Below are 144,179 nucleotides of genomic sequence, written 5' to 3' on the forward strand. Positions count from 1 at the left end.
GCTCACACCTGTAACCCCAGAACTTTGGGAGGCTGAGGCAGGAGGATCACTTGAGGTCAGATCAGGAGTTCGAGCCCAGTCTAGCCACTATGGTGACACCCCATCTCTACTAAAAATACAAAAATTAGCTGGGCATGGTGGCGCATGTCTGTAGTCCCAGCTACTCAGAAGGGTGAGGATCGCTTGAACCCAGGAGGTGGACGTTGCAGTGAACCGAGCTGGAGATTGTGCCACTGCACTACAGCCTGGGTGACAGAGCGAGACCCTGTCTCAAAAAAAAAAAAAAAAAAAAAAAAGTTATCTAGTCTGCAGCAACACAGTCAATTCATTCATCTCTAAATGTCATTTATTCATATCTGTTAAATGCCAAGTAATCTGTTCAGTACTGGTGGCAAACAGATGGCTGGAATGTATATTAATTCCGGCCTCTTCTCAACTTATTTATGAGGCCAGTAATTACCTGATATCCAAACCAGACAAAGATATCAGAAGAAAAGAAAGCCACAGATCAACACTTCTTATCTATATAGACACAAAAACTCTCAACAAAAGACTAGCAAACAGACTCCAGCAACATAGAAAAAGGATTATTAAGCTGGGCACAGTGGCTCACGCCTGTAATCCCAGCATTTTGGGAGGCCAAGATGGGTGGATCATTTGAGGTCAGGAGTTCAAGACCGGCCTGGCCAACGTGGTGAAACCCTGTCTCTGATAAAAATACAAAAAAATTAGCTGGGCGTGGTGGCACACACCTGTAATCCCAGCTACTGGGGGAGGCTGAGGCAGGAGAATTGCTTGAACCTGGGAGATGGAAGTGCAGTGAGCCAAGATCATGCCACTGCACTCCAGCCTGGGCAATGGGGCAAGACTCCATCTCAAAAAAAAAGAAAGAAAAGAAAGAAAAAGGATTATACACCATGACTAAATGAGATTTATCTCAGACATGCAAGGTTGGTTTGACATATAAAAAGCAATCAAGATAATATACTAGACTAATAGAATAAAGGAAAAAAAATTACATGATCATCTCAATAGATGCAGACAAAACTTCTGACACAATCCAACATCTTTCATGATAAAAACACTCAATAAACCAGGAATAGAAGGGAACTTTCTCAACCTGATAAAGGACATCTATGAAAGACCAATGGCAAACATCATACATAATGGTGAAAGACTGGAGGCTTTCCTCCTAAGATAGGAACAAAATAAACATGTCCACCTTTGCCACTTTTATTCAACATTGTACTGCAATTAGGCTACAAAAAGAAATAAAAGAAATGTAGCCTGGAGAGGAAGAAATAAAACTATCTCTTCTTGCAGATGACATGCTTTTTTTTTTTTTTTACATATACTGGTAGATCAGTAGTTGCCTAGGAACAGGAGTGGAGGAAATGGAGGAGAAACGAGAGTGTCTGTTGACAGCTATGGATTTCCTCTCGGGATGATGCAGCTGTTCTAAAATGGATTCTTTCATAACTCTGTGAATATTCTAAAAATCATTAAACTATACACACTTCAAATGGATGAACTGCATGGTATGTGAATTATATTTCAGTAAAACTTTGTTCTATAAAAAAGATGAAATGGGTGATTTTTCAGGGAAAAAAAATGTGTTTTGAGACAGAGTCTCACTCTATCACCCAGGCTGGAGTGCAGTGGTGCAATCTCGGCTCACTGCAACCTCCACCTCCCAGGTCCAAGTGATTCTCGTGCCTCAGCCTCCTGAGTAGCTGGGACCACAGGAGTGTGCCACCATGCCTGGCTAATTTTTGTATTTTTAGTAGAGATGGGGTTTTGCCATGTTGGCCAGGCTGGTCTCGAACTGCTGACCTCAAGTGATCCACCCACCTCGGCCTCCCAAAGTGCTGGGTTTACAGGTGAGAGGCTCTGTGCCCGGCCAAGGAAAATTTTTAAATTAACTCAGGAAGAAATAAAAAACCTGAATAGTCGAATAACCCTAAAATAAATCTGAAGCGTATTTTAAAATATTTTCTCCTGCTTGCTCCATCTAGCTTGAGACAAAGATAGCAGGCCAGACTATTTTTGAGTCAAACTATATAAAACCTCTAAGCTTTTCCATACACTTTATAAATTGTATTTAGAGCATAGAGAAAGATGGGAAACTTCCCAGCTCATTTGACTTGGCTAGCATTACTTGCCAATGTAATAAAACAGGATGATGAGCACACAAAAGCAAAAGAAGAGGGGAAAAAAATGATAGGCCAATATATTTATGAGCAGAGATGCAAATAGCCTAAATAAGACATTAACAGGCTGGGTGCCATGGCTCACACCTGTAATCCCAGTACTTTGGGAGGCCAAGGCAGGCAGATTGCTTAAGCCCAGGAGTTTGAGACCAGCCTGGGCAATATGGCAAAACCCAAACTCTACTAAAAAAAAAAAAATACAAAAATTAACCGGGCATGGTGGCATGCACCTGTAATCCTAGCAAGTTGGGAGGCTGAGGCACAAGAATTGCTTGACCCCAGGAGGTGGAGGTTGCAGTGAGCTGAGATCACACCACTGCACTACAGCCTGGGCAACAGAGCAAGACTGTCTGGAAAAAAAAGAAAGAAAGGAAAGAAAGGAGGAAAAAAAGAAAGAAAGAGAGAGAGAGAAAGAAAGAAAGAGAGAAAGAAAGAGAGAAAAAAGAAAGAGAAAAAAGAAAGAAAGGAAGAAAGGAAGAAAGGGGGAGGGAGGGAGGGAGGAAGGAAGGGGGGAAGAGAGAGAGAGGAAGGAAGGAAAGAAGGAAGGAAGGGAGGAAGAAATGAATCTATTGCCATCTTTTCCAGCAATAGATTTATGGAGAAAAAAAATATGATCATCTGAATAAATGTTGACAAGGTATTTAATTAAATTTAATACCAATACCTGATTAAAAATCTTAGCAATCCAAAAAAGTATGAATCTACATTAACTTGGTGAGGCACAGTGGCTCATGCCTATAATCCCAGCACTTTGGGAGGCTGAGACAGGAGGATCACTTGAGCCCAGGAGTTTGAGGCCAGCCTGGACAACATAGCGAGACACCATCTCTACCTGAAAGTTAAAAACTTAGGCATGGTGACATGTGCCTGTAGTCCCACCTACTTGGGAAGCTGATGCAGGAAGATCATTTGAGTACAGGAGTTCAAGGTTGCAACAAGCTATGATTACATCACTGCACTCCAGCCTGGGTAACAGAGCAAGAACCTGTCTCTAATTAAAAAAAAATAGTAATAACAAAAAACAAAACTTCTGTATGACAGATAAGCATATAAACAAAATATAAAGACAAGTGACAGATGAGAAGAAAATATTTGTAACATATTGTGGACCCTGGAAAATAATATTTAAGTCCTTGATAACCTCTTGTGCATGAGATCCTGTGCTGGACCTATCACTTGTATCATCTCATTTCATTTCCTTCCTTCCTTCCTTCCTTCCTTCCTTCCTTCCTTCCTTCCTTCCTTCCTTCCTTCCTTCCTTCCTTTCCTTCCTTCCTTCTTTCTTTCTTTCTCCTTCCTTCCTTCCTTCCTTTCTTTTTTTGAGATGGAGTTTTGCTCTTGTTGCCCAAGCTGGAGTGCAAAATGGAACAATCTCGGCTTACTGCAACCTCCAACTCCCGAGTTCAAGCAATTATCTTGCCTCAGCCTCCTGAGTAGCTGGGATTACAGACATGCGCCTCCACACCTGGCTAATTTTTCGTATTTTTAGTAGAAATGGAGTCTCATCATGTTAGTCAGGCTGGTCTCGAACTCCTGGCCTCAGGTGATCCACCCGCTTTGGCCTCCCAAACTGCTGGGATTACATGCGTGAAACACTGCACCCGGCCCTCATTTCATCTTTAAATCAAGTCTCTGAGGCAGTGGTGATTGACACCATTGTTCAGAAGAAGACACTAAAAACTGGAGAATTTAAGCACCCTGCCCAAATCTCATGGCTCAGAAGTGAGTTAAGGTTCCAACATGGACCTAACCTGGCTCCCACACCTGCCACCATTTATCTCTCCAGGAACTAGCATGATTCCTCATCTCCTAAAGTCACTTCACTTATTCTTTGTGCTTTTGATGTGTTTGTTTCTGGACAGATTGTCTGAAAGGGTCTTTTCAGTAGAAAGGTCCTGAAGCGAAGATGGAGAATGGGTCACAAAGCTGTCACATGCCTTCCTTCTCATGAACTCTTGAGGAGCAATCTTCCTCCTTAGCTTTTTCTTCTGCCTTCTTCCTTGGCTTTTGAGTTTCCTGGGGTGGCCCTAATTTCCAGCCAGTGGAGAGCTGGGCTTGGTTGCCCCATTCGTCAATCCTAGCATGTCCCCCCTCTTCCCCTTTCTCATTTGCTTGTGACAGGGAGAAAGAACGGAGTGTGGGTAAACCCTCTGACTTATCTGATTGTGCTGTAGGTGGGCCAGGTCAGGCTTGGCTTGACTGGCTTGACCTGCTCTGCTATTTCCTTTTCTGTCCCCCTCTTTTTCTTTTCTTTTCTTTCTTTTTTTTTTTTTTAGATTAGGTCTTACTCCACCACCAAGGCTGTGTACAGTGCTGCTGTGTACAGTGGCACAATCACAGCTCACTGCCGCCTCCACCTTGTGGGCTCAACTGATCCTTCCACCTCATCCTCTGAGTAGCTGGGACTACAGACACACATCACCATGCCTGGTTAATTTTTTAAAAGTTTTTTGTAGAGGTGGGATCTCACTGTGTTGTGCAGGCTGCTCTTGAACTACTGGGCTCAAGTGATTCTTCTACCTTGGCCTCCCAAATTACTGGAATTACAGGTGTGAGTCACCATGCCCAGCCTTCTGACTGATGGATGTAGACTGTCCTGTGTTTCTGTGAGAGGGGCAGTCACTGTTATTTAGGATGTTCTGGAAAGGGTGACTGCTTGTCAGTGAGCCTCCCTCTCAGAGCCCCTTGAGCATCTGAATCAGAGTTAGCAAACTCTGTCCATCTCCTCTGCCATGATCCCTTTCTCTCCCCCATCAGCTCCTTCTATGCCTTCCTGCTCCTAGTTTCCAAGTCTCCAAGGTCAAGCTAAAGCCCAGATTTTATCATATTTCTCTTTTGCTTAAGAACCTGTAAGAGTTCACCAGTGAATTTTCAAAATAAGGTTCGTGGATGTTATATTGGGGTCCAGGAAGTGTTAGACATTCTATTTACTCTTAATCCAAAAATTAAGAAAGAAACAGCTTGGGTACTAGGTAGCTGGTGTATTGATTGTCACTAGTGCCCCACTTGGCCCATCTGTCAGATCGTTTCCTGAATCATGGTGTATGTCAGAAATATCATAATGCAGAGGGCCAGAGAGAGGGGTGTATTCTCATCCACTATCTTTCAATCTATTGCCAAGTGTTGCAATTTCCATGAGTCTAGCTCCATGAATTCCTATGACCTCAGGATATGGTGGAGAAAATATTGTTAGAAATGAAACATTCATGATTCTTTGCATATAATCATGAAAGTCCATTCCAAAGTGTCTGTGGGGATTTTTCCTTCCCCTATATGAAAACAAAGGCATGACATTTCTGGCAATTTTTGGTAATAAAAAGCCTTGTGGTCCTTTTCAGTCATATCTCTGTCTTCAGACCTCTGGTCTAGGAAGGAGAGTAGTAGTGGCCAGCTTGTCTCTTTAAACCTCTCTTCCTTTGGGGCTGGAAGCAGGAGGAAGGAAGAGAGGTAAGGGATAGAGAGTTCTTATTTGGCTGGTACTAGAATAATCTGACCCCATGCTTTGCAGACCTGGGAGGTTTGTGGAGCTGGCTCTCTCTTGTGGGCACTTATATGGGTTTTCTGGAGACTCCCTTGCTCAGGGTGTTCAACAGCAACTCCAGAATGTCAGGCAGTGTTTCTCTTGCCCCTGGCTGCTCCTGACATAGCCTCAGTTTCTACCTCCAATGGTTCACATCACAGCCTCTTACCACCAGGGTCCTCTCTGGCTGTAGGCCGCCATCTTGGAAGAATCTCTTCTAAAATGAGCCAGACCATATTCTTACTGCAAGCTCATGTCTGGTCCTTGTGTTAGAGGGAAGTTCAGCCACTTCTGACCCACCATTGAAGGGGAGGAGTGAAGAGACTTCCCAGATGCTCAGCCATAGGGAGCGAGGCTGGTCCATGGAGGCCCAGCTACAGGTGCCCTGAGCTCTGTGCAAGGTCAGGTGAAGGTTCTCTCACTGGGTTGAGGTTAGGAGGGCACTCCCCTCCCAACTATCTCTCAGTGCACTAAGTGCTGTGGGCTACATTGTCGCCGTGTATGTTGTGGGCACCACATTGATTCTGCTGCCTGGGTTGAAATCCTACCTCTGCCTCACTAGCAGTGTGAACTCATGCAAATTTTTGAAAGTCCCTGTTCCTCATCTGTAAAATAGGGCAATGTTAATGCCTACCCAGTATGGTTATTGATAAGCTCAGTATATTTCTAATACTTGGAACAGTACCTGGCACTATATGTGTGTGTGTGTGTGTTTGTGTATGTCTGTGTTTGTGAGTGTGTGTGTATTAGCTATTATTTTTTCAAAATCAGGACCTTTAGAGTAGAATTTTTATAATTCTTTCTAATGAGATGGTGGCCTCTCTGCAAGGGATACTCGTTTCCATTTATAGTGGTAATGCAGTGCTTATTTCAAAAATTCATAATTTATGTTTTAAAATGTAAGTTGAATTAAACAAAAATATGAATTAGACAAAAGTGTTGGAAAGCATGGCAAGCATTTTGATGGGGGCATACAAATGATTGGTCTTTGGAGGCACAAGTCTAGTAGCTCTTGAGTTCATAATGGCACTCTAAGAAGAACCTGACCACTATTCTTCCTTCTCCAGAAATCTTCATGGAATGAATATAGCTTTTTGTTGTTGTTGTTTGAGATGCAGTCTCGTTTTGTCACCCAAACTGGACTGAAGTGGCCTGATCTCGGCTCACTGCAACCTCCGCCTCCCCGGTTCAAGCGATTCTCCTGTCTCAGCCTCCCAAGTAGCTGGGACTACAGGTGTGCACCACCATGCCCAGCTAATTTTTGTATTTTTAGTAGAGACGGGGTTTCACCATGTTGGCCATTTCAATCTCTTGACCTCTGGATCCACCTGCCTCAACCTCCCAAAGTGCTGGGATTACAGGCGTGAGGCACTGCGCCTGGCCAACATAGTTTAATTTTATCTCAACTTGCCAATATTCTCCAAACATTGTTTTTTGTTTGTTTGTTTTCTTCTGAACACCTTCTTCAATAAACCAAACAAAAAAACAAAACCAAAACCAACCACAATGAACAACTTGAACATGAAACCCCAATATATATTTGCGTAAAATGTGAAAATTATACTTACATATGACAGACAGAATAGAGTAGTAGTTATGAATGTAAACTTTCCAGCCAGACCATGGAGTTCGAATCCCAGTTCTGCCACCTGTCTACTATGTGATCTTAGAGGGATAGCTTGACCTTTCTGTGCCTGGAAAGTAGAATTAATAATACCTACTTCATAGAGTTGTGGGGGTTCAATGAAATGATATATGTAAGCTATTAGAATGTTGCCTGACATAGAATAAAAACTCATTGACATTACATTATGATGATTATTGTGCAGCAAAATAGGTACCTTATAAAATACTTTAAAATTATAAATTTAAGATTAAGATAGGCGGTAATCCCAGCCCTTTGGGGGGGCTGAGACAGGTGGATCACTTGAGGCCAGGAGTTCAAGACCTGCCTGGCTAACATGGTGAAACCCCATCTCCACCAAAAAAATACAAAAAAATTAGCCAGGCATGGTGGCATGTGCCTGTAATCCCAGCTACTCGGGAGGCTGAGGCAGGAGAATTGCTTGAACCCAGGAGGAGGAGGTTGCAGTGAGCCAAGATCGTGCCACTGCACTCCAGCCTGGGTGACAGAGTAAGACCCTGTCTCAAAACAAACAAACAAAAAAACAAAAAAAGCACAAACAAACAAAAAGAGATCAAGATTATAGAGGTTCTGTTATGTCCCTTCACCTTCATGAATTGTCTTGTGATGTCTGGGGTGCATTCACCCCCACTTTGGAAACTGCTGGCTTAAGCAATGATAGGAACATACTATGTCCCTGGGTATTCTGATTCTTGAGATGCTCTGTAAAGCTTGGAGGACTGTGGGTGGGTGGATTCTTCCACGCTTGGATTATGCACACTCTCATTTCTACACAAACCTCTTGGCTTCTCTGCTTGTAAACAGTAATCAGGTCAGGCTGAATGTGGGGCCGGGAGTCCCAAGCTCCTGGCCAGTCCTACTCAGTCATTCCTAAGGATGGAGGCTGCACGGGCTCTGCCTCTTACCTTGCACCTGCCACCCTGTGCTTAAGCAACTCCTGCAGAGCTTAACTCCTGGAGACAGTGGCCGGTGGGGACAGCTGCATGTCAGTCTGTGCTGTGAAACCAGTCATCCTTGTAACCAAATGTGAGAGCAGCAGATTAAAGCAGAATTACCTAAAGAGGTTTGTAGGACACACACTGACCGAGTCCCCTGCTGCCAGCAGCTGCTCTTCTTGACATGGGGCCAACCCAGAAACTTTGCAGGATGCTCTCAGATGCTCCAGCAGCCAGAGAGGTGATGATGGCCCTGGAACTGCTAAGAGCAGCTGGTTTCATCAGGGCTGGCTGAATGTCTGGATCAACAGCGAAATCTCTGACTCTGTGCCAGGGAGTGGGCTCGTGGGTGCTGCGTTGACAACTGTGACTAGTAAACCCAGCGGGAACCAGGTCTAATTACAGTAGAGCTACAGAAATTGCCCCCACATTCCAGCTGTTTAAGTCAGAAAATTTGAGGGTTGAGAAAGACCCTAGAGATCACCTAATGGATCCCAAACCTAGTTGCTTACAGCATCAATGAGAAGCCTTAAAATTTCCTATAGTGAATTAGCTCAGTCATATAAAACAGTGGAGGGGCTGAGTCACCACATCATCCTGTGTTCCACTTAGCTTAAGAAATGGAGGCCAGGCGAGGTGGCTCCCGCCTGTAATCCCAGCACTTTGGGAGGCTGAGACAGGCAGATCACTTGAGTTTGGGACCAGCGTGGCCAACATGGTGAGACCCCACCTCTACTAAAAATACAAAAATTAGCCAGGCGTGGTGGTGCGTGCCTGTAATCCCAGCTAGTCAGGAGACTGAGGCAGGAGAATCACTTGAACCTGGGAGGCGGAGGTTGCAGTCAGCCGAGATGGCACCACTGCACTCCAGCCTGGGTGACGGAGTGAGACACATCTCAAAAAAAAAAAAAAAAGTTCCCCAAGCATTCCCAGTGACCCAGTGATGAGCCAGGATTGGTGAATAACCGCTCTCACTGGGGCCTGCCTGAGTGGACCGAGCACCTGTGTTGAAGTTAAAAGACCTGAGGTCCCATCCTGGTGGTGCCACCTCCCTCCTGTGTGACACCTGGCAAGGGGCATATTCCCCAAAACCTCAATTTCTTCATCTGTAAAAAGGGGATAAGGACAATAAACTTCCTTTCGAGCTCATGCATGTATATGAAGCTCTAAAACACTACACAGACATAGGACTTCAGGGCTCATGCCAAGGGCTCATGCAGCCTAGGGTTGGTCACCTCCAGTGACAGGAGGCTCATTACTTTCAGAGACAGCCTCCCCCCACCCTTTTTTTTGAAAGCTCTGATGGACAAAACGTCCTTCCTTATTCTGAGTAGAAATCTGTTCCCTGTCATTTTCTCCTATTGGATTTAATTCCACCCCTCAGGGAACCACAGAATAAACTTAATCCTTAATTTGCAGACCAGTTTTTTAAATAATCGAAGACAATATAGCCCTTTGGCTTTCCTTCTCTACCTCAGTTCTAGGCTTCTCCACACACTGTACTGAGAAAGTCCCTTTATGAATAAGCAATATTTCCAGAAATTACCACAGGCATGGCTACATTTCAGCAAACCAGAGAGGCTGTGTTCCTGGATTAGTGATTCAGGAAAATCCATTTAGCCTCTAGTTAATTAAATCACCCAGTCACATCAAATCGTCTTGTTAAATTAATCACCTGTGCTATGGGATCTACTTATTAAAGTATTTGCTTAGTAAATGTATAACATCTATGCAACCCTTTTATGTGCCAGGCACTGCTCAGTGATTTGCATGTACTTAGTTCTCATGATAAACCCTGAAAGGTAACCACTGTTATTATTTCCATTTTACAAATGAGGAAACTGAGGCTCAGAGAGGTTAAGAAGGTGCCCAAGATGATGCAGCCAGTAAGTGACACAGTAGGGTTTGGACTCAGGTCTGGCTGACTCTAAAGCCTGTGTGGGCCTGGCACCGTGGCTCATGCCTGTAATCCCAGCACTTTGAGAGGGCCAAGGTGGGAGGATTACTTGAGCCTAGGAGGTTGAGGCTGCAGTGAGCCATGATCATTGCCAGCCTGGGTGACAGAGTGAGACCCTGTCAAAAAAACAAGGCCGAGTGTGGTGGCTCACGCCTGTAATCCCAGCACTTTGGAAGGCTGAGGCGGGAGGATGGGTTGAGCCCAGGAGTTTGAGATCAGCCTGGGCAACGTGGTGAAACCCCATCTCTACAAAAAATTAGCTAGGGGTGGTGGTGTGTGCCTTTGGTCCCAGCTACTCAGGAGGCTAAGGTGGGAGGATTGCCTGAGCCCAGGAGGTAGAGGCTGCAGTGAGCCAAGATCACACCACTGCACTCCAGCCTGGGTGACAGAGCAAGACCCTGTCTCAAAAACAAAACAAATTAAAGCCCATGTGCTCAGGACTGTGGCAATAGCCTCCTGAGGTAGAAATTCTAAAACAAACGAACCTAGAATTTCAAAATACCCTCTTAACTGGAACTAAATCAAACTGCAATTTCATTCAAAATTATTTGATTTGAAGAAGCTGTTCATTTTGTTTCAAGAATAGGGTTGTTTGGTTTTTTTTTCTTTTTTTTTTTTTTTGAGATGGAGTCTCACTCTGTCACCCAGGCTGGAGTGCACTGGCGCAATCTTGGCTCACTGCAACCTCTGCCTCCTGAGTTAAAGCGATTCTCTTGCCTCAGCCTCCTGAGTAGCTGGAATTACAGGTGCCCACCACCATGCCCAGCTAATTTTTGTATTTTTAGTAGATACAGGGTTTCACCATGTTGGCCAGGCTGGTCTTGCACTCCTGACCCCAACTGAGCCACCCACTTCGGCCTCCCAAAGTGCTGGGTTTACAGGCGTGAGCCACCGTGCCCAGCTGTTTTTTTTTTTTTTAATTTGAAGAAAAATATACGTAACATGGAAATGCACAGATCTGAAATGTACAAATTTGGTGAGTTTTGGCAAACATATAAATCTGTGTGTCTTAAATTCCAATCAAGATAAAATAGTTTCATCACTACAGAAAGTTTTCTCATGCCCCGTCCAGCCAGGTCCCAACCCCAGAGGTGACTGACCACTGTTCTGATTCCTGATACGAAGACTGATTCTTGCCTATCCTTGGCATGTCATGGGTGGACTCATGTAGTGCGTACTCTTTTGTGCCTGGCTTCTTTTGCTCAACATGTTTTGAGCCTCAGTCTCCTTGTGTGTGCATCAGCTGTTCCTTTTTCATGGCTGAGTACTACTCCATTATATGAACATACCACATTTTCTACATTCCTCTTATGACAGGTTTTAACACTTTGATACATCATATAGACGTAATAATATGTAAATCACTCATTTATTCATTAGGCAAATTTGTCTTTCCAAAGCTTTCTCTATGCAAGGTACTATTGGAGGTGCTAGGAGACTTTGGTGAAAAAAACGAAGCCCCTGCTCTCACAGGGCTTTTCTTCTATAGTAGGAGAGAAAAACAATATAGAAAAAAATTAAAGGAATGATCAAGGCAGTAGTGGGAAGTGCTATGAACATAATAAATCTGAGTGAAGGTACCAGGGTGGCTTGTAAGGACGTTGGGTGTTTGATTTTTTTTTTTTTTTTTTGAGACAGGGTCTCATTGTCACCCAAGTTGGAGTGCAATGTTGCAGTCTCAGCATTGCAGCATCAACCTCCTACCTCAGCCTCCTGAGTAACTGGGACTACAGGCACCACGCCCAGCTAATTGTTATTTTTGTAAAGACAGGGTCTCACTATGCTGCCCGGGGTGGTCTCAGGTCTTCTTTAGAAGTCACGCAGGCCCACGTGAGGGACCTGGAAGTGAACCGGGGTCGTGCAAACAGTGGTACTTGAACAGTTTCACAGCTGATGAAACTCCTTGGCATTGACTCATTCATCATTATTACCCTCTCTTCATTTTTTAGATGAGAAAACTAAGGCATAGAAAGATTAGCAACTTGTCCCAGGACAAGTGTCAAGTCCAGGTCCTGAACCCAGGCAACATAGTGCTGTGGTTACCACACATGCTTTGGAATCAGACAGAGCCAAGTTCGAAGTCCTCTTTCACCTGGATGTCCTTGGGCATGTCACACTCTGAGTCTCAGTTTTCTCATGCATCACATGAAGGGGATACCGTCTAACTCAAAGGGTTGTTAAAAGTGAAAGATAATCTTAGGTAAAGAATTTAGTGCGCTGTCCACCGCCGCTGCCTGAGCCGACTCCGCGCCGACTGCCGCGATGGAGGCCGCCGTCCAATTCTTGGTCCAGAGCCGGGACGTGGTCTATGGCCTCAAGGCCATCGAGGCTCAGTACAAGTACCAGACAACGCGCGTCAGAAGCAAGGGCGGCGTCCTCGAGGTGCACCTCAAGTCCACGCACTTCACCTTCCGGCCCGCCCGGCCCGCATGTGCCCAGGCTACGGGTCATGCTTGTCGCCTGCGGTGGGAACAACGGTTCCACGCTCACCGCCGCGGTGCTGGCCCACGCGCAGGGGTCGCAAGGGGGCCAACTACTACGGTTCACTGTCTCAGGTGGGCACCGTGAGCCCGGTCTTGGGCACCAAGGGCCAGGAGGTGTTCGCGCCCTTCCGCGGCTGCTGCCCATGGTGGCGCCCAACGACCTCGTGTTCGATGGCTGGGACATCTTGTCGCCGAACCTGGCCGAGGCGATGCGGCTCGCGAAGGTGCTGATTGAGGGCTGCAGGAGCAACTGTGGCCGCACATGGAGGCCCTGCAGCCCCGGCCTTTGGCATACATCCCACAGTTCATCGCGGCCAACCAGAACGCGCGCGCGGACAGCCTCATCCCGGACACGCGCGCGCAGCAGCTAGAGCAGATCCGCCGGGACATCCGATGACTTCCGGTCTAGCGCAGGGCTGGACAAAGTCATAGCGCTGTGAACGGCGAACATGGAGCGCTTCTGTGAGGTGATCCCAGGTCTCAACAACACGGCCGAGACCCTGCTGCGCACCATCGAGCTTGGTCTGAAGGTGTCGCCCTCCACGCTCTTCGCCGTGGCCAGCATCCTGGAGGGCTGTGCCTTCCTCTGGGTCCCCACAGAACACTCTGGTGCCCGGAGCCCTTGAGCTCGCGTGGCAGCGCCAGGTTTACGTGGGCGGAGATGACTTCAAGTCAGGCCAGACCAAAGTCAAGTCCGTGCTCGTGGACTTCCTCATCGGCTATGGCCTCAAGACCAAGTCGACTGTGAATTATAACCACCTGGGGAACAACAACCGGCAGAACCTGTCGGCGCCATCGCTGTTCCCTCTGAGGCGGTGTCCAAGAGCAACGTAGTGGACGACATGGCGCAAAGACACCCAGTGCTCTACGCGCCTGGCGAGGAGCCTGACCGCTGCGTGGTCATCAAGTACATGCCGTACGCGGGTGACCCCAAGCGTGCGCTGGATGAGTCTACCTTGGAGCTGATGCTGGGCGTAACCAACACGCTGGTACTGCACAACACGTGCGAGGACTCGCTGCTGGCCGCCCCCATCATCCTGGACCTGGCGCTGCTGACCGAGCTGTGCCACTGCGTGAGCTTCTGCACCAATGACAACACCGAGCCACAGACCTTCCACCCCATGCTGTCCCTGCTTAGCATCTCTTCAAGGCGCCGCTGGTGCCGCCGGGCAGCCCGGTGGTCAGTGCGCTTTTCCGCCAGCTCAGCTGCATCGAGAACATCCACAGGGCCTGTGTGGGGCTTCCGCCACAGAACCACGTGGTCCTGGTGCACAAGATGGAGCTCCCAGTGCCTGGCCTCAAGTGAGTCGGGCCCGTGGCTGCCGCCTGCCCTGTGTCGAACAAGAAAGGACCGGTACCCGCTGCCACCAATGGCTGTACCAGTGATACCAATGGACACCCACAAGTGGAGGAACCCCAGATGCACACCACCTGAGGCCCTGGTCACACAGCTTCCCGGCCTTTCCTTGCTGGCCCCCAGGACCCAACCTTTCCAGGCCCCCACAAAGACAGTAAAGCCGGTGCCACTCTCAAAAAAAAAAAAAAAAAAATTAGCTCTTCGCGGTCGGGTGCGGCGGTTCACGCCTGTAATCCCAACACTTTGGGAGGCCGAGGCAGGCAGATCACTTGAGGTCAGGAGTTCGAGACCAGCCTGGCCAACATGATGAAACCCCGTCTCTATTAAAAATACAAAAATTATCTGGGCATGGTGGCGCATGCCTATAATCCCAGCTACTTGGGAGGCTGAGGCAGGAGAATCGCTTGAACCTGGGAGGTGGAGGTTGCAGTGAGCCGAGGTCATGCCACTGCACTCCCGCCTGGGCAACAAAGCAAGACTCTGCCTCAAAAAAGAAAAAAAAAATCTTTGTGCTCATGTTCATTAATTCATTCAACTCATGTGAATTTATCATCTACCACTAGGTGGGGAGGATACAACGGAGAATAAGCAGACACAGCCCCATCTCATGCAGCTAATGGCCTATCATTAGAATAAATAAATTTGATAAAAAATGTAGATAAAGCACATGGAATGCCAACTTAACATAGTCTTGGGGAAGTCAGGGAAGGCTTCCTGGAGGAAGGGATGTTTAATCTGAGTTTACCCAGTGAAGGAAATGTGAAGGTGGGAGAGGCTTCTTTGTAGTTGCTTTTGGGTGTGATTTTGGTTTTATAAATCAGATACACTTGCTTGAGAATTGGAAGGCACGTGCGTGGTGCCATGAGTAGTATATCATTGCTGGTTTTTCTGGAACACGTTTCATTGTCTGGGCATCAGCTTCTTGGGAGTCGAGAGGCAGGGTGAGGCTCATCTATTTTTTGTTGGATTGGATCTCTCAGGTGTGATGTGGCTCTAAATCTAATACTCAGAGTTTTAGCAGCTGAAGAGGTGTGTTCCTGAAGCCAGCAGCTTCAGCAGTCCTGCCTTCCTAGTGGTGGCAGCGTCCCTGGTAGGCTGGTCCTGGGGCCTGGTCTAGAGTCCACTGCCCCAGCCCTTCCAGTGATATTTGTAAATTCTTTTTTTTTTTTTTGGAAACGGAGTCTCGCTCTGTTGCCCAGGCTGCAGTGCAGTGGTGCAATCTCAGCTCACTGCAATGTCTGACTCCTTGGTTCAAGAGATTCTCCTGCCTCAGCCTCCTGAGTAGCTGGGACTACAGGTGCCTGCACCATGCCCGGCTAATTTTTGTATTTTTAGTAGTGATGGGGTTTCACCATGTTGACTAGGGTGGTCTGGAACTCCTGGCCTCAAGTGATCTGCTGGCCTTGACCTCCCAAAGTGCTGGGATTACAGGCATAAGCCACCATGCCCACCTGTTTGTAAATTCTTAATTTCCTATTTGAAATCCCTCTCTGCTTAAAATAATTGGAGTGGTTTCGATTTCCTGCTACTGACCCTTCCTTATACTACTGAGGCACAAGTAGATTAATTTATTTAGTTGTTATTTTCTGAGCACCTAGAATGTGCCAGGCACTAGTTTTTGGCTCTGAAAATATAACAATGAACAAGGCAAAGGTCTTGCACTTTTGTCTTATTATCACGGCTGTTATATTCTCTATCAGAGCTGTCCAATACAAGCATAATGTGAGTTACATGTGTGTTGAAAAAATTTTAGTATCTGGCCGGGTGCGGTGGCTCACGCCTGTAATCCCAGCACTTTGGGAGGCCGAGGTGGGCGGATCACCTGAGGTCAGGAGTTCGAGACCAGCCTGGCCAAATGGCGAAACCCTGTCTCTACTAAAAATACAAAAATTAGCCGAGCATGATGGCAGGTGCTTGTAATCCCAGCTACTCAGGAGGCTGAGGTAGAAGAATTCCTTGAACCCAGGAGGCAGAGGTTGCAGTGAACCGAGATCACACCACTGCACTCCAGCCTGGGCAACAGAGTGAGACTCTGTCTCAAAAAAAAAAAAAAATTAGTATCCATATTAAAATAATAAGTGAAATTAACCTAACACATCCAAAATATTATCATTTCAATATGTGCTTAATATAAATATTAATATTTTATGTACTTTTTTCATGTTAAGTCTTGGAAATTTAGTGTTTAGTTTTTACTTACAGTACATCTCGATTCAATGCAAAATTTTTATTGGAAATACTTCATCTGTATTACATTTCATTACATTTATAGTTGAAAAAGTAGACTCATCACTAAGAGGTTCCAGATATACTTAAATATTTTCCACTAACCAAAAAAATACCAAAAACGATTTTTCCTTAATATTTGCATTCATATTGACAAAACTTGTTCATCCTTTCTAGAAGGATTTGACTTTGGAGCAAAAGTATATCAGTTTCAAAACTATATCTGTTCAAGTTAAGTAAATTCACCAACTCGAGTCAAATCTGAAGCATACTACATAATTGAAAAATAACTCAAAATTTATCAATGATAATCATGTCCTTCACATTTTTTTCTGTCTTTGCAGCTTAACTTACATAACATGTTTCAATTAAATGAAAATAACTTGCCTATTAATTTCATTTAGAAAAAAGTATAAAATCATTGTATTGATTTGTATTTTAAGTTTCAGTTTCAACATTAATTAAATGTCTAGCTATGTAACAAATAAGCTTTTTCTTACCTTGGAGTTTCAAATTTAGCTCATCCATTCATCCATGTGCAGTGTAATTTTTTCTTTCTTTTCTTTTTTTCTTTCATTTTTTTGAGATAGGGTCTTGCTCTGTCTCCCAGGCTGCAGTGCAGTGGAACGACCTGGGCTCACTGCAATCTCCACCTCCCGGGCTCAAGTGATCCTCCCATCTCAGCCTCCTGAGTAGCTGGGATTACAGGCATGCACCACCACACCTGGCTAATTTTTTGTATTTTTGATAGAAACAGGGATTCACTATGTTGCCCCGGCTGGTCTCAAACTCCTGAGCTCCAACCATCTGCCTCCCTCAGCCTCCCAAAATGTTGGAATTACAGGCATGAGCCACTGCACCCAGCCAGATATGCAGTGTAATTTTGATGAGAGAACATAAATCATGCTGCCATTTTTTGTCTTTTATTATGGGATAATTTGCCAAGCTTCCCTTTGTTTAAAGAAAATCTTGAATTGGAGTTAAAAATACAGTAACCCTTTGTAAAGCTCTTCCGTGACTCAAAGAGCATTGACAAAGACCACAAGATCATTAAATCTGTCATCTCCTATTTGTTTCAACTGTTTCTTAAGCTGAAGACGATTCATAGCATTTGAATGAATACAATGAACAATATTAATCTATGATGCTTTTCACAGAGTCGGCTGCAGAAAACTAAGCACAACTGTTTTCAAAATGTATCACCTAATGGGCTAAGCAATAAGGAAAATATTAGTCTCTTATTTGAAAATTCTAATAAATCCAAATTTTTGATTCAGCATAATGGAACTACCATTTGTGGTGAAAGAAACTAATTTTTTTCTTATCTGGCTGGAATTCTTCTTTGACAGTTATAAAAGATTTAAAAATATCCATGCTGCGTGTTAAGTTTCTTTTAGGCTATGAATTGACATTTCTTCATAAATTTGAAGTCCTTTGAGACAAAGTACCCAAAGTATTAATTGGGCAGTGTCTATTATATCAAATGACTCATCTAAAGCTAAAGTACTTGTGATTTTTCAAGATTATTGATTGGTCTTTGCTATTGTTAGAAAAGTCTTCATATTTTATGGACAATTATTTGAGGGCTCAATTGAAGAGCTTTCTCTTTTTGTGAAGTATCTTTTAAAATCTTTTCCTCAGAATTTTCTAACAATATTTCCATTGTTAAAAAATAATTTATTTTACCATTTCTTCACCTAAAAGTGTTTTTCAACTGAGTACTGTGGCACGTGCCTGTCGTCCCAGCTACTTGAGAGACTGAGATGGGGAGGATCACTTGAGCCTGGAACTTCGAGTCCAGTCTGGGCAACATAGTGAGATCCTGTCTATAATAAGTAAATAAATATATTTTAAAGTGTTTTTCTTTTGTGAAAGAATTCCAGTCTTTTTATAGCTGGCTAAGTTTATAAGCACAGATCCTGTTTAGATTTGTTTAACAATTATTTTAAAATTAAACATTATTGATGACCTGGCGCAGTGGCTCACTCCTCTAATCCCAGCACTTTGGGAAGTTGAGGCGGGCAGATACCTTGACTCAGGAGTTTGAGACCAGCCTGGGCAACATGGCAAGACTTCATGTCTAAAAAAAAAGAAAAGAAAGAAAAAAAATAGCTGGGTATGTTGGCACATGCCTTTAGTTCCAGCTATTATACTTGAGGCTGAAGTGGGAGGATCACCTGAGCCCAGGTAGGAAGAGGCTGCTGTGAGCTGAGATTGTACCACTGCACTCCAGCCTGGGTGACAGGATGAGAACCTGTCTCAAATAAAATAAACATTATTGCTTGATATCTTCTCACATAGGAGAAAAATTAAATACTCAACAAATTTTTGTCGAATGTTTAAAACCCTCAACAAATTTTTGTTTAATGTTAACTCTGTTTTTAGGTAACTAATTTTGTTGATTTTTTTTTTTTACTGTTGAGAGGAAACTTCTTATCAAATCCACTATGCATATGCTGAAAATGTCTCTTAATATTGTCCACTTTATTATTTTATTTAATTAATTTATTTATTTTGAGACGGAGCTTTGCTCTTCTTGCCCAGGCTGGAGTGCAATGGCACCATTTCAGCTCACCGCAACCTCCGCCTCCTGGGTTCAAGCGATTCTCCTGCCTCAGCCTCCCGAGTAAGCTAGGATTACAGGCATGTGTCACCAAGCCCAGCTAATTTTGTATTTTTAGTAGAGATGGGGTTTCTCCATGTTGGTCAGGCTGGTCTCGAACTCCTGACCTCGAGATCCACCCTCCTTAGCCTCCCAAAGTGCTGAGATTACAGGAGTGAGCCACCACACCCAGCCACTTTATTATTTTAAAAAGATTTTTTTCTCTCACAAAAAAAAAAAAAAAAAACACCAATTTGCTGCAGCAAATTGCAATTACCTTTCGTCATCTTTTTTTGGCTTTACTCTTCAGGTGCTAGTTTCTGCATCTCCACTCAATTCTGCATCAGTAGAATGCCTTTGCTTAAGACTTTTAAATTTGCCCATACTTTTTTTAAGCTAAACAAATTTAATTGCATTATAATTAAAATCAGTATTTCGATCTACCTCTTACTGTCTGCAGAAAATATTTGTTTTTTGTTTTGTTTTGTTTTGTTTCGCCCGGCCTGCAGAAAAGATTTGAATAGGCCGGGTGCGGTGGCTCACGCCTGTAGTCCTGGCACTTTGGGAGGCTGAGGTGGGCAGATCACTTGTGGTCAGGAGTTCGAAACTAGCCTGGCCAACATGGTGAAACCCCATTTGTACTAAAAATACAAAACAATTAGCCAGGGATGGTGGCTTTAACCCAGGAGGCGGAGGTTGCAGTGAGGCGAGATTGTGCCACTGCACTCCGGCCTGGGTGATAGAGCAAGAACCTGTCTCAAAAAAAAAAAAAAAAAAAATTTAGGATTTTACTCTGTAGTCTTTATTCCTTCAGAACTGGCTTCAAGAACTGAGTTCCTAGAGTCAGGATAACCATCGTGCTCATTCCCTCTCAGCTGAGTGCTTGAGGTTCACCACTCTGTACCCCACAAACCAACACAGGGCCAGCATGGAGCAGACATGAAAAACAAATATTGAGTTGAATAGCACCAAATGAAACTGAACTTCAAGCTGAAGGTCCAGGACCCTCGCTCTTCTCCAGTGACTCACACTGCAAAACTTGCTCTCTTTTCTTTTTGTCCTTTACCATCGAATCTCCCAAGACCTGCTGATTCTTCCCTTTCTGGCCCTCTAAATGCATCTTCTCCTCTGTGCTCCCTGCATTTTTGTGTAACCCTTGTAAACCCAAGTCCAGATTTCTGCCCCTGTTCCTGACTGGTCTCTGGGCTCTCCCTGACCCTGTGGACAGCTAAGTTAATGCCATTCAAGCTTCCCAAACAGGAATTCCTTCTGGCACCCTCTGCCGACCTGCGTGACTGCCTCCTTTGCCAAAGATACAGGTCAAATTCTTTAGCCTGTCACGACTAGCCTGGCAACATGGCAAAACACCGTCTCTATAAAATAAAAATTAAAAAAAAATTAAATTTCTTAGCCTGATGTTCAGAGCACTGCATAACCCAGATTTATAATCAGTCGGTAGAGGAACTAGAGGCACAGGTGGCTACTGAGCACTTGAAATGGGGCTAATGTGGACAGAGTGAAAGTCCGTCTCAAAAAAAAAAAAAGAAAAGAAAAAAAATGAGGCTAGTGAGACTGCAGAACTGAATTTTTTTTTTTTTTTTTCTGAGACAGAGTCTTGCTCTGTCCCCTAGGCTGGAGTGCAGTGGTGTGATTTCGGGTCACTGCAACCTCCGTTTCCTGGGTTCAAGCAATTCTCCTGCCTCAGCCTCCTGAGTAGTTAGGATTACAGGCGCGTGCCACCATACCCTGCTAATTTTTGTATTTTTAGTAGAGACGGGGTTTCACCATGTTGGCCAGGCTGGTCTCGAACTACTGACCTTGTGAGCTGCCCACCTCGGCCTCCCAAAGTGCACCACACCCGGCCTGAATTTTTAATTTTAATTTAAAAAATGAAGCATTTATAATATTTTTCTATGAACAGTTTACTGTTTTGCTAAACTGCATTTCACATTAATCATTGCATTACATAAGATATCATTATTGTAGTTCACATGTAGGGCGAAAACATCACTTCTTTTTTTCCCTTTCTTTTTGTTTTTTTGGAGATGGAGTCTCACTCTGTGGCTCAGGCTGCAGAGCAGTATGCAGTGGCGTGATCTCTGCCCACTGCAGCCTCTGCCTCCCAGGTCAGGCGGTTCTGCTGCCTCAGCTGCCTGAGTAGCTGGGATTACAGGCACCTGCCACCACACCTGTCTAATTTTTGTATTTTTAGTAGAGACGGGGTTTCACCAGTTGGCCAGGCTGGTCTTGAACTCCTGGCCTCAAATGATCTGCCCGTCTCGGTCTCCCAGAGTGCTGGGATTATAGGCGTGAGCTACCATGCCCAGCTGAAAACATTATTCCTAGTGTTACACATTAACACATCAATTAATTACTTCAGTTCAAAAAATTTTAAATATACTTATGTGACATTGTAATATACTTATTCAAATATTTTCTTTTTTCTTTTCTTTCTTTTTTTTTTTTTTGAGACAGAGTTTTGCTCTGCCAACCAGGCTGGAGTGCAGTGGCGGGATCTTGGCTCACTGAAGCCTCCACCTCCCAGGTTCAAGTGATTCTCTTGCCTCAGCCTCTGGAGTAGCTGGGACTACAGGCGTGTGCCACCAAGCCCGGCCCGAAAACCTTAATGAATCTGACCTCCTCTCTCTGTCTGTCTTGAGAAAGTACTCATTGTTCTTGAAGTGCCCTTGAAACATATTTTCTTGCATGATTTGCTGCTAGCTGTATTTTTTAATGGCTTGAGTTTCTAGATCTGGCTGGATTGAACATCTGCTACACACTATTCTGCCCTTGAACCAAACAACTACTATGTATACATTTGGGAGAGAAGGCAATTTACAAAAAACAATGTTCAGTATAATCCCCTTTTTTGAAACAGCATAGAGAAAAAGAGTGGACAACTGTCTTCTTAAGGTGGCCATAAGAAACTACAGCCAAGAGACAGTGACCCTGGGTCATTGTCATTGCCATTCTGGTTACCTCAGCGTTAACAGTTGTGATATCTGGATGGTGACATGTGACTTTTGGTTTCTTCTTTTGTCCTCTGAATAATCTAAAATATGTGCATGTATTTTAGAAAAAGCAGAAGAAAAACAATGAAAGTTTTTTGTTTTTGTTGTTGTTTTCTGAGAATTTAGTCTTGCTTTGTCACCCAGACTAGAGTGCAGTGGCGTGATCTCGGCTCACTGCAACCTCCGCCTCCGGGTTCAAGCAATTCTTCTGCCTCAACCTCTTGAGTAGTGGAGGTTATAGGCATGCGCCACCAGGCCCGGCTAATTTTTGTATTTTTGGTGGAGATGGGGGTTTCATCATGTTCTCCAGGCTGTTCTCGAACTCCTGACCTCGTGATCCACCCACCTTGGCCTCCCAAAGTGCTGGAATTACAGACATGAGCCACCACCCCCAGCCTGAAAGTCTTTTAAACAACTTGAGAGGAGCCTCCCATGGTGTCTGGCCTCCCTCCAGTGATTCAAGTGATAGGCCCGTTGGTCAGGGAGATGTCTCCCAGGGTGTTTGGGAGGCTGGAAAAGAGGCCAAAGGCCCAGGAGGATAAGAGGGAGATGCAGAGGCTGAACGTTGTGGAGAGAGGCGTGGAGATAAAGAGGGGTTACTCGGGGCTGGGAGGAGAGCAGAGGGAAGGGGGGCAGGCACAGCGGCTGGGAGCCAGCCTGTGCCATCCTGAGCAGTTCGAACTTGGTGGGAGGAAGCAAAGGAGGCTTGAAGCAGGAGGCAATGTGGTTACATGCATTTTGCAGCAAGTCAGTGGCGGCAATGCAGTGGCTCCCCAAGACTGGGAGACTAGGTAGGAGGCTGCTGAACAAACCTGGAGAATGACAATGGGTGTCAGGCAGTGGGGAGTATCGGGATTCTATGGACATTTTAAGGTTGAATCAGCCACCGTGGACAACTGTGAGCTCCTCATGGGAAGGAAACGTGTCATATGAATCTTTGCATTCCCAAGATCCAGCACCATATCAAGGTTAGGGGTGGAGGTGGGAGGGTGGCTTCCGACTCCATGCTGCTGGGACTTGAAGGAGCCAGGCAGGCAGCTCCCCACTCCTTTCCCAACCCTGGCCACCCCTCGCCTTTGGCCATCATGGGTACATATTTTGAGGATCCACATTCTGGCTAAGGCCAGATGCTCTTTTCCCTTTTTATTTACTTTTTAAAGTTGAAATAGGCCAGTCGCAGTGACTTAAACCTGTAATCCTAGCACTTTGGGAGGCCAAGGCGGGAGGATCACTTGAGCCCAGGAGCTCAAGACCACCCTGGACAACATGGTGAGACCTCAGCTCTACAAAAAAATTTAAAAATTAGCTGAGATGAGATCTCACTATGTTGCCCAGGCTGGTCTCAAACTCCTGAGCTCAAATGATCCACCCACCTCTGCCTCCCAAGGTGCTGGGATTACAGGCATAAGCCACTGCACCCAAGTAGTTATTTTAAAATGTGCAATAAATTGTTGTTGACTCTGTCACCGTGTTGTGCTATCAACTACTAGACCTTATTCATTCTATCTAATTATAGTTTTGTACCCATTAACCATCCCCACTCCTCATCCCTGACTACCCTTCCCAGCCTCTGGCACCCATCCTTCTATTCTCTATCTCCATGAGTTCACTTGTTTTCATTTTTGGCTCCCACAAATAAGTGAGAACATATGAAATTTGCCCTTTTTTGTCTGGTTTATTTCACTTAACATAATGACCTCCAGTTTCATCCATGTTGTTGCAAATGACAGGATGTCATTCTTTCATATGGTTGAATAGTACTCATTTGTGTATACATACCACATTTTCTTTATCCACTTGTTTATTGATGGACACAGGTTGCTTCCAAATCTTGCTTGTTGTGAACAGTGCTAAAATAAACATGGGAGTGCAGGTATCTCTTTGATACACTGATTTTCTTTCTCTTTGGCACATACCTAGCAGTGAGATTTCTGGATCATAAGGTAGTTCTAGTTTCAGTTTTTTGAGGAACCTCCAAACTGTTCTCCATAGTGGTTGTACTAACTGACATTCCCACCAATAGTGTACAAGGGTTCCCCTTTCTCCACATCCTCCCCAGCATTTGTTACTGCCTGTCTTTTGCATAAAAGCCATTTTAACTGGAGGTGGTACCTCACTGTAGTTTTGATTTTCATTTATCTGATGATCAATGATGTTGAGCATTTTTTCATATGCCTGTTTGCCATTTGTATGACTTCTTTTCAGAAATGTCTATTCAGATCTTTTGCCCATTTTAAAATCATATTATTAGATTTTTTTCCTATAGAATTGTTTGAGCTTCTTATATATTCTAGTTCCTTGTCAGATGGATAGTTTGCAAATATTTTCTCCCATTTTGTGGGTTGTCTCTTCACTTTGTTGATTGTTCCCTTTACTGTGCATAAGCTTTTTAACTTGATGTGCCCAATGTTTTCTTGTAGTAGCTTCATAGTTTGAGGTCTTAGGTTTAAGTCTTTAATCCATTTTAATCTATTTTGATTTGATTTTTGTATATGGTGAGAGATAGGGGTCTAGTTTCATTCTTCTGTATAGGAATATCCAGTTTTTCCAGCACCACATATTGAAGAGACTGTCCTTTGCCCAATGTATGTTCTTGGCACCTTTGTTAAGCACTCATTTCTTTCTTTCTTTCTTTTTTCTTTCTTTCCTTTCTTTCTTTCTTTCTTTCTTTCTTTCTTTCTTTCTTTCTTTCTTTCTTTCCTTCCTTCCTTCCTTCTTCTTTCTTTCTTTCCTTTCTTTCTTTTTATTTTTTTGAGACGGAGTCTTGCTCTTGTTGCCCAGGCTGAAGTGCAATGGCATGATCTCAGCTCACCACAACCTCCGCCTCCCGAGTTCAAGCGATTCTCCTGCTTCAGCCCCCCGAGTAGCTGGGATTACAGATATGTGCCACCACACCTGGCTAATTTTGTATTTTTAGTAGAGACTGGGTTTCTCCATGTTGGTCAGGCTGGTCTCAAACTCCCGACCTCAGGTGATCTGCTGCCTCAGCCTCCCAAAGTGCTGGGATTACAGGTGTGAGCCACTGCGCTCAGCCTTAAGCGCTCATTTCTATTGGTTATATACCTAGGAGTGGAATTGCTAGCTCATAGAATAGGCATAGATTTAACTTTAGGAGACACTAGCAAATGGTTTTCAAAGGGCTTGGATCAATTTACACCCAACCAATAATATATGCGAGTTCCCATTGCTCTATGTCCTCAGGATAGAGGCTTTGAATCCTCTCATTTTTCCTATTTTGCAAATCAGGAAACTGAGGCTTCGGGATGCTAAATAATCCACTCTGGTTAACATAGCTAGTGAGAAGTGACTCTCTAGTGGAATCCAGATATTACTGCAAATTCAATGCTGCCTGTCACACCACGTTTCATATGAGGATAGTAAGCAAATTGTATACATCATGTGTATCGATGGAATTCTGAGAAAGATGAGATCAATGTTAGGCTTTGCCGAAGAGTTGGAACTTGAACTTGGTTTTAAAGGTTGTGTAGAACACAGAGAAGGCTGAGAGCTCTCTGGGCAGAAGGGAAGACTTGGCTAACAGCAGGGATAGGAGAAGTCTATTGTGAGGTTGCCTCTCTCATTTAAGAACTGCTGATCTGGTTGGTATCTCTATCTCAATGTCGTCCTTGGGTTCCTTGACCAAAGGACCATAGTCGCTGCAGTAGTCCTAACCTCCTGAAGTCCCCATTCTTTGCTCACTTTCTCTTGTTGGAGAGAAAGTAGAAGCATAGTTTAGCCCACATAATCTGACTTCCCTTTTTATTTTGAGCTATAGTTTGGGCTGCTGCAGCAAAAACACCATGGACTGGATGGTTTCAGCAACAGACATTTCCTCACAGTTCTGAAGACTGAAAAGTCCAAGATCAAGGTGCCAACTGATGGGGTTCCTGGAGAGGTTTCTCTTCTTAGTTTGTGGAAAGACACCTTGCTGTATCCTAACATGGCAGAGACAGAGAGAGAGAAAGAGAGAGAGAGAATGCACTAGTCCCTTCATCTCCTTACAAAGGCACTAATTCCATCATGAGGGCGCTAACCCTCTTCCCTCACCTGACATTAATTACCTCCCAAAGGCCTCAGCTCCAAATATGATCACAGTGGGGACTAGGGCTTTAACATACAAATTTGCAGGGGACACACACCTGCAGTCCATAGCACTCACTCTCTTCTATCTGTTGAGTGAAATACTATTTTATTCACCTTTATTCTCTGTATTTCAGGTGAGCAAGTCTAGTCTTTCCAATAAGACTATAATCCCCCTGAGGGCAGGGGCAGGATTGTGCCCCTTGTGTGTAACTGACAGTCCCTAGAGCTTTTCTGGGATACGTAGGGCACAGAGACTCAATGTTCAGTTGTGCTGCTTATGGATTGATGAAGTCACTCCTGCCTTTAGCTTACCCGTAGGTCTGATTCCTTTCCTTACAAGTCTTCTGTTGTTGCAAGCATGTGGCCTTTCAAGTCCCTGCAATGAAAAATTTGTCAGCTGTTTAGACTCCTGTGATGAATTAATCTAGGTATAATGAAATGTTCCTTTTCTTCATTATTATTTCTCACAGTTTGGTATAGCTGGGAAAACTCAGAAAACTAATTCTAATTAATTATAAGCTGGAAATCGTGTCTGAGAGAAAGATAAAAATGGCATGTAATTTCCTCTCCACTCCTAATTCCTAAATTATTCTATGTGCATGATTACCATCACCCTTGTTTCTAGCACAGAACTTCCCTTTAAAATTGATCACAGCTTGACTTCTTTCTTTTCTCCTCCTTGTGCAGTTGTGGCTTCTATATTTTATCATTAAAGCTCTTTTCAAAACTGCTATGCGCTGCTTCTTTGAGCTCTTCTGCTCTCATTGTTCCGCAGCATCTCTTGGAATCAATTTCCTCTCGTTTCTTCCTAGTTGCACTATTTCACCTGACTCCTATTGGCACACGGATTCATTTCACCTGGCCAAAGTCAATTTCACTCATACACACACCCCTTTCAACTCTCTTCTTGCCAAATTTTTTGATTTCAAACCTACCGGTGGTGCCCTTTCTTTTCTCTGTGGATTTTTTTTTTTTTTTTGCATGGGCTCAGACTCTGGCATTAAAAAAGTTACTAGACTTCATTTATGTAGTACAGTATTAGATTTACAGAATAATTGAGCAGATAGTACAGAGTTCAACATGCCCTCCCCACCTCCCCTGCAGCTCCTAACCGTTTCTTCCATTATTAACATCTTCCATTAATGTGGTACATTTGTTACACTTAATGAACCAATACTGATACATGATTAACTACAGCTCATAGTTTACACGAGGTTCACTCTTTATGTTGCATGGCTCTGTGGGTCTTGACAAATGCAATATGACATGTATCTGTCACTACTGTGTCATACAGAATGGTTTTACCTCCTAAAAACCCCTCAGACCACAGCTCTTAAGAGGCTTTTTTTTTCTTCCTGGCACTTCATCTCCATCTGACAATACAATTTAGTTTTTGTTTGTTTCTTTATTGTCTGTCTTCCCCACATCTCAACCTTTTCTAGACTGTAAGCTCCATGAAAGTGGAGACCTTTTAAAACAAATCTATTTTGTTCATTGTTGTATCCCCAGCTCCTAGAACACTCAAATTTAGTGAATGAATGAATGCATGAATGAATCGATAATGATTTAATGCCCATTTAGAGCTTGAGTGAATTGATCATTGATCCTTGTGCCCTCTTAGTTGTTGAAGAAGGCATCGTTGCACAATGTCTTAGTGTATATGAAAACATTTCTGCCAGCCTGGCCAACATTGTGAAACCTCATCTCTACTAAAAATACAAAAATTAGCCAGTTGTGGCTGGTGTGCACCTGTAGTCCCAGCTACTTGGGAGGCTGAGGCACGAGAATTGCTTAAACCCAGGAAGCACAGGTTGCAGTGAACCAAGATTGCACCACCACACTCCAGCCTGGGCGACAGAGCAAGACTCCATCTCAAGAAAAGAAAAGAAAAGAAAAGAAAAGAAAAGAAAAGAAAAGAAAAGAAAAGAAGAGGAGAGGAGAGGAGAGGAGAGGAGAGGGGAGGGGAGGAGAACAAAACAAAAAAAACATTCCTGCATCCCTACCTATCTGAAAATGGTCAGCTGGCCCTATGGAGCCAGAAGGCCCTGCTGCAGCTAGAGCCATGTCATTTGAGGGGTCTGGCAGCTCTGGGGAGATGTCCAGCAGACTCATGTGATATTTGTCCAGAGCTTTATCCTCTAGACTACTGTTTCTCAAACTTTAAAAAATTATCATTCCCCTGAGGACCCTTATTGTTTTTCCTGAATACCCACCCCCCTTATGAAATTTTAACACCACAGATGATACACCTTCAATCTGCTTATGGACCGTATGCATATCTGTGCTTTCTATATAAAAAGAGTAAAAGGTTTTTTGCCCCCTTGGAGAGATGTCACCCTCTTTGAGGGGTTGCATACTCCCAATATTCTTCTTGATGACTTAAAGAGTGTGATACCCTACCTTGTTTTAACCTGAGTGACTCTCTCCTAGCAGAGAGAGAGCCGGACAGACTCCATTTTAGTTTCTTCGCCTGCAGCCCCCTTTCACCTCCCTCCCTTAAGGCATAACTAGTGTAAACTGACTCAAAGCACGTCCAGGAATGCACCTACTGATAAGATATTGAGGCAAACTGCACCAGCAGCTCCTGGGGATGCGCGCGGTGGATGGCACCCAAAACCCCTGCATTTATCTCTTTGTGATAGTTTAAGCCCCTGCACCTGGAACTGTTTATTTTTTTGTAACTGCATTTGTAACCAATTAATTTTTTAACTTTTTGCCAGTTCTGCTTCTGTAAAAATTGCTTCAGCTAAAATCCCCACTCCCCTATTTAGACCACAGTATAGAAACAAAACTAGTCCCTTCCTCGGGGCCAAGAATTTTGAGCGTTAGCTGCCTCTCGGTCGCTGGCTAATAAAGGACTCTCTACTCTGTCTCAAAGTGTGGTATTTCTCTGTAACTCGCTTGGTCACAACAAGAGGAGGGCAGGAAAGGTATACTGATTTGACACTCAGATTAAAAAACATTGAGAGGGATGGGGGACATAACAGATGATGAAATGCAGATTCAAAACTCTTTGGGGCTGGTTGCGGTGGCTCACACCTATAATTCCAGCACTCTGGGAGGCCGAGGCAGGTGAATCACCTGAGGTCAAGAGTTTGAGACCAGCCTGACCAACATGGCGAAACCTGGTCTCTACTAAAAATTCAAAAAATTAGCTGGGCATGGTGGCAGGCTCCTGTAATCCCAGCTACTTGGGAAGCTGAGGCAGGAGAATCGCTTGAACCCAGGAGATGGAGGATCTGGGTAGCCAAGATCATGCCATTGCACTCCAGCCTGGGCAACAGAGTGATACTCTGTCTCAATTAAAAAACAAAAACAATAACAAAACAAAACAAAACAAAAACTCTTTGGGATCATTAGATTCTATTTTAACCAATCAATTTTAAATGCAAACTCTTTCTTTTTCTTTTTTTTTTTTTTTTTTGAGACAAGGTCTCGCTCTGCTGCCCAGGCTGGAGTGCAGTGGCGCAATCTTGGCTCACTGCAACCTCTGCCTCCCGGGTTCAAGTGATTCTCCTGCCTCAGCCTCCTGCATGGCTGGGATTACAGGCACAGCCACCACACCCAGCTAATTTTTGTATTTTTAGTAGAGATGGGGTTTCGCCATGTTGGCCAGGCTGGTCTCAAACTCCTGGCCTCAAGTGATCTGCCCGCCTCGGCCTCCCAAAGTGCTGGGATTACAGGCATAAGCCACTGCACCTAGCCTTAAATGTAAACTCTTGTACCCAAGTTCAAAAATTCAACTGCATGGGTAGGCTGGGGAAACCAGCTTGATTGCCTGCATTAATTGAACAAAAGTTTTTCTTTCTTGGAAAGTGGTAGATTCCTCATGTTCCTGGTGGATGGGCTGCCTATGGAGAAACCTGTTGTGGCCTGGGACTGGCATTTAAAAGGAGATCCTCTAGAAGTCTGACCATAAGAAAGATCTCTCCAGAAATGGAATGGGGAGACTAACAGGAGACATAATAGCTGTGTCCAGGTGTTCCAAGTACTGAGGTTTGGAGCAGGAAGGTGACTTCTTTGGCATAATTCGTGAGGCATGCTATGGGTCAAATCGTGTACCCCAACAAGATGTCGAAGTCCTGGGCTAGGCGCAGTGGCTCATGCCTGTAATCCCAGCACTTTGGGAGCCTGAGGCAGGTGGATCACTTGAGGTCAGACCAGCCTGCCCAACATGGTGAAGCACCGTCTCTACCAAAAATACAAAAAATTAGCCGGGTGTGGTGGCACATGCCTGTGGTCCCAGCTACTCAGGAGACCGAGGTGGAGGATTGCTTGAGCCCAGAAGTCAGAGGTTGCAGTGAATCAAGATCATGCCACTGCACTCCAGCGTGGGTAACAGAATGAAACCCTGTCTCAAGAAAAAAAAAAAAGAAAGATATTGAAGTCCTAACTCCCCACTGCCTGTAAATGTGATCTAATTTGAAATAGGGTCTTGCCGATGATTCAGATGAGGTCACTAAAGGGGGTCCTAATCTAATATGACTAGTGCCCTCATAAAGGGGGGAAGTTCAGATACTGAGACAGATAAGACAGTCAAGATAGAGGGAAGATGCTACGAAGCCACAGGGAAAAGGAATGTCATCTACAAAGAGTGTCTGAGGTTATCAGAAACTGGGAGAAAGGCCTGGAACAGATTCTCCTTCACAGTCCTCAGAAGGAACCAACCCTGCTAACACCTTGATTTTGAACTTTTAGCCTCCAGAACTGAGACGATGCATTTCTGTTGTTTAAGCCACCCAGTTGGTTGTCCTTTGTCACAGCAGTCCTAGCAAACGAATATAGGATCTAAGCAGTGTCAAAAGGTGCAGGTTTCAAGGAAGCAGCTTTTAGTTTAATAAAGGCTAGGAGTGGGGTGGGCACAAGAGGACAGGGGAGGAATCCACAGCAGCTGGCTGCTTACAGTGTGCTCATGCTTTCATCCTCAGCAAGGGCCCCACAGACGGGGATACTGACACCTCCATTTCACTCATTAGGAAAGGAAGTCTCAGAGAGAAAGCAGCTTGCTCAAGGTCATACCACTAGTAAATGTCAGAGTCAGCCTTCCAATCGATACTGGTCCCAGTCCAAAGGAATGATTACTCACCCTTCTCAATGAAATTGGACAAGGTCCCAGTCATCTCACTATCCTGTGGATTCTGCTTTGCTCCAGCAGGAGCAGCCTGACCTGCAGTTGTACTAAGCGCGTAAGACTGTGGGGTGGACTGGGCACAGTAGCTCACACTTATAATCCCAGCACTCTGGGGGGGGCTAAGGTGGCCGGATCACTTGAGGTCAGGAGTTTGAGACCAGCCTGTTCACCAACATGGTGAAACCCCGTCTGTACTAAAAATACAAAAATTAGCCGGGTGTGGTGGCGCACCTCTTGAAACTCCAGCTACTTACTTGGGAGGCTGAGGTGGGAGGATCGCTTGAACCCAGGAGGCAGAGGTTGCAGTGAACTGAGATCGCACCACTGTACTTCAGCGTGGGTGACAGAGTGAGGCTCTGTCTCAAAAGGAAAAAAAAAAAAGACTACGGGGCGGACCAGGCACGGTGGCTGATACCTGTAATCCTAGCACTTTGGGAGGCCAAGGCAGGCAGATTGCTTGAGCCCAGGAGTTTGAGACCAGCCTGGGAGACATAGTGAGACCTCAAAAAAAAAACAACAACAAAAATGAGGTGGGAGGATGGCTTGAGCCCAGGAGGTCGAGGCTGCAGTGAGCCGTGATTGCACCACTGCACCCCAGCCTGGGTGACAGAATGAGACCCTGCCTCAAAATAATAAGAATAATAAAAAAGACTGTGGAGCATGGTAGTTTGGATTATGGCTTGGGATCCCGACTGCCTGAGTTTGAAGCTTGCTCTGCTCCTCACACACTTTCTGCCTTTGAACAAAGTGGTTCAACATGTCTGTGCCTCCGTCTCCTTCACCCTAAAATGAGGATTATGAGGACAGCATTCACCCCATGGAGTTCTCCTGTGCATTAAATACATTCTCTCAGGTAAAGTATTTACAAGAGCACTAGCTGTTACTATTATTTCTTTTGAGGGCATCTCACACACTTCAGTTGGCTCCTGACTTGAGCTCAGCTCACAGGACTGTATTTCCCACATTTAACAATAATGCAGACAAACTGGAGGCCTGGAGAAAAATGCAAAAAATCTTATTAGAAGGAAAGGGCACTTGAAGAGTCAGGATTCACATAAAAAGAAATAGCTCTTGTTTATTTTCTCCCTGGGGAGGGTTTTGTCTTGGGCTTTCAGGAGGCACCTATGGTAATTTACAGCCCTAGTTGCTGGTAAATCCTTAAAGGACTATTGTCTTCGGTCAGCTGGTTTCCAGAAGATACAAATAAAGAAAACATCCCCCAGGATGATAGAGCCCTGTGTGCCTTTTATTTGGGTTGCTTCTTTGGCTCTGTGGCAGGCAGGCCTGAGTCAGTAGGCAATATTTAATTTGATATAAGCACCCGGAAGGACCTTAACATTTACAGAGAGAATTATTCCAAATGGTCTTAGCAGGAGGAACACTGAAACAGTGATGACTGAAACTTTTTTTTTTCCCCAGAGGTTCAGGAAGCAGCAGCTGTAATTCTGAAGCTCACCCTTGGCCATGGTGGTTTTTTTATTTGTTTGTTTGTTTGTTTATTTGTTTGTTTTGAGTCTCTCACTTTGTCACCCAGGCTGGAGGGCAGTGGCACGATCTCGGCTCACAGCAACCTCTGCCTCCCGGGTTCAAGTGATTCTCGTGCCTCAGCCTCCGAGTAGCTGGGATTATAGGTGCCTGCCACCACACCCAGCTAATTTTTTGTATTTTCAGTAGAGTTTGGGTTTCACCATGTTGGCCAGAGGGCTGGTCTGGAATTCCTGACCTCAAATGATCCGCCCGCCTCGGCCTCCCAAAGCGCTGGGATTACAGGGGTGAGCCACCGCGCCCAGCAGGCCATGGTGTTTTCTCTCACTTTCAATGGGCCTGGGAATCTGCTCCCCAACCCTCATCTGGCCATCCCTCTCTCCTCCTCAGCTCCAGCCCAAACAGCCTTCTCTGAGCTCCTTCAACACACAGTGCCCACATTACCCGGCGAACACTCAGCCTTGTGTGATAGTGGAGTCAGGAAGACCTGGGTTTCACTAAGGATGAGCTACAGAACCTGTGCCCCAGTTTTGTCATCTAAAAAAGAGAACAGTGCCAGGCGTGATGGCTCACGCCTGTAATCCCAGCACTTCGGGAGGCCAAGGAGGGCAGATCACTTGAGTTTAGGAGTTGGAGACCAGCCTGGCCAACATGGTGAAATCCCATCTCTACCAAAAATTACAAAAATTAGCCGAGTGTGATGATAGGCGCCTGTAATCCCAGCTACTCAGTGAGCTGCACGCCAGCCTGGGCAACAGAGCGACACTTCGTCTCAAATAAATACATAAATAAGAGAACAGTAAGATCAGATGGTTTTGCCCTATCAACTTGCCCCTCCTCTTTAAGGGAGGATGACTTTGGAAAGGGACCCGGGAGGCCTATGGCCAGAAGACTGCCCTGGAGGTGTGGGGTATGCCAGGAGCCCTTCCTGCCTGCGGGCAGCCTGCTGAGTGCAATGTGTTTTGGAGACCAATGCAGGTAGTGAAATAAGCACTGGTGGGAAAAGGGAAAGATCCGGGCATCTACTGTGTCATTTTGGGCTACTGGCATACTCAACTATAAAACAGGTGAGTTGGACAAGGTTGATTTTTTTTTTTTTTTGCAATAAAACTGTAAACTCGAAATAAAATCCTAAGCCCTCACCAACTGAACGGACCCCCTCTTAGCCAAGAGGACCCTAGAAAAAAATTGTTTTTTCTTTTTCCTTTTCTTTTCTTTTCTTTTCTTTTTTTTTGAGATGGAGTCTCACTCTCTCACCCAGGCTGGAGTGCAGTGGAGCCCTCTTGGCTCACTGCAACCTCCGCCTCCCGGGTTCAAGCGATTCTCCTGCCTCAGCCTCCCAAGTAGCTGGGACTACAGGCACGCACCACCATGCCCAGCTAATTTTTGTATTTTTAGTAGAAACAGGGTTTCACCATGTTAGCCAGGAGGGTCTTGATCTACTGACCTCATGATCCACCTGCCTCAGCCTCCCAAAGTGCAGGGATTACAGGTGTGAGCCACCGTGCCCGGCCAGAAAAATCTTAAAAACCTAGCCAGGTGCAGTGGCTCATGCCTATAATTCCAGCACTTTGGGAGGCCAAGGTGGTCAGATCACCTGAGGTCAGGAGTTCTAGGCCAGCCTGGCCAACACGATGAAACCCTGTCTCTACTAAAAATACAAGTTAGCTGGGCATGATGGCACACACCCTATAGTCCCAGCTACTCGGGAGGCTGAGGCGGAAGGATCGCCTGAACCCGGTAGGTGGAGGTTGCAGTGAGCTGAGATCACACCACTTGCACTCCAGCCTGGGCGAAAGAGCAAGACTCTGTCTCAAAAAAAAAAAAAAAAAAAAAAAAATTAAAAAATCTTAAAAACTTAATTCCCAGTCATGACAGGAAGGCAGGTCAAAGAAACCTTTGTTACATCCCCTCCCTTTAGGAGTGTAGGCACTTAATCAACATTATGTTAAAATAGAGATCATATGATTAACAAAACAGACTATGATGACAAAATACCAAATTATAAACAGGACCTAAGGCCATGCCAGATAAGAGTGGAGTCATACACTCTTACCATGCCTACAGGTCATTCTGACACAGTGTATTAGGCAAGAGACTTCTTTATCTTAACTTAAAACATTCCTTTCTACAGACTCCATATTTTTAGACAAAGCTTCAACCAATCGCACATTAAAGAATTTCTAGGCCAGGTGTGGTGGTTCATGTCTATAATCCCAGCACTTTGGGAGGCCAAGGCAGGAGGATCATTTAATCTCAGGAGTTTGAGACCAGCCTGGGCAACAACGACACCTTGCCTCTATTAAAAAAACAAACAAACGAACAAACAAGCAAAACTCCTATAACCTGTAAGCCCCAAGATATTCTGACTTTTTGGGCCAAACCAGTGTATAACCCCCATGTGTTTTTTTTTTTTTCTTTTCTCTTTCATTTTTTGAGATAGGGTCTTGCTCTGTTGCCCAGGCTGGAGTGCAGTGATGTGATCATGGCTTACTGCAGTCTCTACTTTCTGGGCTCAAGCAATCCTCCTGCCTCAGCCTCTTGAGCAGCTGGAACTATAGATACATGTCACCACACCTGACTATTTTTAAATTTTTTATAGAGGCAGGTCTTACTACGTTGCCCAGGCTGGTCTCAAACTCCTGGGCTCGAGTCATCCTGCTGCCTCGGCCTCCCAAAGTGTTGGGATTACAGGCGTGAGCCACTGTACCCGACCTAATTTCTATGTATTGATTTTTTATGACTTTTTCTATAACTTAAACTTCCCTAAAATGTGTAAAACAGAATTGTGTCCTAACCGCCTCGGGACCCCTCATTCGAGGCTTCTTGGGTTTGTGTTTTCCCAGGCTTTGGTCACTCCTATTGGCTCAGAACAAACCTCTTTAAAATATTTTACAGAAGGCAGGGCGCGGTGGCTCACGCCTGTAATCCCAGCACTTTGGGAGGCCGAGGCGGGCGGATCACGAGGTCAGGAGATGGAGACCATCCTGGCTAACACAGTGAAACCCCCTCTCTACTAAAAATACAAAAAATTAGCCGGGAGTGGTGGCGGGCGCCTGTAGTCCCAGCTACTCGGAGGCTGAGGCAGGAGAATGGCCTGAACCCGGGAGGCAGAGCTTGCAGTGAGCCGAGATCGTGCCACTGCATTCCAGCCTAGGCGACAGAGCGAGACTCCGTCTAAAAAACAAACAAACAAACAAACAAAAAATATATATATATTTTGGTTTTTCCATTAACAGAACTCTTTCTTCAAACAGAATCTCTCACACAAGCCCAGAATGGAAAATCTTGCACTCAAGCTCAGATAGTAGCAGAGTTTCGTTTCTAGACTTGGGGGAGGGGAATCTGGAACCGCCCTTCCCACTCCCCATACTTTCCAGGAATCTAGGAAATCCACAGAGCACAGCTGAAAAACAACTGAAATCTGGCCGGGCGCGATGGCTCACGCCTGTAATCTCAGCACTTAGGGAGGCCGAGGTGGGAGGTTCACCTGAAGTCAGGAGTTGGAGACCAACCTGGCCAACATGGCGAAACCCTGTCTCTACTAAAAATACAAAAATTAGCCATGTGTGGTGGTGCATGCCTGTAACTCCAGCTACTCGGGAGGCTGAGGCTGGAGAATCGCTTGAACCCCAGAGGCAGAGGTTGCAGTGAGCCGAGATTGTTCCACTGCACTCCAGCCTGGGTGACAGAGCAAGACTCCGTCTCAATAAATAAATGGATAAACAAAATATATTTATTGAATGTATTTATTGAGATGATTATCTCAATAAATAAATAAATAAGTCTGATGGCTGCTTAGTTTCCTTCCAGGTGGAAAAGTTGTGTCTCTTATCTCAAGGGCTTTAGCAAAGACCCCCATCTTTGTGCTTATCTATCTTCCACTAGTACCAGAAATTTTACCACTAGCAGATTATCCTTCTGTGTTGCCTTTCCTTCATCCTGCTGTAAGCACGGTCACTAGGAAAGGCAATCTTAAGCACTAACACTTCAGGGTGAATTCGTACATTTCATAGCCCTGTTTTGGGCCCCAGGATATTCATCCACAGCACCCACTCTGCGCCAGTGCCCTGCTAGACCTGTGGATACTGTGGTTAATGAAGGTCTCATGTCCCCCATCAAATGACAATTGAGAAAGGGATCGCCAAGCAGAAACTCTCAGTGATGTGTCTGTGTCCCCAGGCTTACAGGTATGATTAGAAAGAGGTCAGCTCAGGGACTCCGGAATGGGGAGGATTTCTTGATAACGGATGGCTTCCGGGAAGAAAAGACTCTTGAGTCTTAATGTGTCAAATGTGTCAGTAGGAATTAGCCAGATGAAGAAGGGGAGGGAGAAAGTAGTTCCAGGCCGAGGGACCATCTTATGTAAAGACTGAGAGATCAAGGGCCCTAAAAATCCAGAGTCCTTGAATTGGGTCCAGGGGCAACATTTCTGAATTGAAAGCATAACCTCTTTTTCTGGGGGTGGGAGAAGGATGAGGATGGAGATGATAAAGGAGACTTTGTTATTATTTTTCTTGGTGAGTTTATCACATTTTTAAAAAAGCAATGCATGCATGTATATATACGTTTGTCTCTTCCAAACCCTTTAATAATCCCATGAGCCTCCCCATTTGACAGATAAGGAACACTTAGGGCCTGTGAGTAAGCTGGTCAGGGTCTCAGGCAGGTATATGTAACTCCAGAACCTGTTTGCGCTGTAGCATTCTGATTTATTTCTGCTGTCTCATGAGGAAACAGGGAAAATAAGAGCAAGGAGAAAAGAAAGAGAGGAGAGAAGAAGGGAGGGGAAGGGAGGGGAGGAAAGGGAAGGAGAGGGGAGGAGAGGAGAGAGGAGACAGCGTCCAAAAGAGAAGAGGTTGCATGCAGGTTTGGAGGAAGGCTAAGGGGATATGGAACTTTCACCCTGCCAGGATCCAACTGGGCTCTGCCCTGTCCTCCCTTGAGCCCTGGCCCCAGCTGCAGGAGTAGATCCCTGCAATCTTCCCTCACACACTGCATAGCCCTGCCACCATCTGCACCCGGAGACTGGCTCTGGTTTGCTTTCCCAGATTTTGTTGGCACTCAACAGATACCATTGCTGAGATGGAGCAGTCATGGTGGCATGGGGCTTTGGTGGAGGCCATGGTCATAACTCCAAGGGCATGATCTTAGATACTGGAGCAGCACTTTTTGGCACCATGCTCATTGGACAGTGCACCAGCTAAATGGGTGGGTCTGGAGACCAAGGTCTCTTATCTATTTCATGAGGACCCCCCCTTTAGACAGCTCCTCTCTGCATGTCAGTCTTCTCACCCATAAAAGCAAGGGCTCTGTGATCCTAAAGCAAATCCAAGGTCTGGCTTACTGATTCCATCAATCATCCCAAACTAATTAGGAGGTGATTTCAGAGTGGATTTCATGGTGCCCGGGTCCTGCTGCAGATTTATTTGTGTGCAAGGAGAATCAGATGCTCAGACAGGGTGGGCTTAGGCTAATTAATTTCCAGGGGCAATGGGGCTACATATTCAGACTTCGATATTTTCCTTGTGGGTGTGGGACTCAACTGGTGAGTTCAGCGATAATGCGCTGTGATGTGTTCTGTTTGGGCTTCCACTTCCCTGATGGAACAGAGGGCCTCCCTTGGCACAGTCAACCAAACTGCACCCAAAACTGCCATTCAGGTCTCTTCCTTTGGGTCTTTTACAGTCACTTATGTCTACTGCCCCTTCGTTTAACTTCAGATCAGACAAGTCCTGCAATACACCTGCCACGTAGGTAAGGGTAGGAATGCAGGTGACTGAGCCCAAGTGTTTGAACCTTCATCTGTCTTTCACAGATATAAGTCAGAAGACCCAGAAGTGGGGGCCACACCATGTTATCCACTGCAAATTAATTAACAACTTAATAGCTTATTTGATTATTTATTGTGGGAAGGGTGTAGTGATTAACATAGGCATGGGAGGCAGGTTTCCTGGGTTGAAATCTTGATTTTGCCATCTCCCTTGCTGTGTGATCTGGAGTCAGGCCCTTAACCTCAGTTGTCTTAATCTGAAAAATGGAATCATAAAATACTCTCACATTTTAAGGAGATTGAGTTAACTCATACAAAGCACTCAGAACATTTCTCAATAAAACGCGTTAGCATTAGCCGTCATTATTATCTGCACTGAGGGGGACTATTGGCCAGTTATAAAGTTTAAGCCAATGCAGGTCCTGTCCTCCAAGCTCATGGTCTAGTCACAGGAAATAGTTACAAAGGACTCTTTCTCCTTCCAGGGTCCCTTGTAAATCAGCTGCCCCATGAAGATGGAACATGAAATTTTGTGGGGATGCCAGACCTCTCACCTTCCTACAGAGGGAGCTCTTTTCAGGGTAACTTTTGAAAATTTTTTAAAATTTATTTTAGCCTGCCACAGTGGCTCATACCTGTAATCTCAGCGCTTTGGGAGGCCAAGGCAGGAGGATCACTTGAGCTGAGGAGTTGGGGGACCAGCCTGGACAATATAGCAAGACCCCATGTTTTAAAAAGATTATTTTAAAAATTGAGGTATCACCTGGAGAAAGTGCATACAGATGTTTATACCCATGGAATCACCACCATGATCAAAATGTAGAATAATATTACCATCACTCTGTAAGGTTCCTGCTGCCTCATCCTGGGAAGGAGCCCCCAGCACCACCCCAGGTAATCTCCTTTCTGCCTACTAACCCCCATATGTGAGTTTCATACAAACGTAATCATAGCAGTGGTGTACTGATACATGTCTGACAACCAGCTCTCAAAACAAAAAGAAGAAGCAGAAGAAGAAGAACAGGAAGAAGGAAAATAAGAAGAAGCAAAGGAGGAAGAAGAAAAAGGAGAAGAAGAAGAAGGAAGAAGAGGAGGAGGAGGAAGAAGAGGAAGAGAAGGAGCCCTGATCTGTACCTTTGTCAATTTTTCTTTTTTTTTTTTTTTGAGACGGAGTCTTGCTCTGTCGCCCAGGCTGGAGTGCAGTGGCACGATCTCGGCTCACTGCAAACTCCGCCTCCCGGGTTCACGCCATTCTCCTGCCTCAGCCTCCTGAGTAGCTGGGCCCACAGGCGCCCGCCACCATGCCCAGCTAATTTTTTGTATTTTTAGTAGAGACGGGGTTTCACCGTGTTAGCCAGGATGGTCTTGATCTCCTGACCTCATGATCCCCCCACCTCGGCGTCCCAAAGTGCTGGGATTACAGGCGTAAGCCACAGCTCCCGGCGCTCCTTTGTCAAATTTTCTAGCAATTGCCACTGCTGATTTGAAGCAATCAAGGTGTGATTATTGAACATGGTATTGGAAATATACGTACAGTACAACACAATTATATATATTTTTCCACCAAATAGATAGAATAGATGCAAATAATCTCAATTGCATAGACAAGAGTAAAAATGTGGTAAAATAATTAGGAAGTGAAGAGTTTTGAGTTTACTACCTTTATATGCAATTTATTTAGTTGTAAGTTTATAATTTAATTTAAATAAAGCATGTATTTAATGATTGGATTGCAAAATTCCGAAAAATGTATGTAATAATTTGTTCTCATGAGCTAGTATGAGCTGTCTTTATCACACTCCTGAATCATGCACACTGTGTATTATTCTCTTGTGTGGGCTTATTTCACTCAACACTCTGTGTGATTCATTCCTGTCATTCTTTTTTTGAGTCAGAATCTTGCTCGGTTGCCCAGGCGGGATTGCAGTAGCATAATCGAGGCTCGCTACAGCCTCAACTTCCTGGGCTCAGGTGAACCTCACACCTCAGCCTCCCAACTAGCAGGGACCACAGTTGCCTGCCATCATGTTGGGCTAATTTTTATATTTTTTGTAGAGATGGGGTTTCACCATGTTGCCCAGGCTGGTCTCGAACTCCTGGCCTTAATCAATCCTCTGGCCTCAGCCTCCCAAGGTGCTGAAATTACAGGCATGAGCCACTGCCTGGCCCATTCCTGTCATTCTGTGTAACAGTCATTTGTTCTTTTGTTGTTGTTGTTGTTGTTCTGTGGTGTTCTATTGTATGGACAGACCACAATATTCATTCTCCTCTTGATGGCCATTGAGCTGCTTCCTGGTTTTGGCTACTAATTACTTTCAATTTTAAAGCTGCTTATAATCATTCATGTACACATATTTTTGTAGATATATGTGTTTATATCTCTTGAATTTATACCTAGGAGTGGATTTGCCAGGTGTTGGACAGGCATTTGTTTTCAGTAGATAATGCCAAATAGTTTTACCAGTCACCCACTGGACCCTTGCCATCTGCAGTGCTTGACTGTTACCTGGTTCCACTTCCTTCCTCCTACTTGCGACTGTCAGGCTCTAAAATTTTAGCCATTCTGGTGAATGTGTAGTGATCATCTCAGAACAATTTTAATTTGCATTTCCCTGAAAAGTGGAGTTGTCATTAGGTTTGGACTCAAGTGATCCGCCCCTCTTGGCCTCTCAAACTGCTTGGATTATAGGCATGAGCCACCACGTCCAGCCCATATTTTCAATCATAAAAACCGTGAATACTAATTAAAGAAAATTTTGGAAACACAAGAAAATACAGAAAAGAAGAAAAAAATTCTCCACGATCTCATCTCCCAATGTCAATTATTATTAATAATGTCCACACACATTTTTCCCCACTTTACATTATAATAAACCATTCGTAACTCTTTAACATCATGTTTTTTAATGGTTGCATTCCATTTTGTGGATATATCAAAATGTGTTTAACAACAAAATAGTGTTATCCACTTTCCACTTAATATTTTCCATGGTTTGTGGACATTTAAGATTCATAAATCTTGCGCAGATTTTTGTGCCACAGGAAGGAGATGCCAGAGCTTGCCTACTTATCACTTGTTGAGTACTGAATCTCTGACCACTGACAGGACTGTCTGACTCACAGTTGTTTATGGGCAAAGAAGTGATTCTGAAAGTAAACAGGGAAAGAAACAAAAGTCCCTGATTAGGCCAGGAGCGGTGGCTCACGCCTATAATCCCAGCACTCTGGGTGGCTGAGGCAAGTGGATCACTTGAGGCCGGGGGTTCAAGACCAGCCTGGCCAACATGGCGAAACCCCATCTCTACTAAAAATACAAAAAATTAGCCGGGCATGGTGGCACACACCTGTAGTCCCAGCTACTCGGGAGGCTGAAGCAGGGAGGCAGAGGTTGCAGAGAGCCATGATTGCACCACTGCACTCCAGCCTGGGCAACAAAACAAGATTCCGTCTCAAAAAAAAAAAAAAAAAAAAGAATTAGCTGGGAATGGTGGCCTGAGCCTGTAATCCCAGCTACTCCAGAGGCTGTGGCAGGAGAATCGCTTAAACCCAGGAGGTGGAGATTGCAGTGAATAGAGGTACCGCACCACTGCACTCCAGCCTGGCGACAGTGTGAGATTCCGTCTCAAAAAAGAAAACAAAAAAAAAAGTCCCTAATAAGACTTAAAATCTCTAAAACATATTATAAGTTTAATTCCTTATTTTTATCATTCACTCAATTATCACTCATTCATTTTATACTATTTACAGCTAGACATATCTGGGCTTTTGACTCAGCTCTGTCACTTACCAGCTGAGGGACTTTATGCCAGTGACTTGTTTCTCTTGGCCTGTTTTACCATCTGTAAAATGGGTAATAATGCCTGTCCGGGTTGTTAAGAGATTAAACTTAAGTGCATGAAGCACCTTTCCCATCTGACTTTTGAATCTCCTCTCTTCTGTTGGTTGAGCAACATGGCAGGCTTGACTGAATTATCCACACGGTGGCCTGTAATTTGGCTTTGTTGATGAGTGGATGAAGACACAGAGAATGCAACTGGTGGAAAACAGAGTGGCTTACGAGCTCAGAACTAGAGCCAGAAGAAGAACACGGGCCTTTGTTCCTTCCAGTGGTCTAACATGTCTCGTTAGGTCTTCTGCCCAGTGGAGTTCAGAAGGCCATGCAAGCACATCTCACTCTTCACCATGTTTTTGTGTGGGAGTGGTCAAACATCATTTCAATTTCAGAGCTGCACTTAGAAAAATGACCATTAAGACTCTTACCTTTTTCCCCTGTAACTTCAGCAATGCTTCTTAAAGAGTTTTCATTTTTGTCTAGTCGCTACTTTCTCATTCCTCCCAGTGCTTTCCTCTGGGTCTGAGAATGAAGGAAGAAGCCCTTTTGAGGTCTCCAGCACAACCATGTCACCTCAGTGACTTCCATGGGCCATTAGGCAGCCAGTCAGCAGCATTTATGTCCTTGCTATCAGCAGGACATGGAATATGGGGGAGGAGAAGTCATTTCTCTCCTGCTGATTCAACATTCATTAACGTGTTAGCAACAGAGGGGGCATTGTTAACTGCAGCTCCCATCTGAACTACAGACTTCCTAGAAAGATTAATGCTCTCTTCAATATGAAACAACAACAACAACAAAATGGTTACAACCAGTCCTTTCAGAAAAGCAGGCAAAGATGTGCTGTTTTACTCCTCCCAGACCCCTTGCTTCTCCTATTTCGACCACATTTGAAAAAGGATTTCTCTGTTTCTACCATGAATAATACTCTGTTGTCCAGCACATTGCAGCGACTTAATTTCCTTTGTGCATGGACCTTTTTGACAACCAGTAGGCACTGGAGAAACTAATACCATCCAGGGTCCATCATCATCTTCCTCTTTTTTTCCTTTTTCGAGATGAAGTTTTGCTCTTTCACCCAGGCTGGAGTGAAGTGGTGCAATCTCAGCTCACTGCAAACTCTGTCACCCCCACCCGCCCCGGTTCAGCGATTCTCCTGCCTCAGCCTCCTGGGATTACAGGTGCCCACCACCGTGCCTAGCTAATTTTCATACTTTTAGTAGAGACAGGGTTTCTCCATGTTGGTCAGGCTGGTCTCCAACTCCTGACCTCAGGTGATCCGCCCGCCTCGGCCTCCTATAGTGCTGGGATTACAAGCATGAGCCCCTGTGCCAGGTCTCCATCATCTTCTTTACAGTGAAGTCCAAATGGTCTCAACTTCCTCACTTCTTTACTTACCTCTTAATCCCCTGCCATTTAGGGTTGGCCCTTGACACTGCCCTGAGCCTGTTCCTGCCAAGATCACAATGTCAATAAACGCTGTGGTCGCTCTTCTGCCCTCCTCTTCCCTGACCTCCCTATGGTGTTACCCAACCTTCAGCCACTTTCTGCCTCTTGAAAAGTTCCATTCCTCAGCTTCCTGGTCTGCAAATATTCCTCTTTCCTCTTGCATTTTTGGCACTTCCTTATCACTCTTCCTGGGCTCTTCTTTTCTCTGCCAACTCTTCAGCTCAGATGTTGCCAAACATTTTCTTTTTTTCTTTTTGCAGTGGAACCTTTTTTTTTTTTTTTAAACAAATGAGATTTTGTGTATATTTGAACCCAATATAAAACACAGAAAACCACAGTTGCTATGGTTGAAATCATGGGTGGCACTTTCTCTCCTCTTATCTCCTCTCCCAGAATCCCCAAGAGCTCCTCTCCAGAATCCTGGGCCTCTGAGAAGCCACAGCCTATGTGATGAGGTTCTATGTGAGTCTTTACGCCTCACTCCACTCATGCATCCTGGATGGCCCCAACCCTCCTGGCCTAACAATGACTATCCTTTTCTCCAAATGTGCTGTGTGTGGAGGGGCAATAAACAAATGCTCTTTTCTTTCTTCAATGCTTCTTTCAAGCATTTGAAAAATGAGAGGAGGCAGATGGAGAGCGAAAAATGTCAGCTTTATTATTGACAAAGCTGCGTAGAGAATGTCTTTACATCATTAGCCTAATGGGTTTGCTATCTTTCCTAGAGTTAACTCTCCCATCAGTCCTGGGCAGAACTGGAATTCCCAGCCATTTATACAGAAGAGATGAGGTTCTCCCAAACTCACCAATCAAAAGTCACTCCTTCTCCCATGGGGAAGAGTGGGCACAGAGACCAGGAACACTAACCTCAGCCAACAACGATGGCTCCACTCCCTGGGGGTGTCTTGTGGTTTGTGAGGCACTGAGGCATTTAGTGTATGGGGAACTGTGATACCAGGCATCCTCAAACACACAGAACAACTCAACACATGAAAGAATTGTCCAGGTGCAGTGGCTCACACCTGTAATCCCAGCACTTTGGGAGGTCGAGGCAGGTGGATCACCTGAGGTCAGGAGTTCAAGAGCAGCCTGGCCAACATAGTGAAACCCCATCTCTACAAAAGTATGAAAATTAGCCAGGCAGGATGGCGGGTGTCTGTAATCCCAGCTACTCAGGAGGCTGAGGCAGGAGAATCACTTGAACCGGGGAGGCAGAGGTTTGAGTTGAGATTGCACCATTGCACTGCAGCCTGGACTACAGAGTGAGACTCTGTCTAAAAAAAAAAAAAAAAAAAAAAATTCTCCTGAATCTTGCATGACCTTTGAACATCTGATCGGACATTCCATACATAGGTGAATGAGGATATAATTATCTGTATCTAGGCTGGATGCCATGGCTTATGCCTGTAATCCCAGCACCTTGGGAGGATGAGGCAGGGGGATCACCTGAGGTCAGCAGTTCAAGACCAGCCAGGCCAACATGGTGAAACTCTGTCTTTACTAAAAATTAAAATTAGCTGGGTGTGGTGGTGCACGTCTGTAATCCCAGCTACTCAGGAGGCTGAGGCAGGAGAATCACTTGAGCCTGGGAGGCGGAGGTTGCAATGAGCTGAAATCGTGCCACTGCACTCCAGCCTGGGCGACAGATTGAGACTCTGTCCAAAAAATAAATAAATAAGTAAATATATATATATATATAAAATCTGTTTCTAGAACATTAATCTATTTTTACATACTGAAAGTACTTTTTGCAGTTTTTTTTCTTTTCTTTTCTCTTTTTTCTTTTTGAGATAGAATGTTACTCTGTCTCTCAGGCTGGAGTGCAGTGGCGCAATCTTAGCTCACACTGCAACCTCTGCCTCTCGAGTTCAAGCGATTCTGGCACCTCAGCCTCCTGAGTAGCTGGGATCACAGGTGCGAGTCACCAGGCCTGGCTAATTTTTTTATTTTTAGTAGAGATGGGGTTTGGCCATGTTGGCCAGGCTGGTCTCAAACTCCTGACTTCACGTGATCCACCTGCCTCGGCCTCCCAGAATGCTGGGATTACAGGCATGAGCAACCGTGCCCTGCCTTTTACAGTTTTTATACGCACTATATACTGAATTTTCTAGAAAAGCAAATACTGCACAAATTGAACGCCGATTATACTTTCATAGATTGAGAACTTACCTGAGGGTTGTTCAATAATTTAGAAAATTATGAAATTTTCTGATGACAACGGCTCCTGTAGTATTTTCACCGTTAATGCAATAACACATTCCTGTATTGGTTGGTATCTGTGGCTGTTGCACTTACAGTGAGAACATCTGACTGCTCCTTTGTGGCTTCCGGTAAACTTCCACCCAAATATTGCTCAGATGCATGCAGCTCCCTGCAGGCGCCATGGTTCTCTTTCCCTCTGGCCTTTGCACTTCCTGTGCTTCCTGCACTTATCTGAGGAGTGTCCCTGAGTATGAAGGAAGAGTACCTCCTCTAGGTTTCCAGAGTGTTGCTCACACTGCATCTGAGTCTCTGTCTGTCTGCTGCCTCTGCCACCAGACCTTAAGTTCTGCCAGGGTAAGGACCCATGCACACTGCTGGTTTCTGCATCCCTAGTGCCTGACCCAGGTTCAGGCACATGATAAGCAACCCTTCCCTCGATATATATCTTTGCATCAAGAAAAATAGCATCTATTTGAAAAGCTATAAATCTCTGGTCCATCAGGAACTAATGGTGGAATCTTCCCGTCAAAGTCAATCACAGGCAAACTAAAGGTGAAATAAAGGTCTCAGCGAAAAGGACATTTTTCCTCCCAAGATGATCTTAGGAGGCCTTGTCTTTCATTCTTTAGTGTTTCTGCCAGAAAATCAATTGTTAAATTATTCATTGAGTCAGATCAGGTCATTTTGAAAGTAATCTTCAGAGTGAGTGAATCTTTATCAAAGTTGACACTATTCCTGATATCTGAACAGATTAGTTTTATAATTTAATGCTTAATCTGTCCACAAAACACAATGAGAAAAAAATGCTGCAGTAACCTGGGTATTGAAGAACTCGCCTTCTTGATTGTTTTTATTCTCTTTTTACCTTATCAGGTGAATAAAACTTGAAAGTAATAAAAAGAGACTCATAAAACAATGCTCATTTTGATTTATACTTCTAACCCCTTAATTATCAGCAGCTTAACTGTCTCTCCTGATTTCCATCTGACTTCAGGCTGAGCGACAGGATGCACTCATTGACTCAGAGACACTGGCAGGGGTCATAGAGGTTATGCGTATCTATAAGTCAGAGCAGGTGAGTTCAAAGTCACCAAGGTGAAGCTGCATGCATGGGTTCTGCTCTTGACTCCTTAGTTTGTGGCCTTGGAGAGGCACCCCCTCTCAGAACTTCCTTTTCTTTCTTTCTTTTTTTTTAAATTTAACAGAAGCAGGGTCTCCCTATGTTGCCCTGGTCTCAAACTCCTAAGCTGGAGGAATTCTCCGGCCCCAGCCTCCTGAATTGTTGGGATTACAAGTGTGAGCCACTGCTCCCAACCTGAACTTCATTTACTTCAGTGGTAAAATAGGGATGAGAGTGTCTACTTTGCAGGGTTGTTGGGAGAATTGAATGAATGATGGATAAATGGTCCGTGAAACCAAGAAAATGCTCAATGAAGGTTAGCTTCCGCTCCAAAGGGACGCACAATCACTGTGCTTTCCTCTCTTCTACTCCTTATGCATTATCTTTGGCCTTAAACCACACGGGAACATCTCATTTCTTCTTTTAATTCGATCCCTCTGTTACAATTTGGGTCTTCCTCAGAAAGTCTGTAAGGTGGTGACTGCATATTTATTCTGGTAGAATTAGGGAGATTTGAGTGTTTAATAAAAACCATGGATGGCCGGGCATGGTCGCTCATACCTGTAACCCCAGCACTTTGGGAGGCCAAGGTGGGAGGGTCGCTTGCATCCATGAGTTTGAGACCAACCTGGGCAACATAGCGCAGACCCCTGTCTCTACAAAAAAATAAGAAATTAACCAGGTGTGGTGGTGTGCCCCTGTAGTCTCAACTACTCGAGAGGCTGAGGTGGGAGGATTGCTTGTGCCGGGGAGGATGAGGCTGCAGTGAGCTGTGATGGCACCACTGCACTCCAGCCTAGGTGACAGAGGAGACCCTGTCTCAAGAAAAAAAAAAAGAATACTTTAAAAATTAAAAAAGAAAAACATAGGTATGGCTCAAAGAGTGAGATTTTCTTCGCTAACACTTCCAGTGACTGGAATTTTGGAAAAAATTCAGCTTCACCTTTTACAAAGACCCCAGTTCTATTTATAAAGAGAACCTGACTCCACCATTCATCAAGCTGCAAAGCACTTAGCATTTTTGGTTGGCTAGGATTCACTTATATATTACCTTGTACCACAGGCCAGGATGACAGCTCTTCCATGTGGAGTATCAGCAACATAAGGCCAGGGGCCGTGTCTGTCTACATCACTGTATCTCTTAGGACTGTGCCTGATACCTAGTAGGTGCTCAGAAATATAACTGCCAAACGAATGAATAAATATATCTCACCCATTCATGGAATCATAGTATTGAAATTGACTTGCTACTTAGGAGGATATGATCAATAGTTTTATATCCCCCAAAGCTTTCCGTAGCCCCAGGAATTTTCCATGTGCTAACCTGATGATGGCTGATAAAACTGCTATGTTTTGGGAGTTGTCTCCATATAGAACAAAGTTCACTTTGCTTTGCTGTACTTCACAGCTCGGCCTTGATTAGACAGTTAGAGGAGATTCAGGAGAATTTGTGCCAGGGAGAAAACCAATTAAAGCCCAAATGGAAAGAAATTAATGGCCTGCAGTAATTCTGTGGTCTGAGGGCAAAGTCTCAAATCTCTCCCTACCTAAAGCCAGTGCTGGGTTTTCCAACCTTCTCAATGCTTTTGTAATGCATGTTTGTTGTTGTTGTTGTTAATGTTGAAATTCCTAGTGAAATAATGGCCAGACAACTGTTTATAGCCCTTACTTTAGTAAATGAGAAAATCTGAAAAATGTCTTCCTTTGTGTTAATTTTACCAGATTTATACCTTGGCAAGTCACTGGGTAGAATTGGAACAGTTTGGGAATCAAATATATAGTAACTGGAACAACCCTATCATTATTACCAGTTTTAAATTACTGTGGCTGTTATCAGCTGAAATGCTGTAGGAAAATCTCAATTAATTGGACATGAGCCTTCTAGGAACTGCAAGTAATTTGATAAAACATAAAATGACAGAATAATATCATTTAACCAAGTTCCCGTAGGGGTCTATATCTATGCTGCATGCTCAGGGCTCATTTGGTCTACATTTTGCATATTGCTATCACTAATACCTACCTACAGCATTAAAAATGAGAAGTGGCCAGGTGCTGTGGCTCATGGCGAGACCCTGTATCTATTAAAAAAAAAAAAAAAGAAGAAGAAAAAGAAAGGATGAAAGAAAGAAAGAGAAAGAAAGAAAAGTGGCTAGAGCCACTTTGAAACTAAAATTTTAATTTAATTCAAATGTTAATGTAAATTTAATTTATTAAACATTCCAGCTCTATAATATTTTGAGTCATGAATGCATTTTTATTACGACATAAACATCCAGAAAAGTACAGAGTATGATAAAGTACCAACAGAAATGAACATATTGTTAATTTTTTGATGTCTTTGTTTCAGACATTTTTAAAGAAGTAATGCATTAAAGATAAAATTGAATGGCTAGGCGCTGTGGATCACGCCTGTAATCCCAGCATCTTGGGAGGCTAAGGCAGGGGGATCAACTGGGGTCAGAAGTTCAAGACCAGCCTGGCGCAACATGGTGAAACCCCATCTCTACTAAAAATACAAAAATTAGCTGGCCATGGTGGTAGGTGCCTGTAATCCCAGCTACTCAGGAGGGTGAGGCAGGAGAATTGTTTGAACCTGGGAGGCAGAGGTTGCAGTGAGCCAAGATCGCACTACTGCACTCCAGCCTGGGTGAAAGAGCGAGACTCCGTCTCAAAAAAGAAAAAAAAGATACAACTGAACCTCTCTTTCCCCATTCCAGAAGCTTCTGTATCCTTCTCATCCATGTCTTTATAGTTTATTTATGAACAACATATAGCATTCTTTGAATATTTAAACAAATTGCATTATACTATATATAATTATTAATATATTATTATCTATAGTATATGGCATTATACTATATATAATATAGTAATATATTAGAATATATTATGAATATAATAGTACTAATATAATTACATTATAATATAAAACTTTTTTTTTTTTTTAGATGGAGTCTCGCCCTGTCCCCCAGGTTGGAGTGCAGTGGCGCTCTCTCAGCTGACCGCAACCTCCCTCTCCTGGGTTCAAGGGATTGTCCTGCTGCAGCCTCCCGAGTAGCTGGGATTACAGGAGCACACCACCATGCCCGGCTAATTTTTTTGTATTTTCAGTAGAGATGGGGTTTCGCCATGGTGGCCAGGCTGGTCTCAAACTGCTGACCTCAGGTGATCTGCCTGCCTCAGCCTCCCAAAGTGCTGGGATTACAGACCTCAGCCACCATGCCCAACCTATAATATATAATTATGCTATTATTAGTATAATAACAAAATATATTATTATACTAATATGACATATTAGTAATATAATTACCAATAGAATAATATATTACATATAGTATAATGCCACATACTATAGATATTAATATATTATTAATATACTATACTAATATACTATTAATATAAATATATCCTATATTATATATAATATAATGCCATTTGTTTACATATTCAAAAAGCTATATATTGCTCATAATAAACTATAAAAACATGAATATATAATATACTATAATATGTAAAATATAATATATAATATAGCATATAATTTTTATTATAAAATATAAATATATAATATATGCTATATTATAATATTATGCTATATTATATGTAATACAAGTACATAACATAATAATATATATTATATTCTTAATTATATAATATATAGTATATGTTATATATATAAAATACTACATATATATACAAAACTCTGCAACTTGGCTTTTTTTCAGTTGTTATAATTTCGGGCCCTATGTCTATATATATATTTATCAAACCTCCCAGGTTTGATATATAAGAACAAATGTCAGGCTGACACAGTGGCTCGCACCTGTAATCTCAGCACTTTGGGAGGCTGAGGCAGGAGGATTGCTTGAGCCCAGGAGTTCAATACTAGCCTGGGCAACATAGTGAGGCCCTGTCTCTACAGTAAATAACACATTAGCTGGGTGTGGTGGTGCACACCTGTGGTTCCAGCTACTCAGGAGACTGAGGCAGGAGCATCCCTTGAGCCCAGCAGGTCCAGGCGGCAGTGAGCCGTGATCCCATAATTATTCCCATCCTGGGTCACAGAGTGACACCTTGTCTCAAACAAACAAACAAAACCCCCAAATTTCATATATAAATAAATTTTATTCACTTTTAACCCCTCTAGAGAGTTTCAAATTATAAATATGTCAAGATGCATTTATCTAGTGCCCTAAGGCTGATAAATTTGGACTGTTTCTAATTTTTTTCCTGTTAAAAACAATGCTGTAATGCACATCTTGGCATATTTTTTGGGGGGAATATGTATGAGAATTTCTCTATAGTCATTCATATTTCTTATGATTCCTGGTATGTTTGGGCTTGTTTTTACTTATTTAGCTTTTTTTTATAGTATTTTTTTTTTGAAACAGGGTCTCACTCTGTTGCCCAGGCTGGAGTGCAGTGGTGTGATCTTGACTCACTGCAACCTCCCCTTCGGGTTCAAGCAATTCTCCTGCCTCAGCCTCCCAAGTAGCTGGGATTACAGGCATGTGCCACCATGACCGGCTAATTTTTGTATTTTCAGTAGAGACAGGGTTTCACCATGTTGGCCAGGCTGGTCTCAAACTCCTAGCCTCATGTCATCTGCCTGCCTGGGCCTCCCAAAGTGTTGGGATTACAGGCGTGAGCCACTGCCTATAATGTGTACCATGCTTTTTCTTTGCTTCTTCATCCACTCTTTCCTCTTCCCTTGTTTAGAAGTTAAACATTTGATTTATTTTCATTGGTGGTTAATTATTAGCATGCATGATTGCAGGTTTAGAGCTAATGAAAATCTCTATTATTTCCTCAAACAATACAAGGAACTTTGCATGCTTTTACTCCTAAAACCTCCTCCCATCTTCCGTAATATTGTTGGGCAATATTTTAGTTTCACTTACAAAATAAAAATAAATCCTCCCAGTTGCTCTTCATTATTGTTAGTTATCATAATTTTACAGCGAATATTGTTTAGATTTATCAACTTTTTAATCAATTCCTGACTCATCATTGGCTTTTTGCGTTATACACCTTCCTTATAGGTTTGGTTTCTTACTTGCTGAGATATCATCTTTGTTATTTCTCTTAATAAGGAATTGTTTGCAGTAAAATTCCCTAACCTTTTGTGTCTGAAATATTTCTTTCTGCTCACTCCTGCATAATGATTTGGCATGTATGCCTGATACTACCTCCCTCCTCTCGTCTCTATCGGCCCTGTAGGACTCCTAGTAAATATATGCTGAATCTGTTCCTTCTGTATGAACTGTTTCCTGACTGCTTTCATACTTTTCACCTCTTTATGAGCTGCATTTTGTGTGATTTCCTCAAATCTACCTTTTAGTTTATGAGTTACTTCTTTAGTGTATTGTATAATATGTTCGTTGAAGTTTTATTTTTAATGACTCTCATTTTATTTCTAGCTCAGTTGAATTTTTAAAAAAATTTCACAGTCCCCCCCAATCCTAGTTTTGTGTTGTATTCTTTCATTTTCTTTTGTTTCTTTCTTTCATGCATTTTATTCCTGTGTATTATTGCCTGCTTGAATATATGATTTTAAGGTCTCTTTGAGATGGCTTTATATGTATAGTTCTTGGTTCTAAATTCTGTTGCATTTGCTGTGCATACTAATTTTCTCTTACAGCAGTTATTTACTTCATGAACTTAGTAATTTTTTTTTTTTTTACCATGAGTTTATCTTTGCAGGCAGTGATTTTCTGTGAAATGCGTGTGCTTATTCCAGACCTTATCGATCCAGACCAGTTTTTTTGTTTTGTTTTGTTGGGTTTTTGTTTTGTTTTGTTTTGTTTTTTGTTTTTGAGACAGAGTCTCACTCTTTTGCCCCAGCTGGAATGCAGTGGTGCTGTCACGGCTCACTGCAGCCTGGACCTCTGGGCTCAAGCGATCTTCCTGCCTCTGCCTCCCAAAGTGCTGGGGTTACAAGTGGGAGCCACCCGCCTGACCAGCTTTATGTTTGTTTCTCGGAATGGGTTCTTTTGACTGATTGGTAGCATGGATTAAGACCACAGGTTTGTGTATGATGCAGGTGGATGTTCTGCTTTCTTTCAAGTGATTCTCTTTTTTTTTTTTCTTGAGACAGGGTTTCACTGTGTCACCCAGGCTGGAGTGCAGTGGTGTGATCATAGCTCACTGCAGTCTCAACCTCCCAGACTTAAGTGATCCTCCTGCCTCAGCCTCCTGAGTAGCTGGGACAACCAGCATGAACTACCACGCTAGGTTCACTTTTTAAATTTTTAGTAGAGATGTGGTCTTACTATATTGCCCAGGCTGGTCTTGAACAACTGGACTTAAGCAAACCTGCCTCGGCCTCCCGAAGTGTTGGGATTACAGGCATGGGCCACCATGCCCAGCTTGATTCTCATACTTTCTATGGCCCTGGAAGATGGTCAACTTTCTTGCTGTGTTTCTGGCTAATAAAAGGACTTCTGTTGGCTGTTTCTTGGTGCTCAGATTTATGCTGGGGTGAGGGGGTGGTCAGTTCCAGCTCCCCACCTCTCATAGGCTGAGAGGTTCTGAGCATTTGTTAATCATCAGTCTCTGCAGTATTTATCTAGCTCTAATACCCTCATGGACTATTTCTTTTTAGCTCCTGCTCCCTGCCCTGAAGTCTGGGGGATATTCTTTTCTTATTTTCAGAATTGGCCAGGTATTTAAAAACTGGGACAAAGGGTTTAAATTTTATCTAGCATTTCTATGTGATGAAAATGGAAGAGTCTCCCCATCTGCAAAATTAATTAGAAGTTCAGTAATCAGTGATTCCATTTTTTTGTATAGGACATTACTTGCCCCTTTTGAGCCTTGAGATCCTTAACTGTGTTTAGGAGTAATGTTAATATCTACCTAATAGGATTGTTGTGAAGATTAAAGAAAGCAGATAATGGAAATGTTACTTAGAGATCAGCTGGGGTCTTGCTACTCCCTTAATTTTAGATAAAATGTTCTTCAACCCCAGCCTTCATGCAGTGAGTGGGGAGGTGGTAGGGCTTACCTTCTGCTCATCTTGGGTTTGAGTTTCTGCATGTGGTGAATTAATTCTGTTTAAGTATTGCCTCTATGTCTTAAACATGCTGGGCTGGGCATGGTGGCTCACGCCTGTAATCCCAGCACCTAGGGAGGCTGAGGCCAGTGATCACCTGATGTCAGGAGTTGGAGACCAGCCTGGCCAACATGGTGAAACCCCATTTCTACTAAAAACACCAAAAAAATTAGCTGGGTATGGTGGTGCCCGCCTGTAATCCCAGCAACATTGGAGCCTGAGGCAGGAGAATCGCTTGAACCCAGGAGGCGGAGGTTGCAGTGGGCCGAGATCACACCATTGCACTCCAGCCTGGGAGACAAGAGCAAAACTCTGTCTCAAAAACAAATAAGAAAAAACAAAAACAAAACACACAAAACAACATGCTGGTCCTCTCCCATAATGTGTTTCCCCATGTGGGAATTTTTTTTTTTTTGAGACGGAATCTCACTCTGTCACCCAGGCTGGAGTTCAGTGGCGCAATCTCGGTTCAGTAGCTGAGATTATAGGCATGAACCACCACACCCGACTAATTTTTGTATTTTCAGTAGAGACAGGGTTTCGCCATATTGGCCAGGCTAATCTCGAACTCCTGACCTCAGGTGATCCACCCGCCTCGGCCTCTCAAAGTGCTATGATTATAGGCATGAGCCACCGCACCCAGCCCATGTGGAAAAATTTTACAAAAAAAAAAAATCACCAAAACATAAGCCACCTTCATAGGGCTCTGTGCATTGTGTTACAGATACAGCGCAAGACGTTGTACTGAAAATTGAAGGATCCCTTGATCATTTCAGCACCTTGAGATCCATCCATCACCATATTGACTGAAACCCCCCACCCCACCTCCCATGTTTCCTCTCCTCTCTCCTCCTCATTCCTTCTCTCTGTGTTTACCCTAGAACTCCACATTCTTCTCATTTCATGAGGCAGAGTGGTTCGGCTTTCTCTAGCTTTGAGCACCAAATTTCCTTCTGCACTCACTTTTCGTAATTGAGCCAAGGTGCTCAGTGAACTTTCCAGATAAGAGACTCCCTGTCCTTAGAAGGAAGTTGTCATTTTAAATACAAGTTTTTCATTCCTTTGTATGTAAAGCACAATAACTAGCACATAATAAACACTCAACAAATATTAGCTATTACGATATCACAATTTCCACTTTTAAAGTCTGTGATTCTTTTTTTCTTTCTTTCTTTCTTTTTTTTTTTTTTTGAGACAGAGTCTTGCTCTGTCACCCAGGCTGGAGTGCAGTGGCATGACTTTCGCTCACTGTAACCTCTGCCTGCCGGGTTCAAGCCATCCTCCTACCGCAGCCTCTCAAGTAGCTGGGACCACAGGCATGTGTCACCATGCCCAGCTAATTTTTGTATTTTTTTGTAGAGATGGGGTTTTACCATGTTGCCCAGGCTGGTCTCGAACTCCTGGGCTCAAGCGATCCGCCCACCTTGGCCTCTCAAAGTGCTGGAATTATACGCATGAGCCACCATGCCTGGCCAAGTCTTTGATTCTAAATTAGATTTAATGACTGATTAAGCAGAATTGATTTCAAAAGGGAAGTATGGAGGCAAAACAGTGACTATCCCAAAGTTGAATTAAAATTATTATTATTATTTTTTGATATGGAGTCTCACTCTGTTACCCAGGCTGGTGTGCAGTGGCGTGATCTCAGCTCACTGCAACCTCTGCCTCCCAGGTTCAAGCGATTCTCCTGCCTCAGCCTCTTGAGTAGCTGGGATTACAAACGTGTCACCACGGCTGGCTAATTTTTTGTATTATTAATATAGACTACCATGCCCGGCTAGAATTTAAATTATTTTGTATTTACTTACATTCTTATTCCTTTACTAATGCATATGAATAAAGAAAATACAGATGGCTGCGTGCAAACAGTGTATGATAATATTAAATTAAAAAAAAGAAAGTAGGCTGGGCATGGTGGCTCACGCCTGTAATCCCAGCACTTTGGGAGGCCGAGGCGGGCAGATTGCCTGAGGTCGGGAGTTTGAGACCAGCCTGGCCAGCATGGTGAAACCTCGTCTCTACTAAAAATACAAAAATTAGTCGAGCGTGGTGGCGCATGCCTATAATCCCAGCTACTTGGGAAGCTGAGGCAGGAGAATCACTTGAATCCTGGAGGAGGAGGTTGCAGTGAGCCGAGATCATGCCATTGCACTCCAGCCTGGGCAACAGAGCAAGGCTCTGTCTCAAAAAAAAAAAAAAAAGAAAGTAGTCTGGGTACTGTGGCTCACGCCTATAATCCCAGCACTTTGGGAGGCTGAGGTGGGCAGATCACCTGAGGTCTGGAGTTTGAAACCAGCCTGGCTGACATGGTGAAACCCCTTCTGTATTATGTATTATATATTTTGTATTTTGTAAAAATACAAAAATTAACCTGGCGTGGCAGTGGGTGCCTGTAATCTCAGCTACTCAGGAGGCTGAGGTAGGAGAATCGCTTGAACCGGGGAGGCAGAGTTTGCAGTGAGCCAAGATCGCACCACTGCACTCCAGTCTGAGCAACAAGAGTGAAACTCCGTCTCTAAATAAATAAATAAATAAATGTAAAAAGCACAAATTGATCTTATAAAGAGATTGTCAATCTCATTTATAATCAGGGAAAATAAAAATAAAACCACAGGGAGACACCATTTTACTCTCACCAGAAGGGCAAAATTAAAGAATCTGATAGGCCAGGTACAGTGGCTCATACCTGTAATCTCAGCACTTTGGGAGGCTGAGGTGGGCAGATCACTTGAGGTCAGGAGTTCAAGACCAGCCTGGCCAACATGGTGAAACCCCATCTCTACTAAAAATACAAAAATTAACCAGGCATGGTGGTGCATACCTGTAATCCCAACTACTTGGGAGGCTGAAGGAGAATTGCTTGAACCTGGGAGGTGGAGGTTTCAGTGAGACAAGATTGTATCACTGCACTCCAGCCTGAGCCACAGAGCAAGACTCTATCTCAAAAAAAAAAAAAAGTCTGATAATAACAAGTGTTGGCTAAGATGTGGAGCAATGGTGACTCCCATACACTGCTGGTGGGAGTGTTAATTAGCACAACCACTTTAGGTAACAGTTTGATATTATTTGGCAAAATAGAAGAAATGCCTGTCCTTCTAGAGAAATTCTTACTCATGTGCCCCTGAAACTTGACAAAGTGGTCACACCAGCATGGATCAAAATAGCCCCAAAGAAGAATCAACCCAAATGTCCAAAATAGTAGAATGGATAAATAAATTGTATATTATTCCTGCAATGGTTCCCATACAGCTAGAGTAATAACAAGATTTTACAGCTGCACATGAAAACATGGATAAATCCTGCAATCAGAATATAAATAACAGAAGCAAGTCACAAAGGGACATCTAAATCATGAATTGTCTATAGAAAATGCAAAAACAGATACAGTAGAACGAACGTATATTCACAGCCAGTCAGTTCTGTGTTCCTCTCTGTTTCTGTTCCTCTCTCCTGCCATCTTGAGATGACCTTGGAGTCAAGTTCATAATTTGCTAGTGCAGGGCTTCCTTTGAGTGGTGTATATGCTGTGTTCCTCTGGTTTCATTTGCTCATACATTCATTCAACAAGTACTGAGTACCAACTCTGTATAGGGCACTGTTCTTAGAGCTGATGGCAAAACAAAAAGACAAAATTCTGCTTCTATCCTGGAGCTAACATTTTTTGGGGGGGCAGAGGGGTGGGTAGAGGATGAGGAGGAGACAGTAAACAAAATAAAAATGTAAATTATACATACACTAGATAGTGATAAGTACTGTGAGAAAAAATAAAGCCAGGAGAGGTTGTAATTATAAGTAGGGTGGCCAAGAAAGAACTCTTTGTGATGGAAATATCTAAGCAAAGATTTGAAGGAATGAGGAAGGTAGTTATGCCAGTATCTGGGGAAGTGCTTTCCAGATAGAGGGAACAGCAAGTGCAAGGGCCCGGAGGCACATCCTTATCTCACCTGAGCATTTCAGAATCTGAGGAACATCTACTCCAAAAGTCTCAAAATTTCCTTGCACTGTTACATGATTCTTGCCACAAATATGACTCATGCGATTTTTACAACCAAGGAGAAACCTATAATTTGTGAGCCAGCATGTGCGTGTAGGAATAATCTTGACATAAAGTAATAATAATTAAGTAAATAATAAAGTAATAAAGTAATAAAGTCACATTTGGTTACTTCATTAACTTATATCAGTTCCTTGGGGCTAGCAGGAGTTACCACACGGAGCACAAATGTGAAAATCTGGTTTAAATTGCAGCTTTGCTGCTCTGTGGACTTGAGCAATTTATTTAATCTTTCTGAGTGCAGAAAGATAAAATGATATCCACCTTGAAGCACTGTGATGAGGATTGAGAGAAAATACAAGTTCAAGTCTTTGGTGACCTTCGGTAAGATTTTACAATGTTCTTTGCATACATCTTGCACATTTCTTCAATTATTCCTATCCTTGGTATGCTATTTTTGTTGTTGTTGTTGTTGAAAAAGAAAATTCTGAAAGTGCTCAGAGAGAAAAGGCAAATTTCTTTTTTTTTCTTTTTGAGATGGAGTCTTGCTCTGTTGCCCAGGCTGGAGTGCAGTGGTGCAATCTTAGCTCATTGCAACCTCCGTCTCCCAGGTTTAAATGATTCTCCTGCCTCAGCCTCCTGAGTAGCTGGGACTACAGGCTGGTGCCACCACATCCTGCTAATTTTTTGTATTGTTAATAGAGATGGGGTTTCACCATGTTAGCCAGGCTGGTCTCGAACTCCTGACCTCAAGTGATCTCCCCACCTTGGGCTCCCAAAGTGCTGGGATTACAGGCGTGAGCCACCACGCCCGGCCTCATAGACCTATTTTTAATCCCTCCAGCTCTAGAAAATCATATGGGGAAAAGAATTAATATATACTACACACAGACATTCATTCTTAGTGCTGCACTGCAACATAACCTATGTGTATTGCGGTCTCTAACATCTCACACTCTATGTTTATTCATGTCTTTGGTTAATACCTGTATCATTTTAGTCTACTAAGATTCAATTGATATCAATAAAAATAAAATAATAATAGTATAGTAAATTCATAATGTTTTATGCTTATATTACTTGTTTCCTGAGTGATCACAAAACTGTAATAACATTATTTTATGACTCATCTTTGCTAACCTGACTTTTATTCCCTTGAATGGATGTACATATTTATACTAAACTATCATTCCTTGGCTGGGAGCGGTAGCTCACACCTGTACTCCCAGCACTTTGGCAGACTGAGGTGGGTGGATCACTTGAGGTCAGGAATTCAAGACCAGCCTGGCCAACGTGGTAAAACCCTGTCTCTACAAAAAATACAAAAATTAGCCGGGGTTGGTGGAGCATGCCTGTAGTCCCAGGTACTCTGGAGACTGAGGCAGGTGAATTGCTTGAACCCAGGAGGCGGAGGTTGCAGTCAGTGAGCCGAGACTGCACCATTGCACTCCAGCTTGGGCGACAGAGTGAGACTGTCTCAAAATAAAACAAATTAAAAATAAAATAAAATAAAATAAAATATCATTTCCTGTGTATGTGAAATTCAAATTTAACTGGGGCCAGGTGTGGTGGCTCATGCCTATAATCCTAGCACTTTGGAAGGCCAAGGCAGAAAAATCACTTGAAGCCAGGAATTAGAGACCAGGTTGGGCAACACAGCAAATCCCTATTCTTAAAAAAAAAATTAAATAATAAAACTAGGCCATGTGTGGTGGCTCACGCCTGTAATCTCAAGCCTTTGGGAGTCAGAAGTAGGCAGGTCACTTGAGCTCAGGAGTTCAAGACCAGCCTGGGCTATATGATGAAACCCCATCTCTACAAAAAATTTTTAAAAATTAGTCAGGCATGGTGGCATCGCCTGTAGTCCCAGCTACTCAGGGGGCTGAGGTGGGAGGATCACTCCTGACCTCAAGGAAAGCATGTGGATGTCTGGGAGGGGGGGACAAAGCTTGGGTTGGGGGGACAGTAAACCAGAGAGACCAAGAATTCTAGTTTTTGGTAGCAGGAGGTTTGGAGCCCTTTAAAGGAAAGTTACTTCTGTTTTTTTTTTTTTTTTTTTTTTTTGGTCAGTGTTTTCCTTGCGAATGAAACTGAATCTGTGAAGGTGATGTCAGATGAGAGATTGAACGATTCCGCGTGGCAGCTACAAGGTAGAGGTGGCATTCTGTGAACACTCAAGCTCTCCCTGACTTCCCCATCAGCCAAATAGAAGTCTGAGCTGACTGAGACATCCACATGTTTTCCTTCCGGGCAAAACAAAATCTTTCACCATGTCTTTTCTACATCTCCCAGGGCCTCCACAACTCCTGTGATCCAAGACCTTCTCGAAATGCCAAAGTTACCTATTGTTAAATATTTTCAAAGCAGTGTAGGCAGTCCTGCCAACCCCGTCCCGGCCGTCTCCAAGAGCCCTGGCCAACAGCGCCAAGGGTCCTTGCCAGTTTCCTGGAGAAGGGGGGTGTTACAGTTAAGTGGGGAGGGATCTTAAAGGGCCACAGCCAATATTAGGGCTTCAGGCTGCCACATCTTCTGTCATTAGTGGGGACAGTTGGTGTCTCCTCTCTTTGTTCCTCACCCAAGCAGTTATTGTCTCCCTGTCTGATAGATGCAGTCTGGGAGGAGCTTCTGCCAGCTCACCTCTAGATAAGAGTGTGGAAAACACAGCCTTTGCTTCTTCCTGGGGACACTGTCTTGACCCTTGAGCTGGAAAGAAGAGGCTGGTCCCAGGGAGGGAATGGGCCATGTCTCAGTCAACTTTTCTTTCTCTCTCTTTCTTTCTTTCTTTCTTTCTTTCTTTCTTTCTTTCTTTCTTTCTTTCTTTCTTTCTTTCTTTCTTTCTCTTTCTTTCTTTCTATAATTTCTCTAGAAGAAACTCAGTTGACTTCTTTCTTGCCTGCTGGACCACAGAGAGGTGGACATTTGTAAGGGAGGAGAGGAGGGAAGACAGCCACTAAAAGCAGGCACTGGCTGGGCAGGGTGGCTGCTCACACTTGTAATTCCAGTATTTTGGGAGGCCGAGGTGGGAGGATCACTTGAGCCCAGGAATTGAGGCTGCAGTGAACTATCATTGGCACCACTGCACTCCAGCCTGGGTAACAGAGAGAGACCCTGTCTCTAAAATAAATAAATAAATAATAAATACGTAAATAAAAGCAGGCACTATTTTGGCTGTTCTGGGTCTAGAGCAGTATTTTCCATGTTTGGGCATTTGCATTCCACCTTTGTAATTTTTGCTGACTCTCTTTATTTTATTTTAATTTTTCTTTTTTGAGACGGCATCTTGCTCTGTCGCCCAGGCTGGAACACAGTTGCACGATCTCGGCTCACTGCAACCTTGGTCTCCCAGGTTCAAGCGATTCTCATGCCTCAGCCTCCCAGGTAGCTGGAATTACAGGTGTGCCCACCACACCTGGCTAATTTTTTGTATTTTTAGCAGAGATGGGGTTTTGCTGCATTGGCCAGGCTGGTCTTGAACTCCTGACCGACCTCAGGTGATCTGCCCACCTCGGCCTCCCAAAATGCTGGGATTATAGGCATGAGCCACCACGCGTGGCCTGCATTTATTTTTATAAATGCACATCTCTGGACCTAAAAATGCTTATCCATGTGACCTTTGAAACCATCTCAATAATAGCTTAAACTTATTGAGTGTTTTGGGCCCTGAACTATTTCCAAGCCCTTCATGGTATGAATTTATTTATTCCTCACTGAGAGGAGGGGAGGAGGAGGAGAATAATGCTACTGACTTCAACTACTGCTGTGTGAGGATTCTCTGGCTGGTATGTGGAAAGTGCTCAGAACCGTGTCTGATAGGAAGAAGATACATGCAAGCATTTGCTGTTAGTATTATCATTGCCATTTTACAGATGGCAAAATGCAGGCAAGTGTAGGGATACTGGCTTGCTTAAGGGCCCAAGATGGTGGAATCAAATCCAGACACTGAGTCCGGAGCCTAGACACTAATCCTTGGTGCTGTTCACCTTCCACACTATTGGAAACACTTCAACCCACCTAGAAGAAGTGCTGGCTGTTTGTCACCTGGATGCAAAGGGCTGGGGTGTGGTGCCTGCCTCTCTGACCAGTGAAGTTGGTGTGCAGTTTCTGTAGAGGACTGGAGGATGGAGGAGTCCCATGTCTACTCAGAAATGTCAGGAACTCACCTGCTAAGCTGCCCCATCCAGGGAGGATGCTGAACCTTTATCCATTCTGAACAGAATCTTCAGAGGAAGGAAATGCTGTCTCTCTTCACTGTTCCTGCAATGCAGAACCAAACGTTCCGGCTTTGAACAAAGGCATTGACCATAAGTTACTGGCTTGAGTATTCTACATGTCTAGCCCTGGGGGAGGAGGGGTGGACTTGAATCCAGCCTGTTCTATAAGTGTGCAATGCCTAATGGTCCAAAAGATGTTGCAGATGAAATTTTTGATCTTTCTGAGAGTAATCTGTTTTTCACCACCCCAGTGGCCCTCATTTGCACACCAACATATTGATTTGGTAAATAAAACTGTTCCTTTTCTTCCATACAGCAGATCCCTAAAGGGTCTTAACCTGACCAATGGAGTCCAGCTGAAGTTACGATAGGGACCTGAAAGTGCCTCCTGCCTGCTGCAGAGAGTTGAGGTTTAATCTATTAATTTAGACTTCCAAACAACCCCAGACAATGAACAGCTTATGCTGTGTGCATTTTTCAAACATTCAGAAAATGCTTTTGCTGTTAGAAACTTCTATCTTCTCTCCTCTGCCTTTTAAGGAGAGTGCCAATTCTAAGGCTTCGTTTAGAACATATTTTTTTGTTTGTTTTTGTTTCTGTTTTTTCCTTAAGCAACGGAATCTCACTCTGTTACCCAGGCTGGAGTGCAGTGGCACAATCACAGCTCACTGAAGCCTTAGACTCCTTGGGTTCAAGCGATCCCAGCCTCCTGAGTAGCTAGAACCATGCCTGGCTAATTTCTTAATTTTTTTAGAGATGGGGTCTCACTATGTTTCCCAGGCTGGTCTCCAACTCCTAGCCTCAAGCAATGCTCCCACCTCCATCTCCCAAAGTTCTGGGATTACGAGTGTGAGCCACTGTACCCGGCCTAGAACAAGTTTCTAATACAGACTCATCTCAACTTGTTGAAAAACAGTTGTTGTTGTTGTTGTTGTTATTGTGTGTGTGTGTGTGTGTGTGTTTAAGTCGGGTTTACTGAGATATAACTTGCCACAGTAAAATTTGCATTTCTTAGGTACACACATCTAAAGTTTTAACAAATGTAAGCTGTACCACTATCACCACAATTACGATAGATACTACATAGATAATATTTCATCATTCCCCCTAAAGTTCCCTCATGCCCCTTTGTAGTCAATCTCTTCCCCATCCCAATCCTTGGCAGCCCCTGTCCTGATTTTTGCCTCTGTAGTTGTATCTTTTTTTTTTTTTTTTGGCAGAGTCTCAGTCTGTTGCCCAGGCTGGATGAAGCGGCATGATCTTGGCTCACTGCAGCCTCCACCTCCCGGGTTCAAGCGATTCTCCTGCCTCAGCCTCCCGAGTAGCTGGGATTACAGGCATGTGCCACCAGGCCCAGCTAATTTTGTATTTTTAGTAGAGACTGGGTTTCGCCATGTTGGCCAGGCTGGTCTTGAACTCCTGACTTCAAGTGATCCACCCGCCTCAGCCTCCCAAAGTGCTGGGATTACAGGCGTGAGCCACTGTGCCTGTCCTGTAGCTGTGTCTTTTTTACAGTAGGTATTTTTACTTTTAAATGGCAAGGTGGCTATATATTTTTTTAATCATATGTTCCCTACTAAAAATGTCTGGCAATACCAAATAAAATAAAATAAAACAAAATAGAATAAATAAAATTAAAGTGTCTGGAAAGAAGCTGCTGTTTTTAAATTATTTACACCCTACACTCCTTATTGCAAAAAGGATATAAAGCAGTCCAGGTGCAGTGACTCACACCTGTAATCCCAGCACTTTGGAAGGCCGAGACAAGTGGTTCACTTGAGGTCAGGAGTTCAAGACCAGCCTGGCCAACATGGTGAAACCCCATCTCTAATAAAAAACACAAAAATTAGCTAAGTATGGTGGTGTGTGCCTGTGATCCCAGCTACTCAGGAGGCTGAGGTGGGAGAATCACTACAACCTGGGAGGCGGAAGTTGTAGTGAGCCGAGATTATGCCATTGCACTCCAGCCTGGGTGACACAGCGAAACTCCATCTCAAAAAGGAAAAAAAAATGGATATAAGGCAGCAATAAAGTCATACAGTGAGAAAAACCACTGCAAGGATGTCTAGACAGAGTGAAGACTGGTTGAAGGATTCTTTCTCCCCAACTTTAAAAGAAAAATGGCATAAGCCTTTGGTCCCAGCTACTCAGGAGGCTGAGGCAGGAGGATGGCTTGAGCCCAGGAGTTTGAGGCTGCAGTGAGTTATGATAGTGCCGCTGCACTTCAGCCATAGACAACAGAGAGAGATCCTGTCTCAAAAAATTTAAATGAGAAGTTTACATCTTCAAATAAATTGCAAGAATAGGACAATGAATGCCTCTATATACTCTTCTCCTAAATTTACCAACTGTTAACACTTTTGCCACATTTCTTCTCTCTCTTTCTCTTTGTATATGTATACACTCTTGTTTATTTATGTTTGTTTGCTTTTGCTGAACCTTTTGAGAGTTACTTGCAGAAATCATAAGACTATCTCCCTAAACACTTCAGCACGCATCTCCTAACAACAGAGGCATTCTCCCTCAGAAACACAATAAAACTGTTACTCAGTAAATTTAGTAATCATTAGATGCTATTATTTAACATATAGTGGCACTTTGGGAAGCCAAGGTGGGCGGATCCCTTGAGGCCAGGAGTTCAAGTCAGCCTGGACAACATGGTGAAATGTCTCTACTAAAAAAACAAAATTTAGCCGGGCATGGTGGCGAGCTCCTGTAATTCCAACTACTTGGGAGGCTGGGGCTTGAGATCGCTTAAACCTGGGAGGTGGCGACTGCAGTGAGCTGAGATCATGCCTCTGCACTCCAGCCTGGAGACAGAGCGCAGAGCGAGACTCTGTCTCAATAAATAAATAAATAAATAAATAAATAAATAAAAATAACATATAATCCATAATCACTTTTCTTTTCTTTCTTTCTTTCTTTTTTTTTTTTTTTTGAGACGGAGTCTCGCTCTGTCACCCAGGCTGGAGGGCAGTGGCGCGATCTTGGCTCACTGCAAGCCCTGCCTCCCGGGTTCACTCCATTCTCCTGCCTCAGCCTCCCGAGTAACTTGGACTACAGGCGCCCGCCACCACGCCCGGCTAATTTTTTGTATTTTTAGTAGAGACAAGGTTTCACCGTGTTAGCCAGGATGGTCTCGATCTCCTGACCTCGTGATCCACCCGCCTCGGCCTCCCAAAGTGCTGGGATTACAGGCGTGAGCCACCGCGCCCGGCCCCATAATCACTTTTCTCCAGTTGTCCCAATGATGTCTTTTATAGCTGTTTAGGTTTTTCAAGAAAAACATTAATTCAGCATATCCAATGAAGGATCAGGCCTTGTATTTTGTTGTTATGTCATTTTAGCTTCCTTTATTCTTGAACAGCTCTCCCAGCCTATCTATCTATCTATCTATCTATCTATCTATCTATCTATCTATCTATCTGTCTGTCTATCTACATCTTTTATTACATTAACATTTTTGAAGAGTTCAGGCCAATTGTTTTTCACAGTGTTCCTCAGTTTGGATTTGCCTGACTGTGTGCCCATGGTTTAGACTCAGCCAGGGGAACCATGGGTGAGAGGTTGTGTCCTTTTCAGTGTTTGGCAGAGGGAGGCAGCTGCAAGACACTTCTGAAAAGTTCCTTTTGCAAAAGAAAAGCAAGCCCCAAGTTCTTCCTGCAAGAAGAGCATTTAGCTTTGAATGCCTCCTCAGCTGCTACTGTGTGCAAATCTCTTTAGCAAGGCATTTCCAGGAGGGACTGATTAAGAATGGTGGTTTAGATTTTAATTAAATGCTGTCACTTAGCTTTAAAACATATGTTCCCATATTCCCTGCATCAATGATGATTTCTATTTTATTACTCTTTGAATCATTTCTCCCTCTTTGGGAATATATATCTTCAGTTATTATGTAACATGGTGGAAAAGTAGGATCAGACTTACAAAACGTGAGTCACATGCCCATTTATTGTAAGCCTACTTGAGTTCTTTTGCCTGGTGTGCACACGCTAACTCCCTTACAGTCTCCAGATCTAAATATTCCCTCTCCAAGTGGCCAATCCCAACTTCCCTCCTGAAAACATCAGCTACCACTCCCTACCTGTATCCTCAATCCCTTTCATCCCCCATATTCTAAAAAATAGAGACAGGTGACCGGGCGTGGTGGCTCACGCCTATAATCCTAGCACTTTGGGAGGCCGAGGTGGGTGGATCACCTGAGGTTAGGAGTTCAAGACCAGCCTGGCCAACATGCTGAAACCCCATCTCTACTAAAAATACAAAAATTACCTGGGCGCGGTGGTGCACACCTGTAATCCCAGCTACTCAGGAGGCTGAGGCAGGAGAATCACTTGAACCCAGGGGGCGGAGGTTGCAGTGAGCCAAGATCACACCACTTTACAACAGTCTGGGCTATAGAGCAAGACTCTTCCTCCAAAAAAAAAAATAGAGATGGGATCTTGCTACTTGCCCAGGCTTGTCTTGAACTCCTGGCCTCCAGCAATTCTCTCACCTCAGCCTTTCTAGTAGTAGCTGGGACAACAGGCATGTGCTGCCATGCCTGGCTTCACTCCACCTATTTTCTCTCTCTCTCCTTTTCAATTCTTATCTCTTGTTATCTCCAGTATCCAATATAACTTACTTATTTGTGTATTTATTATTGTTGGTCTAGTCCTGACAGCACATGGGCCCTATGGGGCAGGGATTTCTGTCTGTGGTGTCCACTGCTATAGTCCCCGCACTGAGAACTGTGCCTGGCACATCATACGATCTTATGCATATTTACTGAGTGAATGAAGGAACAGATGAATGGCTCTTTGTCCAGTGAGCAAATTGTTCCATGTTTAGAATGAGAGAATTGCGAAAGTTATTGATCTCGTAGTAGTTAAGAGTATACAAGAGCTTGGGTTGGGTTCAAATTGTTGTTTGAACGTGGCTCATCTTTTGCAGGAGACTATTCCAGAATTTCAAGATTAAGTGGCAGTGAAGTGTGGTTCTAAGAGGCCCAAGAACCCGGACCTGGTGTCCTGACTCCATGTGTCATAATGGTAGAGCCTTGACACTCCAGGCTCTGTCAAACCGGGGTTCTCTCCCCTTGGGGCCACACCCTTCTTTAATTCCTTTCATTTCAAGGAGATGGCCCCAAAGGATAGAGAAAGGGTTTCCCGCCGGGCGTGGTGGCTCACCCCTGTAATCCCAACACTTTGGGAGGCTGAGGCGGGCGGATCGCTTGAGGTCAGGAGTTCAACACCAGCCTGGCCAACATGGTGAAATGTTGTCTCTACTAAAAATACAAAAATTAGCCAGGAGTGGTGGCTGCGCCTGTAATCCAAGCTACTCCGGAGGTGGAGCCAGGAGAATCGCTTGAACTCAGGAGGTGGAGGCTGCAGTAAGCCAAGATCATGCCACTGCACTCCAGCCTAGGCGGCAGAGCAAGGTGCTGTCTCAAAAAACAAAAAAAAAGGGGTTTCCCTTGTTTTTTATTCGTTCTCGTACCCAAATAGCAGTTCTGCTGCTTTCATCCTTCCTATTGAGGCACCTTCCACCTCCATTACTCTCAATGTCTGGGATGAGGACACAGTGGGACCCGGCCCTCCTGCCAAGACCCAATGGGTTACTGCTCTGACAGGGCAGAGGTCCCAACTCCTTTTATTATGATCATGGGGCAGAAATTGTGATGCCGTGGGGCCATACAGTCACAACTCTTATGCCATTCAGACATCAAGGACAAGGGTTTTCCAGTTCTTTAATAGAAACAAACAAATCAAAGCAGAGTGATTTCTAAACAGAGAAAGAACCCTGATACGGAGTGCAAATCAAGGAGAGTGATTTCTAAACAAAGAGAGAGTCTTAATGCAGTGTGTGTGCGGGCAAGAAAAGACCGTGGAAGTCACGGGTTGTTACATATGCTCACTGGAGAAGGCAAAGTCACGGTGGGTGTGGTCATGGGAACCTAGGACCGTTGAAAGATTTTCCTGAGAGCTGTCCCTTCCCCTTGGGCAAGTTCCTCAACCTTTCCAGCTGAGGGATTTTTTTCCATCTGTATTTGAGGATAATAATATTTACCTTCTATGGTTCTTGGTAATGAATAGAGGTAATACATGCAAAATGTTGGACAGAGAGTTGGTATTTAATATTAATAATAGTAATAATAATGTAGTAGCTACCATTTATTGAGCAGCTATTCTATGCATGCTCAAGCAACCTTATAACCTCATTCCATAGGCACTTTTTTTTTTTAAGACAGAGTCTGGCTCTGTCACCCAGGCTAGAGTACAGTGGCATGATTTCAGCTCACTGCAGCCTCCACCTCCCATATTCAAGTGATTCTTCTCCCTCAGCCTCCTGAGTAGCTGGGATTACAGGTGCCTGCCACCACACCCGGCTAATTTTTGTATTTTTAGTAGAGACAGGGTTTTGCCATGTTGGCCAGGCTGGTCTCGAACTGTTGACCTCAAGTGATCCTCCCGCCTCGGCCTCCCAAAGTGCTGGGATTACAGGCATGAGCCACCGCACCCAACGAGCACTCTTGTTAGTTCTATTTTACAAACTCAAAAATGGAGTGTTAAAGAAATATGTTTCTGCAAAGAATAGGTGGCAGGTAAAAAAAAAAAGATAAAATAAAAATAAAGGAATATGTTTCTACCCAAGCCACACAGAGAGAGAGTAGAAAGGATTCAGGCCAAAGGTTGGATGCCTGACTCAAGAACCCAGTTGTTAAATTCTTTTATTTTTTAATTTTATTTTTAAATTTATTTTATTTTTAAATTTTATTTATTTATTTATTTATTTATTTATTTATTTACTGAGACGGAGTCTCGCTCTGTCACCCAGGCTGGAGTGCAGTGGCGCGATCTCAGCTCACTGCAAGCTCCACCTCCTGGGTTCACTCACTCCATTCTCCTCCCTCAGCCTCCCGAGTAGCCGGGACTACAGGCACCCGCCACCATGCCCGGCTAAATTTTTTTTTGTATTTTTAGTAGAGACGGGGTTTCACAGCGTTAGCCAGGATGGTCTTGATCTCCTGACCTCGTGATCCACCCGCCTTGGCCTCCCAAAGTGCTGGGATTACAGGTGTGAGCCACTGCGCCCAGCCTAAATTCTTTTCTTTTTTTAATTTGTTTTTTGAGACTGAGTCTTGCTCTGTCGCCCAGGCTGGAGTGCAGTGGCATGATCGTGGCTCACTGCAACCTCCAGCTTCTGGGTTCAAGCAATTCTCCTGCCTCAGCCTCCCAAGTAGCTGAGACTACATGTGTGTACCACCATGCCAGGCTAATTTTTGTATTTTTAGTAGTAACAGGATTTCACTATGTTGACTAGGCTGGTCTTGAACTTCTGACCTCAGGTGATCCACCTGCCTTGGCCTCCCAAGTGCTGGGATTACGGGCATGAGCCACCACACCTGGCCTTAAGTTCTTAATTGCTTCATTTGATGTCTTTTCAAGTAAGTGAAATAGACACATATTTTTCAAATAAAAGTATATATAAAATATATATGTTTTAAGTTAAGTGAAAAAATATATATATTACAATTTTCCAAGTAAGTGGAATATATACAGTCATGTGCTACATAACAACATCTCAGTCAACAATGGACTGCATATATGATTGTGGTGCCATAAGATTATAATACTGTATTTTCATGGTACCTTTTCTATGTTTAGATACACAAATACTTCCCATTGTGTTACAATTGCCTATGTTTAGATTCATAAATACTTCTTATTGTGTTACAGTTGCCTAAACTATTCAGTACAGTCACATGCTGTACAGGTTTGTAGCTGTACCATATATCCTAGGTGTGTAGCAGGCTACGCCATCTAGGTTTGTGAAAGTACACTCTAGGATGATCACACAATGATGAAATTGCCTAATGATGTGTTTCTCTCTCTCTTTTTTTTTTTTTTTTGAGATGGAGTCTCACTCTGTCACCTGGGCTGGAGTGCAGTGGTGCAGTGGCGCGATCTCGGCTCACTGCATCCTCCACCTCCTGGGTTCAAGTGATTCTCCTGCCTCAGTCTCCTGAGTAGCTGGGATTACAGGCATGCGCCATCATACCCAGCTAATTTTTGTATTTTTAGTAGAGATGGGGTTTCACCATGTTGGCCAGGCTGGTCTCAAACTTCTGATCTCGTGATTTGCCTGCCTTGGCCTCCCAAAGTGCTGGGATTACAAGCGTGAGCCACTGTTCCTGGCCTCAAGCGATTGTCTTGCCTCAGCCTCTTTAGTAGCTGGAACAACAGGCACGTGCCAGCATGATTTCGCCATGTTGCCCAGGCTGGTTTCGTGACCTCAAGTGATCTCTCTGCCTTGACCTCCCAAAGTGCTAGGATTACAGGCATGAGCCACAGCACCTGGCCTGAGTACTCTATTTAAAATGCACTCCTCTCCTGTTACTCTTGCTATGGTTTTGTTTACCTTCATAGCAATTAGCCTCACCCGAAGTATCATATTCTACTCATGACTCCTCTGATGTAAGCTCCATGAGGCAGGAGCTGTATTTGGGCCTTTGCTTGTTCCCAGTGCCTGGCATGGAGTTATCTCTCAGTAAATATTTGTTGAATGTCTGGATGTGGTGGTGCATGCCTGTAATTCCAGCACTTTGGGAGGCTGTGGTGGGAGGATCACTTGAGCCCAGTAGGTTGAGGCTGCGGTGAGCCGTGACGATGCCACTAAACTCCAGCCTGAACGACAGAGCAAGACCTCATCTCAAAAAAGTTTTTTTATTGTTGTTGAATGAATGCTTGGAGAGCCAAAGGAGCTGATTTAACCCTTCAAAAGCATTAGATCAAACAGGCAGGGCCAGTTTTTCAGATCTGAAAGGGTGCCCAGGAGCTCTTCCCTCTTTCCAGCCCCTCAGTTCAGTTTTCTGGAACAAGAAGGCAACACTACATTTGGATAATCACAGCTTTTTCTCAAAGGCTTTTGACCCTGCAGTTGGTTTTTTGTTTGTTTGTTTGTTTGTTCTGAAACGGCGTTTGGCTCTTATCACCAGGCTGGAGTACAAGGGCGTGATGTCGGCTCACTGCAACCTTGGCCTCCCAGGTTCAAGCAATTATCTTGCCTCAGCCTCCCCAGTAGCTGGGATTACAGGTGTGTGCCACCACGCCCGGTTAATTTTTATATTTTTAGTAGGACAGGGTTTCACTATGTTGGCCAGGCTGGTCTTGAACTCCTGACCTCAGGTGATCTGCCTGCCTCGGCCTCCCAAAGTGCTGGGATTACAGGTGTGAGCTACCATGCCCGGCCAAACATCTTTGATCTCTGACAATCCACCAGACCATTCTGACTACCTCCCCACCTAGTAATTTGTTATTTCCTCCCTTCCTTGATTGTCTCCCCCCCGTTACCAATTAATACCATATTTATTAATTTCCTGCTATGAATATGACACTATCTGCAGATGCTTTATTAAAATGTAAAATGACTCTTCCTCCTCAAGTAGGGTAGAGGCAGTATAGTTTAGTGGTTAAGGCGGATAAGGATACCGATTGACAGAAAGTCTGGGTTCAAACCTTCTTTTTGTTTTGTTTTGTTTGAGACAGGCTCTTGCCCTGTCACCCAGCCTGGAGTGCAGTGGCACTAACACAGCCTGGGTTCAAGCAGTCTCCCGCCTTGGCCGCCCAAAGTGTTGGGATTACAGGTGTGAGCCATTGTACCTGGCTCAAACCCTCTTTTTACTACTTACTAGCCATGTGACTTGTACAAGCCACTTAAACTCCCTAAGCCTCAGGTTTTTTTTGTTGTTGTTGTTTTTGTTTTTTTAGATGGAATCTCGCTCTGTCACCCAGGCTGGAGTGCAGTGGCAAGATCTCGGCTCACAGCAACCTCCGCCTCCCAGGTTCAAGCAATTCTCCTGTCTCAGCCTCCCAAGCAGCTGGGATTACAGGCGCATGCTGGCACGCCTGGCAAATTTTTCGTATTTTAGTAGAGATGGGGTTTCACCATGTTGCCCAGGCTGGTGTCAAACTCCTGAGCTCAGTCGATCCACCTGCCTTGGCCTCCCAAAGTGCTAGGATTACAGGCGTGAGCCACCGCGCCTGGCCCAGCCTGTTTTTAATCTCAGAAATGGAGATGACAACAGTACCTACTGCTAGGGAACCACGAGTTTGTTACAGTAAGCTCCCAGGGCCGTGCTCGGCACAATGCTACCACTAGATGACCTTTCATGGCTAACATAGAATCGTATCGTGTGCCCGGCTCAGTGGCTCATGCCTGTAATCCCACCACTTTGGGAGACTGAGACGGGTGGATCACATGAGGTCAGCAGTTTCAGACCAGCCTGATCAGCAAGGTGAAACCCCGTCTCTACTAAAAATACAAAAATTAACTGGGCATGGTGGCGCATGCCTGTAATCCCAGCTACTCGGGAGGCTGAGGCAGGAGAATCAATCGAACCTGAGAAGAGGAGGTTGCAGTGAGCTGAGATTACACCATTGCACTTCAGCCTGGGCAACAGGGGCGAAATTCTGTCTCAAAAAAATAAAAAATAAAAAAGAATCATATTGTGAAGAGTGTCGATGCATCTAAAAACTGAAATAACAATACGTGGATTGGGTGACTCAGTGCAGTGTTTATACACACATGTGGACACAGGGGACATCCTGGTATAACGGAAAGAGCATGTGTTCTGGAACCATGCTGACCTGCACAGGAGTGCCCACTCTAGCTTTTGCAAGCTGTGAGATCTTGAGACCTCCCTCACCCACAGTTTCCTTGTTTGTATAACATGGACCTGAATTTTTGCTTATCAGAGTATTTGTGAAGATTTAGCAAGATGCTCATTTCCTTCCCTATGAATGTCTATTGCTGTTTAGAAATCCTGATGAAAAGGCAAAGACTGTTCTGATTGACTTGGGAAGTGGGTATGAAGTCAATACCTCACTTGGCTAATCAGAAAGATTCCTTTTAGTGAACGGGATTAGAGTTTTGATTGAAAAAAAAGCTACCGGGTGCAGTGGCTTATGCCTGTAATCCCAACACTGTGGGAGGCCAAGGCAGGCAGATCACCTGAGGTCAGGAGTTCGAGACCAGCCTGGCCAATTGGTGAAACCCCATCTCTACAAAATATTCAAAAATTAGCTGGGATTGGTGGCATGTGTCTGCAGTTTAGCTACTTGGGGGGCTGAGGCATGAGAATTGCTTGAACCTGGGAGGCAGAGGTTGCAGTGAACCAAGATTGTGCCACTGCACTCCAGCCTGGACAACAGAGCAAGACCCTGTCTCAAAAAAAAAAAAAAAAAAAAAAAAGAAGGAAGGAAGGAAAGAAAGAAGCTAAAGAAAAATTGTTCTATCAAAACAGAATAAAAGAGGATAATGATTTAGTCAAGGAATCTGTTGATGTCTGTATTATATAGATTCTTATCTTGCAATCCATGTTATAGAATCCTAAAAACAACCTCTGAGGGGGACCAAAGAGCTCTGTAACTTATTGTAGAAGCCCCTCTATAGACACCATCTCCCAAAGAGGGGTCATCTGACCTCTATTGGAATACTCTAGGATGGCCAATTCACTGTTGCATGAGGCTGGCGATTTTGCTTTTGATAACTTGAGCTCTTCCTAAGGTTTGCCCCCAAATTCTTCCTGCAGCTGACTTCCGCCAGCCTCTGACAAAGCACATTTTCCCATCTCTTCTCTCTGTGACTTGGCAGGGATTGGATTTTAATGGTTATCTACTGAACAGAGTACTTTACAGTTCTTGATAATAGCCCCTTATTCGGGAAAATCAATACCAGAAATAGTTGAAGCTTTAAAAAAATTCAACAGACATCTATCTGAGGTGGTTTAATAGCATGGCATTTGTAATTCCCACCACAGTCTGCAATGCAGTGGTGAACACTGGCACTGATAACAGTGATGATATATTCCATAGCTAAAATATATTTCCTAGTATCACATCTCAAGTCCAGTTCATTTTATCAACATTATTGAGCATCTTACTAGGCTGTGGAAGGCACTAAATCCAACATAAGCCTCAAGCTGGTTTTTTTTTTTTTTTTTTGAGACGGAGTCTCGCTGTCGCCCAGGTTGAAGTGCAGTGGCATGATCTTGGCTCACTGCAGGCTCTGCCACCTGGGGATTCACGCCATTCTCCTGCCTCAGCCTCCCGAGTAGCTGGGACTACAGGCGCCTGCCACCTTGCTCGGCTAATGTTTTGTATTTTTACTAGAGACGGGGTTTCACCGTGTTAGCCAGGATGGTCTTGATCTCCTGACCTCGTGATCCGCCTGCCTTGGCCTCCCAAAGTGCTGGGATTACAGGTGTGAGCCACCGTGCCCGGCCTCAAGCTGGTTTTCTCTTTCAACTCCTATTATCATTGTTTAGAACCACATTCATGAGATGTGATGTAAAATAACATGACTGATGCTCTTAACAAAGCCATGAATGGGATGGGGTGGAGGGAGGCAGCTTAAATTGTGCTAGAAAATGTTGATGCAAGACTGGGATGAGGATGAGGAGAGTGAGGGACCTGGGACACAAAGTCTAAGGATCCTGTCCCCCTTGTCCCTGCTCCTGTCTTCAAGGCCTCTTCTAGGTCTGGCATTTTGTGACCCAGTGCATACAAATGAGGTATGTAGTCTTCAAAATCACCACCTGGGAAACCTTGGCTTTCAAACAATGCTTCTATTATTCACACTTTAGCAACGGTGCTTGAGAATTACCTTCAGAGCCTGCATTGCATTTTTAAATTTCCGTATGTCTTTGGGGGAATGATAAATCTTCGTCCTTTGGAGGTAGATTTGATTTTTTGAAATAGACACAAACCATCTGTGGCCAAATCTGGGGATTAATATAGAGTAGACAAGCCACATAACTCTATGTGGACTCAAAAGTAGATTTTCACTTGTGTGTTGTAAATTAGCCTTGAAGGCAATCTTGATGGAGGGGGCTGCAGAATGTGTTTTGAGCTATAACAACTTTCCAGATTGGTACATATGCTCTGAAGGTATCCACTCCAAAGCCATTACTTGCTCTATTATGAGAGTTTTGAAGTGTTTATTCTTTTTTTTTTGGAGATGTAGTCTCGCTCTGTCACCCAGGTTGGAGTGTGGCACCATCTCGGCTCACTGCAACCTCCGCCTCCTGGGTTCAAGCGATTCCCCTGCCTCAGCCTCCTGAGTAGCTGGGATTACAGGCAAGTGCCACCACACCTGGCCAATTTTTGTATTTTTAGTAGAGACTGGGTCTCACCATGTTGGCCAGGCTGGTCTCAAATTCCTGACCTCAGGTGATCTGCCTGCCTCAGCCTCCCAAAGTGCTGGGATTACAGGCGTGAGCCACCGCGCCCAGCCTGGAGTGTTTATTCTAAAAGTCACTTTGATTACTTTCTAGTCAAACTCTGTATTATTGAGTTAGAGTAAATAGAAACCATTTAATTTATATTCAATCCTTCTTCTTAAAGGTTGGAAGTCTGGAGAAATTACGTAAGACTAATATATTACAAAATACCAACATATTTGCTTTATGATTAAGAGTTGACCCTTAAGAGAAATTGAACGGAACCAAGACATCTTAAGTCCTCTTTTAATCTCTCAAACATCTCGATTTCTCTTCAGGTTTGATTAAAATGTTTCATGTTGGGGAAATCCAAAGATTCCTTGGTGACTTATCTCAGTCAAAGCAGGAAAGAGGGTGCTTCCAGTATTCCTACTGATGATCTGGAAAATCTTAGTTGGCAGAGAAATGAAGAACCAAAGGCCCTGCAATCCAACCAGTCAGCATGTTAAGACAGTTCCAAGAACTCAGACTTGTTGACTTCTACCGTGGTCACGTGTTGGGCCACAGTTTGAAAAACAGAACATCTGAGCTCCATGCCTGAAGACCACCCCAATCAATATTGTACTCACTCTTTTTTTTTGAGACAGAGTATCACTCTGTCGCCCAGGCTGGAGTGCAGTGACACAATCTTGGCTCATTGCATCCCCCTCCTGGGTTCAAGCAATTCTCCTGCCTGAGCCTCTCAAAAAGCTGGGACTATAGTCATGTGCCACCAACCACACCCAGCTAATCTTTTTATGTTTTTAGTAGAGAAAGGGTTTCACCAGGTTGGCCAGGCTAGTCTTGAATTCCTGACCTCAAGTGATCTGCCTACCTTGGCCTCCCAAAGTGCTGGGATTACAGGAGTGACCCACTGCACCCGGCTGACACTGGGCTCTTAATCTCCTCAGATATCTACTTACCCATTTGCAAGTCCCTGCTCCAGACAGCAAGCTGCTTCTCCAGCTTCCCAGACAGCTTTTATTCCTTGTGAGAAACCAGCAGTTTCAGACGTCACTCCTAAAATTCAGTCTGAGCTTTTTCAGGCCCAAGTCCTGTTGGCCACTTTCTGCTGACGTGGCCTTGGGGTAGAAGTAACCTTCAGCTGGGCTTCCCAGCCACTTGAGTTTGCAGGAAACTATTTTGTATAAGCCTTCAAAAAACGGCAGGCTTCAAAACTCCTATTAGTCTGTAAGTTGGAGCCTTGAGCACGTATTTACACTCCCTGGTAATTAACTGTTTGATAGCAGAGTTATTGCTAATTGTTTTATGGTTTTGCAACTCTGTGTGGTGGCTTAGAATTGGTTCTCAGCCAGGCCAGGAGCGGTGGCTCATGCCTGTAATCCCAGCACTTTGGGAAGCCGAGGGGGGTGGATCATGAGGTCAGGAGTTCAAGACCAGCCTAGCCAACATAGTGAAACCCCATCTCTACTAAAAATACAAAAATCAGCTGGGTGTGGTGGCACTCGCCTGTAATCCCAGCTACTCAGGAGGCTGAGGCGGGAGAATTGCTTGAACCCAGGAGGCAGAGGTTGCAGTGAGTCAAGATCGCACCACTAAACTCCAGCTTGGGCAACAGAGCGAGACTCTGTCTCAAAAAAAACAAAAAAAAATTGGTTCTCAGCCGAGACCAAAGAAACATATGCCTTCAGGATATATTGAAACAAGAAATTATCTTTGAATGGATGGAGTAATAGAGGGAAAGTCCAAAGGTTTATTATGCTTGAAAGCTAAAGAGGAGGGGAGCAAATACCTCCTATGAGCTGGGCACAGTCATGCTGTCAAGCAATGCTCTGCGTTATTCTATTTGATCCACTGGTCTAAGAGGATAGGGCCATCGACTTCTTTTTAGCAGTCCAGAAAGTAGAGACTCAGAGGAGTTAAGAAACTGCACCAACTCTGGCTGGGCATGGTGGCTCATGCCTATAATCCCAGCACTTTCGGAGGTCAAGGCAGTTGGATCACCTGAGGTCAAGAGTTCGAGACCATCCTGATCAACATGGTGAAACCCTGTCTCTGCTAAAAATACAAAAATTAGCTGGGCATGGTGGCGGGCACCTGTAATCCCAGCTACTCAGGAGGCTGCGGCAGGAGAATCACTTGAATCCAGGAGGCAGAGGGTGCAATGAGCCAAGATCGTGCCATTGCACTCCAGCCTGGATGACAGAGCGAGACTCCGTCTTAAAAAAAAAAAAATTAGCCAGGCGTTGTGGCACACACCTGTAATCCCATCTACATGGGAGGCTGAGTCAGGAAAATTGCTTGTACCTGGGAGGCAGAGGTTGTAGTGAGCCGAGATTGTGCCATTGCACTCTAGCCTGGGCAACAAAAGCAAAACTCCATCTCAAAAAAAAAAAAAAAAAAAGGAAAAGAAACTGCACCAAGTCACAGAACTAGTGAGTGGCAGAGCCACAACTTTAACCCAGAGTCCCAGTGAGGCTGGGAATTACGGGAGAGGTCAGAGAGGGGAAGAACTGGCTATCAGAGTGGACAAGTGAGGTAAGAAGTGTCTTGGACGATAAAATCCTTTAAGAGAGAAGCCAAGGGAAGAAGGTGGAAAGGAAGACGAGGCCCCACATAACCCTGGTTCAGTCATTAATTCATTCAACAAACATTTGCAATTCCAGCTGCTAACTTTTCTTCAGAGCCTCAGCTGCCTGAAGAGCACCCATGAAGAGCTATTTAAGATGCATGTCATCCTTAAAACCCACTTACCAGGTGTGTGTATCAGATTTCCCAGCTGGACTTAAACAGATGCAGTTCTGACCTCTAACCCTTGACTTCTAGTAGCAGATTACCAGAATCCATATCTCAGCTTCTACATTTCCTAGCTGTGAGACTTTGGGCAAGTCACTTGACCTCTCTGGGCCTTTGTTTCATCATCCATAAAAGGGAATAATAATGATAGTAACTACCTGGCACACAGTGATCATTTATTGGACGTAAGTTGAGTTCTGTGACCTATAGCCTAGGATGGAACCTGGTCTGTCTTCATCTCACTAACCTATGGTATGAACTTCAGATGTTTCTAATGCAGACCCAGCCTGTTTCACTCTTTTTTTTTTTTTTTTTTTTTTTTAATAGAGATGGGGCCAGGCATAGTGGCTCATGCCTGTAATCCCAACACTTCGGGAGGCCAAGGCACGAGCTTAGGACTTCCAGACCAGCCTGGCCAACATAGTAAGACCCTGTCTCTCTCTCTCTATTTTTTGTTTGGTTGTTTGTTTTGAAGACAGGGTCTCACTCTGTGGCTCAGGCTGGAATGCAATTTTTTTGGCTTGCTCCAAACATAATCGTAGCTCACTGTGATGGGATGAAAAAGGGGAGCACGTGCTGGCAATCCCTAAAGCCATGCAGAGCAGAAGCTGAACCCCATTGCTACATAGATCCTTTGACACATAAAGGCCAGATCTCCCCATTCTGGGCTGGCGAGATGTGTGGAATCAACCCCAGAGATACATCCAGGAAATATGGTGGAGAAAAAACTCTTAGGGAAATACACCATCACCCCTCTTCTGGGGGACCCCTGGGGTCTCCAGCCCCTGGTGTGTTTTCTCCTGTGCTGGCAGCAGGCATAGCCCCGAGTCTATGGGCCGCAGCCCCCCTTTCTCTGCTGTGGATGTGGTCAGCTGGGGTCCTATGAATGAGCTGCTTTCGGTTTGCTTTGGTTTCCAGCCCTATTCTCTGGGCTCAGGATGGAAATGCAGGTCTGCTCCGAGGTGGACTGACTGGATCCTAAGCTTCATTTAGAATAAAAAATTTTACGAGTAAGACAGGAACTTGGGAGCATGTGCTGTCCCCTCTCCCACTGGGGCATTTTGGGACCCTGGATTGTGTCTCATTTTAATCCGATTGCTCCAGGGACCTTGACCTGGCCTGGCCTTTGCTCAGTTGTGTGGCTTCCATTGCCTCCAACACCCTCCTGCCTCCTCCTTGAGTAACCCCAATTCCCTGTCAAGCCTCAGCTTAGGGGCCACTTTCTCCAGGAAGCCCCCATGACTTCCTCAAGACAAGAAGTTGCTTTGCCTGCCCTGGGGTTTCCTCTACCCACAGTTTCCTCTCTGAGGCCACAAGACATCATAATGCACTTGCTTGTTTAATCGTCTGTTTCTCTTTTTACACTGTAGCCCTGAAGGGCAGAGATTGGGTCTGACTTATTTACTCCTGTAGCCTCAGTGCCTAGGGTGTTGGGCTCATAGTGGGTGTCCAGTGAATGTTGAATAAATGAACAAATGATGAGCTAGGGCAGGGTGGGTCTCTGGGTCTACACAACAGAGATGACCTAGAATAATACAGAACTTTTGGAAGAAGAAAAACAAACCAGGAGCAAGGCATGGTGGCATGTGCCTGTGGTCCCAGTTACTTGGGACGTGTGAAGATTGCTTAAGCTCAGGAGTTTGAGGTTACAGTGAGCCATGATGGTACCACTGCACTCCAGCCTGGACAACATCTCGCTTTGCCACCCAGGCTGGAGTATAGTGGCACAATCATTGCTCACTGCAGCCTCAACCTCCTGGGCTCAAGAGATTCTCCCACCTCAGCCTCTCAAGTAACTGGGACTGCAGGCGTGCACTGCTACATCCAGCTAATTTTATTTTTTTGTAGAGTTGGGGTCTCACTGTGTTGTCCAGGCTGGTCTCAAACTCCTTTCATCAGAGGTTTTGTTTGTTTGTTTGTTTTTGGTTTTTTGCGATGGAGTTTTGCTCTTGTCGCCCAGGCTGGAGTACAATGTCGCAATCTCGGCTCACTGCAACCTCTGCCTCCCAGGTTTGAGAGATTCTCCTGCTTCAACCTCCCGAGTAGTTGGGATTACAGGTGCCCCCCACTATGCCTGGCTAAATTTTCGTGTGTTTTTAGTAGAGACGGGTTTTTGCCATGTTGGCCAGGCTAGTCTTGAACTCCTGACCTCAGGTGATCCGCCTGCTTCAGCCTCCCGAAGTGCTGGGATTACAGGCGTGAGCCACTACATCCAGCCCTTGTCTGTTTGTTTTTAAGATGGAATCTCGCTCTGTCATCCAGGCTGGAGTGTAGTGGTGGGATCTTGGCTTACCGCAACCTCCGCCTCCCAGGTTCAAGTGATTCTCCTGCCTCAGTCTCACAAATAGCTGGGATTACAAGTGCCCACAACCACACCCAGCTAATTTATTTTATTTTATTTTTATTTTTAGTAGAAATAGGGTTTCACCACGTTGGCCAGGCTGGTCTCGAGCTCCTGACCTTAACTGATCCTCCCACCTTGAACTCCCAAAGTGCTGGGATTATAGGCGTGAGCCACCCGTGCTTGGCCTCGAACTCCTGAGCTCAAGCAATCCTCCTACCTTGGCCTCCCAAAGTGTTGGGATTATAAGTGTGAGCCACAGCACCTGCCAACCCTATCTCTTAAAAAAAGAAAAGAAAGAAAAACCAACCAGAGAGGAAGGCCCCCGGGTGCCTGCTCACCAAAATACCCACCTTGCTGTGGCACTCTTTCGCCCCTTCCAACTACTGCCTGTTTTTAAGCAGACAGAACTTCAAGAGCAAGAGGCTGCTTGAATAGTTTGCTGTTTGGTGCTCCCAAGCCTTGGTAGATGTGGGTCAGCTTCATCTGAGTTGGAGCTAAGTGCTTGGTTACAAGGAATAAAGTTCTCCTGGAATTCCCTCAAAAAGAAAGAATGCTGGTCCCAGGGCTGTGTGTGTGTGATGATCATAAGGACAGAATCTCATGGAAAGCTAGGAGCAGGAAGTGCAAGAGGACGTAGACTCCCTGAAAGCATAGTTATAGGGCATCTGCATCCAAGCTAGCACCAGGGACCTCTTGCATCCAGAAATTCATGGATTTTCACCTTAGGGTTGCACCATCAATGTGATGGGGGCTCTCTGTGTGTCTGCTCCTCTCATCTCCTTGTGTCTGATGGGGGACTCTTTCCCGAGAGAGGCAGAGGATTGGCCCCAGCTCATCATGCTATGCCAGACATAGACACGGGCTACTGGGGACGGGCCCCATTCCCAATCCATTTGTGGTTGGCAAGGGGTGTACAGAAGAAAGCAGGGTCATAGGATGCCACATGTGGTCCCACAAGCAGGCAAGATCTGAGGTTGAGTGTGCCCAGGACACATGCCCAGGGCGGTCTGTGAGACCAGTCCTCTCCTACTCAGCTCCCCGCGCCAGGGCTCTGCTCAGATGCGAAAGCCACAATTCGAAGTTCACTGGCATGGTCCTCAGTCCTCCATCATGAACAGCAGAATGTAATATTTATTGCCCCCCTACAGACTGGGTGTCAAGGTGAAAAAAAAGTAATAATTCTAAATCTCACACAAGGGCTTTGGAGATCAATGAGGTAATTTACATGAAATAGTTTGGGCTCTCTGGGAGACAAAGTATGGCATAAATTTTGGCTTTTTCAGTGGATGGATCCTCATGCCAATAACTCACCCCAGTTAATGAAAAACTTGCTTGGCTGTGTAGACAGCAGGAATGTGCAGGCTACTGTCTGAGTTCAGAATGGAATATTTTGGCCAGGCAGGGACTTCCTCTAACCATGATGCAGACACTTGTCTCAAGATTTTTTCAGGCTGGGTGCAGTGGTTCACGCCTATAATCCCAGCAGTTGGGGAGGCCGAAGCGGGCCGGTCACTTTGAGGTCAGGAGTTTGAGACCAGCCTGGACAACATGGTGAAACTCCATCTTTACTAAAAATACAAAAATTAGCCAGGTGTGGTGCGCACCTGTAAATCCCAGCTATTTGGGAGGCTGAGGTGGCGGGATCGCTTGAACTGGGAGGCAGAGGTTGCAGTAAGTCAAGATCGTGCCACTGTACTCCAGCCTGGGTGACAGAGTGAGACCCTGTCTCAAAAAAAAAAAAAAAAAAAAAAAGACTTTTTATCACAGGGCAACATACAAATAAATAGGCATTGGGTGTTTGGGATCTGCAATACAGTGGCCCATCTAAATAATGCCTGGGACCACACCATCAAATCTTAACCTTATATTTATTTATTTATTTTATTTTATTTTTGAGAAGGAATCTCAAGGCTGCAGTGAGCCAAGATCATGCCACTGCACACCAGCCTAGGCGACAGAGCAAGACTCTGTCTGAAAAAAAAAAAAATTAAAAAACAAAAAGAGAAGGAATCTCACTCTGTCACCCAGGCTGGAGTGCAGTGGTACGATCTCCGCTCACTGCAACCTCCTCCTCCTGGGTTCAAAAGATTCTCCTGTCTCAGCCTCCCAAGTAGCTGAGATTACAGGCACCCGCCACCACGCCTGGCTAATTTTTGTAATTTTGGTAGAGACGAGGGGTTTCACCATGTTGGCCAGGCTGGTCTTGAAGTGCTGACCTCAAGTTATCCGCCTGCCTTGGGCTCCCAAAGTGCTAGGATTACAGGCGTGAGCCACCGTGCCCAGCCTCTTAACCATATTTTAATGGCTTCTAATTTAACTCTAGATCCTAAGGGCTGTTTTTTCTTGCAAATACAAGTAGCACGAGTTACTCGAAACAATGGAAAAATGCTCAGTTTCCACGACTGAACGAGTCCTAAAAAACTCTTCGAAAGAGTTGTTTCTGCTCATGCCCATGCTTACAATTTAGAGCTCACTCTCATCAGGCTTTTGTTCCTACCACTCCAGGAAAAGTGCTCCTGCTGAGGCCATCTGTGATCTCTGTGTTCCCATAGTCAATGGCTGCTTCTCTTTCTTCATCTGACTCAAACTGTCAGCCACATTTGATACCACTGATCACTCCCCTTTGCAACACTTTGTCCACTTGGCTTCCAGAGCACCATGGCTACCATTCTTTCTCCTCATTGCACAGCTCATGGGCACCATGTGGATTCAACAAGGTTTGAACAACTACAGCCTGCAGGCCAAATCCAGTAAAGCTTTACTGGAACAACCGTGTCCATTCACTTCCATATTGTCTATGGCTGCTTTTGCACTATAATGGCAGCGTTGAGAGGTGGCAACAGAGACCACATAGTCCACAAAGCCAAAAATATTTACTATGTGCCCCTTAATGGGCCAACTTGCCAACCCGTGGCACAGACTCATTGGGGACCTGGTGTTGTCTCCTACCCCACTGACCACTCCTTCTGGTCTTCTTTGCTTCTCCTGGTCTCCTTGATGTCTAAGCCCAGAGTCCTTGAACTCTTCTCTTCTCCCTCTGTACCTAGTCCCTGGGTGAGCACATCCAAACCAATAGACCTGTATATCCAATAGACTTCTCAAACTTAGCCCAAACTGAACTCTTGTTTTCTTCTCTGCCAACCTAGTCTTCCTGTGGTTTTGCTCATTTCAGTTAGTGGCAGCTCCATCCTTCTAGGTGCTCTGGCCAAATACACTGCAGTTATCAATGACCCTTTTCTCTCATACCAACAGCTAAGACTCCAACAAATCCTGCTGAACCTACCTTCAAAACGTGCCCCTCTCCCATTCACATCTCAGTCCTTCCGCCCCATTGTCACACTGAAACAGCCATTATCTCCTGCCTGGACTATTTCAATAGCCTCTAATTGGTCTCTCTTTTCAGGCCCTTGATCCTTCCAACCTCTCTCACAGCAGACTAAGCAAACCTTTCAAATAGAAGCCAACTATAGCGTTTCCGTGGCTTTCCAGCTCACTCCGGGTGAAAACCAGATATTTCCTGCATCCTCCTATTTGAACACCTCTTCACCCCTGCTTGCTACACTGGTCTCCTCGTGAGGTGAAATCCACAAAAAGTCCCTGCCTCAGGGGCTCTGCTTTTGCTGTTCCTTCTGCCAGGAATCCTTTTCCCCTAGATATTTGCATGACTGCCTCATGTCTTTTTTATTTTTTAGTACAGACAGAGTTTTACCATGCTGGCCAGGCTGGGCTCGAACTCCTGACCTCAGGTGATCTGCCTGCCTTGGCCTCCCAAAGTGCTGGGATTACAGGCATGAGCCACTACACCTGGTGTTTTTTTTTTTTTTTTTTTTTGAGACAAGAGTCTTGCTCTGTCACCCAGGCTGGAGTGCAGCGGTACGATCTTGGCTCACTGCAACCTCTGCCTCCTGGGTTCAAGCGATTCTCCTGCCTCAGCCTCCTGAGTAGCTGGGACTACAGGCCTGTGTCACCACGCCCAGCTAATTTTTGTATTTTAGTAGAGACGGGGTTTCACCATGTTGGCCAGGATGGTTTCGATTTCTTGACCTTGTGATCCGCTTGCCTTGGCCTCCCGAAGTGCTGGGATTACAGGCGTGAACCACTGCGCCCAGCCCTGCCTCACGTCTTCTTAACATGAGCCTCCCCGGACCGCCCTAAATAAAACAGCAGCCTCCCTGACTCTCCCCACTCCCTTCTCACCACCATCGGATACACTCTGCTTTGACTTCTGTGTGTGTTTAGTGTTCATCTTGCCCTCTCAGTTACAAACTCCATGAAGGCAGACTTTTGTTTTGTTTACTGTATGTCCCCATTGCTTAAAACAGGGCTTGGTGCTCAGGAAATACTTTGTTTTGTTTTTTAGAGACAGGGTCTCACTATGTTGCCTGCCCAAGCTGGCCTGGAACACCTGGGTTCAAGTGATCCTCCCGCTTCAAATCCTAAGTAGTTGAGACTACAGGTGTGCACCGTTGTGCTCTCAGTAAATATTTAAATATCTTTTCCCCCTTACAATTCTGTGAACTCTGCGTTTAAGTTAAGGACGTGAATCTGTGGCTGGGTGCAGTGGCTCATGCCTGTAATTCCAACACTGTAGGAGGCTGAGGTGGGTGGATCACATGAGGCCAGGAGTTCGAGACCAGCCTGGGAAACATGGTGAAACCCTATCTCTACAAAAAGTACAAAAATTAGCCAGGGTGGTGGTGCACACCTGTAGTCTCAGCTACTTGGGAGGTTGAGGCAGGAGAACTGCTTGGATCCAGGAGGCAGAGGTTACAGTGAGCTGAGATGGTGCCACTGCACTTAGCCTAGGTGACGGAGCGAGGAGAATCTGTCTCAGAAAAACAAAAACAAACAAAAAACCACCAACTTAGGTTAGGGCACTTGCACGAGGTCAAATTAGGGTGGGAGTGAGGCTGATGTGGAATTTGGAGTTTATACCTGAGGGCTGTCTGACTCCAAATTCAGTGCTCATTCTGCAATTATGTGTTGCTCTCAGCCTCTGTCAGTGGCTCTGAGGGTTGTTTTGCAGAAAGGCAGTTGTTCCCAAGGGGGAAAGGATTTTTAGGATGCATAGACAACTCATCATGGATCTCTGTTTTTCTGTCACCTTTATATTCTTGCTCCATCCACCCTGGGGGTTTGGGATATGCGTGTGTGTGTGTGTGTGTGTGTGTGTGTGAGAGTTCTCCAAGTTCGTCTTCCAGTATATTAAGTAGAACTCTCTTTGATTTTTCCTGAAACAAAATTTCCATGGTTTACATAATCATGAGCTGTTTCCCCTCCCCAGTGACCTACACTATTGTTATGCTGGTCTGGGAATTCAGCAGTCTTTTGTGGATGACCAAATGCCTTGAATTTTAAGTTTCTGTGCCCATTTGCACTGCTGCAGTGTAGCTAAGGATCTCCAAACAAATGCTTAAATGGAGCAGAATTGGTTCCAGGACCCCCTGAAGATACCAAAATCCTGCTCGGTTCTCTGGTATAAAATGGCATAGTATTTGCATATAACCCATGCACTTTCTCCTGTATACTTTCTTTCTTTTAGAGATAGGGTCTGTTCTGTCGCCCAGGCTGAGTGAGTGCAGTGGCACGATTACAGCTCACCACAGCTTTGAACTCCTAGGTCCAAGCCATCCTCCTGCTTCCTGAGATGCTAAGATTATAGGCATGAGCTACCATGCCCAGCTACTCTGATATACTTTAAATCATCACTAGATTACCTATAATACCTAATACAATGTAAATAGTTTTTTTGTTTTTTTTTTTGAGACCAAGTATTGTTCTATCACCCAGGCTGGAGTGCAATGGCACTGCAACCTCCACCCCCCAGGGTTCAAGCAATTCTCATGCCTCAGCCCTCAGCCTCCTGAGTAGCTGGACTATAGGCACGTGCCACCACGCCTGGCTAATTTTTTGTAATTTTAGTGGAGACGGGGTTTCTTCCTGTTACCCAGGCTGATCTCCAACTCCTGACCTCAAGCGATCCACCCGCCTTGGACTCCCAAAGTGCTGGGATTATAGGTGTGAGCCACTGCACCCAGCCTAATGTAAATAGTTGTTATACTGCATATTTAATTTGTATTATTTTAAATTGTTATATATTTTTTTCTCCCAAATATTTTCCAGATGTTGTTGGTTGAACCTGAGGATGAACCTACAGATGTGGAGGTCCATTGCAGTTTCTAGTTTAAAAAAACTGTGGTAAATTCGAACTTTTTTTTTTTTTTTTTTTTGAGGCAGAGTCTTGCACTGTGGCCTGGGAGTGCAGCGGCGCGATCCCAGTTCACTGCAACCTCTGCCTCACAGGTTCAAGCGATTCTCCTGCCTCAGCCTCCTCAGTAACTGGGATTACAGGCGCCTGCCACCATGCCCAGTTAATTTTTTGTATTTTTAGTAGAGACGGGGTTTCACCATATTGGCCAGGCTGGTCTCTAACTCCTGACCTCGTGATTCGCCCACCTTGGCCTCCCAAAGTGCTGGGATTATAGGCGTGAGCCACCATGCCGGCCTGAACAATTTCTTTGTAGAAAACAATTGTTAATTGATTTTCTCTCTAAATTTAAGGCCTTCCTCCTTCCTTCTTTCTTTTCTTTCTTCCTTCCTACTCTGGCTTCCAGAACTGCAGATCTTGTCTTGCAGCATTTTTTTCCTCCCAGTTTCTACATGATAGTAGAAAAAGCCTCTTTAAAGGCCAGGTGCGGTGGCTCACAGCTGTAATCTCGGCACTTTGAGAGCCAAGATGGGCGGATCATGAGGTCAAGAGATCGAGACCATCCTGGCCAATATGGTGAAACCCCGTCTCTACTAAAAATACAAAAAAAAAAAAAAAAAAGAAAAAAGAAAAAAAAAAAGGCTGGGCATGGTGGCACACGTCTGTAGTCCCAGCTACTCGGGAGGCTGAGGCAGGAGAATTGCTTGAACCCGGGAGGCAGGAGGCGGAGGTTGCAGTGAGCCGAGATGGCGCCATTGTACTGTAGCCTGGCAACAGAGCGAGACTCTATCTTAAAGAATAAAAAAGAAAAAGCCTCTTTATTTTATTTTTGAAACAGGATCTTGCTGTGTTGCCCAGACTAGAGTGTAGTGGCATAAACATGGCTCATTGCAGCCTCAACCTCCTGGGCTCAAGTGAGCCTCCCACCTCAGCCTTGCACCACCACGCCCAGCTAACATTTTATTTTATTTTTTTCATAGAGATGAGGTCTCACCGTATTGCCCGGGCCGGTCTCAAACTCCTGGGCTAAGAGATCCTCCCACCTAGGCCACCCAAAGTATTGGGATTATAGGGCATGGGCCATGACACCCTGCAGATAAATCCTATTTAGTGTGGCCTGAGGGGAAGAGGCATTATGATACCTGAGAGGTGAGAGGGACTGCCTGTGTAGGCACCAAGCGGCTGGGCTACAGCCATCAGGAGAGGCTCTGTCCTGGCCTCCCAACTCCACTGCTGATCCCTGCAGTGAGTCCCTCTGCAGAAAGCTCAGTCGGGCTTCTTTAATCCCTGCACCTTCATCCCGAGAAACTCCTTCCCCTTCCTTCCAGACAACTTGAGTCTTCTGCTCACTGCAGGGTCAATGCTGTCGCCCCTGGTGGTCAGGTTTGATGTCAGCCTGTCTGTCCCTCACGTCTTCCCACTCTGGGGGCCTGTGGCAGCGGGTCTAACACCTGAGGATGCTGTCTGCGAAGGCGCGTTGCCCTTTCAGCCCTTGCGCCGCCGCCAGGCGGGCACACACCAGCCACCCTGCACAAACAGGCTCTCACGGTCAAACTTTGCTCTGGGCGTTTGGGTTTAATCCTCTGACCTTGCCAGCTCCACCTTCTCCCAGCCTGCAAGGTTTGGTTTTGCTTTTAATCCGATTGCAAAGTGTTTGGAGATCACAAGGATCACGTGAAAAAGCAGGATGTCAGTGAGAGATTAAACCACCATCCAAACCCCAATCCAAAGCTTCCTCATCCGCTTTCTGGTTGCTGGTTGTTCCTTTCTTAATTTCAGAGACAGAGTGGATGATTCAGAGGCGGATGTTTATTACGCAGTCCTTAGAGTTTTCCCGACTCTTTCTTCCTCTCCTGCTCCCCCTTTCCCTGCACGTTTGTCCTGCTGACGATTTCTCTGAAATTGGCATGTTTGCATGAGAGAGTGCTCTCCAGCCCTCCCCACCCCCATTAGGCCTGGATCCGAGTCCTGGCGGTGCCACATTGCTGCTGCGTGACTTTAGGCAAGGTGACCTCCAAGCACTGGCATCTGAAGATGGAGATTGGGAGTCACACCACCACTTCAGAAGGTCGAGAGGATTCAATGAGACCGTGGTCATCCATCACACAGCCCAGGTCCTGGCACTGTCATCATTGCTGTCTATGTGGTTGATATTATTGTTGGTGAAATTATTGAACTTTCCTGCAGAAAATTAGCAAGTAGAGGCTAGGTGCAGTGGCTTACTCCTGTAATCCCAACACTTTGGGAGGCCAGGGCAGGAGGATTCTTTGAGCCCAGCAGTTTGAAAACAGGTTGAGCAACATAGTGAAACTCTGTCTCTACAAAAAACAAAAATTAGCAGGGCATGGTGGTATGCACCTGTAGTCCTGGCTCCTCAGGAGGCTGCAGTAGGAGGAACACTTGAGTGTGGGAGTTTGAGGCTGTGGTGATCTTGCCACTACACTCCAACCTGGGCAACAGAGCAAGACCCTGTCTCAAAAAAAAAAAGGGACTGGGCATGGTTGCTCATGCCTGTTATCACAGCACTTTGGGAGGCCAAGATGGGAGGATCACTTGAGGCCAGGATTTCGAGACCAGCCTTGTCAACACAGAGAGACTCCCATCACTATTAAAAAAAAAAAAAAAAAAAAAAAAGGCCAGGCACAGTGGCTCAACGCCTGTAATCCCAGCACTTTGGAAGGCTGAGGCAGGTGGATCACAAGGTCAAGAGTTTGAGACTAGCCTGACCAACATGGTGAAACCCCGACTCTATTAAAAATACAAAAATTAGGCGTGGTGGCACGCACCTGTAATCCCAGCTACTCAGGAGGCTGAGGCAGGAGAATCACTTGAACCCAGGAGGCAGAAGTTGCAGTGAGCCAAGATTGTGCCACTGCACTCCAGCCTGGGCAACAGAGCAAGACTCCATCTCAAAAAAAAAAAAAAAGAAGAAGAAAAAAGAAAAAGATTTAAAAAGATTAGCAGGTAGAGAGAAAGATAGCTTCCTAAACAGGCTGCTAATGAGGATGAATTTGAACATTTGAACAGACTTAAAGCTGCTGCTGGTTGGAAAAATGTCTAGGCCCAGGCTGGAGCTGTTTATTATTACGTATTTTAATAAGGTATTTAGTGCCTCATCATTGTTCATAATCACCCGTCTTCTTTTCCTTCTTCATACCTGAAGACTGGAACCTGCATTTGTCTTTTGTCAATGACTTTGCCTAGAAGTCCTGTACCCCCTTCTACCATCAGTTTTGAGCTGTCCAGGAAGACAGGGAATCATGGACTATGGAACACTCAACTATGCCAAGCATACTACATTACTCAACTGTGCCAAGCATACTACATTATGACTTCATTAGGTCTTCACCACAAACCCATGTGGTGTTGTGATTGTCATCATTTTATTAATAGGGACATGGAGGCTCAGAGAGATGAAGTAACTTTCCTAAGGCCACACAGCTTGTGATGGGCCTATACTGATCCCCAGGTGAATCCAACGGCAAAGCCCAGGCCCTCACTCCATTCCACTGCTTCCTGCTCATTCCTCAAAAAGCACCCCCTATCACCTGAGGTCAGGAGTTCGAGACCAGCCTGGCCAACATGGCAAAACCCCATCTCTACTAAAAATACAAAAATTAGCAGGCCTGGCACGGTGGCTCACACTTGTAATCCCAGCACTTTGGGAGGCTGAGGCGGGTGGATCATGAGGTCAGAAGATCGAGACCATCCTGGCTAACACGGTGAAACCCCGTCTCCACTAAAAATACAAAAAATTCTCTGGGCGTGGTGGCAGGCGCCTGTAGTCCCAGCTACTCCGGAGGCTGAGGCAGGAGAATGGTGTGAGCCCGGGAGGCGGAGCATGAGTGAGCCGAGATCGAGCCACTGCACTCCAGCCTGGGCAACAGAGCGAGACTCCGTCTCAAAAAAAAAAAAAAAAAAAAATTAGTTGGGCATGGTGGTGCACCCCTGTAATCCCAGCTCCTTGGGAGGCTGAGGCAGGAGAATTGCTTGAACCTGGGAGGCAGGTGTTGCAGTGAGCCGAGATTGCGCCACTGCACTCCAGCCTGGGTGACAGAGCTGGACTCTATCTTGAAAAAACAAAAAAACAAAAAAACAAACAAACAAACCCACACCCTTAATACAGGTATAATCCACTCTTGCCAGACTGAGTTTTGTGACATGAGGTAGGTTTGGGCCCCAGCCAGAAAAGGTCTCACTACTCTGGAGCCAGGGTTCTGGGAGAGGTATAATCCTTTATACCTGTATTAAGGGGGCAATTCTTGAGGAATGAGATCTCACAGGCTTATACCTCAATACAGGCTTATACCTGCACTAAGTTGAACTTGTATCATTGGATCCCATTCCACCTTCATTTTACATCAGAACATTTACAACAAATTAACAGATGAAGCTCACTTCTGCATGTTTTCTTTTTATAAAACATCTCTCAACAAATTCCTCTCAGATCCTTTTTTTTTTAAGATGGGATCTTGCTATGCTGCCCTGGCTGGACTCGAACTCTTGGGCTCAAGTGATCCTCCCACCTCAGATCCTGAGTAACTCGGACTACAGGAGCACACCACTAGGCCCTCCTCTTAGATCTTACACTCTTCTCACTTTGTTGGGAGTTATCTTCTCAACTGGCCCACCTTAGCCTTCCTTTTTTGGCCAGGTCATGGCACCCTCTGCTAGGGAAGAGAGCCACAGTCTAGTCCACGGCAAGGCAATTTCTGGCTGTTCTTGCTCAGACATAGAAACCCTCCTTGGCGCACACAACTCCTTCCAGTAGCCACCTGCATCCCCCTCCATAAATCACTTTGAAACTGTGTGTGTGGCAGGGAGAGGTTGCTGCATCTCCAAAAGGGACAGCAGTTACTGGTTACTCAGCTCCTTAAATATTTTGTAAGAAAGGATCTAGGAGAAGTACAAGAGCAGCCCCTGCATTTTTCAGATGGGAAAAGGGCAACTAAGGGCAGAAAGGGTTGGAGAAGAGGTCATGGCAAAAGGGAATAGAAGAAAGAGGCAAAATTACACACAGGAGATGTGGAGGCAAGACCCACACCCGGGATAGACAAATGCAGCTCGGTTCAGTACAGCTTCCTGGGGCTTGAGTATCCACTAGTGCCAGGCAGGATTTTGCAATGTGAGGTGGGTTTGGGCCTCAGCCAGAAAAGGCCTCACTACTCTGGAGCCAGGGTTCTAGGAGGGGGGCTCAACCCTGGGCCTAGAGGCAAGGAGAAGGTCAGATGAACAAGCCCATCCCTCACACACCCCACACAGGACATGAACCCAGGGATCTCTACCCTGGGAAGACCAGAATCTCCTGGGTGCTTGCTACATTTAGACAGTAGGGCTTCTTCTCTATTTTTACTTTTCCTTTTTTTTTTTTGAGATAGAGTCTCACTCTGTTGCCTAGGCTGGAGTGCAGTGGTGTGATCTTAGCTCACTGCAACCTCCGCCTCCTGGGTTCAAGCAATTTTCCTGCCTCAGCCTCCTGAGTAGCTGGGATTACAGGCGCCTGCCACCATGCCCAGCTCATTTTTGTATTATTAGTAGAGATGGGGTTTCACCATGTTGGCCAAGTTGGTCTCGAATTTCTGACCTCAGGTGATCCGCCCACCTCGGCCTCCCAAAGAGCTGGGATTACAGGCGGGAGCCACCGCACTCAGCTTCTTCTTTTTCTTTTTCCGTATTTTTTTGAGACGGAGTCTCACTCTGTTGCCAGGCTGGAGTGCAGTGGTGCAATCTTGGCTCACTGCAACCTCCACCTCCCGGGTTCAAGTGATTCTCCTGCCTCAGCCTCCCAAGTAGCTGGGACTACAGGCACGCACCACCATGCCCAGCTAATTTTTGTATTTTTAGTAGAGATGGGGTTTCACCATGTTGGCCAGGATGGTCTCAATCTCTTGACCTCGTGATCCACCCATCTCGGTCTCCCAAAGTGCTGGGATTACAGGCATGAGCCACCATGCCCAGCCTCTTTCCTTTTCTTTCTTTTTTTTTTTTTTTCCCAAAAGCAATTTACCATGAGATGGGCCTCTTCTCTAGAGGTTGGAATTTAATCCTTTTGAGGCCAAGAAATCTGTATTTTATTTATTTATTTATTTATTTAATTTTTTGAGACAGAGTCTCACTCTGTTGCCCAGGCTGGAATGCAGTGGCATGCGATCTCGGCTCCCTGCAACCTCCACCTCCAGAGTTCAAGTGATTCTTGTGCCTCAGCCTGCCAAGTAGCTGGAATTACAGGCGTATGCCACCACGCCTGGCTAATTTCTGTATTTTTAGTAGAGACAGGGTTTGGCCATGTTGGCTGAGCTGGTCTCAAACTCCTGGCCTCAAGTGATCTGCTTGCCTCAGCCCCCAAAGTGGGATTGCAGGTGTGAGCCACTGTGCAGGGTTGAAATCTATGTTTTAATGAGAGCCCCTGAAGGTTCTGAAATGGAAGATCCACAGATTGCCTTTGGAGAAACACTAACCTAGAGTGAATGGGCACAGCTTAAAGAAACTTTAATCCCGTCCGTGCCTACCAGGGCCCCTAAACAATGGGTCAGTCACAGCCTTTGTTGGTCACTGCGGGGACCTCCTGCTCCTGTTGTTTGGGGGTTGATGAGCTCATATCGTGAGCTGGTTGCTTGCCCAGATGGACAGAGCAAGGGGGAGAAGGCCAGAGTGTGAAGGGCCGACCTCGGTACTGGGACAGCAGCTGCCTGAGAAACAGCCCCTCCCTTCTAGTCCTGAGAGTAGCAGCAGGAAGCCCTGGCTTGCAGACCTAAGCTGGGGCTCCAGCTGTGATTCTTCCATTTCCCTCCCCAAGCCTTGATGTCCTTATCTGTGCAATGGGTCAGCATATATTTGTAGAGGATTCCACAAAGAAGTGTCTGTGGGTTGGGCATGGTGGCTCACACCTGCAATCCCCACACTTTGGGAGGCCAAGGTAGGAGAATTGCTTGAGCCCAGGAGTTAGAGGCCAGCCTGGGCAACATAGTGAGATCCTGTCTCTATAAAAAAAAAATTTTTTTTAATAAAAAGAGGCCGGGCTCAGTGGCTCACGCCTGTAATCCCAGCACTTTGGGAGGCTGAGGCGGGCAGATCACGAGGTCAGGAGATCGAGACCATCCTGGCTAACACGGTGAAACCCCGTCTCTACTAAAAAAATACTCTCTACTAAATACGTCTCTACGAAAAAAATTAGCCGGGCGCCTGTAGTCCCAGCTACTCTGGAGGCTGAGGCAGGAGAATGGAGTGAACCTGGGAGGCGGAGCTTGCAGTGAGCCGAGATGGTGCCACTGCACTCCAGCCTGGGCGACAGAGCGAGACTCCATCTCAAAAAATAAATAAATAAATAAAACAAAAAGAAGCATCTGTGGAAGCAAGTGTCAGGCATTGTACCCGACACATTTGACAGGGGGAGATAGAGGTTCCCGGTAACAATGACGGGTGTTTCAGGCACAGCATCCTGCAGTTTACACGGATGAACTCATGCAGTTCTCACAGCAACCACAGCAACCCCAAAACACAGCTACTATTTTTTTTTTGAGATGGAGTCTCACTCTGTTGCCCAGGCTGGAGTGCAGTGGCACAATCTTGGCTCACTGCAACCTCCACCTCCCGGGTTCTAGCAATTCTCCTGCCTCAGCCTCCTGAGTAGCTGGGACTACAGGCACTTGCCACCACGCCCAGCTGGTTTTTGTATTTTTTAGTAGGGACGGAGTTTCACCGTATTGGCCAGGCTGGTCTCAAACTCCTGACCTTGTGATCTGACCATCTTGGCCTCCCAAAGTGCTGGGATTACAGGTGTGAGCCACTGCGCCTGGCCAGCAGCTACTATTTTTATCCACACTTTACTGTTCAGGAACCAGCACAGAGATGTGAGGCAGCTTGCCCAAGATCACAAAGCTAAGAGCCAGGCCATCTGTTCCTAAGGATTGTGTTCCCTACCAGTATGCTATTCTGACACTGGGGAGAGCCCTTTTCATTTCCTTTATTTTTTTCCTGCCCCCAGACTGTGTTTTGCAAGCATTTGTAAGCCACTGAAATCTTCTCTTCCAATGAAATCTTGTAAGGAAGTCTAAGGTGAAAACAGGTCCACAGGCGGGGTTTAGGTTGAAGGGGGAGGGGTGCTGTGTGCCCCAGCCTCATCCCTCCCCCTCCTCTTCCCTAGTCCAGCATCTGAAACTTGGAGGGGCTCCACAGGGTGCTGGCTGAAAAGTGGAACAGTCACATCATCTGAGCCATAACTAATTTCAGCTTCGGCTTAATGAATTCTTGGAATTTGGGGTAGAAACACATGGTTTCTTCCTGACCTCAAGACTGGGACCTTATCTGTCCACTTTGGTGTTGAATGCACACAGGCACACACACACACACACACACACACACACACACACAGACACACACATACGGACACACACACAGGCATACACACAGAGACACATACACAGACATGCACAGAGACACACACACAGAAACACACACACAGACACACAGACATACACATACAGACATACACAGAGACATACACACAGAAACACACACAGAGACGCAGACACACACACAGACATACATGCAGAAACACACAGAGGCACACACACAGATACACACACAGACACACACAGAGACACACAAGCAGACACACACACACAGAAACACACAGACACACACACACACACACACACACACCTGCCTAATCCTCTGCTTTCCCCCTTGGGCTTCCCTCCCTTTCAGATGTAGCTTTGTGGGCCACCAATCACCTCCTTTTCTTATCCCTACCCCCTCCCTTCTGTCTATTCTCACCCTCGCTCTGTCCCCGTAGAGCTGGCCAATGCTCTTTTCTGGCCCGTTGGGGCCAGAGTGAGCGAAGGAAGGAGCCTTCCCCTCATGGAACCTCAGGCTGACCCCCAAGCCAAGACTCATCAGCATCCTGTCCATCACACCCTTTTCATCTCAGGAGCTCCGTAAACAAGCAGCCTCATTAAAGTCCATTTTACAGATGGGGAAACTCATCACGGTAATGATGCTGAGAGTGGCCTTTCATCTGTGGATCACAAAGGACTCTTTCCACACACTAATTAGAAGTCACAGAGCAGGACTCCCCCTGGTTTTGCCTTGTTGCAGTTCTGGAAGGAGGAGGCGCAGGAAGGAGGCTCAGGATCAGGACATTAGAAATGCGGATATAGCCCATTCCTCAGCCTGGCCAGCTTGGGGGGCGAGCGTGTGCATTGCAACTGGACGGTTAGGCAGCTGGGAAGGGCCTTAGGAAGGGAGAAGCAGCCTGTAGACTATTCCTTGTAGTTTTGTTTGTTTGTTTGTTTTGACAGAGTTTTGCTCTTCTTGCCCAGGCTGGAGTGCAATAGCGCGATCTTGGCTCACCCCAACCTCCACCTCCCGGGTTCAAGTGATTCTCCTGCCTCAGCCTCCTGAGTAACTGGGATTACAGGCACATGCCACCACGCCCAGCTAATTTTTTTATTTTTAGTAGAGATGGGGTTTCACCATGTTGGTCAGGCTGGTCTTGAACTCCTGACCTCGTGATCCACCCACCTCAGCCTCCCAAAGCGCTAGGATTACAGGCGTGATCCATCACGCCCGGCCAACTATTCCTTGTAATAGTAATAATAGCAAGAGCTGCTGTGAGTGGATGCTGCCTGTCAGATTTGCACAGTTCCTGGCTAATGACAGGGGTGGGGGGCAACTGTGGAGCACTTCCCAGCACAAGAGGCCGAGGCCATTGTCCAAATCCTGCTATAGGCCTGATGCCACCCAGATGGGATCGATTTTAGGACTGGGCAGCAGCCATGGAAGGAAGATAGTGTATCCATGGTACACCAGCCATGGAAGGAAGATGGTGGTGTGACAATCGATGGGACCCCACAGCAGTTAGACCCAGGGAGTGTGCATAAGAGAGGAGCTGAATTTGCCTTCAAGATTTTGAGCCCAGTTTTCCAGGAATCTGGAAGAGGGCGTTCCTTCATTATCCATGTTGTAGCTGAACTTGGGAAGAGTTTTGGTTTTATTTTTTATTTTTTTGAGACAAGGTCTGATTCTGTCACCCAGGCTCTGGAGTTCAGTGGTGTGATCACAGCTCACTGCAGTCTTGACCTCCTGGGCTCAAGCAATCCTCATGCCTCAGCCTCCCAAAGTGCTGGAGTTACAGGCATGAGCCACCACGCCTGGCACAGGGAGATTTGTGCAAATGCTTGTGCTCAGGAACACCTCGGATTCTGATTCAATCGACCTGGAGTGGGGTTAGATGTGGCCTCTTATGTGACCCTAGGGGACAGCTGGGGCTGAGAATCGCCATTCTAAACCCTGTTGATTCAAGGTGTGGCCCATGCATTGGCATCATCTAAAAACTCTTTAGAAGTGCAGATTCTCAGCCCCACTCAAGACCCACTGAGTCCAAATTTGCATCCTAACTTTTCAAACAATGTGCCTGCATCTTACCTGGAATCATGTTAACATATGGATTCAGATTTAGATTTAGCTCCTCTTAAACCCTAAGTCTGAGATCTGTCCGTGGGCCCACTAGAAGGTCAGCATGCTAATAATGGATATTTCTACAGTGATTCAGAGCTTGCCAGACATTTGAAGTGGCCTAATTGCATTTTCCCTAACCCTAAACCTCATCCTGCTCTGCAAAGCGGGCTGGCCAGGCATCATAGCACCACGTTCATGGTTTTATTTGACAAAGTGGAGACCGAGGATCTCAAAGCGGCCTCTTTTCTGAAGACCCATATCTAGTATTGTGGCAGGAGAATAGGGCCTGCAGGCAGGGAACATAAGGCTGATCCACTCTGGCTTAATCAAATGAAAGCACTTCAGCAATGATAGGAATGCGAACGGCTTTGTAACCTCTCTTCATCCTCTCCATTTACACCGTTTATACTTTGTAACTTCACATTCATCTTCTCTGTTACATAGATCACACACAAGTAACATCCTCTCCATTTCCACAGGGCGCATTCCTAGCAAATGACTCCATAACTTCACTTCATTCTCTTCATTTACACAGAGCATACACCAAGTAACCAATGGGAAACCTCTAGAGTATTGAAACCCCAGAAAATTCTGTAACTGGGGCTCTTGAGCCCCTATTCTCAGGCCTGCTCCCACACTGTGATGGGTACTTTCATTCTCAATGAATCCCTGCTTTTGCTTTCCTCGCTTCTTGCTTTGTTTGTGCATTTTGTCCTTTTTTTTTTTTTTTTTTTTTGAGACGGTGGAGTCTTGCTCTGTCGCCCAGGCTGGAGGGCTGGAGTACAGTGGCGCGATCTTGGCTCACTGCAACCCCCGCCTCCCAGGTTCGAGTAATTCTCCTGCCTCAGCCTCCCGAGTAGCTGGGATTACAGGCGCACACCACCACGCCCAGCTAATTTTTGTATTTTTAGTAGAGACGGGGTTTCGCCATGTTGGCCAAGCTGGTCTCAAACTCCTGACTCAGGTGATCCACCCATCTCGGACTCCCAGAGTGCTGAGATTACAGGCGTGAGCCACCACACCCAGCCGTTGCCCAATTCTTTGTTCGAGATGCCGAGAACCTGGACATCTTCTACTAGTAACAATATGGGTGCACTCAGGCCTTGCAACTCCAACTCTCTGGCACCAGATACCAGACCACAATAATCAGGGTCACCAGCCTCCCATAAGTATTTGCTAGTTGAATGACAGCTTACCACACTCTGTGAAGGGGAAAGATGATTAGCATGTGACTTGTGAGAGGGGAGGAAAGTGGTCCTGGATCAGTAAATCTCAACCTTGGCTACACGATGGAATCTTCTAGGGATCTTTAAAAAAGTACTGAAGGCTGTGTTCCAGCCCTAAGGATTCGGTTTTAACTGAAATAGAGGTGGCCTGTGCTTTGAGAGGTTTTTTTTTTTTTTTGAGACAGTCTTGCTCTGTCGCTCAGGCTGGAGTGCAGTGGCACGATCTTGGCTCACTGTAACCTCCTCCTCCCGGGTTCAAGCAATTCTTCTGCCTCAGCCTCCCAAGTAGCTGGGACTATGGGTGCCTGCCACCATGCCCGGCTAATTTTTGTATTTTTAGTAGAGACTGGGTTTCACCTTGTTGGTCAGGCTGGTTTCGAACTCCTGACCTCAGGTGATCCACCCACCTTGGCCTCCCAAAGTGCTGGGATTAGAGGTATGAGCCACCGTGCCCGACCGCTTTGAGACTTTGTAAAAGTCATGCAGGTGATTCTAATGTGCAGCAGAGGCAAGAAACCTCTTCCTTTCTCTTGCCCCAAATGACACAGTCCTCTGAGTGGAGACAGCCTTCTCTCTTTTTTTTCTTTTTTTCTTTTTCTTTTTTTTTTTGAGACAGAGTCTCACTCTGTCACCCACCCAGCCTGGAGTGCAATGGCATGATCTCGGCTCACTGCAACCTCTGTCTCCAGGGTTCAAGCGATTCTCCTGCCTCAGCCTCCCAAGTAGCTGGGACTACAGACACGCACCACCATGCCCAGCTAATTTTTTGTATTTTAGTAGAGATGGGGTTTTATCATGTTGCCCAGGCTGGTCTCAAACTCCTGAACTCAGGCAATCTGTCCACCTAGGCCCTCCCAAAGTACTAGGATTACAGGTGTGAGCCACTGCACCTGGCCATTTTTTTTTTTTTTTGAGACAGAATCTTGTTCTGTCGCCCAGGCTGGAGTGCAGTGGTGTCATCTTGACTCACTGCAACCTCCACCTCCCAGCTTCAAGTGATTCTTCTGCCTCAGTCTCCCAAGTAGCTGGTATTACAAGTGTGTGCCACCACGCACCTGTAATCCCAGGTAGAGATGGGGTTTTGCCATGTTGGCCATTCTGGTTTTGAACTCCTGACCTCAAGTGATCTGCCCACCTTGGCCTCCCAAAGTGCTGGAATTACAGGCGTGAGCCACCTCTTCTGGCCAGGAGACAGCCTTCTGGCTGCTAAAATCCATCCTCCCAAGCCCTGGAATTCCCTGGGGTTGGCCTATAATCCCTGGGTAGGCTTGCACTGGGAATGCCTGCTGGGATCCCAATCTTCAACTTCATTTAGGGTTGCCACATACAGCCAAAAAAAATAAAAGAAGAAGAAGAAGAAAAGGACATCCAATTTACATTTGAATTGCAGATGAACAATGACAAGTAATTATTTTGGTATAAGTATGCTCCATTGCAATACATGTGGCATTTTCATACTTAAAATCTGTGGTTTATCTGAAATTCAAATTTAACTGGTTGTGCTATATTTTTATCCAGTAACCCAAATTCTCATTCCCAGCGAGCGACCAGGGTATCTGGCGCGAGGGTATCTGGACGTAGTGTAGGTCACCCAGCTTCATTAGGTGCAGCTGCCAAGAGGAATTGGTTTTCAGGTTCCTTTGTTAAAACTCCCCCAGATGGACAGACACAACATCCTCCTTGTCTCCTTGGCTACAGAGTCGATTTTCCATGAATACATCTCATGGGAATGAGCAAACCGGTTTCTCCTCTTCCTGGCACCAGACAGTGTACACCAATAACGTAGCCCAGCTAGAATCTGGGAGCCTAGAATTTGAACATGGAAAGATTTTTTTTCCTGGAGCCACATAACATGAGCCAAAAAGCTATACATAACATTGGTAGAAATGTTACTGCTAGCACATTCTGAGAAGGTTGGTGGTAGGTGATTTTGACTTAGATACACAGCTGGTGTTCACACTGAATGCACGCAACAAATGTGATCTATTGATAATAAAAATAGTAGCTGCTGAGTGAGGTCAGCACGATGGCAATCTAAAATGCAGGGTCATAAATTAGTATAAGTTGCTGTTCACTCACTAATTCATTCAAAAGTGATTTCTGGCCAGGTGCGGTGGCTCATGCATGTAATCCCAGCACTTTGGGAGGCCGGGGTGGGCAGATCACTTGAGGTCTAGAGTTCGAGACCAACCTGGCCAAAATGGTGAAACCCCGTCTCTAGAAAAATACAAAAATTAGCCTGGCGTGGTGGCGCATATCTGTAATCCCAGCTACTTGGGAGGCTGAGGTGGGAGAATCACTTGAACCCGGGAGGTGGAGGTTGCAGTGAGCTGAAACTGTGCCACTGCACTCCAGCCTGGGCGACAGAGTGAGACTCCATCTCAAAATAAATGAATAAATAAATAAATAAATAAGTGATTTCTTGTCCACCTATTATGTGACAGGCATTGGGCAAAAAAGATGCACCCCTGCACTCAAATTGTTCCATTCAATCTCCTTAGGAGAGACAGATGAGTGAAGGCAATTATAATGCAAAATGATGAGTGCTTTGATGAGGGTAACTACAGGGTGCTATGGGGACCCTTGGAGGGCATTTACCCAGGAGTGAAGGTTAGGAAGGTGTCTCTAGAGGAAGACCTGAAGCGTGAGTGCAAACTAGTGCACTGAAGCAAGTGGGAGGAACGGAGAGAACTCCAGGCAGAGGAAATAGCACATAGCAAGGCAGGGGGAAGAGAAAGAACATGACACCCTCAGGACGCTGCAAGTTGTGGGGTGCAGCTGGAGGGTAAGTGATTGGGGAGCTGAGCAGGGACCAACGAGGACATTGGTGAGCCTGCAGTTTGAAGCAAAGGAAAGTCTCATGGAAGGTGTTTAAGCAGAAGAGTATGAATCAGATTTGTTCTGGCTAGAGTATGGAGGATGAATTGCAAGGGGCAAGCCTAAAGTCAGAAAGACAAGTTGAAGGCTGGTCTAGGCATCCATGGGAGAGACGATGATAGACCTGCGTAGGTAGTGACAAAGGGATGGAGAGAAGTGCATACGCTGAAGAGGCTTTGTGGAGGTGGGGTCTGCAGGACTTGGAGCGTTCATAGAATGTGAGGAGTGAGGAAAGGTTAGTGTCTAGATGGCTCCCAGGGTAGGAGACGGATTTGGCAATGTAGACGACCAGGTTAGGAGATGTGGCCCAAGCTGGCACCTGAGCTCCAGGCTTGAAGACCCAATTTACCTCTTCTCCATCCTCACAGACAGCTAATAGGCTTTTCCAATTGGATGTGGCTACAGGGGAGGAAAAACTTTTTCTTCTACCCTTGGCTGGGCACGGTGGCTCATGCCTGTAATCCCAGTACTGTGGGAGGCTGAGGCAGGCAGATTGTCTGAGCTCAGGAATTTGAGACTAGCCTGGGCAACATAGTGAAACCTCATCGCTACTTTTTTTTTTTTAAATAAAAAAGAAATTTAAAAAATTTTGTTTTACCCTCTTAGGTCAGTGACAAGGGCTCTGCAAATTAAACAAATGACAGATTAACAGAAAAAAGCCATGTTCATTTTATTTGATGTTAATATTTTAATTTTTACATGTACATAGGGATCTCATAGAAAAAGAAGTAAAACTCTAAAGAAGCAGTTAGGTCTGAGAGCTTATATAGTCACAAAGAACGTTACATTTATAGAGAAGTGAAAAGACGAAGGAAAAGGGTGTGGCCTTCTAGGGAAGGTAATTCTGGGAAGGTAAATATATGGGGGAAAGAAGGCCGGGTGAGGTGGCTCACGCCTGTAGTCCCAGCTCTTTGGGAGGCCAAGGTGGGCGGATCAGTTGAGGTCAGGAGTTTGAGACCAGCCTGGCCAACATGATAAAATCCTGTCTCAACTGAAAATACAAAAATTAGCTGGGCGTGGTGGTACACGCCTATAATCCCAGCTACTCAGGAGGCTGAGGCAGGAGAATTTCTTCAACCTGGAGGGTGGAGGTTGCAGCGGGCCAAAATCCTGCCACTGCACTCCAGCCTGGGTGACAGAGCGAGACTCTGTCTCAAAAAACCAAAAAAAAGTTGTTTTCTCTTCCTGGATTGGAGAGGGGAGGGGGAAACCTTCACAATAGGAAATGTATGCCCTGCTTTTAGACAGAAAGGAGGGTGGTAGAGAGCTTTTCCTGTGTCTGCTGTTTCTCAACTGCCATCATCTCAAAATAATCTTCATGCCAAAGAGGCATATTTTGGGGTGGCATATTTTGGAGAGGTATATTTTGGGGTGGCATATTTTGGAGAGGCATATTCTGATCCTCTTTATGGCCAATATGGAAGTCTTGGTCTCATCCTTCTCTCTCCCTTCTGGATCCCTCTCTTCTGTCCCTCTTTCCTTTAATTCCAGTTCTGCTCCCATCTATTTGACCTCAGGTGGGTCATTCAAACCCCTGGGCCTTTCTGCATCAGTGAAATGGAGGCACCAGTGAATTCCTGTAGCTCATCTTCAAGGAATCTTCCTGTTTTAAAGTTTCAAGGCTTGGGCCTTTGAGCAAGCAGAATGTAACAGTTATGAAGGGGGACTTTCAAATCCAACCACCAGGATTTTATCCCAGCTCTACTGATGCTAAGCCTTTAATCTAAAGCAAGTCACATCAACTCTCCAAAGTTGCAATTCCCAATATAAATTAGGAACAATCATAATACTTACCAAATACAGTTATTGTGGGGAGATAATTTATTTAGTATAGTGCCTGACACAGAGTAAGCTCCCAATATATGTTAGCTATTAAAATATAATATAGGTAGGCTGGGCATGGTGGCTCGTGCCTGTAGTCCTGGCACTTTGGGAGGCCGAGGTGGGTGGATCACAAGGTCAGGAGATCGAGACCATCCTGGCCAACATGGTGAAACCCCATCTCTACTAAAATACAAAAAATTAGCTGGGCATGATGGTGTGCGCCTGTGGTCCCAGTTACTCAAGAGGCTGAGGCAGAAGAATCGCTGGAACCTGGGAGGCAGAGGTTGCAGCGAGCTGAGATCATGCCTCTGCACTCCAGCCTGGTGACAGAGCAAGACTCTGTCTCAAAAAAAAAAAGAAAAGAAAAGAAAAAGAAAAAAGAAGATATAATATAGGTAATGATATCACTATAGCCATTATTGTTATTCATGCACTAGCAAATGTGGTGAGCAGATAAGTGAACATAATAATAGCTAACACTTATTGAGCCCCTGCAATGTGCCAGGATTTTTTCTGCATTTTACATAATTCATTTATTATTTGCACAACTCCTTGAGGAGGGCCTATAATTAGCTCCATTTAATATATCAAGAAACCTGAGCACAGTAAAGTTAAGTGACTTGCCCAAGGTGATATAACTAAGAAATGGCAGAGCCAGGCCTTGGAACTCAGGAAGTCTGGCTTTGAGGACCATACCTGTGGTTACTATGTGTCACACGAACCTATCAGAATACACATTTTCAGGCTGGGCACAGTGGCTCATGCCTGTAATCTCAGCACTTTGGGAGGCAGAGGCAGGCCAATCACCTGAGGTCAGGAGTTTGAGATAAGCCTGGCTAATGTGGTGAAACCCCATCTCTACTAAAAATACAAAAATTAGGGCCTGGCATGGTGGCTCACACCTGTAATCCCAGCACTTTGGGAGGCTGAGGCAGGTGGATTGCTTGAGGTCAGGAGTTTGAGATCAGCCTGGCCAACATGGTGTATCAGGGCAACCCACCCTCAATATTTCAATGTAGGTTCTTTCTATTTTCCCTAAGTGTCGGCCGGCTGAGAAATAAAGAGAAAGAGTACAAAAAGAAGAATTTTACAGCTGGGCCTCCACGGGTGACATCACATATCAGTAGGTCTGTGATGCCCACCTGAGCCGCAAAACCAGCAGGGTTTTTTTAAGGATTTCAAAAAGGGAGGGGGTGTACGTACTGGGAGTAGGTCACAAAGATCACATGCTTCTGAGGTCAATAAAGATCACAAGGCAAAGGGCAAAGCAAAGATCACAAGGCAAAGTGCAAAATCAAAAACTCCTGTTAAGGGCCTATGTTCGGCTGTGCACGTATTGTCTTGATAAACAGGGTTCGAGAGCAGAGAACCAGTCTGACCTCAAATTTACCAGGGCTGGGGTTCCCCAATCCTGGTAAGCCTGAGGGTACTGCAGGAGACCAGGGTGTATCCCAGTCCTTATCTCAACCGCATAGGACAGAGACTTCCAGAGCAGCCATTTATAGACCTCCGCCCAGGAATGCAATTCTTTTCCTAGGGTCTTAATATTATATTCTTTGCTAGGAAAAGAATTTAGCGATATCTCTCCTACTTGCACATCCATTTATAGGCTCTCTGCAAGAAGAAAAATATGGCTCTTTTTGCCCGACCCCACAGGCAGTCAGACCTTATGGTTGTCTTCCCTTGTTCCCCAAAATCGCTGTTATTGTGTTCATTTTCAAGGTGCACTGATTTCATATTGTTCAAACATACATGTTTTACAATCAATTTGTTCAGTTAACGCAATCATCACAGGGTCCTGAGGTGATGTACATCCTCAGCTTACGGAGATAATAGGATTAAGAGATTAAAGTAAGACAAGAGTAAGAAATTACAAGAGTATTATTAGGTAAGTGATAAATGTCCATGAAATCTTCACAATTTATGTTTCCTCTGCTGAGGCTCCAGCCGGTCCCTCCGTTCAGGGTCCCTGACTTCCCACAACAATGGTGAAATCCTGTCTCTACAAAAATATAAAAATTACCTGGGCGTGGTGGTGGGCACCTGTAATCCCAGCTACTAGGGAGGCTGAGGCAGGAGAATTGGTTGAACCCAGGAGGCAGAGGTTGCAGCGAGCTGAGATTGGGCTCATTCACTGCACTCAATCCAGCCTGGGTGAGTGAGTGAGGCTCCATCTCAAAACACACACACACACACACACACACATTTTCAGCATTTTATTCTCAATCTCTGCTCATTCCTTTGCAACATCCCATGAATCTCCTCATTCAGGAAAATAGACTTAACATCCATGTAGCTTAGATTATTTTTTCCACCAAGAACTCTAAATGGGCCAGGTGCAGTGGCTCACAGCTGTAATCCCAACACTTTGGGAGGCTGAGGCAGGAGGATTGCTTGAACCCAGAGTTCAACACCAATCTGGGCAACATATGAGACTCTGTCTCTACAAAAAATTTAAAAATTAACCTGGCATTGTAGTGCATGTCTATAATCCCAGTTTCTTCGGAGGCTGAGATGGGAGGATTTCTGGAGCCCAGGAGGTCAAGGGTGTAGTGAGGCTGGGTAACACAGCAAGACCCTGTCTCAAAAAAAAAAAAGAAAACTTTAAGTAACCTAGATCTGTGCTCCTCAAATTGTGTTCCATGGTCTATAACTTCTGTAGCAGTAACATGTTTTTGGTTTTTTATTGACTTTTGGGGGGCAGGGCTTTCTGGCAAATGCCAGAAAGCCTGCTGGATAAATTCCAAAAGAGCTAGCTATAACACCGTTTGTTTGTTTGTTTCTTTCTTTTTTTTTTTTTTTTTGAGATGGAGTCTGTCTCTGTCACCCAGGCTGGAGTGCAGTGGTGTGATCTCGGCTCACTGTAACCTCTGCCTCCAGGGTTCAAGCAAATCTCCTGCCTCAGCCTCCTGGCCTCCTGAGTAGCTGGGACTACAGGCTAGTGCCACCACACCCAGCTAATTTTTGTATTTTTAGTAAAGACAGGGTTTCACCATGTTGGCCAGGCTGGTCTCCAACTCCTGACCTCAGGTGATCCGCCTGCCTCGGCCTCCCAAAGTGCTGGGATTCCAGGCGTCAGCCACCACACCTGGCCTGTCAGCCTGTTTTTTTTTTTTTTTGGTGGTGGTTGTTGTTTTGAGATGGAGTCTCACTCTGTCGCCCAGGCTGGAGTGCAGTGGTGCAATCTCGGCTCACTGCAACCTCCACCATCCAGGTTGAAGTGATTCTCCTGCCTCAGCCTCCCAAGTAGATGGAACTACAGGTGTGTGCCACCACATCCAGCTAATTTTTGTATTTTTAGTAGAGACAGGGTTTCACCACATTGGCCAGGCTGGTTTCAAACTCCTGACCTCATGTCATCCACCCACCTCAGCCTCCGAAAAGTGCTGGGATTACAGGTGTGAGCCACCATGCCCATCCTTTTTTGTTTTTTTGAGACAGGGTCTCTTTGTCACTGAAGCTGGAATGCAGTGGCACAATCTCAGCTCACTGCAGACTCAAACTCCTGGGCTCAAGCAGTCCTCCCTCTTCAGACCCCCAAGTAGCTGAAACTACAAGCGCATGCCACCACACCTGGCTAATTTTTTGTATTTTTTTGTAGAGATGGGGTTTCACTATGTTGCCCAGGCTGGTCTCAAACTCCTCAGCTCAAGCGATCCGTCTGCCTTAGCCTCCCAAAGTGCTTAGGATTACAGACCTGAGCCACTCTGCCCTGCCAGCAGTAACAATTTAATAGAAGCTATGCTGGCCAGGAGTGGTGGCTCATGCCTAGAATATCAATGCCTTGGAAGGCCGAGTTGGGAGGATCACTTGAGGCCAGGAGTTTGACACCCAGCCTGGGCATCAGAGCAAGACCCTGTCTCTACAACAAATAATTAAAAATAAAAAAATTATCAGGGCATGGTGATGTGCATTTGTAGTCCTAGCTATTCAGGAAGCTGAGGCAGAAGGATCACTTGAGCCTAAGAGTTTGAGGCTAGAGTGAGCTGTCATCATACCACTGCACTCCAGCCTGGGCAACAGAGCAAGACCCTATCTTAAAAAAAAAAATGTGCCAGGCGTGGTGGCTCATACCTGCAATCCCAGCACTTTGGGAGGCCAAGGCAGGTGGATTACTTGAGGTTAGGAGTTCGAGACCAGCCTGGCCAAAATGGAGAAAACCCATTTCCACTAAAAATACAAAAATTAGCCGGGCATGGTGGTGCACGCCTATAAGCCCAGCTACTTGGGAGGCTGAGGCAGGAGAATCGCCTACCAGGAGAACTTGGGAGACGGAGGTTGCAGCGAACTGAGATTGCACCACTGCACTCCAGCCTGGGTGACAGAGCCAGACTCCATCTCAAAAAATATATATATATATGAGAAGTTATGCCCCCAAAGGGTTCTGTGGCCATGTGAGCTTAGGAAATAAAGGGGAACATCACACCCTGGGGCCTGTTGTGGGGTCGGGGGAGGGGGAAGGGATGGCATTAGGAGATATACCTAATGTAAATTACGAGTTAATGGGTGCAGCACACCAACATGGCACATGTATACATATGTAACAAACCTGCCCGTTGTGCACATGTACCCTAAAACTTAAAGTATAATAAAAAAAAAAATAGTAGACTACGCAAAGTTTACTTGCTTAGTAAACTGCAGGACTTCTCAGACATTTTAAAGCACCAGTGGACACTGGGGCTCTCCGGATGGGAAATATAAAAAGCAGTGTTTCTCAAACACATTGAACCATGGAACCCCCTGCGTACCTTTGTTTTCAACAGAGCATCTCATGGGACTTGTGTTCCCTGGAATATACTTCGGGAAATACTGACCTAGGTACTAATGTTGAAAAAAGCTAATAGAGAGGCTGGAGAAGAAGGGGAACAGGACAATTATAATACATTTTTAAGTTTTTTGTAGAAGCGGGGTCTCACTATGTTGCCCAAGCTGGTCTGTGACTCCTGGCCTCAAGTGATCTTCTGGCCTCAGCCTTCTAAAGTGCTAGGATTACAGACATGAGCCACCATGCCTGGCTGGGCAGGGCAATTAAAATCTATAGTCTGGGAGTAAAAGCCAGAAGTTTGAGTATCAAGTCAGAGTGACCGGAAACTTTAACTTAAAGGTCACTGACAATGGCAAACTGGAACATAGATTTGGTTTGACCTCACTGTTAAAAAAAAAAAAAAAGGTGCGGGGCAGGGGGTGAGGCCGCAGGGAGATTTGTAGAAATGCTTGTGCTCAGGAATACCTCAGACTCTGATTCAATCAACCTGGAGTAGGGTTAGATGTGGCCTCTTATGTGACCTTAGGGGACAGCTGGAGCTACGAATCTCTGTTCTAAACCCTGGTGATTCAAGGTGTGACCGATGGCCCATGGTGTTGGCATCACCTAAAAACTCCTTAGAAGTGCAGATTCTCGGCCAGGTGCCGTGGCTCATGCCTGTAATCCCAGCACTTTGAGAGGTTGAGGTGGGTGGATCACCTGAGGTCAGGAGTTCGAGACCAGCATGACCAACATGGTGAAACGCTGTCTCTACTAAAAAATACAAAAATTAGCCGGGTGTGGTGGTGAGGGCCTGTAGTCTCAGCTACTTGGGAGGCTGAGGCAGAAGAGTCGCTTCAACCTTGAAGGTGGAGGTTGCAGCGTGCTGAGATCTCACCATTGCACTCCAGCCTGGGTGACAGAGCGAGACTCCATCTCAAAAAAAAAAAAAAAGGAGAGTGAATTTTACCTAAATGTCCAATATCAGAGTATTTGATAACACTGGCCTCACATTTTCACATGGCAATAATTGGCTGCCCTGTTTAGACAAATTTCCTCAATTTGCCACAGTACCCATTGTACTTACTATATTATATTATATTATATTATATTATTATTATATTATATTTATCATATCATATCATAGTTGGCCCACTTCTGTCACTTACGTTACATGGAAGTCGTTGAGTTTGTGACCTCGGTCTAACTGCAAATTGTAAACTTCTCAGAAGCTGGAATCGTGGTCTAGATTCTATAACTACCACTCACGCATTTATTTTTGTAACTTGTTTCTTTTTTTCTGATTATAAAAGTTACTCATGCTGATTCTAGAAAACTTGGAAATACAAAAAAGTATGAAAAATAAAACAGTGACATGCATGGTAACCGCAATTTAGTGATGACTGTTTAACTTCTGTTTTTTTTTTTTTCATTTTTTTTTGCATCTAGTTATCTAAATTTTCATCGTATTTTGGATCAGACTATATTTGCAGTTTGGTATTTTGCCTTATTTAGAAGACATTCTACCAGCTACTAAGTATAGCTTGTTCTGCCATATTGCAGTAAGTAGTTCAGTTTTCAAGAAAACTCACTTGATCAAAAATCACTTACAATGGAACTAGAGAGGTTACAGGCTAGAAAGTTTTAGACTCCCTCAAAAAGGGTATTTTTTTATGCTGGAATGTCTATCCGAGAGTACTTTTTTTAATAGTTGTAAGGGCACAGCTCTAAAAGTTAAACATAATTGGAGAATTCCAATATCATATGGTTCGAAAGTCACTCAAAAAAAAAAATAATGTCTAAGTGCATGTGAAAGGCTTGAATAATGTTATTTCATTAAATGAGAGAATTGAGGGTCAGGCTTGGTGGTTCATGCCTGTAATCCCAGCACTTTGGGAGACGAAGACGGGCGAATCCCTTGAGCTCCGGAGTTTGAGATCAGCCTGGGGAAGATGATGAAACCGTGTCTCTACAAAAAATATAAATTTAGCCACATGCAGTGGCATGCACCTGTAGTCCCAGCTACTTGGGAGGCTGAGGCAAGAGAATTGCTTGTGCCCGGGAGACAGAGGTTGCTTGTGCCCAGGAGCTGAGATCATGCCACTGCACTCCTGCCGGGGCAACCGGAGTGAAATCGTGACTCCAAAAAAAAGAGAATTGGAAAAAGCAAACTTTCTAAATTCCTATTTAGAATTTAGAATTATAAATTCCTATTCATAATTTTATGTAATAAGTAAATGTAAAGATTTGTATAACTAACTGATATAATAAAAGTATGGGCCAGGCGCGGTGGCTCACGCCTATAATTCCAGCACTTTGGGAGGCTGAGGAAGGCGGATCATTTGAGGTCAGGAGTTTGAGACCAGCCTGGCCAACATGGTGAAACCCTGTCTCTACTAAAAATACAAAAATGAGCCAGGCATGGTGGTGGGTGCCTGTAATCCCAGCTACTCAGGAGGCTGAGGCAGGGGAATCACTTGAAGGTGGAGGTGGAGGTTGTTGTGAGCTGAGATTGCGCCACTGCCCTCCAGCCTAGGCAATAGAATGAGACTCCGTCTCAAAAAAAAAAGAAAGAAAAGTATGAATAGACATTTGACTATTTCATCTATATGCCTAAAAGTTTATTTATTTTAATTAATTAATTAATTAGTTTATTTACATTTGAGATGGAGTCTCACTCTGTCACAAAGGCTGGAGGGCAATGGCATGATCTAGGCTCACTGCAACCTCCACCTCCCAGGTTCAAGTGATTCTCTGCCTCAGCCTCCCAAGTGGCTGGGATTACAGGTGCCTGTCACCACGCCCGGCTAATTTTTGTATTTTTAGTGGAGACAGGGTTTCACCATCTTGGCCAGGCTGTTCTTGAACTCCTGACCTCGTGATCCACCCACCTCAGCCTCCCAAAGTGCTGGGATTACAGGCATGAGCCACCGCGCCTGGCCTTATTTATTATTATTTTAGAAATGGGGTCTTACTCTGTTGTCCAGGGTGGAGTGCAGTGCTTTCCTCATAGCTCACTGCAGTCTTGAACTCCTGGGCTCAACTGATCCTCCCACCTCAGCCTCCCTCATGGCTGTGACTACAGGCGCAGGCCACCACTACTGGTTTTTATTTTTTATTTGTAGAGATGGGATCTTGCTATGTTGCCCAGGCTGGTCTCAATATCCTGGCCTCAAGGGAGCCTCCTGCCTTGGCCTCCCAAAGTGCTGGAATTACAGTTTAATTTTTTCGTAAATTAAATTAAATTTTACTTTTCAGACAGGATCTAGCTCTGTCCCTCAGGCTAGAGTGCAGTGGTACAAAATGACAGCTCATTGCAACCTCAACCACCTGGGTTCAAGCTGTCTTCCTGCCTCAGCCTCCCGAGTAGCTGGAAGTCCAAAAACATGCCACCATGCACAGCTAATTTTTCATTTTTTTTCAGAGATAGGGATCTCACTATATTGCCCAGGCTGGTCTGGAACTCCCAGCCTCAGAACTCCCAGGCTCAAGTGATCCCTCCACCTCAGCCTCCCAAAAGTTGGAGGTGTAAGCCACCACACCTGGCTGAAAACCTTTTTCATGAAGAAAAACATTGGAGATATTAGGAACATAAGTAGTCATTGTATTTAGTTTTTTTTGTTTGTTTTTTGTTTTTTTTTTTGACAGAGTCTCACTCTGTCACCCACGCTGGAGCGCAATGGCATGATCTCGGCTCACTGCAACGTCTGCCTCCTGGGTTCAAGTGATTCTCATGCCTCAGCCTCCCAGGTAGCTGAGATTACAAGTGAGCGCCGCAATGCCTGGCTAATTTTTGTATTTTTAGTAGAGATGGGGTTTCACCATGTTGCCCAGACTGGTCTTGAACTCCTGGCCTCAAGCAGTCCACCTGCCTCAGCCTCCCAAAGTGCTGGGATTATGGATGTAAGCCCCTGTGCCTGGCCTCATATTTGGCACTTTATTTCGAATCATAGCATTCTAAAATTGAGAGGGCTTTGGATGCCATCCCTGTAACTCTCTCTTTGAAATTGAAATCCCCTCTACAAATCACAGTAAGTGATTGTCCATTCTGCACCTGAAGGTCTCCTGTGATGGGAAATCCACTGCCCCAGAGGAGCAGTCCAGAGCTTCCTGACCAAAAAGTTCTTCCTGGCTGGGTGCGGTGGCTCATGCCTGTAATCTCAACACTTTGGGAGGCTGAGGTGGGTGGATCACCTGAGGTCAGGAGTGTTTGAGACCAGCCTGGACAACATGGTGAAACCCCGTATCTACTAAAAATACAAAAATTAGCCAGGCGTGGTGGCACAAGCCTGTAATCCCAGCTACTTGGGAGGCTGAGGCAGGAGAATCACTTGAACCCAGGAGGCAGAGGTTGCAGTGAGCCGAGATCACACCATTGCACTCCTGCCTGGGTGACAACAGTGAGACTCCATCTCAAAAAAAAAAACTTCTTCCTCACGTTGAAGCAAAGCATCTTCTGCTGACTTCCACCTGGTTGCCCAATTCTGCTCTCCAACTCTGATTCTTGTCCATATGACAGGCTCTTCACTATTTCAAGAAAGTGATGACATTGCCAAGCAATCTTTTTTAAGCTAAGCATCTCAAATTTTTTCATGTTTCTGATATGTCATCGTTTCCAGATGTTTTTAGAAATTCAGAATGATTTTAGGATTACATGAAATTAAAAAGGAGTTAGATGAAAATAGTTCTGGATCTGAACAAGGAAAGGAATCTTGCTCATAGTAGGAATAATTCATGTCATCTCAATTAATCCTCACAGCTGCACACTAAGGCCGACTGTTGGTCAAGACTTACTGTCCTGCAAGTGACAGACAACCTAACTCAACCTGGCTTAAGCAAAACAAATAAACACACTAATGAGGAGCTAAAAAGTCCCACAGTTGATCTGAGCCTTCAGTATAACTTGAGCACAGGGCCGGGCGCAGTGGCTCATGCCTGTAATCCCAGCACTTCGGGAGGCCGAAGCGGGCAGATCACGAGGTCAGATCAAGACCATCCTGGCTAACACAGTGAAACTCCGTCTCTACTAAAGATACAAAAAATTAGCCGGGCGTGGTGGCGGGCGCCTGTGGTCCCAGCTGCTCGGGAGGCTGAGGCAGGACAATGGCGTGAACCTGGGAGGCGGAGCTTGCAGTGAGCCTGCACTCTAGCCTGGGCGACAGAGCGAGACTCCATCTCAAAAAAATAAATAAATAAATAAATAAAAAACAAAAAGAAAATAGCTTGAGCAGGAACTTGTAGGGACCAAAGGAAATTTCCTCTTCACCCTTTGAAGATTTGCAGAAAAAAAAAATGAACTCACAAAAGATAGATTAATTGGAGAAAAGGGATACAAATCTTTTTTTTAAATTAATTAATTTTTTTTTGAGCCAGAGTTTCCACTCTGTCACCTAGGCTGGAGTGCAGTGGTGCGATCTTGGCTCACTGCAACTTCTGCCTCCTGGGTTCAAGTGATTCTTCTGCCTTAGCCCCCAATTAGCTGAGATTACAGGCACATGCCACCACACCCGGCTAATTTTTGTATTTTTAGTAGAGATGAGGTTTCACCATGTTGGCAAGGCTGGGCTCGAGCTCCTAGCCTCAAGTGATCTGCCCGCTTTGGCCTCCCAAAGTGTTGGGATTACAGGCGGGAGCCACGGCTCCCAGCCACAAATCTTAATATGTATTCGGGAAGAAGCGCAGAGTGATTACCCAACCTCACAGTGGTTCAGAAGTTTATATACCATCCTGGTAAAATAGCCTATGGGAGGATGGGAAGAGAGGAAATCTATTGAGGGGATTACTAGGAAGAATGAGTGGGTCAGGGAACAGAGAACTTGGACAAGCCAGGCACGGTGGCTCACGCCTGTAATCCCAGCACTTTAGGAGGCTGAGGCGGGTGGATCACCTGAGTTCAGGAGTTCCAGACCAGCCTGGCCAACACTGCGAAACCCCGTCTCTTCTAAAAATACAAATATTAGCCGGATGTGGTGGTGCATGCCTGTAATCCCAGCTGTTCGGGAAGGTGAGGCAGGAGAATTGCTTGAACCCAGGAGGTGGAGGTTGCAGTGAGCTGAGATCGCACCACTGCACTCCAGCGCGGGCAACACAACAACACTCCGTCTCAAAAAAGAAAAGAATCCAAAAAACAAAACAAATAAAGAGGCAGAACTGGGATTTATGCATGTTTGTCTGCAAAGCCATTCTTTTATCTTTCTTCCCACAGTGTCCAAGGAAGTTCTGCCGACTGGAACTGAACCATAGCAAATGCATCTCCACTTTCCATGATTCAGTAGCTTTGAGTGACAAAGTAACTAATCTCCAGCCCTGGTTATTGAGAAACTCCTGAATTGTTTGCACTGAGCTGCCGGTTTCATCCAGAATTCCTGGCAAAGGTGTTAGAACGGCTCCATGATTGGTCAGTGAGATCATCACCATCTTCCCAGAACTCAGGCGCAAGCTGTTGGGATGGGAAGCCAGTCACCCACTTTATTTTCATTTCCTGAAAGTGATCTGGTACCGTTTGTCATGGGTCTTTGTCTTAAGAAGCCTCAACCGTAAGCGTAGAGACTGGGGACACCACAGTGGACACTGATGCTCCAGGGATGAGGCGTGCCCAGCCAGTGCAGTTTTAAGACAGAAATGTGAATGCCTTGGTCACCATGGGCACCGGTCATTATTGTTACTCTGTAAAGCATTTCATGTATTTCTCTTATCTGTCTGTCCTGAAGACATTTGAAATGCCATCCCCAGTTAGAGTTCAGAAAGTTAAACTATGTCCTTCATCAATAGCAGAATAAACTGTGATATAACCATGCAGATAATATGTTCATGCATGGAATACCATCCAACTGATTAAAATAATAAACTGGCTGAGCATGGTGGCTCACACCTATAATCTCAGCACTTTGGGAGGCCAAGGCAGGAAGATCCTTTGAGCCCAGGAGTTTGAGACTAACCTGGGAAAAATGGCAGAACTCCACCTCTACAAAAAAAAAATAAAAAAAAAAATTAGCCAGCCATGGCTGTAGTTCCAGCTATTCGGGAAGTGGGCTTGAGCCCAGGAAGGTGCTGCAATTCAGTCATAATTGTGTCACTGCTTTCCAGCCTGGGCAATAAACTGAGGGCTGGGTTTGGTAGCTCACGCCTATAATCCTAGCACTCTGGGAAGCTGAGGCTTCTCTTGAGCCTAGGAGTTCAAGACCAGCCTGGGCATCATAGTAAGACCCTGTTTTTTGGGGTTTTTTTTTTGAGATGGAGTTTCGCTCTTGTTGCCTAGGCTGGAGTGCAATGGTGTGATCTCGGCTCACTGCAACCTCCGCCTCCTGGGTTCAAGCAATTCTCCTGCCTCAGCCTCCCTAGTAGCTGGGATTACAGGTGCTCACCACCACGCCTAGCTAATTTTTTGTATTTTTAGTAGATACGGGGTTTCACTATGTTGGCCAGGCTGGTCTCAAACTCCTGACCTCAGGCGATCCATCCGCCTCAGCCTCCCAAAGTGCTGAGATTATAGGCGTGAGCCTCTGTACCTGGCTAGGACCCTGGTTTTATAATAAATAAAAAAATAAGCCAGGCGTGGTGTCACATGCCTGTGCTCCCAGCTACTCAGGAGACTGATGCAGGAGAATCGCTTGAGCCCAAGGAGGTTGAGGCTGCAGTGAGCTATGATCATACCACTGCACTGCATGCCAGCTGTGTGACAGAGCAAGATTCTGTCTCTTAAAAAAAAAAAAAAAAAAAAAAAAGAATAAACTGGAATGACCGTATATCAGTATTGGTAAATCTCTAAAACATAATGTTGAGGAAAAAAAGGAAGTTGTAGAAGGAGGCACACAAAGTCAGGGATATATGGGCTACATAAGAGGTAAAAATGTAAACACATACAGAGGCACTTCAAGATGATAGGTCTTTGAAATAAGAGGTAGGGGTTTTAAGTGGTAAAGAGGAAACAGAGCCATCAATTTTATTTCCTTCTTTTTTTTTTTTTTCTTGTTTTTGAGATGGAGTCTGGCTCTATCACCCAGACTGGAGTGCAGTGGTGAGATCTCGGCTCACTGCAACTTCCACCTCCCGGGTTCAAGTGATTCTCCTGCCTCAGCCTACCCAGTAGCTGGGATTACAGGCACCCACCACCATGTCTGACTAATTTTTGTATTTTTAGTACAGACAGTATTTCACCACGTTGGCCAGGATGGTCTTGAACTCCTGACCTTAGGTGATTAGCCTGCCTCGGCCTCCCAAAGTGCTGGGGTTACAGGCATGAGCCATCGTGCCTGGTCATTTTTTGTTATTTATTTATTTATTTGTTTTTGAGACGGAGTCTCACTCTGTAATGCAGGCTGGAGTGCAGTGGCCCAGTCTCGGCTCACTGCAAGCTCCGCCTCCCAGGTTCAAACGATTCTCGTGCCTCAGCCTTTCAAGTAGCTGGGATTACAGGTGGTGCCACCATGCCAGCCTAATTTTTGTATTTTTAGTAGAGTTGGGGGCTTTGCCATGTTGGCCAGGCTGTCTCGAACTCCTGACCTCAAGTGATTCGCCCACTTCGGCCTCCCAAATTGCTGGGATTACAGGTGTGAGCCACCTCGCCCAGCCTCAGTTTTATTTTTGAAACTTGGTGGTGGATACAAAGATGCTTGTCATGCTATTCTCTATGCTTTTTGTTTAAATAAAGCATTTGGCAATGAAATCTCCTCCCCGCCCCAGTCATGGTCAAGTTTTCATCTCAATGCTGTACTGGTCAGGAGTCAGTGACAGACATAATCGACTCTGGCTGGCTAGCTAGTTTAGGCTGAAGGAGAATTAATATTGATTACAGAATCAATCAGGAGGCTGAAAGTACCACTCTGAGCTTTAGAAGGGGGAGGATATGCCAGACACAGTGGCTCACGGCTATAATTCCATCACTTTGGGAGGCCAAGGTGGGCAGATCACCTGAGGTCAGGCGTTAGAGACCAGCCTGGCCAACATGGTGAAACCCTGTCTTTACCAAAAATACAAAAAAATTAGCCGGGCGTGGTGGCACACACCTATAGTCCCAGGTACTTGGGAGGCTGTGGCACGAGAATTGCTTGAACCCGGGCGGTGGAGGTTGCAGTGAGCCGAGAGAGTGCCACTGCACTCCAGCCTGGGGGACAGAGCGAGACTCCGTCTCAAAAAAAAAAAAAAAAAAGAAAGAAAAGAAAAGAAAAAAAAGAAGACCAGGCACAGTGGCTCACAGCTCACGCCTGTAATCCCACACAAGCCGAGGCGGGTGGATCACAAGGTCAAGAGATGGAGACCATCCAGGCCAACATGGTGAAATCCCGTCTCCACTAAAAATACAAAAATTATCTGGGTGTGGTAGTGTGAGCCTGTAATCCCAGCTACTCGGGAGGTTGAGGCAGGAGAATCGTTTGAATGGGGTGGGGTGGGGGGGCGGGGTGGTGGGGGAGGTTGCAGTCAGCCGAGATTGCGCCACTGCACTCCAACCTGGGTGGCTGAGCAAGACTCCATCCCGCCCCCACCACAAAAAAAAAAAAAAGAAGGAAAGAAAAGAAAAAAGAAAAAGAAAAAAAAGAAGTGGAAGGTCAGGCAGCAAGCAAATTACTGACTCATGTTACTGGCTGGCTTGGGAAGCCACCGTGGGAAAGCCAGACTCCACAGGAATGGCCCTTGCCACAAGAAACAGTGGAAGCAGCAGAAGGGTGGTCTTATCCTCGTTGCTTCCTGCTGGATGATGGAATCTCATCAGCATGTGGAATCCTGGAGCCTGGGAATTGCGGTTCTTAACCTTCCAGCCTCTGCTGTAGAGAAAGACCCACCCTAGGAGAAGGCAGGAAATGTTGATCCATCCACTGTATGTACTTCTCACAGAAGCCATATTGTTCAACTCTTTTAGCTTCTACACACCCAGTCTTCCAGCCCTGAACTTCCACCTTTGCCCCCACTCTGAACTGTTACCACCAGCCTTCTTAATAGATTGGGGTGGGCAGTTGGAGCGACTCTTAGTGAAAAATAATGCCATTCAGTAGGCACTATTATAAGATGGCATGTTTATGCATGTAGGATGCAGGCACAGAATTGGTATGAATGCATTAGATCTAGAAAGAAATCTGAGGTCACAGTGGACCACAGCTAGCTAGATGGTCCAGGGGAAGGCAATAGTGTTTAGTGGTAAAAGAGCTTGGCTCTGAGCCAGGCACAGTGGCTCACGCCTGTAATCCCAGCACTTTAGGAGGCTGAGGTGGGTGGATAACAAGGTCAGGAGTTCGAGACCAGCCTGGCCAGCATGGTGAAACCCTGTCTCTTCTAAAAACACAAAAAATTAGCCGGGCATGGTGGCGGGTGCCTGTAATCCCAGCTACTTGGGAGGCTGAGGCAGGAGAACTGCTTGAACCCGGGAGGTGGAGGTTGCAGTGAGTCAAGATAGCGCCACTGCACTCAAGCCTGGGCAACAGAGCCAGACTCTGTCTCAAAAAAAAATATATATATATACACACACACACACACACACACACACACACACACACACACACACACACACACACAAAGGGTTCGGGACAGACTATGCACCTGGTGAGGCCAAAGTAACCTTTAGGTGTTACTCCCAGGTGGATCAGGTAGAGAGAGAGGGTGGGGAACTAACAACAACTACCTGTTGAGTCAAATGCCAAACGTTGAGTCAAATGCCTGCTCCATGTGGCCAGGGGCTAGGGCAGAGCTTGGCTGAGCCCCCTGGAGGCAGGGAGCTGTGTTATCTAGCACCATGCACTCCTACCTACTGTGTCCGGAATTTATTCCTTCCGGTGAGTTCTTGATCTTGCTGACTTCAAGAATGAAGCCGCGGACCTTCATGGTGAGTGTTACAGCTCCTAAAGATGGTGTGTCCGGAATTTGTTCCTTCAGATGTTCAGATGTGTCCAGAGTTTCTTCCTTCTGGTGGGTTCGTGGTCTCGCTGACTTCAGGAGTGAAGCCGCAGACCTTCGCAGTGAGTGTTACAGCTTTTAAAGGTGGTGTGTCCGGAGTCATTTGTTCCTCCCGGTGGGTTCGTGGTCTGGCTGACTTCAGGAATGAAGCTGCAGACCCTCGCAGTGAGTGTTACAGCTCATAAAGGTGGTGCAGACCCAAAGACTGAGCAGCAGCAAGATTTATTGTGAAGAGTGAAAGAACAAAGCTTCCACAGCATGGAAGGGACCCCAGTGGGTTGCCGCTGCTGGCTCGGGTGGCCAGCTTTTATTCCGTTATTTGGCCCCGCCCACATCCTGCTGATTGGTCCATTTTACAGAGCGCTGATTGGTGCATTTACATTCCTTTAGTTAGACACAGAGTGCTGATTGGTGCAATTTTACAGAGTGCTGATTGGTGCGTTTACAATCCTTTAGCTAGACACAAAAGTTCTCCAAGTCCCCACCCGACCCAGAAGCCCAGCTGGCTTCACCGCTCATTAGACAAGTGGCGACAGGTGAAAGGAAGGAGAACCTGCAGCAAAAGCAGTTTTGATTTTTTTCACTTTTTAGAAAGTTTTCCCATGTGACAAGCAGCAGCAACCCACTCATGCTTCCTCAAATGGAAATAGAATCTATTGGAAGTCTATGGGGGCTCTGGCAATCAGTGAGTGCCCAAAGGTGCAGGTAGGGAAGATGGGTAGGAGCTGAGAAGGCGCCTTGGAGAGGAGCCCTGCAGGTGATGGCCAGCAGGGATACTGCAACCATGATCTCCCCGGGAGAGCTTCTCATCACCTCTTCATCTCCTGGGTAGTAGCATCTAAGTGACAGTGCTTAGGTGTGCCTGGACTCCTGGCTCCCAGGAGGTGAAAAGTACCACCAGGAGCTGTTCAATTCTAATCAGATATTTCTGCTTGGGGAAGGTTCTCAGCCTGTAGCCTCCTCTAAGTTACAAAGGGAACTTAGCAAGTGTTAGAAAAGTGTTAGAGACAGGCTGGTACTTAACCAGGATTTTCTTGGGTAGAAAATATACTCAGCGATAAAATGTCACATAAAATTAAGAAACTCTTTCAAATAAATGTGTATTTTATTACATTCAGTAGTGATAACATAGGGCTGGGCGCCATGGCTCACGCCTGTAATCCTAGCACTTTGGGAGGCTGAAGTGGGCAGATTACAAGGTCAAGAGATAGAGACCATTCTGGCCAACTTGGTGAAACCCCGTTTCTACTAAAAATACAAACATTACCTGGGCATGGTGGCACGCGTCTGTAGTCCCAGCTACTCCGGAGGCTGAGGCAGGAGAATTGCTTGAACCCAGGAGGCGGAGGCTGCAGTGAGCCGAGATCACACCACTGCACTCCAGCCTGGGCGACAGAGCAAGACCCTGTCTCCAAAAAAAAAAAAAAAAGGTGATGACATAAACCCTGAAAAATAGCAGTAGATAGAAATACTAGAAGTATTCACTCAGCCTGTAGATAATGACTGCTTGGTGAATATATGCATGAGAGGATGAGAGGGGGAGTAGGAAGCAGGAGGATCCGAGCCCCTAGCGCTTCTGATTTCCGTAACCACTAGGCAAGACCGGTTACAGTTCACAGAGCTCAGTGCTGATAGAAAATGTGAGCTCATTGTTAATAACTTATTAAGAATTTCGGGCCAGGCGCAGTGGCTCATGCCTGTAATCCTAGCACTTTGGGAGGCCAAGGTGGGTGGGTCACCTGAGGTCAGGAGTTCGAGACCAGCCTGACCAACATGGAGAAATCCCATCTCTACTGAAAGAAAAAAAAAAAAAAATTAACGGGGCGTGGTGACTCATGCCTGTAATCCCAGCTACTCGGGAGGCTGAGGCAGGAGAATCGCTTGAACCCAGGAGGTGGAGGTTGCGGTGAGCCAAGATCACACCATTACACTCCAGCCTGGGCAACAAGAGCAAAACTCCGTCTCAAAAAAAAAAAAAAACAAAAAAAAACCAAAAAAAAACAAAGAATTTCAGCCGGGCATGGTGGTTGAGGCCGGGCGAGGTGGCTCATGCCTGTAATCCCAGTACTTTGGGAGGCCGAGGCAGGCGGATCACCCCAGGTCAGGAGTTTGAGACTAGCCTGGACAACATGGTGAAACCCCGTCTCTACTAAAAATAAAAAATTAGCCGGTTGTGGGGGCATGCACCTGTAGTCCCAGCTACTCAGGAGGCTGAGGCAGAAGAATCGCTTGAACCCAGGAGGTGGAGGTTGCAGTGAGCCGAGATCGCACCACACTCCAGCCTGGGCAACGGAGTGAGACTCCATCTCAAAAAAAAAAAGAAAAAGAAAAAATAATTTTGAGATAGTAACAGAAGAACGTTAAATTAAATGTAAGGGCTTTTTAAGTGTGGGATGCTGTGTGTTGGTACAGGTCACACATACTCGAAGCTGGCCTGCTGCTAGGGGACTCTCCCCAAATAGATTGGATGCAGCAATGACCACTCTACTGGAATCCCCTTTTTCATGCCGAGAAGTTAGGTGGGCAGGCTGACAAGTCACTTTTGTGGACTATCACAATATGTGAAGCTCAATGGGCTTCCTATTGCCCATCTTCTATTCTTTCTTTCTTTTTTTTTCTTTCTTTTTTAGAGACAGGGCCTCCTTATGTTGGCCAGGCTGGTCTCGAACTCCTGACCTCAGGTGATCCGCCTGCCTCAGCCTCCCAAAGTGCTGGGATTACAGGAGTGAGCCACCAAACCTGGCCTTTTCTTTTTATCTACAAGCAATTTTTTGTTTGTTTGTTTGTTTTTAAACCATTTTCTCAGTGTGGGGCGCCGGGAAAAACATAGTTCCCCCCTTTAGGATGCTCATAGTCTAGTGAGGCAGATTGTTTTTTTGTTTGTTTTTTGAGATGAGGTCTACCTCTGTCACCCAGGCTGGAGTGCAGTGGTGTGATCTCAGCTCACTGCAACCTCCCGGGTTCAAGCAATCCTCCCACCTCAACCTCCCAAGTAGCTGGGATTACAAACATGTGCCACCATGCCCAGCTAATTTTTGTATATTTTTTTAGTAGTCACAGGGTTTCACCATGTTGCCCAGGCTTGTCTCGAACTCCCGGCCTCAAGTGATCTGCCTGCCTCGGCCTCCCAAAGTGCTGGGATTACAGGCATGAGCCACTGTGCTCGGCCTTGAGGGAGATAATTTTGCAAGCAAAGAATTAAAATGCTGTGCAATCCCCAGTGCAGGGGACATATGTGAAGGTCTGAGAGAGGGGCCCCAAGTTGGCCTGGGGGAGGCAAGAAATGGCCTCAATGGGCCATTCTAAAGACCATGGACTTCGTACATGGTGGATGCGGAGCCAGGGTTCTGATTTGTGTTTAGAACATCACGTGGCTGGGTGCAGTGGTGGCTCACACCTGTAATCCTAGAATTTTGAGAGGCCAGGGTGGGTGGACCACTTGAGCCAGGAGCTGAAGACCAGCCTGGGCAACATGGCGAAACCCTGCCTCTACAAAATATACAAAAATTAGCTGGGTGTGGTGGTGCATGCCTGTAGTCTCAGCTACTTAGGAGGCTGAGGGGTGGGATGATTGCTTGAGCCCAAGAGGTCAAGGCTGCAGTGAGCTGTGATCGTGCCACGGCACTCTAGCCTAAGCGACAGAGTGAGACCCTGTGTCAAAGCCCAAAAAAACAGGCTGGGGACAGTGGCTTATGCCTATAATTCTGGCACTTTGGGAGGCCGAGGCAGGTGGATCACCTGAGATCAGGAATTCGAGACCAGCCTGACCAACATGGTAAAAGCCCATCTCTACTAAAAATACAAAAATTAGCTGGGCGTGGTGGTGCGCACCTGTAATCCCAGCTATTGGGAGGCTGAGGAGAATCGCTTGAACCTAGGAGGCGGAGGTTGCAGTGAGCCGAGATCCAACCACTGCACTCCAGCCTGGGCAACAGAGCGAGAACCTGTCTCAAAACAGAGAAAAAAAAAAAAGACCAGAACATCACACTAGCAGGGTGGAGGCAGCCAGACTGGTACTAGGGAGCACAATTATGGGACTGCTCATGAAATCGCTGTTGCAAAATTATGACTGGGATAGTGAAAGAGATCTGACCTAACCATTTCCATCTTGCTTCTAAACCTCCAAGCTGTCCTTGTTCATTCCTAGGTACAATTTTGGGAGGCACTTAGCTTACAGTTTATAGTTTAGAACAAAGACGATAACAGTCCTTTCCCAAAACAAACCCCTTTCTTGCCTGGGGACTAGAGTGTCTTTGTAGACTAACGAATTAGTCAAAAGATTAGAAATTATGGTTTAGGAGTCATGCAGCTGGAGGCTACAAGATTCTGACCCTCCCCAAATTGCTCCTGGAGATAGCATCACTTTATAAAGCCTGAGGTCAGTGCTTGAGATATTTTGCAGACCCTGGACTTGATGGATCAGCTGGCACCACCCAGATCCATAAATTGGCTCATCTGATCTTGTGGCCCCCATCCATCTGTGTTCTTGTGGAATTCACCCAGGTGAGTTCATGTCTGACCCAACCAATCAACACTCCTGACTCACTGGCTGTCCCCCTACTCACCAAATTATCCTTAAAAACTCTGATTCCCGAGGCAGACGGATTACGAGGTCAGGAGATCAAGACCACGGTGAAACCCCATCTCTACTAAAAATACAAAAAATTAGCCGGGTGCAGTGGCGGGCGCCTGTAGTCCTAGCTACTCGGGAGGCTGAGGCAGGAGAATGGCATGAACCCGGGAGGCGGAGAGATCGCGCCACTGCACTCTAGCCTGGGTGACAGAGCGAGACTCTATCTCAAAAAAAAAAAAAAAAAACACTCTGATTCCCATATGCTCAGGGAGACTGATTTGAGTAATAATAAGACTCCGGTCTCCTGCACAGCTAACTCTGCGTGAATTACTCTTTACTGTTTTCTCTATTGCAATTCTTCCTGTCCTGATAAATTGGCTCTGTCTAGGCAGTGGTCAAGGTGAACCCACTGGGCTATTACACTCACTATTCCAGTGAGACACAGCCAGGTCCTGAGCTACAACAGTGGTACCAGGCCTGGGGAGGGGCTGTGGATTCAATAGTTAATTCAGGGCTGGGTGCAGTGGCTCACGCCTGTAGTCCCAGCAGCACGTTGGGAGGCCAAGGAGGGCAGATCACTTGAGGTCAGGAGTTCGAGACCAGCCTGGCCAACACGGTGAAACCCTGTCTCTATTAAAGATACAAAAAATAGCCAGGCATTGGTGGCACAGGCCTGTGGTCCCAACTACTCAGGAGGCTGAGGAAGGAGAATCGCTTGAACCCTGGAGGCTGAGGTTGCAGTGAGTGGAGAATATGTCACTGCACTTCAGCTTGGGCAACAGAGTGAGACTCTGTCCCCCCCCGCAAAAAAAAAGAGTTAAAGAGTTAATTCAGGTTGGGTACAGCGGCTCACTAAGTGCTATAATCCCAGCACTTAGGGAGGCTGAGGCAAGAGGATTGCTTGGGCTTAGGAGTTTGTGAACAGCCTGGGCAACATATCGAGACCTCATCTCTGTTAAACAAACAAACAAACAAAAAAAGAGTTAATTCAGAGATAGGATCAACTTGGGCTGTTGATTGATTGGATTGGGTGGAGGCTGAGTGGGTATTAGAGTTGAAACAATAATTTTTATTTTTGCAAAGTCGAAACAATATTCTAAGAATAATTAGCTTCTGACTTTGGGCAAATATATGCACACAAGAAGAAAGGTAGCTTGGAGGGAAAGACTATGAATGTTATTAGTAATTTTGTAACTCAACAAAGATATTGGGAGAACTACATGTCACTAAATTTTTTTTTGTCTTGCAGAATCACCAGTGATTTTTAGTATAAATATGGCAGAGTTGGAAACCTGGAAAATAGAACAAAATGAATGGATTGGTTATCCTACCGCTGAAGCAATCAAAACAGCACAACTTGGGAAGAGAAAATTTAGGGTTCACAATTGTTTTTAGTTCTGTAATGAAGCCAATCATTCTAACACAAATATGTTATTTAAAAATAAAAACCGTTTCCCTAGCTTTTATCAGTAGACTCGTAACTTATTTATTTATACCTTTAATAGACTGTGACAGAAGAATTCAGCTACTTAAATTAAAAGATGTAGGGGGATGGTGGGGAAGGAGAATTCTTCTGAAGTTCAACTAAATCATTCAAATTGAAAAATGTCCTTAATGATTTAATTGGTTAGCAGTCACCCTGTGTATACAACATAAATCCTTGAAATGATTAACAGAAGGGAAAGATGGGTGGCAGCCCATAACAGTCTCCTTATTTAGAAAGCATTTGGGGGCAGGTTTTATAATGCAGTCTTAAAATAGCCGCTAACCAGATTCTGATTTCAGGAGCTGCAAGAATGTGGAAGCCTTAGCCACATCACCTGAGTGGTAATTAGCATTAAACGACACAGCAACCATTTCTCATTTCACACTTTATAGGCCCCTTAGTTCCACCTCTGCAGTAATGGAGGGAAACTATTTAGGTATTCATATATGCGAGATCATACCGGGTACCCTTGTGGGGGAAATACTCCTTTGATAGAATTTAGCAAGCCGGGGCAGGGGGGCGGGGGGCGCGAGTGCAGTGGCTCACACCCGCAATCCCAGCTACTCAGGAGGCTGAGGCAGGAGAATTGCTGGAACCCGGGAGGCGGAGGTTGCAGTGAGCCGAGATCGCGCCACTGCACACCAGCCTGGGCGACAGAGCAAGACTCTGTCTCAAAAACAACAAAAAAGAATTTAGCAAGGGAATTCTTGTCTGTTGAAACATACCAGTTTTCAAGGTACCCAGCACAGGTCTTAAAGCAAGGGGTTTTCTTCTCTTCCTGGCTGTGATGAGGACTCTGCCACCTTGAAGCCATGTGCTTGTCTTAGCTCAGGTTTGGGAGACAGGCACGGGGAACTGCAAGGACTGAGGTACCTGTTCTCAGAGCTGCCAGGCTTCTTCTTTCTTTCTTTTTTTTTTTTTTTTTGAGATGGAGTCTCTCTCTGTCTCCCAGGCTGGAGTGCAATGGCGCGATCTCAGCTCACCGCAACCTCTGCCTCCTGGGTTCAGGCGATTCTCCTGCCTCAACCTCCCGAGTAGCTGGGATTCTAGGTGTGCACCACCACTCCCGGCTAATTTTGTATTTTTAGTAGAGACAAGATTTCACCATGTTGGCCAGACTGGTCTCAAACTCCTGGCCTCAGGCGATCCACCCACCTCGGCCTCTCAAAGTGCTAGGATTACAGGCTTGAGCCACCGTGCCTGGCCCAGCCTTCTTCTTTTATAGCTTCCTGCAGGAGGGAGCTACCACAGCAGTTGGCATAGGGGGAGATCAGAGAGAGACTTTGCTACCAACCTGTTAAATGATGTGATCACATATTTTTCTTTTTCTTTAGAATTTTAAAAAATTGAAACAGGGTCTCCTTATGTTGCCCAGACTGGTCTTGAAGTCCTGGCCTCAAATGATCCTCCTGCCTCGGCCTCCCAAAGTGTTGGGATTACAGGCGTGAGCTACTGCACTCAGTCGATAACACACTTTTCATATAGGTAATGGCTCAGTAAATTTGGTTTTTGAGTCTTCCCACCTATAAGGCTGGGCAGCTGGGAGGATGAATGACATAATAGTCCTGATGATACAGGCTCTCTCTTCTCTCTGCACTGGGGACATTGGTTTTTGTCAGAGGCCAGCTGTCTCCTGGAGCACACGTTCACTGGGGCCAAAGAGTCTGCACTGGTCTAAGGGACTTCGTACGTGGAAATCGCATTACTGCCTCTTACAGGAACTCCTTTTGTTTGGAACCAGCCTAACAAGACTCCTCTCTGGGCAATAGTTGATGTAGAAGTGTTTCTTCTCTTGACAGCCCTGCTCTAGGGGTTGAAGAATGACCAAGTTGATTCGGGTTCTCAAAACTTAATCAAGCATCTTCCTAAATGGGATTATTCACATTCCTGCGGCATGTGAAGCAAAATTGGAATCTGCTTGAGTATTTTTGCTGGAAGCAGGTGGAAGTTTTATAACCAGCCTTTAGGGGAAAATGCCAGATATTCTGATGGACAAAGAAGTAACTTTGCTGAGAGAGTCGGCAGCTGGAGGGCATGCATGGGGGTCATAGATTGTACTTGGCAGCCAGGGTGGGACAGTTGCTGGCCTTGGAGGAATCACTGAGAGATTGCTTGTCACATGGCTTTGTGTCAAAGTGTCAGACCATGAAACGCCTCCACCCTAGGTGACTTCTGGATGACTGAGCACAGAGCACATCGGGGCTAAAACAGCTTCAAACCTTCCGTGAATTAGTGACAGTCATTGTTTGGTTATTAACTCTTGCGTGTGGGGGGCCGAGCCCCTGACGGCTAAACCAGGGGAATAAAACCGCCTTCTCCACTGACAGCCCTTAACCCATTGCTGACTTATGTTCTGGGTCCTGTTTGGACAGCCTTTCAGATTGGCTACAGGATGTGTTGATCTAGGTACTGCAAAAAAACTTCCTTCTAGAAGCCAGGACTTTTAACTTTACTCAAATATCTCTTTGACCAAAGGATGTGGTTATTTTGTTTCCTTCTCTCCAGCTCAGGGAAGCTGTCAATAGCTCTCTGAGGCAAAGAGTCTTCCAGCTGAAAACAGGTACCTCTGGGATTAGGAGGGTAAAAATGCAGGAAGTTCCCATAACTATGTACAACTTCATGTATGCATAATAATTAAAAATAGGTTTTTTGTTTGTTTGTTTGTCTTTTGAGACAGAGTCTTGCTGTGTCTCAAAAGACACAGCTGGAGTGCTGGAGTGCAATGGCACAGTCTTCGCTCACTGCAACCTCTGCCTTCCTGGTTCCAGTGATTCTCCCACCTCAACCTCCCGAGTAGCTGGAATTACAGGCATGCGCCACCACGCCCGGCTAATTTCTTGTATTTTTGGTAGAGATGGTGTCTCACTGTTTTGCCCAGGCTGGTCTCAAATGCCTGAGCTCAAGCAATCTGCCCATCTTGGCCTCCCAAAGTGCTGGGAGGCATTCCAAAGTGCTGGGAAGGTCATTCCTCCCAGGTCACCCCTCCCACAGCGTCCAGTCCTAAATTTTTTTTCAAAAAAGAAAAAAGTGGAGAAAGGAATGACTTTAAATGTCCTTCCTCAGATCACCCAATATAATTTATCAACCCCCCACCCAGGCACTGTTTACTATATCACGCTGATATATTTCCATACGTAGTATAACACATTGCTATTTAAAATGATCCTGTTTGAGCAGATGCTGCATCGCTGCAGAGGCCCCGTCCTCTGCCTTTCCTCTTTCTCCACTGGGGCCATCAAGCTCTCCTTAGCCTCTAGCTGGCTGTCTCCTTAAGACCCAACACCCATAATACCTTCAATTAAGTTGCTGAGTTCTGATGGAGAGCTATTTGAAGTTGATGTGGAAATTGCCAAACAATCTGTGACTCTCAAAATCATGTTGGAAAATTTGGGAATGGATGATGGAGATAATGACCCAGTTCCTCTGCCAAGTGTTAATGCAGCAATATTAAAAAGGTCATTCAGGCTAGGCACGGTGGCTCATGCCTGTAATCCCAGCACTTTGGGAGGCTGAGGCCGACGGATCACATGAGATCAGGAGTTCGAGACCAGTGTGGCCAAGATGGTGAAACCCCGTCTCTACTAAAAATACAAAAATTAGCCAGGCATGGTGGCAGCATGCCTGTAGTCCCAGCTACTCGGGAGGCTGAGGCAGGAGGATTGCTTGAACCCAGGAGCCGGAGGTTGCAGTGAGCTGAGATCGCACCATTGCATTCCAGCCTGGGTCACAGAGCAAGACTCCATCTCAAAAATAAATAAATAGATAATAATAATTTTTTTAAAAAAGATAATTCAGTGGTGCACCAACCAAAAGGATAACCCTCCTCCTCCTCCAGAGGCTGATGAGAATGAAGAAAAGCGAACAGATGCTATCCCTGCTTGGGACCAAAAATTCCTGAAAATTGACCCAGGAACACTTTTTGAAGTCATTTTGGCTGCAAACTACTTAGACATCAAAGGTTTGCTTGATGTTCCATGCAAGACTGTTGCCTATTTGATCAAGGGGAAGGCTCCTGAGGAGATTTGCACAAACAGGCTTCCGTTGATACCAAAACTGACTTTACTGGAGGAAGCCCAGATACCCAAAGAGAACCAGTGGTGTGAAGAGACGTGAAATATTGTGCCTGACACTGTCACACTGTAAGGATAGTTTCAAATACTGGTTGCACTGCCCTGTTTATAATTGTCAATATCAGACAAACAGTAGACAAGCGCAGCAGCATATCAATTGTATCAGCAGAATATCATCCTCACTGCATGTGTAGTTTGAGTACATATTCCAAACCTGTGGCTGAGTTTCCTCTAGTATGATCAAAAGTTTCTTTTCTCTTTGCTGTGAATAAAACTGAACTGTGGGTTCTCTATAAGTGACATTTTGAGCTTTCCTTCTTTTTTTTTTTGTAAAGCAATGTCTGCCTAGTTTATTGTCCAGTTAACTTTAGTGACCTTTTAAAAGGTGGTATTATAAATAAAACAACTTGCAAAAAATAAAGAAAATAAAATAATCCTGTTTATTTAAGGGTTTCTTTGATTATGGTCTTTTCCCCATGTAAAATAAACTCCAGGTCGGGCAAGGTGGCTCACACCTGTAATCCCAGCACTTTGGGACTGAGGCAAGTGGATTGCCCGAGGTCAGGAGTTCAAGACCAGCCTGGCTAACATGGTGAAACCCTATCTCTACAAAAATACAAAAATTAGCTGAGCATGATGGCGGGTGCCTGTAATCCCAGCTACTCGGGAGGCTGAGGCGGGAGAATTGCTTGAACCCAGGAGGCGGAGTTTGCAGTGAGCTGAGATCACGCCATTATACTCCAGCCTGGGTGATAGAGCAAGACTCTGTCTCAAATAAATAAATAAATAAATAATAAAATAAAATAAACTCCAGGAATCTCATTTGTCTTTTTTTTTAGAGACAAGGTCTTACTATGTTGCCCAGGCTAGTCTCAAACTCTCAAGCTCAAACAATCCTCCTGCCTCAGTCTCCCAAGTAGCTGGGACTACAGGTGTGTCCCACTGCATCTACTTCATCTGTCTTGATCATCCATCTATCCTTGACCTAAGACAGTGCCTGGTCCAGGGTAGGTGCTCAATAAATATTTGTTGAATGAAGAAATTCATGATTGTATGAATTTCTTCAAGTGTGAACCTTCTACAGAGCCCCACACTTTTTTTTTCTTAAGTAGATATTTGGGTTAGAAATTTTCTAAAATGAATTATTCAGTTCCATGTTATCTGCAGATAGAAGATACCAGAAAATTAAACCTACTCCAAATGACTCAGGGCACCATCATGAACACTGCCTATTATACTGGGCTATCATCCAGTTCTATTGAGCTCATGAATTTTTTTTTTAACCTCTACCCAAATCACTGTGATTGTTGAATTTTTGGCTGTCTCTGCCATGTGTGGCTTTTCTCTCTTCATTTTGGCTGGGCTATCAGCTCTTTCTCTCATAGAAGCACCTGCCACAGCTGTTTTTCTAATATTCATTTTTAACTTTGATAAAAACTGCATAATTGAGCTTGTGAGGAATGAATTTAAAATATAAGTAAATAGGCCCTGCCTGAGATGTAAGGGAATCTCTTAAGCACCCTATGTGACTGTTAAATTGTCCTTAATAGCATTTATTTAACTTAATTCAAAATTTTTTTTTCCCACCCGTTGTTCATGCTGGATAAGTCATGGAGTAGTTTCGTTGCAAGCAACAGAAACTGATTTTGGTTATCTCCAGAAAAGGGGGGACTTTTTTGGAGCCCTGTGAAAGAGCGCATAAAATGGAAGCTATTCTATGTCACCAAGGAGCTCATAGTCTACACAAGGAAATTAGCTAAAACCATTTGGAGGCAATAACAGAAGAGGCAATTGTATCATTCTTTCTGTTGAGTCTCCATGTTATGTATACAAACTCTAAATGAGCAGGAGTTCTGAGGAAGAATGGGTCTCTCTCCACTGAGAAGGTCACATTAGACTTTAAAGTAGAGGCGAGATGGGATTGGGAGCCTAAGGGGGTTTATAATTTGCTTAAGTGGGCCAAGCACAGTGTCTCATGCCTGTAATCAGCACTTTGGGAGGCCGAGGCAGGAGGATCACTTGAGGTCGGGAGTTTGAGACCAGCCTGGCCGACATGGTAAAACCCCTGGCCTGGCCAGGGTGTGGTGTCTCATGTCTATAATCCCAGCACTTTGGGAGGCCAACGTGGGAAGATTGCTTGAGGTCAGGAGTTCAAGCCTGCTGCAGTGAGCAGTGATCACACAACTGCAATCCAGGCTGGATGACAGAGTGAGACCCTGTCTCAAAAAAAAAAAAAGAAAAGAAAAGAAAAAGAAAATTAGCCAGGCATGGTGGTATGCCCCTGTAATCCCATGTATTTGGTGGAGGGTGGGGGTTGGTGTGGGGAGCTAAGGAGGGAGAATTTCATGAGGCCAGGAGGTCGAGGCTGCAGTGAGCTATGATTGTGCCATTGTACTCCAGCCAGGGCAACAAAGCAAGACCCTATCTTAAAAAAAAAAAATAAAGGTTGAATCTTGACTCAAAAATGTCCCTATAATGCAAAGGCAAAGTTTTGAGTGCCTTCACAGTGTGCTAGGTGCTGGCGATACAGCAATGGATAAGACAAAGGTGGTTCTGTGTATATTTCTCATCTATTTTTGCACTGAAATAGATATTTTGTGGGAAAATGCTTAATGTAATGTCTGGAAGCTAGGGTGGGCTTAATCAGTGTCAGTGGAATGAATAAGTGAATACATGAATAAAAATGACAAAGCTAGCAATTTCTCTGATTGTTTAGTAGGGGAGCACAGAAATCACCTCATTCAGTATTTTCCAATTTTCTGTCATTTTCATACCATCATCATGATTTTGCCATATACACAAATCACATTACTATTATTTATTGAATATTCATTTTTAAAGCCTAATCACTTGCTTTTTGCCTAAAAAATTATTTGAAATGAAAACATGCTATTACTGTGACAAATGGAATATTATTATCACTTTGTATTTAGATAGAAGTAACCCTGAAAGTGCATATGATGGAAAAAATAAAACAGCAATGTTATTCAATTCTATGCAGGTATTGCTTCTTAAGGAATGTTCTAAGCCTATGGCTTCCTTTCTACTGCTTAAAAAGGGAACTTAGCAAGTATTAGAAAAGTGTTAAAGGCAAGCTAGTATCCAACTGAGACTTTTTTTAGTACAAATATACACAATGATAAAATGCCACTTACAATTAAGAGACTTGGCTGGGTGTGGCGGCTCATGCCTATAATCCCAGCATTTTGGGTCACCAAGGGGGAAGGATTGCTTGAGTCCAGGAGTTCAAGATCAGCCTGGGTAACATAGTGAGACTCCTATCTCTCTTTTTTTTGTGTTTTTGTTTGTTTTTGAGACGGAGTTTTGCCCTTGTTGCCCAAGCAGAGTGCAACAGTGCGACCTCGACTCACTGCAACCTCCGCCTCCCGGATTCAAGCGATTGTCCTGCCTCAGCCTCTCAAGTAGCTGGGATTACAGGCGTCCGCCACTGCATCCAGCTGGAGACCCCCATCTCTACAAGAAATATTTCAGTCCGGGCACGGTGTCTCACGCCTGCAATGCCCGTGCTTTGGGAGGCTGAGGTGGGTGGATCACTTGAGGTCAGGAGTTCAAGACCAGCCTGACCAACATGGTGAAACCCCATCTCTACTAAAAAAATACAAAATTAGCCAAGCACGCGCCTGTAGTCCCAGCTACTCAGGAGGCTGAGGCAAGGAAATCACTTGAACCTGGGAGGCAGAGGTTGCAGTGAGCCAAGATTGTGCCACTGCACTCCAGCCTGGGTGACAGAGTGAGACTCTGTTCAAAAAAAAAAAAAGGAAAGAAATAATTTTTAAAAAATTAGACTGGCATAATGTGTGAGCCTGTAGTCCCAGCTATTAGGGAGGCTAAGGCAGGAGGATCGCTTGAGCCTAGGAGGTTGAGGCTGCAGTGAACTGTGATCATGCCACTGCACTCCAGCCTGGGTGACAGAGTGAGGCCCTGTCTCAAAAACAAAACAAAACAAAACCAAAAAGAATTAAGAGACTCTTTCTTATTTTATTTTATTTTATTTGAAGTTCCAGGATACATATACATGTTCAGGATGTACAGGTTTGTTACATTGGTGAACGTGTACCAAGATGGTTTGCTGTACCTATCAACCCCTCACCTAGGTATTAAACCCCACACACATTTGCTTTTTATCCTGATGCTCTCCCTCCCCCCACCTCCTCCAAGAGACTCTTTCGATGAAGGCTTTTTGGATGAAATTCACGTGATTACACAGCTTTGAAAGATAGCAATAGATATGTAAAAATTATTCACTCAACCTCACAAAATGAATGCATGATGAATAGAGGTGCTGGAGGACAGGGACTTGGTCTTATTTATAGCTGTGTATTAGTTTGCTAGGGCTGCCAAACATAGTACCACATACTATGTGGCTTAAATAACAGAAATGTATTTTCTTTCATTTCCAGGCTAGAAGTCTGAAATCAAGGTGTTGGCAGGGACGGTTTCTTCTGAAGCCTCTCTCCTTGGCTTCTAGGTGACTATCCTGTGACTTCACAGGGTCCTCTGGTTTGTGTCCAAATTTCTACTTTTTGATACAGAATCTCGTTCTGTCGCCCAGGCTGGAGTATAATGGTGAGATCTCGGCTCACTGCAACCTCCGCCTCCTGGGTTCAAGTGATTCTCCTGCCTCAGTGTCCTGAGTAGCTGGGATTACAACTGTATGCCACTACACCCAGCTAATTTTCATGTATTTATTTATCTGAGACTGAGTCTCGCTCTGTCACCCAGGCTGGAGTGCAGTGGCGTGATCTCGGCTCACTGCAACCTCTGTGTCCCCGGGTTCAAGCGATTCTCTTGCCTCAGCTTCCCAAGTAGCTGGGATTACAGGTGCCCGCCACCCCACCTGGCTAATTTTTGTATTTTTAGTAGAGATGGGGTTTCATCATATTGGCCAGGCTGACCTCAAACTCCTGACCTCAAGCGATCTGCCCGCCTCAGCCTCCCAAAGTGCTAGGATTACGGGCCAGAGCTACCATGCTCGGCCTTCTTTCTCTTTTTTTCTAATCAGAAGAAAGTTGGAGTACCATTATAGACTACGCATTAATTCATTCATTCAATACGTGTGTATCTAGGAGGGATGGTGAATTGGTCCTGGCTTCTTTGAGTTTGTTTCCTTGGTTTCACCTCTGATTATGTCATAGTCTCAATCTGCAGCAGATACCCAGCAGTTCCTGGTAGACCGTCTGCATATCTGCATGCCTAGATCTGACCAAAGCCTTATAAATTCCAGGAGGCCCCAAAACTGCCCAGTTCTGGCTGCACATTAAAATCATCAGGAAGCTTTTTTTTTTAGATGGAATCTCCTTCTGTCACCCAGGCTGGAGAGAAGTGGCACAATTATAGCTCACTGCAGCCTCAAATTCCTGGGTTCAAGCAATCCTCCCACCTCCCAAGTCACTGGAACTACAGGGGTGCACCGCCACATCTGGCTATTTTTTTTTTTTAACTTTTAGTAGAGGTGGGGTCTTGTTATGTTGACTAGGCTAACCAGGAAGCATTTTTTTTTAATTCCATTTTTGGGCCAGATGCGGTGGCTCACGCCTGTAATCGTAGCACTTTGGAAGGCCAAGGGTGGATTGCTTGAGCCCAGGAGTTCAAGACCAGCCTGGGCAACATGGCGAAACGCTGTCTCTACTAAAAATACAAAATTAGCCAGGCGTGGTGGTGAACACCTGTAGTCCTAGCTACTCAGGAGACTGAGGTGGGAGGATCACCTGAGCCCAGGGGGTTGAGGTTGCAGTGAGCTGAGGTTGTGTCACTATACCCCAGCCTGGGCAACAGAGTGAGACCCTCTCTCAAAAAAAAATTTTTTTTTTCATTTTCAGCTCAGCTGGGTGCAGTGGCTCATGCCTGTAATCCCAGAACTTTGGGAGGCCGAGGAAGGAGGATGGCTTGAGGCCAGGAATTCAAGATTAGCCTAAGCAACAGAGTGAGGCCCTGTCTAAAAAAAAAAAAAAAAAAATCTATTTTCTAGCCAGGTGCAGTGGCTTGTACCTGTAATCTCAGTGACTCTGGAGACTGAGGTGGGAGGATCACTTGAGTCCAGGAGTTTGAGACTAGCTTGGGCAATGGAGTAAGACTCCATCTCTAGAAAAGTAAAAAATCCAGTGTCCAACTCTCATCATTGCCCATTGAATTGGAATCTCTGGGTGAGAGGCCTTAGAACTGGTATTTTATCAACTGCCCCACATGACTCCATGTTCAGCAAATACTGAGAACCAAGGAACTCCACACCTCTCTGGAGAATAGGCAGATCATGAGATTGTAAGTTCCAGGGGTGCCCACACTTACCTTGGTCTCCAAAGGCACTGCCTTTCTGCTTTGACCATCCTTCCTAACTCTCATTTTTCCACACAGGGACACACTTGTCCATCCATTCAACCAAGGCTCATTGAGCATCAATGTAGCAGCTCCTGGGAGAAAAATATAAATACGACATGACCTTTCCTGTTTAAAAAATAAAGCATATAGTCTTGGAGGAAAACCAGAAGTATGATTATTTAATAAGTATTGTGCTATTCATTCATATATTTATACATTCATCAACTATTATTTATTTATTATGTATATGATATATACTTTTTTTTTTTTTTTGAGACGGAGTTTTGCTCTTGTTGTCCAGGCTGGAGTGCAATGGCGCAATCTCAGCTCACTGCAATCTCCGCCTCCCAGGTTCAAGAGATTCTCCTGCCTCAGTCTCCTGAGTAGCTGGGATTGCAGGCATGCACCACCATGCCCAGCTAATTTTGTATTTTTAGTAGAGACAGGGTTTCTTCATATTGCTCAGGCTGGTCTTGAGCTCCCAACCTCAGGTGATTCTCCCACCTCGGCCTCCCAAAGTGCTGGGATTACAGGCGTGAGGCACCGTGCCTGGCCATATATACATATTTATATCCATATAAATTAAAGATGGGATCTTGCTATATCTTGCTATGTTGCCTAGGCAGGATTTGAACTCCTGCCTCAACCTCCTGAATAGCTGAACTACAGGCATGTGCCACCATGCCTGGCTTTCATTGACTACTTTGTGTTTGTATTTTTAAATATTTATTTATTCATTTTTAGAGGCAGAGTCTTGTTCTGTTACCCAGGCTTGACTGCAGTGGTGCAATCAGGGCTCATTGCAGTCTTGACCTCCTAGGCTCAAGCGATCCTCCCACCCCAGCCTCCTGAGCAGCTAGGACTACAAGTGTGTGTCATCACATCTGGTTAATTTTTTAAATTTTTTATTAATAGAGATGGAATCTTGCTTTGTTGCCAAGGCTGGTATTGAACTCCTGGCCTCAAGTGATCCTCTCACCTTGGTCTCCCAAAGTGCTGGGATTACAGGAGTGAGCCACTGCACCTGGCATCATCAATTACTTTTTTTTTTTTTTTTTTTTGAGACAAAGTCTGGCTCTATCCTCTAGGCTGGAGTGCTGTGGCACAATCTCAGCTCCTTGAAGCCTCTGCTTCCTGGGCTCAAGCCATCCTCCCACCTCTTGAGTAGCTAGGACTACAGGTATGCCTCACCAGATCCAGCATATATATATTTTAGAGCTGGGGTTTCACTCCTTTGCCCAGGCTGGTCTCGAACTCATGAGCTTATGTGATCCGCCTGCCTCGGCCTCCCAAATTGCTGAGATTATAGGTGTGAGCCACTGCACTCGGCCTCAACTACTTTTTGAATGTCTACTATGCACCACACTGGGTGCTGGGGACACAGAGATGAGCAAGAGAGCCAGTGCCCATCCCCATGGCTCTGGCAGCAAAGAGAGAGGTTGAGCAGCAATCAAGTGTGGGATAAGTTATGGTAGAGAAGGGCAAAGCATTCTGGAGACACACACCAAAGGACTCAAAGAAAGAAGGAGCATGGCCTTGAGGAACTGATATTTAAGTTGATATCTGGAAGGTAAAAAGGAGCCACCCAGCCCAGTGTAGCCCTCATAAGAGCAGAAATCATGTTGCCTTCTTATTCTTCCAGTGCTTGGCTCACATTAGGAGCTCGACAGATTTTTGTTAAATGGCAGAGGGAAAATGTTATGGTTGATGGCTGGAGGGGTAGGCAGGGGCTAGATCAGGGAGTTTCATAAACTGTCAAAAGAAGTTTGGCTTTGTATTGGAGTCAAGGGGGAGCCACTAAAGATTAGGAAGAGTGGCCAGATTTGTGCTTTAGAAGCATCATTTTGGCGGTGATGTGGGATTGGATTGGAGGGGGATGTGGGATTGGATTGGAGGGGGATGTGGGATTGGATTGGAGGGGGATGTGGGAAATGAGATCAGCAGTTGGGTGACAGTGGTCTGCTCTAGGGACTGGAGAGATGAGGATTATCCAGGCAGAATAGACTGGGTTTGGTGATTGATTGATTGGATTTGGGGTGAGGGAAGAAGCAGAGGCAACCCTTGGACAGCTGGTTCAGGAAGCTTGAGGAATGGTGACACCATCCACTAGAGCAGAAAGCACTGGAGACCAGACAGGTGTGGGGCAAACATGCACTGTTTGTCTTTTTAATTTTTTTATTTATTTAATTTTTTGTTGTTTTTATTTTATTTTATTTTAGAGACAGGGCCTTGCTCTGTCACCCAGGCTGGAGTGCAGTAGTGTGATCATAACTCACTGCAGCCTTGAAATCCTGAACTCAAAGGATCCTCCTGCCTCAGCCTCCCGAGTAGCTGGGACTATAGGCACCCGCCACCACACCCAGCTAATTTTTGTATTTTTAGTAGAGACGGGGTTTCTCCATGTTGGCCAGGCTGATCTCAAACTCCTGACCTCAAATGATCCACCAGCCTCAACCTCCCAAAGGGCTGGGATTACAGGCATGAGTCACCGCACCCAGCTCAACTGTTTCTTTACACAAGGGGTGCAACCTACATCATAAATTGACTTTTTGAGTTTGTCAAATCTTTTGACGAGCACAAACAATAACCACCATTTACTGAACAACAAAATATGTATGAGACACCCTGGCACGTGTTAGCTCTGTGGCTTTGGGGAGATTACTTAGCCTCTTTGTTCCTTAATTTTCTAACTTTCAAAATGAGGCAAAAATTACTTACTTCAAAGGGTTGTTGTTGTGAGGGTGGAATGAGTTTCTTACTAGATGTAGACTCCTGGAATAGCTCCTAGAACGTAGTAAGCACAATCTGGCATTTGCTGTTCATCACCTTTATTATTGCTGTTGCTGTTTTGTCCAATTACTCTGCACAGCAGGAATTAGTAGCATCATTTTCCAGATAAGAAAAGAGAGGCTCAGAGAGGTAAAATAACTTGTCCGAGTCCACCACTAACCTTTAAGGAGTTTTGTGTCTTTTTTTGTTTTCTCTTTTTTTTGGTGGTGGTTGTTGTTTTGTTTTTTTGAGACAGGATCTCACTCTGTTGCCCAGACTGGAGTGCGGTGGCATGACCTTGGCTCACTGCAACCTCTGCCTCCGGGTTCTTTCTTTTTTTTTTTTTTCGAGATGGAGTCTCGCTCTGTCGCCCAGGCTGGAGTGCAGTGGCGCGATCTCAGCTCACTGCAAGCTCCGCCTTTCGGGTTCATGCCATTCTCCTGCCTCAGCCTCCCGAGTAGCTGGGACTACAGGCGCCCACCACTGCGCCTAGCTAATTTTTTGTATTTTTAGTAGAGACAGGGTTTCACTGTGGTCTTGATCTCCTGACCTCATGATCCACCCCCCTCTGCCTCCCAAAGTGCTGGGATTACAGGTGTAAGCCACCGCGCCCGGCCTTGCCTCCGGGTTCAAGCGATTCTTCCGCCTTAGCCTCCTGAGTACCTGGGATTACAGGCACATGCCACTACTGCCTGGCTAATTTTGTATTTTTAGTAGAAACAGGGTTTTGCCATGTTGGCTAGGCTGGTCTCGAACTCCTGATGTCAAGTGATCCACCCCCCTTGGCCTCCCAAAGTGCTGGGATTACAGGTATGAGCCACCACGCCTGGCAGGACTCTTGACCACAGGAGATGGAAATACACCTGGACCTTACTTCGGGGGATGTATACAGGGCTGTCTCATGGAACTCAGGCACCTGATATAACTGCATATATCAGTCAGTACCTTTCAGTGGCAAATCAGAGAAACCAACTCTGGTTTTGCTAAAACAAAAGGGAACTTAGAGACAGAAAGAAGGGGGCACACAAGGCTGAAGGCTGAGGACAGCTGAGGCAGAGCCAAGGCAGCCTGGAGGGGTGGGCAGGAGACTTACCAGGATCGCATGGGCAGGCAGCCACCACTGCAGTCACTTGCATGGGATTTGTGACCTGGGAGAGGCCAGCTGAAGACACGTGCCTGTGTGTGGCAGTCCCTGGCTGTGGGCAGAAGAATTTGGCTCCCCTCAGTATGGTGAAGGTGGCCTGGAATGACCCTTCTTTGAAAGGCGACCCACTGTTTTAGTTTATTTGGGCAGCTGTTAAAAATGCCACAGACTGGGTGGCTCACAAACAGCAGAAATATATTTCTCACGGTTCTAGAGTCTGGGAAGTCCAAGATCAAGGTGCCAGCACATTTGATGTCTGGTTAGGACCAAGTTCCTGGTTTGTAGAAAGTACCTTCTCCCTGTATCCTCACATGGTGGAAGGGGTGAATGAGCTCCTGTGAGCCTCTTTTATAAGGCCACTAATCCCAAAGCCCTCACCTCCTGATACCATTACCTTAAAAGGATTTCAACACATGAATTTGGGGGAAACATAAACATTCAGACATAGTGCTCACAGTGGAAATGGGGGCCTGTTTTGGAAGCTAATGGGTACTGGGCAGCCAAAAACACACAAACCTGCACCTCATGAGGCCCTGACCGGGGACTTGCCAGGGACAGGAATGCCCACAGGACTGTCTCCAAGTCCCATTTCAGCCCTTATTATATTTCTGCTTCACTCTTCTCTCTTTCTTTTCCTGAAAACTCTCTCTGCAACCTATTATCATTCCCGGAGTAGAAAAGGCCTTAGAATTTCTTTTTCTTTTTCTTTTCTTTTCTTTCTTTCTTTTTTTTTTTTTTGAGATAGAGTCTGGCTCTGTCACGCAGGGTACAGTGCAGTGGTGCAAACTCGGCTCACTGCAATCTCTGCCCACCCGTTCAAACGATTCTCCTGCCTCAGCTTCCTGAGTAGCTAGGATTAGAGGCACCCACCACCATGCCCGGCTAATTTTTGTATTTTTGTAGAGATGGGTTTTCACCATGTTGGCCAGGCTGGTCTTGAACTCCTGACCTTAGGTGATCTGCCCACCTTGGCCTCCCAAAGTGCTGGGATTACAGGCGTGAGCCATTGCACCTGGCCAAGGCCTTAGGCTTTCTTGACTGGTCCAGCCACCATGGGACTGAAATCTCTTAGCATGATTTCAAAGTTTGAGGCCAGGAACCCATTGGTTCCATTCAGGTCAGATGTCTACTTGTGGGCCAATCAGTTGAGGCCAGGGGGATGGAGACAAGCTGAACACTCTACCAGCAGGGACTGGGAGAGGGGAGCACTTTGCAGGACGGAGTTGGGGACCTCTCATAGGATATGAACCCCAGTCGAGATCATGCCACTGTACTCCAGCCTGGGCAACAGAACGAGACTCCGTCTAAAAATAAATAGGCCGGGCGTAGTGGCTCACGCCTGTAATCCCAGCACTTTGGGAGGCTGAGGTGGGTGGATTACATGAAGCCAGGAGTTTGAGACCAGCCTGGCCAACATGGAGAAACCCCGTCTCTACTAAAAATACAAAATTAGCCGGGTGCAGTAGCGCGTGCCCGTAATCCCAGCTACTTGGGAGGCTGAGGCAGGAGAATTGCTTGAACCCGGGAGGCAGAGGTTGCAGTGAGCCGAGATTGCACCATTGCACTCCAGCCTGGGCAACAGGAGCAAAACTCTGTCTCAAAAAATAAAAAACAAAAAAAACCCAAAAACAAAATTAGCTGGGCATGGTGGTGCATGCCTGTAATCCCAGCTACTCGGGAGGCTGAGGCAGAAGAATCACTTGAACCTGGGAGGTGGAAGTTGTGGTGAGCCGAGATCTCACCATTGCACTCCAGCCTGGGCAACGAGAGCAAAACTCTGTCTCAAAATAATCATAATAATAATAATAATAATAATAAATAAACAAATAAATAAATAAATAAAACTGGAAGTCCAGGCCAGGCACAGTGGCTCATGCCTGTAATTTCAGCACTTTGGGAAGTCGAGGTGGTAGGATGGCTTGAGGACAGGAGTTTGAGACCAGCCTGGGTAACACAGCAAAACCTTGTCTCTCCAAAACAAACGAAAAAGAGTCTCACCTTGCAGGTTTCAGTCTCTTTATGCATGTGTCACTTCCGGCAAACCAGAAGGACTCAGGTTACAGTGAAGTGAGTGAGTCACTCACCTGGAGCACAAAATCTAAAGGATACCAAAAAACTCAGCACCCAAGAAAAATAATATCTTAATGCAATGTTTAAAAAGTAATCTAAGTTAATGCAAACAATTCATAATGAACAAAATAACAATAAGACATAGTATTGCTCTTTTGCCCATGCTGGCGTGCAGTGGTGTGATCTCAGCTCACTGCAACCTCTGCCTCCCAGGTTTAAGCGATTCTCCTGCCTCAGCCTCCCAAGTAGCTGGGATTACAGGCGTGCACCACCACGCCTGGCTAATTTTTGTATTTTTAGTAGAGGCGGGGTTTCCCCATGTTGGCCAGGCTGGTCTCAAACTCCTGACCTCAAGTGATCCATCTGCCTCAGCCTCCCAAAGTGTTGGGATTATAGGCGTGAGCCACTGCGCCTGGCCATAAAATTTAAATAAATAATTGGTGCCAAGTGCATCATTACTCCCCTCCTCCTGCTCTGAGAACACATATTTTTGGGTGGGAGACGTGGGACCAGACATAAGGAAGAAAAAGCAGGAATGCTAACAGCCTCGGGCAGTTAAGCAGAGACAGGACGGTCCAGCTTCTCCTCCCTTCCCTCCCAGTTCACCCTAGGGAACCTACTGGTTTTTCTTCACTTTAGACTGGTGGGCAGGGTTCTCTGCAGACAGCAGGAATAGCTGCTGCAATGGAGAAGGAGGAGCTTGTGGGAGGAAATGCAGGAGGTGATATTCCCTCCAAGGGAAGCATATGGCTACCAAGAGCAGGTCTTGGGGGAAAGGCCAGCACATGGGATAGGAAAGTGGTCCTTTTAGTAGGACAGAGGACTAACTCTGTTGGGAAAGGCTTCTAGAAGCCCATTTGCTGTAAAGGCATCATTGGCAGCTGAGGTCAGAGGAAGGAGAAAGGTGTTCTACAACAGAGGAAAGAGAAATAATTGGACACGGGGTGGAGTATCTCGGTGGAGCTAGAGACAGAGAATGATGCTCCTACATTAACTTGATGTGACACCTCCTGCTGCCCTCCCCTCCCCATCTTGAATTAAATGTGCATCCATCACAAATTGCTGGGGGTGGGGTCTGTAAGGAGACAGCAGAGGCCAGGGTCAGCATGGCCCCCAGCTCGCTTCTGGATTTTGCTAACATCGTATCTGTTGGAAACGGATGCATCCCCCTCTTTCTGGGAAGGATGGCTCCTTTGTGACTGCTAGCCAGCAATTATGAGATCCCAGAGCAATTTTGCTGTTGATTAGATTGCCTATTTTTGTATTCACTTTGGATCTCCATAGATCTGGGAGAGCAGAAGGTCTCTCTCAAGGGTTATAACAGTGGCTTTGCCATTTGGCAGAGATTTATGGAGCTCGCCTTGGGTATCTCAGAAAGTTGAACTCTTGACTTTCTCTCTGAATCTGTTCCAGTCTCATTTTCTGCATCCCAGTAAATGGCACCACCAGCCACTCAGTTGCTCAAGCTAAATTCCTATCAGTCACTGTCAATTTTTTCTTTTCCTTCCTTCTATCCATCAGCGAGTAAGGTGGACTTGATCTTTACCCATGGTGGCCTAGTATGACCACCCATCCAGGTTTGCCAAGGACTTTCTCATTTTAGCACTGAAGTTCCTATGTCCCAGGAAACCCCTCAGACCCAGCAAACTGGGGTCGTTGGTCACCCTCATCTTTCACAGCCATGTGAATCCAATTGGCACTATTCTGTCCCTTCCTAGCCAGCATCCCTGCTTCCTCCTGGACCTACAAACATTCTCCACACAGCAGCAGAGTCAGCTGGTAACTGAATGAACCAGAGGATAGGATTTCTCTGTCTGCTTGAGACCCTTCAATGCACTTGAACCCGTGAGAGCCCCCTTACAGCCCTGTACGATCAGCTCTGGCTTTGCTTGGGCCTCTCTGCCACAGCGCTTCCTCATTTGCATTCTGGAGCCACATGCTTCAATGTGCCCAGGCCCTTCTTCCATGTCTACCCTTGTTGTCCCTCCTCCCTGACATGCTGTCCCTGAATCTCCACAAGGGGCTTGCTTCTCGTCATTCAGGTCTCAGCACACAGGTCACTATCTCAGAAAGGACCACCCAGGTCTGAATTAGCCTTCCGTTTCCTGACTTAGTGAAGGCTAAAGTTGATCAGTTTCTAATCATTGGCCTCTTTATCTCATAACTCTGTTGTAATCTCCTGATGTATTTGTCACTGCTAAAACAACTTTGTGCTGGGCACGGTGGTTCATGCCTGTAATCCCAGCACTTTTGGAGGCTGAAGCAGGTGGATCACTTGAGGTCAGGAGTTGGAGACCAGCCTGGCCAACATGACGAAACCCCGTCTCCACTAAACATACAAAAATTAACCAGGTGTGGTGGTGTGTGCCTGTAAGGAGAAAAAGATCCCTAAATCTTTGTGGAGGATGTGAGTCCTGAAAGAAGATGGATTTCCAGAGGCAAAGCGAAGGGCACTTCAAGGGCATTCCCCATATGTAAATGGATAAAGGCAGGAATGAGCAATGCGCACACAGGTCTGCCCCTTGGTGTGGCTTGTGGAGTCTATATGAAGACATCAATGTGACGAAATCTGCCATGGAAGGAGCAGGGAGCCACAGAATGCTTTGCCACAACACATCTTTTTTTTTTTTTTTTTAAGAGATGAGGTTTCACACCTTTGCCCAGGCTCACTCCATTGCAATCATAGCTCACTGAAGCCTCAACTTCCTGGGCTCAAGTGATCATCCCAAATAGCTGAGACTACAGGCATGTGCCACCACACCTGGCTAATTTTTAGAAATATTTTAGTAGAGCCAGGGTCTTGCTATGTTGTCCAGGCACCAAATAGTATTTTGGGGAAAGTCATTCAGTTTGCAGAAGACAGCAGAGTGGCATGGAGAGCTATTG

At 45.4% G+C, this 144,179-nt stretch overlaps 1 long non-coding RNA gene, 1 other non-coding gene and 1 pseudogene across 2 annotated transcripts; 1 reads left to right on the plus strand and 2 right to left on the minus strand.

The window, feature by feature from the left end:
• The first annotated feature begins 7,078 nt into the window (after positions 1–7,078).
• On the plus strand, positions 7,079–16,520 carry LOC100993766 (inositol-3-phosphate synthase 1-like; annotated as a pseudogene).
• A 22,012-nt stretch (positions 16,521–38,532) lies between these two features.
• On the minus strand, positions 38,533–76,738 carry LOC130541422 (uncharacterized). Its single transcript, XR_008955476.1, has 4 exons — positions 76,447–76,738; positions 62,233–62,326; positions 42,679–42,772; positions 38,533–38,675 (listed from the first exon to the last, which is right to left on the minus strand). It is a non-coding gene; the product is annotated as an uncharacterized LOC130541422 (long non-coding RNA).
• Positions 76,739–105,918: 29,180 nt separating this feature from the next.
• Positions 105,919–105,978, minus strand: LOC112439698 (U7 small nuclear RNA). The gene has a single exon (XR_003027937.1). It is a non-coding gene; the product is annotated as a U7 small nuclear RNA (small nuclear RNA).
• Between the last annotated feature and the right edge of the window lie 38,201 nt (positions 105,979–144,179).

Source organism: Pan paniscus, chromosome 3, assembly GCF_029289425.2.
Source record: "Pan paniscus chromosome 3, NHGRI_mPanPan1-v2.0_pri, whole genome shotgun sequence".
In the NCBI taxonomy this organism is placed as follows: domain Eukaryota; kingdom Metazoa; phylum Chordata; class Mammalia; order Primates; family Hominidae; genus Pan; species Pan paniscus.